Here is a 144,179-nt window from a genome sequence, read left to right as displayed (position 1 = left end):
ATTAAAAATGCTCCTGTGGAAGAGTTCAGGTCTTGGGAGGTTAAAGCAACATTTCAAATATGTAAAGCTTTTCTCATTGCCTGAGGATTTCAAATTTGCATTTGTACTGACAGTGTTTTAGTTTTCCATTAGATTCAGCTCAGTTTTGACTGAAACGTGTTACTTTTACAACTTTTCCACCTGTTTCATTAAAAGACAATTGGAGACCTTGATGCAGCCTCGCTCTCACACTGCAGGCCTACTTGTTGTTCCTAGAGTATTTAAAAGTAGAATGGGAGGCAGAGCCTTCAGTTTTCAGGCCCCTCTTCTGTGGAACCAGCTTCCAGTTTGGATTCAGGAGACAGACACTATCTCTACTTTCAAGATTAGGCTTCAAACTTTCCTTTTTGCTAAAGCATATAGTTAGGGCTGGACCAGGTGACCCTGAATCCTCCCTTAGTTATGCTGTAATTGAAAGACAACTACTCTTTCAAGGATTTTTGATATGAAAGGAAGGTCACTTCTTTAGTTACCAGCTGAACCTATCTGTGTCCTGTTGAAAAGCATGTATGGTTACAACAGTCTATTAGTAAAAACAGTCGGAGGATTTAAATTGTTTTTGTAGGACTGTCAATGCTTAAAGGAGTAAGCACTGCTCACCAGTGCTAAAAGCCAGGTAAATTATAGTTTGAATAGCAGATGGGTGGGGCTTTCACAGCAACCATTGTACAGTACATAATGACACAACAAGAACAACAATAATTCCCTTTAAAGCCGAAACCCCCCCAAAATTTAAAACGTTTGGTTTCGTCTCATCATAGTGAGACATAAATAATTCACTTCTTCTTTTCTACATTTTATATATTAAACCAGTGGTGTTCTGTCAGGGCAAGCAAGGAAAGCAGTGCTTGCTATCTCATTCTGTGGCAAACTTTCTCTCGTTACCTGCTTGCAAACAACCTTTAAATTACTACATCTTCTCACTGCAGCTGATCAGCGTCTGTGGAAGCAGGCTCTGCTTGCTTCTGACTGCCCTGAAAGCTGTACCGGGCTAGCATCCCAACTGTGCCGTCAGCAATTACTTGATGTTCTCAAGCTGAGAGGTTAGCACCTTTTTGCATTGTGGGCACACGTCTGGTGTTTGATAGGAACATGACGGAAGACTAGCATGCTACATAAACTGCCATTGGCTCTGCTTTCCCTGCTCTGAGATCGCTGCACATTTGTGGAAACAGAGATAGCATTAGCAAGTAAATGTGATCAATCACCCTAACAGGTACATTTTGTTTTACTTACCATCTTGACCAATATGTGTGATGTAGAGTGTAGTATGAAGACACATGTAAGAACTCCTTTAAGACAAGAAAAGAAAGCCAGGTCTGGTTTCATAAAACATCCAAGTGTGGTGCAGGTGCAGGCTCCATACATGATGCATGAAGCACAGCCATTTAAAAAATAAAAACTCAAGGTCTAGGTCTGTGTCCATCTCTGAAACACTGAAGCGATGTTTCAGAGATGCAGTGTTTTCAATCTCTAAACTCTTACTTTTAATTACAAAATGATACATTTTAGTCCCAGCTATAAATATCTGTAAAGTAACAAATAACAACTTATTAACAATTAGCTGCAGCAGTAAAAATGTGGAAGCACACGTGAGCAGCCACACGGCCCCAGTACTGATGCATGAAGGGCGTCTCTGACATGTTGCAGGATCATTTTGCATCGCTTTCTGCAGCAGCTTGCAGGTTTGCTGTAACTGCTGAAAACTGCACCTCCACGAGAGACAGCCTACTATTTATATAACAGGAAAACTTAGCCGCAGGTTACGTAGCCTGAACGAACTACATGTACTTGTTTCTGTAAAAAGTAGAACTGTTTTACCAATGACTCACTCTGCACAGGTGTAAGCATTACCACAGAAGCTAAACCATTTAGATGATAAATTTAAATTTCAAAGTACCTGATCAGGCTCACTGCAAACAACATTTAAGCACGACATCCAATATACTGTACATATTGTATATTGTGGGAAATGGTTTTCACTGGAACAGGTGAGAGGAGAGGAGAGTCAACACTTTCCATATTAACACAGTGGCTTTGAATCGGGCCCAGCACTTACAGAGAATTTTGGGAGCAGACTTCCTCGTCAATAGGAGCATTGTAGTTGCCTGTGTTTTTGTGGCACAGCAATGTTATGTGCACTCACTGCTACATGGAGTTTTTATCAGTTAATGACTCAGAGATAAGAGCGATGTAAAGCTCTCCTCTGCAACGGACATCTGGGGCTGAAGAGGAAGGAAAACATCCAACTGCACTGTGCCTGCAGCTTCAGCCTTCCTGTTCAAATGTGTCTTTATTTCGAAATATTCTCTTTGTGCAGTCAATCAAACACAGCAATCCGACTAATCTGGCTTTTGCATTTGATATTATAAACAAGATCCAGTTTCTCTGTGAGCTCTTTTCCTAGGAAATTCCTCTGATGAACACTAATCGATTTATCTCCAGTAAACTATCTGTCTGCACACAGACACAATAACTGACAACTACATAGCAAATATGGTTGAAACTCTAAGAAGGGAAACAAACACCAAAGCAACAGCGTACCTTGTAACAGCTCTGAGGCAGTCTGGGTATGTGGGGCAGCAAAAGCAAATGTTTTAGAGCTAACCCAAACTGTAGAGTGGAGTGAGCTGCAAAGGCAGGGGACGCACAAAAAACACAACATTTATCAAAACAGGGTTTAAAAGACTTATCACCACCACATTTGTATGTCTACATCAGGGTATACAATCAATACCACTACAAAAAGCCGTCACTTCCATGACCTGCAGGAGCCAACACAGCCACCATCTGCCACTAACACAGAAGAGAAGTGTTTTCATCATCTCTGCAGCAGACACCTGTGCACCAGCTTTGGAAGCACAACTGCAAGACAACTGATGATGCAGCCAGTCTGAGAGGATGGAGGCACCCAGATCCACACTAGGATGTGCTCTTCACTTTCAGATGCAGCTCGATGAACTGCTAAAGAAATGAGACCCACAGTGAGCGTGGACAAACGTTTTCAGTGCCGTGTGTGAAATAGCTTTGAATGCCCACAGCCAACAGGCACTTGAGCCCCACCAGCCGTTTGCTTTTGCACACCAACTCTCTGGATGTCAGAGACATCAACATCAGATTATATAAGCAGCAGATGCAAGTGGAAGTTACAGTTAAAATGGTACTGAATAAATAAAATTGGAGCAAACTAAACTTTTTCGAAGGCTACCAGGATAAAAAAAGATTTGCTTCTTCAGTCCACTAGGTGGTGCTATTAAGGTTTGTTTTTTTGTTTTTTCTCAACTTTATTGAAATTATAAAGCGAACAGTCATTCCAGTTCAGTTTGTACAGTAAATATACAGAGCAAATAAGAGTAACAATAAACAGTACAATAAGATAAGAAGGGTAAATAAAAAGAGGAAAAAAAGAGAGAGGGATGTGACAGACTTTGTACTTGAACGTTGTATCTTTGACAGCTCATTTGTTAAAAATTTCTGAATGAATTTCAATCAAGAACAAATTAAATGATGGGGTTGAGTTTTGAAATTTACATTTATGTAAATGAAATTTCCCTAATAAGATATAAAGATTGACAATGGCACATATTTTTTTTCTTTAGTTTCAAAATAAGTGATAATGTTCTTCCCAATTGAGGTTTGTTTGTTTTCCTAGTGAGTACCATTGGGTGACATCACAGTGAGTGTGTGAGGGGGAACAAAGACTGACGCATGTGACAGAGATAGTCGAAATGTGTTGTGATGTTTAAAGGTGGGATAAAGGAGAGCAGGGGCGATTCTACGAAAAATGATCTGGCACTAAGCCCTCAGTCATAATGTCATCCTTATAGTAGGACTGTGCTTCTTACGGAGCCACTCCTTTGTGGTGTGTTTTGGATCATTGTCATGTTGGAAGACCTCGTTTCATCTTCAAAGTTCTCACTGATGAAAGGAGGTTTTGGCTCAAAATCTCACGATACATGGCCCCATTCATTCTGTCCTTAACACGGATCAGTCGTCCTGTCCCCTTGGCAGAAAAACAGCCCCATAGCATGATGTTTCCACCCCCATGCTTCACAGTAGGTATGGTGTTCTTGGGATGCAACTCAGTATTCTTCTTCCTCCAAACACGACGAGTTGAGTTTATACCAAAAAGTTCTACTTTGGTTTCATCTGACCACATGACATTCTCCCAATCCTCTGCTGTATCATCCATGTGCTCTCTGGCAAACTTCAGACGGGCCTGGACATGCACTGGCTTCAGCAGCGGAACACGTCTGGCACTGCGGGATTTGATTCCCTGCCGTTGTAGTGTGTTACTGATGGTGACCTTTGTTACTTTGGTCCCAGCTCTCTGCAGGTCATTCACCAGGTCCCCCCGTGTGGTTCTGGGATCTTTGCTCACCGTTCTCATGATCATTTTGACCCCACGGGATGAGATCTTGCGTGGAGCCCCAGATCGAGGGAGATTATCAGTGGTCTTGTATGTCTTCCATTTTCTGATGATTGCTCCCACAGTTGATTTTTTCACACCAAGCTGCTTGCCTATTGTAGATTCACTCTTCCCAGTCTGGTGCAGGTCTACAATACTTTTCCTGGTGTCCTTCGAAAGCTCTTTGGTCTTGGCCATGGCGGAGTTTGGAGTCTGACTGTTTGAGGCTGTGGACAGGTGTCTTTATACAGATGATGAGTTCAAACAGGTGCCATTCATACAGGTCACGAGTGGGGGACAGAAAAGCTTCTTACAGAAGACGTTACAGGTCCGTGAGAGCCAGAGATTTCCCTTGTTTGAGGTGACCAAATACTTATTTTCCACCCTGATTTACGAATAAATTCTTTACAAATCCTACCATGTGGATTCATGGATTTTTTTTCACATTCTGTCTCTCACAGTTGAAGTGTACCTCTGGTGCAAATTACTGACCTCTGTCATCATTTTAGGTGGGGGAACTTGCACAATCGGTGGCTGACTAAATACTTTTTTGCCCCACTGTATATATATTTATGGTAAATGGTAAATGGCCTGCATTTGTATAGCGCTTTTCTAGTCCCTAAGGACCCCAAAGCGCTTCACACTACATTCAGTCATTCACCCATTCACACACAGGCGATGGCAAGCTACATTGTAGCCACAGCTGCCCTGGGGCGCACTGACAGAGGCGAGGCTGCCAGACACTGGCGCCGCTGGGCCCTCTGACCACCACCAGTAGGCAAACACGGGGTTAGTATCTTGCCCAAGGATATTTGGCATGCCGCCAGGAGGCAGCCTGGGATCGAACCACCGACCTTCAGATTAGTGGCTGACCTGCTCTGCCACCTGAGCTACAGCCACCCATATCCATATATCTATATAGGGCTGGGTATCGTCACTGATTTCTAGAATCGATTCAATTCCGATTCACAAGGTCCCGAATCGATTCGATCCACGATTCGATTTAATTCGATTTAATTCGATTCGATTTAAATCTGGGATATTTTGACAGTCAGAAATATTATAATTCAGATCAGTACATTTACATATTTTTGTATCAATAAAAAGGAAGCTGACACACGCAAGACTTTATCAAAGGTGTGAGCGTCACAGCAGATACCTTTGTGTCAAAGTAGCTGAAGATAAAACACAGAAAAACATGAAGGTGATTTTCCTGGCCTGGGATTTTATAAAAATATTCTGCAGTACATCAAAAACGAAAGAAAACCATTAATCAACATATGAACATTACCTCTGAAGTTACAGCGGTTTTATTAGAGACACGGTTAAGCGTTTTGCATTTTGAATAATTTTAAAAAGTTTAAATTTGTTCAGTATTGAACAGCAGAAATGAGGTTTTCTTTTCGGAAGAATGTAAAAGGGAAAAAAACAGCGGCTGACAGCGCTGTAAACAACAGTAGACTTGTGCGTAACAAGCAAGCGAATAATGAAGAAAGCGAAACTGTTCTTGAAGTACAGAGATAGAGATAGAGAGAGAGAGAGAGAGGGAGGGAGAGAGAGAGCTGTGCATCGCGGTGGAAGCAAAACAGTAAAAGTCAGAGTGAATACATGACGATGTTTATGTGAATCTTCTTTTGCTGCTGGTTCGGTCAATATTGTTTGGAGAGAGATCAAACTAACAGCTTTAGAATCGGCTCATAATGGGCGTGAACACAAAGCGCGGACCCGCCGACAGATCAGAATCAGCAAGCTGTCGGCTTTCAGCCCCGATCGTGTCCTTGCCGTCGGGTGAGAAAGGCGACATCTCACTGATTCTGATCCGCGGGTCGCGCTGTGTGTTTAAGTCTATGTGCAGAATCCGTGTTCCTGCTCTCATTTACTGTCTTAACTGTTTGGTGGTTCTTGAAATTTTGTGAGATGTCACCAGAGATTCTGGCATTTCGGGCAAAATAAATTTATATTTAAAAAATCGATTCAGGATTTTAATGAATCGATTTTACGTTATCCAAGCCGGAATCGATTTTAATCGATGAATCGATTATAAAAACCCACCCCTATATCTATATATATATCTATATATATATATATCTATCTATATATATATATATATATATATATACAGTGGGGCAAAAAAGTATTTAGTCAGCCACCGATTGTGCAAGTTCCCCCACCTAAAATGATGACAGAGGTCAGTAATTTGCACCAGAGGTACACTTCAACTGTGAGAGACAGAATGTGAAAAAAAAAATCCATGAATCCACATGGTAGGATTTGTAAAGAATTTATTGGTAAATCAGGGTGGAAAATAAGTATTTGGTCAATAACAAAAATACAACTCAATACTTTGTAACATAACCTTTGTTGGCAATAACAGAGGTCAAACGTTTACTATAGGTCTTTACCAGGTTTGCACACACAGTAGCTGGTATTTTGGCCCATTCCTCCATGCAGATCTTCTCGAGAGCAGTGATGTTTTGGGGCTGTCGCCGAGCAACACGGACTTTCAACTCCCGCCACAGATTTTCTATGGGGTTGAGGTCTGGAGACTGGCTAGGCCACTCCAGGACTTTCAAATGCTTCTTACGGAGCCACTCCTTTGTTGCCCGGGCGGTGTGTTTTGGATCATTGTCATGTTGGAAGACCCAGCCTCGTTTCATCTTCAAAGTTCTCACTGATGGAAGGAGGTTTTGGCTCAAAATCTCACGACACATGGCCCCATTCATTCTGTCCTTAACACGGATCAGTCGTCCTGTCCCCTTGGCAGAAAAACAGCCCCATAGCATGATGTTTCCACCCCCATGCTTCACAGTAGGTATGGTGTTCTTGGGATGCAACTCAGTATTCTTCTTCCTCCAAACACGACGAGTTGAGTTTATACCAAAAAGTTCTACTTTGGTTTCATCTGACCACATGACATTCTCCCAATCCTCTGCTGTATCATCCATGTGCTCTCTGGCAAACTTCAGACGGGCCTGGACATGCACTGGCTTCAGCAGCGGAACACGTCTGGCACTGCGGGATTTGATTCCCTGCCGTTGTAGTGTGTTACTGATGGTGACCTTTGTTACTTTGGTCCCAGCTCTCTGCAGGTCATTCACCAGGTCCCCCCGTGTGGTTCTGGGATCTTTGCTCACCGTTCTCATGATCATTTTGACCCCACGGGATGAGATCTTGCGTGGAGCCCCAGATCGAGGGAGATTATCAGTGGTCTTGTATGTCTTCCATTTTCTGATGATTGCTCCCACAGTTGATTTTTTCACACCAAGCTGCTTGCCTATTGTAGATTCACTCTTCCCAGTCTGGTGCAGGTCTACAATACTTTTCCTGGTGTCCTTCGAAAGCTCTTTGGTCTTGGCCATGGCGGAGTTTGGAGTCTGACTGTTTGAGGCTGTGGACAGGTGTCTTTTATACAGATGATGAGTTCAAACAGGTGCCATTCATACAGGTAACGAGTGGGGGACAGAAAAGCTTCTTACAGAAGACGTTACAGGTCCGTGAGAGCCAGAGATTTTCCTTGTTTGAGGTGACCAAATACTTATTTTCCACCCTGATTTACGAATAAATTCTTTACAAATCCTACCATGTGGATTCATGGATTTTTTTTTCACATTCTGTCTCTCACAGTTGAAGTGCACCTCTGGTGCAAATTACTGACCTCTGTCATCATTTTAAGTGGGGGAACTTGCACAATCGGTGGCTGACTAAATACTTTTTTGCCCCACTGTATATATATATATATATATATATATATATATATATATATATATATATATATATATATTTTTTTTTTTTTTTATATATATATATATATAAACAACACCCAGCACGCCCCTGCGGGCGGTTTATCCTTCAAGCTCGGGTCCTCTACCAGAGGCCTGGGAGCTTGAGGGTCCTGCGCAGTATCTTAGCTGTTCCCAGGACTGCGCTCTTCTGGACAGAGATCTCCGATGTTGTTCCCGGGATCTGCTGGAGCCACTCGCCTAGCTTGGGAGTCACCGCACCTAGTGCTCCGATTACCACGGGGACCACCGTTACCTTCACCCTCCACATCCTCTCGAGCTCTTCTCTGAGCCCTTGGTATTTCTCCAGCTTCTCGTGTTCCTTCTTCCTGATATTGCTGTCATTCGGAACCGCTACATCGATCACTACGGCCGTCTTCTTCTGTTTGTCTACCACCACTATAGGATGAGGGACCTATATATATATATATATATATATATATATATATATATATATATATATATATATATATATATATTAGGGGTGCAACGATATTCGTATCGATATTGAACCGTTCGATACAGTGCTTTCGGTTCGGTACGCATATGTATCGAACAATACAACATTTGTAATTTATTTTATCAACTTTTCTTCTGACGATGCTGTCTGTGTTGAGCGCTCAGTGAATCTGCGTTCGACTACTCCGCCTAGGCTGCACTGTCGAGCGCAGATCCACTGAGCGCTCAACACAGACAGCATCGTCAGAAGGAAGGGCGCAGGGCAAGCTAGCGAGACAGAAGTTAAGCTCTCCTTGCAACATGGACCTCCCCCACTCTCATTCAGATTTGGCGTTTGGAATTATTTTGGTTTTCATGTGACGTATGACCCTGAAGGTAAGCGAGTCATGGACTAAAGTAAAACAGTATGTTGGATGTGCCATGCAATGCTCAGTTACATGGGTGGGAACTAGTGTGTTAGCGCAGTTCGCTCGTTAACTGTTGGCCGTCTAGCCCCATGCACGGGGCGATCGGCGGTAGCTCGTTAACGGAGATTTGCCGTGTTGTGGCGTTAAGGTCATTTCAACGAGATTAACCTGAAAGCACTAGTGGGAACACAACGAATATGACTGCACATTTACACCGACATCATCCTAGTGCAAAGACAAAAACAACAAGCATGCTACTAACCAGAGGTGGGACCAAGTCATTGTTTTGCAAGTCTCAAGTAAGTCTCAAGTCTTTATCCTCAAGTCTCAAGTCAAGTCTCAAGTAATGTCAGGCAAGTCAGAGTCGAGTCTCAAGTCACTGGTGTAAAAGTCCGAGTCAAGTCACAAGTCTGAAACTTTGAATTTCAAGTCCTTTCGAGTCTTTAAAAAAAAGAAAAGAAAAAATAATGTTGCAGTTATGCTAAATGTAAATATTAGACCATGTAATTTTTAAATCTGTGTTTTTCTCAACACATGACAAAATAGTGAACTTAGAAAATATACACAAATTGTGAAATTGCACCTCTTTAAAATGCAGCTCAATTAAACCTAGCTCCAAGAATAATTTTCACCGACGGTTCTGAGATAAGCTGCATGTTATTCTTGGATGCGGTTGTAGGACCGGCTTTAAAATCGCATGACAAAAATATCATACACATTAAAAAAAAACTGCATCACCAACGTAGCCTGGACAACATTTGCTAGTTAGATGAAGTCAGCTATCTCATCTTAGCATATTTATATGCATATTTATAATCATACGGTTCTTGGAGTGAGTGCATACACTCATGAAGTTTAGTAACTTCAGGTCACTGCAACAAGCCCAGGTACAGTTTACCGACGGATGGGTGCAGGACCTTGAAATGCACCGTGTAGAAAGTAAAGACCATCGTACGTATCATAAGTTTACCAGTCTCACAAATCGTCTTCATAAATACACATTCGTTAACCGTTTATTAATAGGACCTTTGAGCTCAACGGTAATTAATTAGCAGTGGAAATAATTTCTGGTACCCATCACAGAAATGTAGCAGTGACAATAATACTGTATGCTGTAATCGTACTGGACAATTAGTGATACAAAAAACCTGTTTTATCCTGTGAATAAAAGTATATGTTTTTGTCAATGTACCATAATAACAGAAGCGAAACGCAATATTGTGTCAGGACAATTCACTATTTATGCACAATAAACAAAGGAGCATAGCGCCACAATTTCTGTTCAGCGCCAGACTTGCTTGTAACCTATATCACCAATTATGTTATGAAAATGACGTATTAACTACAACAGCAGACTGACCTTCGTGTAAATGCTTGGAGCAGACTAACCTGTGAGCTGGAGTGTTCTGGGATGTTATATTTGGTCTTTGAATGGCTGCAATCCAGGCCATCCGTCGCGTCTTTGTTACTTCGGAAACATGGCTCGAACAATTTCTCTTCAACGACGTAATCCGATAACAACCGATCTCTTTACCCGTCGGCTTCCCGTGGCTGTCATGCGACCGGCTATTGCAGTTAATAATACAACAGCTTCTTGACATTTTTGTGTTTCTTTTTATCGCTGTGTGACTGATTTCAATTGAAAGCCTGCGTGCGCTAGTACCGCTTGCCACGAGTTCCCAGAATCCTTTGCGGTTCTACCCGTGAATGACGTCACATTTTCAATCTCTATATAATATGCATGTTAAATTTTATATTTGGGGTGAAATATCACGTCTTTTCAAGTAAACCGGTTCAAGTCCAATTCAAGTCCCAAGTCATTGGTGTAAAAGTCCAAGTCAAGTCACAAGTCTTAGAACATTTTTTCAAGTCAAGTCTAAAGTCATAAAATTAATGACTCGAGTCTGACTCGAGTCCAAGTCATGTGACTCGAGTCCACACCTCTGCTACTAACTTTAGCCGAGTCATTTAGACAGCTGTTAGCACATGATTCTCCTTATGCTGCTGAGAATATAGCCCAGAAGAAGCGGATAGTATAGCTTTTATTGTAGAAAGAGACATTTCTCTGTAATAAACTCTCTTTTCCAAAGATGAGTGATTCCTCAATCAGATACAGGGCTCGCAATATCGCTAGCCCGACGTCCCGGGGCTAGCGATCTTTTCAGTCGGGCTACCAAAATCTATCTCTTCCCTGCCCGTCGGGCTATTGTAGGAAAAATATATGTCAATGCTTTTGCATTCTTTCAGAAATGTAGCTGGGTAATTATGTCATTGGCATCGGTGAGCCACTGTCAATATGTGACATTGAAATCGCGTTTGAATTTGCGCTTGTTTTTTGCTTTCACTTTGCAATCGTGCGAACTGTGTATAGAGAGCGACAGCACTGATCTGTGAGTGATGATAATTTGTGCACCAATTCCTCTGACATCGTCTTATTAATCGTTAGCTTACTATGCAAACATGACAAGTGAAATCTCCCGCAGCAAGCTTAAACATGTGAGAGGTTGATCGCGCAGAGAATCGCTGAGCTTATGTGAGTGCATGTGTAAAAGCAGCAGGATATATATTTTAGTTCTGCTGAGCCAAATAAGACAGGTCAGGGTGAAGAAGTGACAGCCAAAGAAAAGCTTACCACAAAACGGAGAAGTTATGACAAATCAGACTATAAGGCAAAAAGAAAGTGCAGCTTTATGGTTTCATGGACAAAATAATTTCTGTGGCTGCAATATGACGAGCTAAATAACCAGGGCTGCACATAAGTGGTCCGCAGGTGCGCATTCGCTGTCAAAATAAAAAAACACGCACAAGGGTTAGGGTTAAATTTAAAAACTGTACTTTTGAGTTAAAATATATATTTATAATTTTAATAAATGACAAATTAAAAAGGCATGAACATTTTTTTTGTATCGAAAAAATATCGAACCGTGACACCAAAGTATCGAACCGAACCGAACCGTGAATTTTGTGTATCGTTGCACCCCTAATATATATATACGATATATATACGATATATATATATATTGTAGCGAGTCAGGGCTGTTCGGGGTTCTGTTTATACAGTTATGTTTTGTTTATGTTACCATAGTGACGGGTGACGCCCTCTCGCTGCGACAGTGTGTCCTTCCGGGGTGAGAGGGCGCTCTGTGTGTTGTTGTTGTTGTTGCTGTGCTGTTGCCGTGCTGAGCAGTTAGCTAGCGGCAGTGTTCTTCTGGCAGATGTAAATAAATGGCTGTGCTCCCTGGCTAAGAGGGCGGGGGAGCAAGACTGAACGGAATTCTGTCTCCTCCTTGTCTGAGCTCGCCACACTGGTGTCAGAAGTGGGATAGCTCACCCTCGCCGTAATGGAGAGAGACATTCAGAGGCTGGAGCAAGCTGTCGAGGAGAACATTCCCCGCTTGGGAAGCTGGCGATTGAAGAGAGAGGATGTGAGCGGCCATGTAAGTCCCCCGATGGGTCCAGATGGCGCGAGCGCACCGCGGCGGCGGCCTGTCGCGACAGATGCAAGGGCAATGCTTCATGGGCTACCTCTGTCGACCCACACGCCGAGCCCCCAACCGCGAGCAGTTATACCTACCATGCCAGTTAAGGTACCGAAATACAACGGGCTAACCCCGCTAGAGCCCTACCTCTCACAAGTGCGGCTGGCCGCCAGACATAGTGGCTGGAGCGAAGAGGAGACTGCTACACACCTAGCGCTAGCATTAGAGGGAGATGCACTGCAGATACTCCTTGACCTAGCCCCGGCAGAGCAGCATAAGCTCCAGGCCATCACCGCGGCACTCAAGAGGCAATTCGGACAGCGGCACTCCACTGATCAGAACAGAGAGCGGCTGACCAACCGGAGCCGTCAGCCGGGGGAGAGCCTGGGCACCTTTGCAGTAGACGTGTTGCTGTATGCTCGTTGTGGCTACTCGGAGTTTCCAGCAGCAGCCCGTGAGGAGCTTAGCCTGCATGCTTTTCTGCGAGGACTTTTCCCAGACCGACTACGCCAACACGTCCGCCTGGCCATGCCTCAGACCCTCCGTGAGGCGCTCCTTGAGGCTGAAAGGGCCGAGCTGGTGCTCACCAGGGGGCAGGGATAGCTCAGTAGGTAGAGTGGTGGCCCCATGATCGGAAGGTCGGGGGTTCGACTCCACTGAACGGCTACCCTGAGGTACCCCTGAGCAAGGTACCGTCCCTACTGCTCCCCGGGCGCTGCACTGGTGGCTGCCCACTGCTTCACTGGGTGAATGGGTTAAATGCAGAGGAACTATTTCCCTATGGGGACTAACACATAACACATACACATACACACCTCGCGACCTAACCAGCAGGTATTTCGGATGCTGGTGGCTCCGGGTCATCTCCACTCGCCTCAGCCTCAGCCTCTCAGCCCGACAAACCTCCCTCGACCGAGACCATCGAGGCTGTTGATGACCTTTGGCAGCGCAGCAGCGCAGGCCTCAACGGTTGAGGTGCCTCCTGGATGAGAATGTGGACATCTTTGCCGCCAGTGACAAAGACTGTAGGCAGACGAGTCTGGTCCAGCACACCATCCAGCCCATCCATCTGCGCCCACACCGGCTGCCCCTCTCAAAATGGCAGGTAGCGGAGGAGAAGAGTCGTGAGATGGCTGCGGCTGGGGTGATCGAGTCGTCCAATAGCCCATGGGCGGCACCTGTGGTTCTGGTGGGGAAGAAGGATGGCAGCCCGAGGTTCTGCGTGGACTTTCGCCGTCTCAATGCAGTCACCAAGAAGGACTCGTACCCGCTTCCGCGGATCGACGAGGCCCTAGATTACGTTACCGGCTCCAGCTGTTTCAGCTCCCTCGACCTACGCAGCGGTTACTAGCCCCCGAAGCAAGGCCTAAGACTGCATTCACCATTGGACAGGGGCTATGGCAGTTCAGGGTCATGCCATTTGGGCTCTGCAATGCGCCAGCGACGTTTGAGAGGCTGATGGACAGGGTGCTCATGGATATCCCTCGTAGCCGCTGCGTTGTGTACCTGGATGACCTGTTGGTGCACGGTGGTGACTTCGACAGTGCACTGTCTCACCTGAGCGAGGTCTTGAGTGCCATCCGACGAGCTGGGCTGCGGCTCAACCCCGCGAAATGCCGGCTGTTGGCGAGAGACACCACGTTCTTGGGCCACGTGATCAGCGCTTGAGGTGTCGCCACTGACCCCGCAAAAGTGGCTGCGGTCCGGGACTGGCCGACTCCCTCGAATGTCCAAGAACTGCGGAGCTTCCTGGGCCTAGCCTCCTACTACCGTCGGTTCATCAAGGGGTTCACGACGATGGCCAGCCCCCTCCACCGCCTGACTGACAAGGGACAGCTGTTTGGCTGGGGGGATGCCTGTGCTGCGGCTTTTGCACAGCTGAAGGAGGCCCTCACCAGAGCCCCAGTCCTGGCCTACCCTGACGCCCGGCAACCTTTCATTGTGGACACTGATGCTAGCAATGTAGGAGTCAGGGCGGTCCTTTCCCAGCAGGACGAGGCTGGAGAATGGGTGGTGGCGTACTTCACTCGTGCCTTGGGGCGAGCCGAGAGGAACTACTGCGTGACCCGGCCGGAGCTGCTGGCCGTAGTGCTAGCGGTGCGGCACTTCCAGCCCTATCTGCACGGCTGCTGGTTCCTCCTGCGCACTGACCATATGTCTCTGACTTGGCTCCTGAACTTCAAACACCCAGAAGGGCAGGTGGCCCGCTGGCTGGAGGTCCTTCAGGGCTATGACTTCGAGATCCAGCATCGGGCAGGACGACAGCATGGCAACGCTGATGCCCTCTCCAGACAGCCCTGCGTAGCCATCGAGTGCCGCTACTGCCTGCGACAGGAGGAGCGGGCCCAGGAGGTGCTGGGGGCTACTGCTCAGGCCACAGCTGGCGGAGGGGGGTGGCTCCCATTGACAATGCAGCAGCTGAAGCGGGAGCAGGAGGCCGATGCGACGTTGGTTCAGGTGGGGGCCTGGCTGGAGGCGGTGCAATGCCCCGCTTGGACGGGGGTGTCGGGACAGGAGCCCGAGGTGAAGGCCTACTACTCCCAGCACAACAATCTGGAGACCCACGACGGCCTCCTGTACCGGAGATGGCGGGCCCCCGGTCAGGGCAGAGATCTCCTGCAGCTGTTGGTGCCTCGGTCGCTGCGGTCGCAGGTGCTTGAGCTGGTCCACGGCTCGGTGGGGGCAGGACACTATAGGAACGCCAAAACTCTCCGCCGCCTCAGGGGACGGTTCTACTGGCCTGGCTGTCGAGGGGATGTGGAACTTCATGTGCACTGCTGTGACACCTGCACGGCACAGAAGGGCCCAACTCAACGCTCCACTGCCCCCCTTCAGCAGTACCTGGTGGGGGCCCCAATAGAAAGAGTTGGAGTGGACGTCCTAGGGCCTTTCCCCGTCACAGAGTCAGGGAACCAGTATGTGTTGGTGGCTATGGACTATTTCACGAAGTGGCCAGAGGCCTACGCGGTGGCGGATCAGAGCGCAACGACGACGGCCGAGAAGCTGGTGGAGAAGATGTTCACCCGTTTTGGGATCCCGGCTGAGCTCCACAGTGACCAGGGGGGTAACTTCGAATCGAAGGTCTTCCGGGAGAACTGCCGGCGGCTGGGGGTGGAGAAGACGAGAACTACACCGCTCCACCCGCAAAGCAATGGCTTGGTTGAGCGCTTCAACCGCACGCTGGCCACCCAGCTCGCCATTCTCACCAGCCACCACCAGCGGGATTGGGACCGACATCTGCCCCTGGTCCTTTGGTCGTATCGGACTGCGGTTCAGGAGTCCAGCCAGTGCACACCTGCCACTCTGATGTTTGGACGGGAGCTCCGGACGCCTGTGGATCTGGTGTTCGGGCACAGCAGGCTGAGGGAGCGGCTGCAGGTGGTTCATGACTATACCCGCCAGGCCCAGGCCAGCACCAAGGGGGTGTTTTCATAACAGGCGACAAGGTTTGGGTGTACTGCCCGGTCCGCAAGAGAGGAGTGTCCCCCAAACTGTGCAGTCACTGGCAAGGGCAGGCGGAGGTCGTGGAGCGGCTAACAGAAGTGGTCTACCGCATCCGCATGCCGGGCCTGGGGTGCATGGTGGTGTTGCACCGGGACAGGCTCTCACCGTACCAACTGCTCGCTCCGGCCGACGCCGGGGCAGGGGATGATGGTGGCACTCTATGTTCTGACCCGAGTGACTTTTCCCCCACCGGTTGAGACCGGCTGGTGCACCAAATGAAGGCACCTGGACATTTGCAGGACTGTGGGGTAATGGGGTCGTCCTTAGGTGGGGGCTATGTAGCGAGTCAGGGCTGTTCGGGGTTCTGTTTATACAGTTATGTTTTGTTTATGTTACCATAGCGACGGGTGACGCCCTCTCGCTGCGATGGTGCGTCCTTCCGGGGTGAGAGGGCACCCTGTGTGTTGTTGTTGTTGTTGCTGTGCTGTTGCCGGATGTAAATAAATGGCTGTGCTCCCTGGCTAAGAGGGCGGGGGAGCAAGACCGAACGGAATTCTGTCTCCTCCTTGTCTGAGCTCGCCACTATATATATATATCGTATATATCGTGTATATATATATATATATATATATATATATATATATATATTAGGGGTGCAACAATACTCGTATCGATATTGAACCGTTCGATACAGTGCTTTCGGTTCGGTACGCTTGTGTATCAAACAATACAAAATTTATTTGATCAACTTTCCTTCCAGCCTAGGCGGAGTAGTCGAACGCAGATTCACTGAGCGCAGGGCAAGCTAGCGAGACAGAAGTTAAGCTCTCGTTGCAACATGGCAAACTGAACCTCCCTCACCCTCATTCAGATCTGGCGTTTGGAACTATCTTGGTCTTAATGTGACGTATGACCCTGAAGGTAAGCGCGTCATGGACAAAAGTAAAACACTATGTCGGATGTGCCACGCTCAATTACATGGGTGGGAACTACTGCGTTAGCGCAGTTAGCTCGTTAACGTGTTGGCCGTCCAGCCCCACGCACGGGGCGATCCGCGGTAGCTCGTTAACGGAGATTTGCCGTGTTGTGGTGTTAACGTCATTTCAACGAGATTAACGCTGAGAGCACTAGTGGGAACACAACGAATATGACTGCACATTTACTCCGACAGCATCCTAGTGCAAAGACAAGTGGAAGCAGACAAAAACAACAAGCACGCATGCTACAAACTTTACCCGAGTCATTTAGACAGCCGTTAGCACAGGATTCTCCTTATGGGGACCTGATATGTTTAATATGCTGCTGAGAATATAGCCCAGAAGAAGCGTATAGTATAGCTTTTATTTTGAAAGAGCCATTTCTCTGAAACAAACTCTCTTTTCCAAAGATGAGGGATTTCTCGATCAGATAGATTTATTTTTTTATTACTTTGTTGTTTCAGGAACATTAAATTTAAAAACTGTACGTTTGAGTTAAAATATATATTTATAATTTTAATAAGTGACAAATTAAAAAGACATGAACTTTTTTTTGTATCGAAAAAATATCGAACTGTGACACCAAAGTATCGAACCGAACCGAACCGTGAATTTTATGTATTGTTGCACCCCTAATATATATATCGTATATACGATATATATATATATATATATATATATATATATATATATATATATATATATATATATATACATACATACGATGTCATATATATATATGACGACCCAGGTAAAACATCCGAAACTCAAGGCAAACAAATAATAATCCCTTAAATCAACATGATCTCAAGATGAGAAATCAAAGTGAAGACGTTCTTTTGACAGTAAAGTATTACTTTACTGTCACAACAAGTGGATCAGATGTTGTGCCCAGCGCTGCTTAGATCAGTGGATTGTGTTCCAAACACGTATGTTAACAATAGGGAACTTGCAGCGTGCCATCCAGCTGACAAACTACGCTGCATGAAAATGTCGACTGACCTGTCAGGAACTTTACATTTTGATCCAAGAGTACTCTGCAGGAACATGCATTATTCACATACTGGAGTCTGCCTTTTTTGGACCATGGCCATGTGAACTATTGAGCCAAAATCTTTTAAGAATAATGATAACAGTGGGATCCCCACCTCTCAACTCCTCTGTGCATAAGCCCCCCAGAAATACAGATGTATATTTGGACCCTGACATGAGTTTAGGTTTTTACCTGTTTACTGAAACATATTCCAGCAACAATGGACATAATGTGTAGACTCCCAGCTTTCATCTGAGGGAATCATTTTAGTTCAATTCAATTCAGTTTTATTTACACAGCGCCAAATCACAACAACAGTCACCTCAAGGTGCTTTATATTGTAAGGCAGACCCTACAATAATGCATACAGAGAAAAACCCAACAATCATGTGACCCCCTGCAAGCAAGCGCTTTGGCGACAGTGGGAAGGAAAAAGGGAGGGGCGGGGCCATCTGCTGCGACCGGTTGAGGTGAAAGAAGGAAAACAGGATAAAGACATGCTGTGGAAGAGCGTCAGAGATTTATCCAAATTCAAACTGGAATTCAGCTCCCTAACATGTCCCACCCTCTTTTTTAAAGTGACCAAAAGTATGCAGACAATTGACTCAACATTGATTTCACAGGCAGGTGTGGGCAATTCCTGCATTATGTCTTTATCAATTAAGCAGATAAAAGCATGGAGTTGATTTGAGGTGTGGTGGTTGCATTTGGAAGATTTTACTGTGAACAGACAACATGCAGATGGAACAAGCCATCCTTACGCTGCAAAAACAGAAAAAAAAAAACCCTAGAAAAATTCTACAACAGTAGGAGTGACAAAAAAATCCATCCTGAGAAACAAAGAGAGCAATGGTGAACTCAGACATGCAAGAAGGCTGGGCGTCCACAAAAGACATTTTTAAGCATTTTTTTTGTTCAACCCACTGATCTAAAGCTTAACTCTGCACTTCAGCTGCATCTGAGTTGTTTCATTTAAAATCCGTCGAGGTGATGTACAGAACGCTGTCACTGTCCAAATATATATGGACCTAAGTGTAAGTTCTATGACTCTGTGGCTTTATTTACTCAGTTTGACCACATCAGCACTGCTTCAAGTCTTTACCTTAGTTCTGTGTATATTTCAATTTATATTTAAACATTTGTAAATCTGCCATCATTGTTGTTCCTGTTCATGCAGAAGCATGTCCTGATGCTTCTGCATGAACACTGCTGTTGAGAGGTGCTATACAATAAACGTGGCTAGCTTTTAGGGTCCCCACTGTGGATCCTTGTGTGTTTCCAAGCTAACCTCCAGTGACTGCACTCTGCAGTTTATCCACTAGAGGGCAGTAAAGGATAACTGAAAAACAAAAAACCAGCAAAGGCAAGGTGAATGGGTGGGTTAAGTAAAGTTAGGAAACAAAGTCACAAAGAAATAAGACAATTGAGGACATGCAGGTATCAGCTCAGCCAGTAAATTGAAAGAAGCTGGCACGCTGACAGACGGGAGGAGCAGGAACACCGTTTCTCTCATCTCTCTGTCATCCAGAGCACGTTCACACAGCTTTTGCTTATCAGACGACACTGGTGAATCATGACTGATCACACGCTGGGTTTGATCACACGTCTCCCCTGCTGCTCAGAGTCTCCACTGCCAAGAAAGAACAGACTGTGCTCACGTCAGGCTGATATATCAGTCTGGCTGTTTTATTGGGGTCTGGATGTGCCAGCCTCTGCCGACCAGAATGACAGGTCTGCACTGCTGTTGCTGCTATCATTACAGTAACTAGTGCCATACTCACTCTGACTGCACTGACAACAATAGTTCACTGTTAGTGGATACAGTTTGCATCTAATACAACAGGAATATACTTTTTTTCTTGGCAGGTGTTTGATGCCATTGTTATTGTTATGCATTAACTTACATACTGCTCATTTTGTCCTTTCACAGCAGCAAAAAAAAAGTTTCATTTATATATATATTGCCTCAGCCCAGTGGTCTACAGCTATACCCCCTTAGGCTGAAATAATCACCAGACTGCACAACTGTGATGGTTGGAGCTGCACACACACCTATAAACACCTGTCAAAGTACTTAAAACCACCTCTGTGGGAGTGACCCTAGCAGTAAACTCTTGGACCACATTTTTCCATGATCTCTCTCCCCCCACCCCCCACCCCCCCACACACACGTCTGGTTTGCTATCCTTGTGGCAAACCAGACGTGACATCATGCTTTCTCTAGCTGCTTACCCTAACCATCAAAGATGTTTGCCTAACCCTTACCCTAAACCTAACCACAACCCTGTAACCTTGACACTAAAACCACATCTTGAGAGTGAAAAATTTTCACCCTTAAAATGTGGCTGTTGGTCCCCACCAGTATAGTAAGAACCTGTACACACACACACACACGTTATCCCTGCTGATACATGTACTTTTACATTACTTTACATAGCTACTTGTGGAGTTTTAAAGCATTGAGAACATTATCATTTCAAGACTTTTGAGACTGAATCAAAAGTGTGAAAAACAGACAGTCACAGGAGTGTGTGTGGTCTATTCCACAGGGCACAAATATATATTTCAATACCAGGACATTGATCCTTGCTTGTCCGTCCTTTGGATACAGGCTGAACAAAGTGGTTTTCATGCCGGTCGTGGAACACCGGACCAGCTCTCTACCCTCTCGAGGATACTCGGGGGTACATTGGAGTTTGCCCAACTAGTCTACATGTGGACTGGGGAAGGCATTCCAGGCATGTCCCACCAGGATTATTCCCGGGGCAGAACCAGTACATGCTGGAGAGAGTATATAAAGCAATGGTCAAAACAACGCCTGACCAAAGGGCTTCTGTCAGTTTAATGTGAGTCTCTGCAACCTGAAAACCAGGTTAAATACGAGTTGCGTTTAATAGCTAAATCAGAAGGTCCTCGTAAACTTTCAGACTCATTTAAGATTTTCAGTCTTTTAAAGAAAATCCCAAACTGGTATTTTTTTCTGTCACCTTTGGTAATAACACGCCTCTCATCGTAGGACATGGTCTTGGACAGCTGAGTGGAATTTTCCAGAGCATGGAGGGTTCACCTTGGGCCAAGGAGGAGACAGTATTGGAGGGCTGTTTGTGCGTATCATGCACATATAGGGATTATTCTCATAAAACGAAATTCCAGCTTGTAAAGCTTTGGTATGTCTCTGAGCCATTCGCTCTGTCTTGGAAATTAAAGTGCTTCGTCACACTCGAGAAATATTTTAAATTCTTTGGAGATTCTGGAAAAAGCATTTTGCTGAGTGGGGTAATATAAATGTTTATTCAAGCTGTGGCTGCACAGAGATACACGTCACTGTGGCACACGCAGGCCAAAGAGGTACTCCATGGTGGGGCAGATGTGTATTTCTGCTTTCAGTCCTTCACCAGTCCACTATCTGAACTCCACTTCTCAAACAAAAACACATTTTGTCGCTTTACAGAAAAAAATGGACCCATGAATGCAAAACCAATTCATTAAAGCAGCCACACGCAGCCGGCGTGCTCTTACATTAAAGTAGTGATTTATTACAGATCCTGGACAAGCGCGTGGAAACATATTATGCTGAAGGGAACTTAATCCTTCTCTTCAGCACTTTATAAACAGTTTCTCTTCTTGAAAGTTCAGGAGTGAGAGGAAGCAGGACACACGGTTCAAGCAAAGAGCTCTGTGGAGGATGGAAGACGGAAAGATGAGGTCAAACAAACTCTCCTTATCAAATTGGTGATGTAAGTAAGCTGTGCTAATGCATCAACGTCAGGAAGATTACAGGATGTAGATGATGTCACCCTCCATGGAAAGCTTCTGCCTGTTTGTTTAGTGTTATTTTCTACAAAGAAACTTGTGAATGGGATGTGTAGGAGCATGCAAAGATCTGAACGCTGACACATTTTAACCATTAAAGCAGGACTGCTGCATGACGTCCACATCATCAGAGCACCGAGTGTGGGTGTGTTGGTTTAAGAGAAACAACACACTGATTTCATGCGTCAGGAGGAAGAGTGTGGAGCTTAACATAAACTGCATGCCTTTCTCTCTAGTACGACACGCCCTGTAAGCAGTGTTTCCACTGTTTATTTCGTTTCTTTACACTTAAAATACTCGTGTATCACCTTCTCAGATAAGAACGACACCTTGTGCTTCCTGTAGGTCAGGTCAGGATTCATTCCCAGAGACTCCTCTGTTATAAAACCAGAGACCCGGCATTTAAAAAAAACTGCGTTTGTTTGAAACATAGCTACGGTTGCTAGGCACTGCAGTGGCTTTCCCAAAGGCCTCAAGAGTCAGCAATGACGCCATAGCCACAGGCTCTATAATAAGAAATGAATGCTACCACCACTGTGGTGTCATCCATTGGTTTGTGGACTACTGTTTAAAGCTTTGGGTTTATCATTTTGGCAGTCACCCACCTGTTTTTGTTTTGGTGCCTGAGAAAGTGCCCACAGGAGACTTTTGACTCCCCATTGTAGCGAAATATGCTGCAGTTCAATGGGTGGCACAGCAGAAGGTGCAACATTCAACAATCATTGAGTTCATATGTTCCACTGACTTCCATGGACACAGGTGTATACAGTCAGCGTCAGTTTTAGTTGTTATTTCTTATTATTTGATTTATAGCAGAGGCAGGGTTTAGGGAAATCAATATAGATATTCTTCTCCGTGAATCGCTACCTTATCGTGGTGGAGGGGTTTGTGTGTCCCAGGGATCCCAGGGGCTATGTTGTCTGGGGGCTTTTGCCCCCTGGTAGGGTCTCCCATGGCAAATTGGTCCTGGGTGAGGGACCAGACAAAGAGCGATTCAGAAGACCCTTATGAAGAGAACATCGAGGGAACAGTTTACCCTGCCTGGGATAGGGTTACTAGGCCCGGGGAGGGTGCCCGAGGGCGAGCGTCTGGTGGCCGGGCCTCAGTCCGGCCGGGCGCAGCCCGAAGAGGAGACATGGGCCCATCCTCCCGCAGGAGGCGCCATAGAGGTCGGGTGCATTGTGTGCTGGGTGGCGGCCAGGAGCGGAGGCCCTGGCGGACTGATCCCCAGCTGCCAAGACTGGCAATAGGGACATGGAATATCACCTCTCTGGTGGGGAAGGAGCCTGAGTTAATGCGTGAGGTTGAGAGGTACTGGCTAGATATAGTCGGGCTCACCTACGCATGGCTGGAAGGTGCTCCACCTGGAGCATTGAGCTGCGGCCGCAAGGTGGTTGGTGCGCCTGCCGTGGTGGTAATCCCCGAACCAAATGGTGGACACCAGAGGTGAAGGGAGCCACCAGGCTGAAGAAGGAGTCCTATCGGGCTTGGTTAGCCTGTGGGACTCCGGAGGCAGCCGACAGGTATCGACAGGCCAAGCGGAATGCGGCTCGGGCAGTGGCTGAAGCAAAAACTCGGGTGTGGGAGGAGTTCGGAAAGGCCATGGAAAAAGACTTTCGGACTGCCTCGAAGAGATTCTGGTAAACCGTCAGGCGTCCCAGGAGGGGAAAGCGGTGCTCTACCTGCACTGTGTATAGTGCTGGCGGAGCGCTGCTGACGTCGACTGAGAAAATTGTCAGGCGGTGGAAGGAATACTTCGAGGACCTCCTTAATCCCACTGATACGTCTTCCGAGGAGGAAGCAGAGTCTGGGGATGAGGGGAATGACCCGCCAATTTCCGGGGGCGAGGTCACTGAGGCAGTTAAACAACTCCTTGGTGGCAGAGCCCCTGGTGTTGATGAGATCCGCCCCGAGTTCCTGAAGGCTCTGGACGTTGTAGGGCTGTCCTGGTTGACACGCCTCTGCAATGTTGCGTGGAGATCAGGGGCAGTACCTGTGGACTGGCAGACCGGGGTGGTGGTCCCCATCTTTAAGAGGGGAGACTGGAGGGTGTGTTCCAACTACAGGGGGATCACACTCCTTAGCCTCCCTGGGAAAGTCTATGCCAGGGTGCTGGAAAGGAGAGTTCGTCCGCTAGACGAACCTCGGATACAGGAGGAACAATGCGGTTTTCGTCCTGGTGGCGGAACACTGGACGAGCTCTTTATCCTCTCGAGGATACTTGAGGGTGCATGGGAGTTTGCCCAACCAGTCTAAATGTGTTTTGTGGACTTGGAGAAGGCATTCGACCGTGTACCTCGGGGTGTCCTGTGGGAGGTGTTGCGGGAGTATGGGGTGTCTGGCCCATTGCTACGGGTAGTTTTTTTTAATGAGTAGTTAATAGTTTTAGTTTTAGTTTCCATCCATCCATCGTCCAGCCAGCCATCCATCCATCCATCATCCATCCATCCATCATCCACTCGTCCATCCATCCATCCATCCATCCATTATCCACTCATCCATCCATCCATCCATCCATCATCAATCCATCCATCCATCCATCCATCATCCACTCATCCATCCAGCCATCAAGCCATCCATTGTCCATCCATCCATCCATCCATCCATCCATCCATCCCTCGTCCATCATCCATCGTCCATCATCGATCCATCCTTCCATCCTTCCATCCATCCATCATCTATCCATCCATTCATCCATCCATCCATCATCCACTCATCCATTGTCAATCCATCTATCAATCAATCCATCCATCCATCCATCCATCGTCCATCATCCATCATCCATCGTCCATCATCGATCCATCCTTCCATCCTTCCATCCATCCATCATCTATCCATCCATTCATCCATTATCCATCCATCATCCATCCTTCCATCCATCCATCCATCCATCCATCCATCGTCCATCATCCATCGTCCATCATCCATCCATCCTTCCATCATCTATCCATCCACTAATCCTTTATCCATCCATCATCCATTCATCCATCATCTATCCACGAATCCATGAATCCATGAATCCATCCATCCATCCATCCATCATCTATCCATCCATCCATCCATCCATCCATCCATCCATCGTCCATCCATCCATTGTCCATCCTTCCATCCATTCATCCATTCATCCATTCATCCATCCATCATCTATCCATCCATTCATCCATCCATCATCTATCCATCAATCATCTATCCATCTATCCATCCATCATCCATCCATCCATCATCTATCCATCCATCCATCCATCATTCATCCATCCATCCATCATCTATCCATCCGTCATCTACCAATCCATCCATCCATCCATCCATCCATCCATCATCTATCCATGAATCCATCCATCCATCCATCATCTATCCACGAATCCATGAATCCATCCATCCATCCATCCATCCATCCATCCATCATCTATCCACGAATCCATGAATCCATGAATCCATCCATCCATCCATCCATCATCTATCCATCCATCCATCCATCCATCCATCCATCCATCGTCCATCCATCCATTGTCCATCCATCCATCCATCCATCCATCCATCCATCCATCATCTATCCATGAATCCATCCATCCATCCATCATCTATCCACGAATCCATGAATCCATCCATCCATCCATCATCTATCCATCCATCCATCCATCCATCCATCATCCATCCATTTATCAATCCATCCATCCATCATCCATCCATCCATCCATCCATCCATCATCCACTCATCCACTCATCCATCCATCGTCCATCCATCCATCCATCCATCCATCCATCCATCCATCCATCATCCACTCATCCATTGTCAATCCATCTATCAATCCATCCATCCATCATCCATCATCCACTCATCCATCCATCCATCCATCCATCCACTTCCACTTATCCAAGGTTGCCTAGGCAGAGAGTCACAGACGTCCCTCCCCGCAATCACTTCCATAGCCTCATCTTGGGAAACACTCCATCTCTGGCATGCCTGGAACACCTCGTCCCAGAAGCATCGTTATCAGACGCTCCAAACACTTCAACTGTCTCCTCTTGATGACTGAACTTCTCACCGTATCGCCAAGAGAGAGCCAAACCATCCATTCATCCACTCATCATCTATCCATCAATCATCTATCCATCCATCCATCATCTATCCATCCTTCCATTCATCCATCAATCATCTATCCATCCATTCATCCATCGATCAGCTATCCATCATCTATCCATCCATCCATTCATCCATCCATCCATCCATCCATCTATCCATCCATCCATCATCCATCCATCCATCCATCCATCCATCCAGCATTTCATCCATCTATCCATCCATCCATTGTCCATCCATCCATCCATCCATCGTCCATCATCCATCGTCCATCATCGATCCAGCCTTCCATCCTTCCATCCATCCATCATCTATCCATCCATTCATCCATTATCCATCCATCATCCATCCTTCCATCCATCCATCCATCCATCCATCGTCCATCATCCATCGTCCATCATCCATCGTCCATCATCCATCCATCCTTCCATCATCTATCCATCCATTCATCCATTATCCATCCATCCATCATCCATCCTTCCATCAATCCATCCATCCATCCATTCATCCATTCATCCATTCATCCATCCATCATCTATCCATCCATTCATCCATCCATCATCTATCCATCAATCATCTATCCATCTATCCATCCATCATCCATCCATCCATCATCTATCCATCCATCCATCATTCATCCATCCATCATCTATCCATCCATTCATCCATCCATCATCTATCCATCAATCATCTATCCATCTGTCATCTACCAATCCATCCATCCATCCATCCATCCATCATCTATCCATCCATCATCTATCCATGAATCCATCCATCCATCCATCATCTATCTACGAATCCATGAATCCATCCATCCATCCATCATCTATCTACGAATCCATGAATCCATGAATCCATGAATCCATCCATCCATCCATCCATCCATCCATCCATCATCTATCCACGAATCCATGAATCCATGAATCCATCCATCCATCCATCCATCCATCATCTATCCATCCATCCATCCATCCATCCATCCATGGTCCATCCATCCATCCATCATCCACTCATCCATCCATCCATCATCTATCCATCCTTCATCCATTCATCATCCATCATTCATCTATCCATCCATCATCCATCCATTTATCAATCCATCCATCCATCCATCATCCATCCATCCATCCATCCATCCATCGTCCATCCATTCATCCATCCATCCATCATCCACTCATCCATCCATCATCTATCCATCCTTCATCCATTCATCATCCATCATTCATCTACTGGGTGGCCTGGGGGGATTACTGCACCCAGTATTCATGCTGTTGTCCAACCTGACTGTACTGTGTGTTAATCAGAACTTCAAAGGCCTTCACAGAGGGTGTGTGAGTCCTTTTAAGGAGAACTGTAAAAGAGCTTTATACTGAAGTAAGTGAATAGGCAATATTTACAGTGTGTAAGTGCACGGCTTAAGTTTGTATGCACCCTTTTTCAGAGCTTTTTGGCTTTCCTCTTTTCTTACGCCCACAAGAACACACACATAATACAGTACACAAAACCTCTCACCCTTACACATTCCTGCATTCACCCTTGTGGGTTTTTTTTAGTTGCATGCATTGTATGCATGCATTCATGCATCCATCCATCCATCCATCGTCCATCCATTCATCCATCCATCCATCATCCACTCATCCATCCATCCATCCATCCTTCATCCATTCATCATCCATCATTCATCTATCCATCCATCATCCATCCATCATCTATCCATACATCCATACATCATCCATCATCCATCATCCATCATCCACTCATCCAATCATCCATCCATCCATCCATCGTACATCCATCCATCCATCCATCCATCCATCCATCCATCCATGCATCCATGCATCCATCCATCCATCCATCCATCGAGCCATCCATCGTCTATCCATCCATCCATCCATCCACCCACTCATCCATTGTCCATCCATCTATCAATCCATCCATCCATCCATCCATCCATCCATCCATCCATCCATCCATCCATCCATCCATCTATCCACTTCCACTTATCCAAGGTTGCCTAGGCAGAGAGTCACAGACGTCCCTCCTCGCAATCACTTCCATAGCCTCATCTTGGGAAACACTCCATCTCTGGCATGCCTGGAACACCTCGTCCCAGAAGCATCGTTATCAGACGCTCCAAACACTTCAACTGTCTCCTCTTGATGACTGAACTTCTCACCGTATCGCCAAGAGAGAGCCAAACCATCCATTCATCCACTCATCATCTATCCATCAATCATCTATCCATCCATCCATCATCTATCCATCCTTCCATTCATCCATCAATCATCTATCCATCCATTCATCCATCGATCAGCTATCCATCATCTATCCATCCATCCATCCATCCATCCATCCATCCATCCATCCATCATCCATCCATCCATCCATCCAGCATTTCATCCATCTATCATCCATCCATTGTCCATCCATCCATCCATCCATCCATCGTCCATCATCCATCGTCCATCATCGATCCACCCTTCCATCCTTCCATCCATCCATCATCTATCCATCCATTCATCCATTATCCATCCATCATCCATCCTTCCATCCATACATCCATCCATCGTCCATCATCCATCGTCCATCATCCATCCATCCTTCCATCATCTATCCATCCATTCATCCATTATCCATCCATCCATCATCCATCCTTCCATCAATCCATCCATCCATCCATTCATCCATTCATCCATTCATCCATTCATCCATCCATCATCTATCCATCCATTCATCCATCCATCATCTATCCATCCATTCATCTATCCATCTATCCATCCATCATCCATCCATCCATCATCTATCCATCCATCCATCATTCATCCATCCATCCATCATCTATCCATCCGTCATCTACCAATCCATCCATCCATCCATCCATCCATCATCTATCCATCCATCATCCATCCATCCATCCATCCATCCATCCATCCATCCATCCATCATCTATCCAAGAATCCATGAATCCATCCATCCATCCATCCATCCATCATCTATCCACGAATCCATGAATCCATGAATCCATCCATCCATCCATCCATCCATCATCTATCCATCCATCCATCCATCCATCCATCCATCCATCCATCCATCCATCCATCGTCCATCCATTCATCCATCCATCCATCATCCACTCATCCATCCATCCATCATCTATCCATCCTTCATCCATTCATCATCCATCATTCATCTATCCATCCATCATCCATCCATTTATCAATCCATCCATCCATCCATCATCCATCCATCCATCCATCCATCCATCGTCCATCCATTCATCCATCCATCCATCATCCACTCATCCATCCATCATCTATCCATCCTTCATCCATTCATCATCCATCATTCATCTACTGGGTGGCCTGGGGGGATTACTGCACCCAGTATTCATGCTGTTGTCCAACCTGACTGTACTGTGTGTTAATCAGAACTTCAAAGGCCTTCACAGAGGGTGTGTGAGTCCTTTTAAGGAGAACTGTAAAAGAGCTTTATACTGAAGTAAGTGAATAGGCAATATTTACAGTGTGTAAGTGCACGGCTTAAGTTTGTATGCACCCTTTTTCAGAGCTTTTTGGCTTTCCTCTTTTCTTACGCCCACAAGAACACACACATAATACAGTACACAAAACCTCTCACCCTTACACATTCCTGCATTCACCCTTGTGGGTTTTTTTAGTTGCATGCATTGTATGCATGCATTCATGCATCCATCCATCCATCCATCGTCCATCCATTCATCCATCCATCCATCATCCACTCATCCATCCATCCATCATCTATCCATCCTTCATCCATTCATCATCCATCATTCATCTATCCATCCATCATCCATCCATCATCTATCCATACATCCATACATCATCCATCATCCATCATCCACTCATCCAATCATCCATCCATCCATCCATCCATCGTACATCCATCCATCCATCGTACATCCATCCATCCATCCATCCATCCATCCATGCATCCATGCATCCATGCATCCATCCATCCATCCATCCATCCATCCATCCATCGAGCCATCCATCGTCCATCCATCCATCCATCCATCCATCCATCCACCCACTCATCCATTGTCCATCCATCTATCAATCCATCCATCCATCCATCCATCCATCCATCTATCCATCCATCCATCCACTTCCACTTATCCAAGGTTGCCTAGGCAGAGAGTTACAGACGTCCCTCTTCGCAGCCACTTCCATATTCTCATCTTGGGAAACACTCCATCTCTGGCATGCCTGGAACACCTCGTCCCAGAAGCATCGTTATCAGACGCTCCAAACACTTCAACTGTCTCCTCTTGATGATCGAACTTCTCACCGTACACAGCAAATTCAAAAGTGTTAAATGTTTTGGTGTTAATAGTCTTCTTGCAAAAGTAGAGTTAATTTTACTCTAAGCAGAGTCACATTCTTTTAGTGTAACTCTGAGGTGTAAAATGATAGTAGTTAAAATCGAGTGTTAAAAATGAGTGTTTCTCTGTCAAATCTGGAGGTGTTACAATGGAAACATTAACTCTTGACCTCTTAACTCTGAACTCCTAGACGGGCTATGACACCAATAGAGTGAATTCACAGACTCCGCCCCCAGCACGGCTCCAATCGAAGCTGAAGTGAAGCCGTTTCAGAACATTTTGCTCTACATATTTGAGTTGTTTGCCATGCTTGGTAAGTCATTTTTTCAAAGATTGTTTCAATTATTATTATGAGCTTTTACTTCTGTGGCACTTTGGAGTTGAGACAAAGCTGTGTGAAAGGCATTAGCCATGTTGCTCGCTGATAGCATAATATTCTGTTTTAGCTAGCTGAAAGGTATTGTTTGCCTTGAAAAAAAGCTTGCATGTGAATTTTCAGTCAAACCTTTGGTCAAATACGCCTAAAACAATGTGTAGAATGTGAAATGTTGGTCTAATGGTGCTACTTGAAGCCTGAAAACGATCGCCCATTAAAAAAACGAGCAAACAGCAGTAGCAGACGTCCTGACTGGGTTTTACGTTAGCATAGATCCCTCCAGAGTTTTGTGCACACGGTTTAGGTAAAAATGAAAAAGGTTGAGGTTTTACATTTAGTTCAGTATTACCTGTTGCCTGTGTCCTTGTCTTTTGGGAAAATACTTTACACAAGTAATGGCTCAAAGATGATTCCTTTTTTTCCCACTGTGCTGCAATTGTTTTGTGCCATTAATTAGTGTCAACTAATTTTTATTCAATCTCCACACAGGATATGCTTGTGAAGATGGAATATGGGGGAGAGCAGAAGTGCGTTGAAGTTCCACAGAGGGATGAATGAAGGACATGCATATTGTATTGAAGAAATAAGTGATGAGAATGCTGTTATTTGCATTTACCATGTCAGACCTTTTGATAAACAAAATTCTAATGAAAGTGAGAACATGTATACTGTTACATCTTTCAGAAAATGTTTTGAAATTGTGGTGCACAGTTCAGAATAAATGTTTTTCAAAAACATTGCATCTTTTTAGTAAATGTTTATTTCCAAAAGAAATGTCTAGAAGTTCAGAACAGGAAAATTCCCGCTTTTTAGAATGAATTAGAAGATAACTCTTACGTAGTTAAACTAAAATACTCTTTGAGAGTTAATATATAAACTCTTAACACCAAGTGTTAAATTATCAACTCCAGACAGATTTGGTGTTTAACACTAAATCAGAGTTAACGTACCAACTCTCCAAAAAGAGTTAAATTAACACTCTCTGGTGTGGACCCATATAGACACTTTAATAGTGTTGAAATCAAATCCAACAGTGTTAATTTGGACATGCTGGATTTGCTGTGTATCGCCAAGAGAGAGCCAAACCATCCTTTGGAGAAAACTGATCTCCACCACTTGGAAGGACGTAGATTGACTAGTAAATCAACAGCTTCGCTTTCATGTTCTTTATTTACCACAACAGTCTGGAACAGCATGCATATCTCTGCAGACATGTCTGTGCGTCTCCCTTCTCCTCTCACACGAGGTAGCTGAACTTCTCCACTTAGGTCAGAAACTCCTTCAGCTGGAGTGGACGCTCAACCATTTTTCATCACCACGACTGTTACTCCACAGTGCCGATCGCGATCGCTCCCCCTGTGCACAATTGCCATGTATTAAAGGAACAGTACGTAAAAATTAAATAAGGAAAGAAAATTCAATATAACTGTAAACATTACACTAAACAACATTTTAAAGTAAAACTGAAATTCTCCATTATCTTACATTTTATCTTCATCCAAAGTAATTCAAATCAAATTATTAACAAATATACACTCTGTGAAATCTGAATAAAGTAAGAGATGTTTAGACCTTTATCTTATACTGGGCATTTATCTCATCAGCTGGTGGAGGGCTGAACTAAAAGAGAAGTAAATTACGCACTAACTGCACTTCTACAATATGGGAGTGCACTTCTGGCTAGCACATTAGCAAAGTTTAGCACAGCATTTCATTCCTGTCACAAAAAAGTTATATTGATGCAAGATACATGATCCCCAGTGTTTTTGCTTCAGGTTCATCCTTAAGTGTTTAAAATCAGTGCTTAGGTACTTCAGCACTCTGTCCATGAAAATTCCTGTGGCCAGGCTAGATCATCACCTTCTCATACGTCCAATTTGGCCAAATTAGGGAATTAAGAGCAGACATAAACATTTACATTCACCCTCTGACTTCAGCAGTCTGGAGCACATCGTAGTACCAGCCAGGTACAGCTCTCAGACAGATGCTGCCCTCAGTTCACAGACAGGCCACCACGCTCTTGGAGTCAGAAGTCAGCATGTGGTGCAACTAGACATCAGCAGGAGCAGCAGGTTCAGCAAAACAAACTAAAAAAACCCCACAAGGGTAAATGCAGGAATGTGTAAGGGTGAGAGGTTTTGTGTACTGTATTATGTGTGTGTTCTTGTGGGCGTAAGAAAAGAGGAAAGCCAAAAAGCTCTGAAAAAGGGTGCATACAAACTTAAGCCGTGCACTTACACACTGTAAATATTGCCTATTCACTTACTTCAGTATAAAGCTCTTTTACAGTTCTCCTTAAAAGGACTCACACACCCTCTGTGAAGGCCTTTGAAGTTCTGATTAACACACAGTACAGTCAGGTTGGACAACAGCATGAAAACTGGGTGCAGTAACCCCCCCAGGCCACCCAGTGTCCAGTGTTTTAGCAGACCCTGAAAAAAAGTCCGCCATGATCTGTTAACCAGAGAAAAGATGTGGAGAAGTTCCACTAATGAGCTGGTCACAAGATCCTGTCAGACTGGAGCCCTTCAGTTGGTGAACAGCTCTAAAAAATGTCGTTTTTGCAATTGATTACGTGTAAAATGTGCTTAAGGTATAAAACAAAACCATGCACACATCAGATGAAAAGTGATACCATGTAAAGCGTATAGTACGAACATCTAATAGTGCCATACACCACAGCAAACCTTCTATGTTTCTACTCTGCAGCCTTTCTGAATTGTCTGAGCTCAGACAGTCTCCCCCGCCCGTAGCTGTGATCAGATTTTATTGGTCGCTACCCAAAGTTTACCCAAAGGTAAGGGTGTGAATGTAAATCTCCAGCTTGGCCTTCATGGCTTCAGGATCCACTTTCTCCTCACTTCAGCAGACCAGAAGCCTGATGCAACAATCCACCTCTCAGTCTTCCAGTCCACCTTCCCCTGCTCATGAACAAGACTCAGACACCTGAACTCCTCCGCATGAAGCAGAAATCGCCAACCCAGAACAGACAGTCCAACCTTTTGCAGTTGAGAACCATGGCCTCGGGCATGGAGGACCTCATTCCAGCTACTTTGTATTCAAACACAACGCTCTGCAGTGTGAGCTGGAAACCATGGCTTGATAAAGCCACAGGACCACATCATACACAAAAGCAGAGATGTTATCCTGCTAGAACAAAGTCACACTCATTCATTACTGGTGACCAAACCCTAGACATTAGACTTACTTTAGACTTTTTAGGTAACAAAAACAAGCAAAAATAGTTTGCTTAAACGGTGCTGCTGCTTAATGAAGCCCAACAATGTTGCAGTCCTACCTGAAAGATGGATTTTTACATTTACGCAGTGTTGGGACTAACGCGTTATTAAGTAACGTGTTACAGTAACTATGTTATTATTCTGGTACCGAGCACGGTAACTGCTTATGCCAAAATCAGGAATGCATTAATCGTTACTGAGATTTAGTCGTTATTCATTACTTCATGTGTTGCGTTCGACTTACCTTGGAAATCAGAACACAGACCTGGGAATGATGTCACACTCGAGTTCTGGTTAACTTCGTCAGAGAAGTCGGGATTCCAATATGGCAATGCCCTCGAAAACAGTTGTTTTGCTAGCCCGCTACAACAACAAATTACTACTAAACACATATGCAGCCATAGCTGGACCCGGTGGGCCGATGGTGATTTTTCGTTTTGATGAGCCGATGTTTTTTTGTTTGTTTTTTTCCGTAACGGTATAAACAATGAAAGGTGGTGGATTGTCCAGATGCTGGCAGATGTGTAAAAATAACTCAGTTGTTTGGTGGTGGCTATGGCGGAGCTTCCACAGAGGCCAGCAGGTGGATGAGGGAGAGGGGAGGCAGGAGGAGAGACCAGAGGCAGCCGCCAGTCCGAGTGTCAGGTGAACTGAACTTCAGGTAAGAAGTTATGAGCTGCAGTCTATCTGGGTCAGATATGAACCAAGTTTAGGTGGAGTTTATTTTTGTTATTCTGACTTTTTACAGTCAGTTACAATAACTCGTACTGCGTGCTAGCTAGCTTGACGGAGTTTCTATACAGCTGGGTGGTGCTATGATGTTACTGATAGTGAACTTTATTTTGTTCATAAGGTTAGTTAGTAGAGTTGCCAACCGTCCCGTAAAAAGACGTAATCGTCTGGTATTCAGAGAAAATATTACGCGTTTCGTATTGAGGTGAAAAGGAACAGTTTGTCCTGGACTTCAGGTACAATGAAAAAGACACAAAGCTGGAGTTATTCTGTCTTTGCTGCACAGCTGCCTCTTCTTCTCTCATTCTCTCCCTCTCTCTCCTGTTTCTACTTCAGTCATGAAACTGATCAATGATCAGCTGATCGGCTTTTCTCTCTTGTTTGTTTATCGCCCACTTTGCGCCAGAAAGAGGAAACCAGCGGATGTCGCGCTAAACAACAGCAGCACGTTTAAGCTTGATCAGCTGTTGTTAGAATTTATTTAATATTAATTTCTAGTATCAGCTGATGTTTGCTGGAGCCACAGCTGTGAAGCTGCTGGTCATGATGTGGGTTTGGATATGTGGTGAGAGGGAAACATGAAGATGAAACCAGGAGATGTCCTTACTGAATCATCAGAGCTGAACAGGTGATGGAGAAACAGGTTTACCTTTTAGGTGACATGAATGAGTTGAAGGGAAGTTATGAACTGTTTCTGAGAGACAAATAACACCAGGATCCTTTTCTAAGCAGCTGACAGCTGGTAACTGTGCAGGGGCGGGTCTAGCAAAGTGTTGCCAGGGGGGCAGGTAGGGCATTAACAGGGAAAGGGGGGCACAAAGAAATACTTTTCTTTCTTATTCTCATTTAAAATGTCTCACTTTTAAAAAATAATTATCTGAATCTAGGTGACCCTGAATCCTCCCTTAGTTATGCTGCAATAGACGTAGGCTGCCGGGGGATTCCCATGATGCATTGAGTTTTTCCTTTCCAGTCACCTTTCTCACTCACTATGTGTTAACAGACCTCTCTGCATTGAATCATATCTGTTATTAACCTCTGTCTCTCTTCCACAGCATGTCTTTATCCTGTTTTCCTTCTCTCACCCCAACCGGTCGCAGCAGATGGCCCCGCCCCTCCCTGAGCCTGTTTCTGCCGGAGGTTTCTTCCTGTTAAAAGGGAGTTTTCCTTCCCACTGTCGCCAAAGTGCTGCTCATATGGTGGTTGGGTTTTTCTCTGTATCTATGAAGCGCCTTGAGGCGGCTTTTGTTGTGATTTGGCGCTATATAAATAACATTGAATTGAATTGAATTGAGTCTTACAACAAACGATTGATAGATTGATGCATATATACCATCAGAACAGTGAACATCACTGTCACAACAGCGTTTGTTTTCATTCAAAGGCTTTATGATTTTTCCTATAATGGTGGGCCGGTCTCTAGTCAAAATGCCCGGGCCAATTTTCTGTCCCAGTCCAGCCCTGTATGCAGCTCATCTGCAGTCTGGTGTTACCTACATCTTCCTATTCAGAAGGCAGAATTTCTGAGTTCTGAGTACAATCAAAGCACCACGACTGCAGTTTTTGTGTTGGATGTAAAAAGCAGGCTAGGATAGAACCAGGCGTGGGATTTCTCTCGTGGAAATGTGCACATTATTTTTTCCTTTCTATTGGTAGGTGGCACAGTGCACTTGTGGCAGGATAGTGTTAACATGTAGGCAAGCTAGAAGACTGGCAATCTGGCTGGGTATCCAGTTATGGAAGCAACACATTAACAAGAGAATTCTGAGTAAAACCAAAGTTACTTTCCCCGGAAACTAGTTACTTTGAAAGTAACAAGTAACTTGAAGTAAGTGAGTTACTTTTGATAGAAGTAACTAGTAATGTAACTAAGTTACTAATTTAAAGTAACTTACCCAACACTGGTAATAGTAAACTGAAATAGGGGAAGCTGCCTAAGCAGTTAATCATTAGCTGTAATGATGGAGGCAGAAGCAGTGTTACAGCTCAACAGTAAGTCGTCAGCAGCTCTGTGAATGTTTTTCTTTCCTTTTTTATGCAGCACAGAAATCTAATGCGGAGAGCAATGATTTATGAAGTGAGGCCTGCAAGACTGAAAAAAATACGTCCTGACCAAATCGATGTACAACGTGTGGCCCATTTGTGAATCTTTTTGCTATGGGCACCTTCCTGATGTTGGCCAAGTTGATTTGCAGATGTGTCCTGACTTATGTAAGGTTAGGAGTCTGCACAGTGGGGACAGCCACTGGCTTCCAGCTTCCTCCAATGAAGTTCAAATGTTGGTTCAGTCCCAGTACAGACATTAACCCTGTCTTTATTCACTGGTGGTGTGTGCGAGTATGAAAAACCACAAACACTCAATGTGCTGCACATCGTCTGTTTGCTTTCCCAGCTGACCTCATGAATGAGAACATATATCTCCATAATGACTGTATTTCTTAACGTTTTGGCTGACAGAAGCAGGTCTGACAACTTCAATTCATTTGTCGTGCAAAGGCACAGAAAGGTGGGCCCGTCAATCGGCTTTCCTCTCTGCAAGAGCTGACACGAAGGATTAAGACAAAACAGAAGCCAGAGTTTGCCTAAATCACTCCTTTATGTACAATGTCTTCCCTCAGGGCCCAGAAATGTGTGCTTGGTTTACTCACCTGTGTGGACCTTCGAGTGCGCCTCAACAGGTGCTTCTCTGGTCCAGGGTTGTGGTTGTGTATACGGCTGTTTACTTTAATAACAGTGTGTGTTAATCGGGTGTAGCTCCTTGGCACCTCAGCTCTCAGAGATGACATCACTGGTGCGTAGCTGAGATTAGAAGAGACGATACCTTCTTCAAATTCTGACTGAGCAAATGGGAATTAACTGTGCATTAAAAATTACATGTTGTTGACTTTGTGAGTGGAAAAACTCACTGAATGAAAATTACTGACAGTTTTATTGACACAATGTCCAATCACAGCTGCCTCAAGAAGCTTTATATTGTAAGGTAGACCCTACAGTAAAACAGCAAAAACACCAACAATCAAACAGGCACCTACACGCAATCGCTTGGTGACAGTGGGAAGGAAAAACTCCTCTTAACAGGAAGAAACCTCCAGCAGAACCAGGCTCACATCTGCTAAGGAGGTGATTGGAGGAAGACAGGATAGAGACATGCTGTGGAAGAGAGCCAGAGATTATTAACAAATACGATTGAGTGCAGAGAGGTCTGTTAACACATAGTGAGTGAAGAAGAAACACCCAGTGCATCATGGGAATCCCCCGGCAGCTACACCGTGTGCAGCATAACTAAGGGAGGATTCAGGGTCACCTGGTCCAGCCCTAACTATATGCTTTAGCAAAAAGGAAAGTTTGAAGCCTAATCATGAAAGTAGAGATAGTGTCTGTCTCCTGAATCCAAACTGGAAGCTGGTTCCACAGAAGAGGGGCCTGAAAACTGAAGGCTCTGCCTCCCATTCTACTTTTAAATACTCTAGGAACAACAAGTAGGCCTGCAGAGCGAGAGCGAAGCGCTCTAATAGGCTGATATGGTACTACAAGGTCATTAAGATAAGATGGGGCCTGATTATTTAAGACCAATGAAGGGAAGCCAAAACAGGAGAAATCTGCTCTCTTTCTAGTCCCTGTCAGGACTCTTGCTGCAGCATTTTGGATCAGCTGAAGGCTTTTCAGTGAGTTTTTTGGACATCCTGATAATAATGAATTACAGTCGTCCAGCCTGGAAGTAATAAATGCATGAACTAGTTTTTCAGCGTCACTCTGAGACAGGATATTTCTAACTTTAGAGATGTTGCGCAAATGGAAGAACGCAGTCTGACATATATGTTTAATATGTGCATTGAAGGACATGTCCTGGTGTTACAGAAGGCCTCTTTTAATGCTGAACTCTTTTAAGAACATTTCATTTAAAAAGGCTTCTGTTGAGAGTTTTATTGAATTATTATTATTGTTTTTATTTATTTATATTGCCTATTATTTTTTTGTGTACACCACTTGTTTGTCTATGAAAAACTCCTATTAAATAAACTTTACTGACTTTCCTTCAGTTTCAAGGACAACAGTTTTAAATGCAACACATCACCATGTATAAGGTCACACATTCAAACCAAATTTAAGACCATTTCAGAAGTTTTAAGGCCTTTGACTTGTAAATGTTGATTAATTATCAATATATTAGGCTAATTGTTGGAGAACAGAAAGATCATCATTGTTAGTGTTAGCACAGCCCATGGCGGCCTCCAGGGTCCTAAAGAACCATGGAAAAGGGAACTAGACCAGAAACAGCTGAAAATCATTTTCTTTGGATGGAAAAGAAAGTGTGGACAGTAAAACACCACGTTTACAATAAACCACATTATCCACAAACACACATAAACATTAGGGGTGTATAGATGAATCTTCTTGTCATTCAGTGTCTCATTGGTGTACAGTTCACTGGCACTGGGAGTCTTCTTATAAGGAACCGTTCAGCTGTACAGCACAACCATTTTATTATAACCTGCCTGTTTCTAATCCAAGGCTACTCCTGACGTCAGCGCTTTTGGAGAGGAACCTGCACACATTCCTGAGATGAGTGGAGATCCACACCTCGGCCCTCACCCCCCATCCACCCACGCCCCTCCTCTGTAATCAGCTGTGACAGCGAGCTGAGTCCTCTGCAGGCAGGCTGATTGATCGATCAGTTTAACCAAACTTATATGTGAAAATTATGTAAAACCTTTGCGCTGAGTATGCCTGTAAGACAGCTGTCCTGGCAAGAAAAGTCCTTTTTTTCATGTATCATCCATCTTTACTTGCTGTTTTTAGCCTTGATGTATTTGTGGAGCGCTTTTCTTCCACCTTTCCTCCACAAATCACTGGAAGGCTTCTGCATTGACACAAAGGGAAAAAAGTCACTGTGTTGTTCGCTTAAAAACACCAATGCTCGCAATGCTAGGTGCACAGAACATGTCCTGTCCTTTATGAAGGACATAAACATTTTCTTTTGACAGTGAACACTGACACCAAAGGACGCACAGCAGGGACCCAGGTCAGACTCAGCCCCAGGCTACTGCACTCCAACCTGAGCCGAGGCCTTACCCATAAAGGACATAAACATGCACTAAACAAACAGACAAAAACATCCCAACAGCTAGCTGTCGCATTTGTAGCTCAAACACGTTGCCAACAGTGCCCTCTGGTGGTAAAACTACATAACATCAACACTGATAACATGGCTGAGCGTGGGTCTCTCGTCTTTTTAAAAAACTTTATTTGTATTCATTGGCCATTAAAAACAATGACTCTGACAGATGGTCAAATAACCACATTTTTGGGAGCATTTGCTCAGCTGCCAAGAAATATGACGACTAATGAAGCGTTTTCTTTTCTGTTTTCTTTTGTTTTCCATTTCCAGCTTTTTCTTTTTATTGATTCATGCATATATTATCAGTGAATGCGTCCTTTACAGGTATAGCGCCAAGAATAATGTGTCTCATGTCAGATTTGATTTTGTGTGGGTGTTAATTCCACCATCACCAAGGTGCATGTAAAAGTTGCATCCATGTGCTGATTCAGGTGTAGATCAAGTGAGGAGCTGGGAACTAGATTAGGGCAGCTTTCTGCTTTGGTGAACAATAAGCGTCTTCATGAACAGCATGTTGTGCCAACCTGGTTAACCAGGCTAGTGGGCTGTTTGCTGTGACACTGATACACTATCTGTACATGTGATAGTCTTCCCCTGTTACTCCAAATTTCAGCACTCTCTATAATTCCATTTACAAGTTTCCATGACGAAGTTTGATCCCAGCAAAGCTTTATGCTTGTGGATCAGCAAAGAAGGGATGGAACATAGATATGCTTACACTGCAGTGTGTGCCATGGGATAAAATGAAAGAGCACAACATGCACAGTGTGCTTTGCAAAATATTCCACAAGGTAAGGGTAGTGTGGCGGGGCGTGGTCTGGCGTGGGTGTGGTGCCGCTGCAGGGGAGATGGATGCACCTGCACGGTATCTGCAATCACGCCTCGCCACCATACCAGGCTGTCTGTGTGTGTGTGTTGTTGGTAGTGTGTGTGGCTGAGCTGGAAAGCTGCAGCCGTGAGGTGTGTGTTCAGTGCAAAATAATGACTATGCTGAAAAACATGCAAACATCGTTGGGTCTATTGTTACAGGTTTCACATTTTGACTACTGAAACATGATTCTATGTATTCAGACTCACGTGACTCTGGGAAAGGAGGTCGGGGTCACAGGCTTTGGCAGTAGAGGAGTTTGTTGCCCCTCTGCCCATCCAGTGTTGGGGACACTTATGTCCACTACATTGTTGCCTGGGGAATCTTTGTGTGCAGATCTGTCTGATATTTGCTTCTGAGATATGATACGGTAGGTTTCTGTGAGAATGCTCTTGAATGCTTCTTCTTCGTTAGTGGAGTCCGAGGCTGAAGTTTCAATAAATGAAAGACTGTTCTTTTCTGCAGATGCTCGGGCCTCGTCAGTGGGCACGGCCCTGAGATGTCGAAGGTCGCTCTTGTTTCCAACCAGCATGATGACGATGTTGTTGTCAGCGTGGTCCCTCAGGTCCTTCAACCAGCGGTCCACATCCTCGTATGTCAGGTGCTTTGCAATATCGTAAACTAGGAGAGCCCCGACTGCACCCCGATAATACGCTGAGGTGATGGCTCTGCAGCACTCCTGCCCAGCTGTGTCCCAGATTTGAACTTTTATCGTCTTGCCATCCACCTGAATGCTGTGGGTTGCGAACTCCACCCCGATGGTGCTCTTGCTCTCCGAGTTGAACTCATTTCTTGTGAAACACGACAGCAGATCACTCTTCCCCACTCCAGAGTCTCCAATGAGTACAACTTTGAACAAGTAGTAGTATTCATCATCTGGAGCTCCCATTTTAGAAAACTTTAACACAAACAACAACAATAAGAACAACAAGCTTCTCCACCAGCAGTAACAAGCAGCAGGCACCGCCTTCCAAGTGCTGAATTACCAGAAGATGGAGCATCTTTATTTGTGGGATTTTTGTTCTTATCAATATGAATATGATGCCCTGAGAGAAGCAGCAGACATAGTTCGTGGGTGTTTTCACTGACAGTTGTGATTCCTGTGGCAGTTACCTTTTGATGATATGCTTTAGTTTTGATTTAATTAGGTGTGCTGTCAGAATAGATCATTGTAATGGTGTTCTTTTAATTTGAGGCATATTTAGCATTTTCCTTGATAAGTAAAAGAAAGATTCCTCATTGACCTGCTGGGTTGTGTTGTGTGCAACCTGATTCAGGTTTGTAGGTCTGAATTGCAAACTCTATTTACTGTGCTGGAATCTAAAAATCAGAAGAGTCTAGCTCAAGATCTTCGAGACTCCTACATCTGGTATGGCCACACTCCTGAAAGCAGCTCTGAATAATCAGGATCGTTGCTTTTCCTCAGTCGTGGTTTCTTAGCAGCTATTTGACCATAAAGTATCAGACACACAGACTGATACTGGAGCTCTGTGCGGCATCTATCTGGGCTCTGATCTGAGCTGCTGTTAACGATTTCTGAGGCTGGTGACTCGGATGAATGTATCCTCAGCAGCAGAGGGACTCTTGGTCTTCCTTTCCTGGGGCGTCCTCATGTGAGCCAGTTTCATCGTAGGGCTTGATGGTTTTTCTGACTGCCATAATATGAACCAATGATATAATTCCAGCAGTTGTCAAACAGGGCTGTCAGCTGTGAACCAACCTGACTTCTACACAACACAACTGACGGTCCCAACCTCATTTAGAAGGCAAGAAACTCCACCAATGAACCCTGGCAGGCACACCTGTGAGGTGAAACCATCTCAGGTGACTACATCACTGAAAGAAAGTCGAGGGTTTGCAGCGCTGTCAACAAAGAAAAGGTGCCATACTTTGAGGAATCTAAAATACAAAACATATTTAGAGTTATTTATCATTTTTTTCTTTGCTACATAAGTCCATTGTAAACATCACGCGGCAGACCCGACTACATGTTTATACTGTTCAGCGTCTTTATTAAGTCCTTTCCCCACTGTTGCTGTTCACATTGTCATGGCTGCACCAGTACACACCAACAACATCATCATAGTCCGGACTTAGTTCGCTCTTATAGGCAGGCGGGGCTCAGGTGTGTCAGCCTCCCTGCAGATACAAATGAAATTTGACTTTACTTCTGATTTGAGGCTCTATTTTTCACAGGAGCTTCAGTATCCAGAGTGTGTTCTTGCAAGACTTCTGACCTCGTCAGCCATCATTGAGAGTGTGCACTGTTTGTACTCAGTCCTGGAGCTGTTAGTAAGAAACAGACATGGTGACTCAGTCTGAGCATGTTGCTTCAGGTGCACCTTTCACCAGTTGTGTATCTCACCTTATGCAAGAATAACAGTTTATCCTATAAAGTTACACCATGCAACAGTTTGCAGCTAACTGAGCTTATATTGGTATTGGTATTATATTGTGATGTGAGTACAAGTGTGTGTGTGTCCGTCCTCTGCTACTCATCCAGCGTATGTGTGTTATATTCTGCCCTAAAAATGTAGAAAAAAAGCTGTGTACTCCAGCGGTCCCCAAGCCCCGGGCCACAGACCGGTACCGGTCCGTGAGTAGTTTGGTACCAGGCCACGAGAGTCGAGGCTCGGGTGTGAAACCGATGATTTTCAGGGTTTTTAATCGTTAACACCTTAAAGGCCGGTCTGTGAAAATATTGTAAGACGTTAGCTGGTCCGTGGTGCAAAAAAGGTTGAGGACCTCTGCTGTAAAAGCTCTATACTTCTGCAATCAAGTTCATAACCCCAGAAAGAACAGCCCAGCTCCGGCGTGTACATATGTGCCTTACTGTGATACACAAATAATGAAAATGAATTATGTTTAACCACCTATTTCTAAAACTCTCCCACTGCCTGTTTTAAACAAGCCAAATAAACTGAATTGACATTTTATACCCAAATGTGAGCCGGAACACTGGACTTGTTTAAGAAAGCAGTTTAGCATGTAAATAACTGTAATTTGACTTCTTAATGACAGCTTTATTATTTTGTCAGCTTTTTTTTTTGTAAAAGTGTATAATTACCATAATTGCTTTTTAGCACTGAAGCAACACAAAGACCATCTTGATCCACGCTGGCAGATTAACCATTACAGGAATATAAGACATGACAGTGGTTATTACCAACACTGTTAATTTAGGGCGGCTAATCATTGGCTAATAAATTAGTTTATTATGGTTGGAATAAGATGAGATAACCTTTGTTAGTCCCACGCGTGGGAAATTAGTTTTGTTACAGCAGTGGAGAGTGCAAAGTTGCAGAGAAAAACACTGGAATAAGATATCAATAAGATACTGTACACAATAGAATAAAATAAAATACTGTATACAATCAAATAAAATGGAATACAAATGCTATATACAATATGAGTATAATACAATGGTGCCAGGAAAGAGTATTGCACTTAGTCTTATTGCACATGTGTGGATGTGTTTGATCAGTTGGAGGCTTTGTTGTGGAGTCTGACAGCAGTGGGGAGGAAAGACCTGTGAAATCTCTCCGTCCCACACCGTGGGTGCCGCAGCCACTGGAGGAGCTGCTCAGTGCTGTCACAGTCTGCTGCATGGGGTGGGAGATGTTGTCCAACAGGGATGACAGCTTAGCCACCGTTCTCCTGTCACTCACCACCTCCACTGGGTCCAGAGGGCATCCTAGAACAGAGCTGGGCCTGCAGATCAGCCTGTTCAGTCTCTTCCTGTCCCCAGCAGAGATGCTGCCGCCCCAGCAGCACCAGCATAGGACTCACATATCACCCATGCATGAAGCCTACGCTCTCAAGCGTGCAGCAGGGTTACGGTTTGAGTGTTTGAGTCTGAACTAACGATATGAGTGACTCCTTGTTCTGAGGTTACTCTATTTAAACTTATCAGAGTGATGAATGATGCTAATCTACAAAATAAAAATGCCTTCAGTATGCGTGGCCACATGTCGCACATTCTTACTAACATATTATGATTAAAACTAATTTCCTCCATGTTCATATGCAGGTTCTGCCATCCTAAACTTGGCCAGATGTGCTGGCTGACAACAGGACTGCTGGAAAATGTCAGAGGTGTCGTAGGCGCTTTACTGTCACCGCTGTCAGGTCGGCTTTTCCACGATTTCCCTGAAATGCGATGGAAAGACTCTGTCATGACCGAATGGAAAAAAGTGCTGAGACCCTTTTCTGATGGTTGGTTGGTGGGTTGGACATCGCTGCATCGCTTCAGAAATCCCTCATGTGCTCCAAAAACTGGTCCTAATTGTCTGATATAAATTTCACCCTTCATCTCAAAATGAAACAGAGTTGTCGCAGACAATGGCTAATGAGGAAAAAGTGAAAGTGTGCGTTTAAAGCCTGCAGCACATGCCCCGTGTCGCAAATCTGTCATCTTAAGAGCCTCTTTGCAACACGTACGTGAGGAGGTGGAAACACAGCTCGGGTCGCAGAACGTGGCTGAAATGATGAGAGTGTAAAAAAATCCCAGGCCCTGGCTTTCTCATACGAGCTCGCGCTGAACACACTGTCCAGGCAGCACCTTCTAGATCTCTGGGAAGATTATTTAAGAAGATGAGAGCGCTGTTTGACGTCAGGCTTCCTGTGAAGTAGAGATAGTGTCCTTAGTAACGCCTGAAAACAATGCATCACAAATGTAACTCTGACAGCAGCCGGGAGTCTCATCCCAGCATTGTTACAGGAATAACACATACTTGGAAATGACTTTGAATAGCTCGGCTGTGAATCATCAACACACACACACACCAAGTGTAACCTCTGCTGCTGATCTTTCTAATACACTCCAGCCTACTGACATAATCTCCTCTGGATTTGGTGGAAGAATCATGTGATGCAACTTAATAAAAGTCTGATTTCATGATTAACTCATTTGATCAACAAAACAACAGAATGTCACAAATACCAAACGCAGTACATCTGTCTCATTGACCCTTTTCCCAAAACTTGAACACATTTTTCTTCAGAAACAACCGTGGCAGCATTTTCTCATACAGCGCCCTGTTTACCAGCTGTCAGTTGTATCTGGGCACATTATGTGAATACTGAGCTGCAGGTAAACGGAGTCCATTTTTAAGTGCCTACCACTTTAGTTTGCTAGCTAGCTTAAACTGCATCAGTTACAGAATTAGCCCTTCAAATGCTGAGCATCTCCAAATCAATTGTGTTGTAGGAGAGCACGCCGAAATAATGCATTTCATTGCTTCTTCTTCTACATAGCAAGCATGTGACTGAGAACATGAGATTTATGCTCACATGTGTAGACACATGCCAGCTATCCCCCGTAGTGAAAACATCTGATTCATTTTCTCCAAAATTCACTGTTACGGTTGAGTGTTTGTAGTAGCCAAAGTCAAATAAAAGTTGCACATGTGTATGCCTGTCTCCTTTCACATGGGTTTTCTTCATCCAGCCTATCTATTTATCAAACACATCTGATGTACGCTCAGCCTTGATAACTGCACTGCTGTTTATTGCATTCACGCATTTTTTCCATGACAAAGAGTTTTAATCTCTCCTATGGCTTAAACTTACTCGACTCCTCGGTGCATTCAGGAACATCAGTAAGCGAGAATGAGAGATCAAATTAGATTGAAAATGTGACCTCAATCTTTCCACATTTTTCCACTTGAGACAAATCTGTGGAGTAACCAGATGATTAAATGGGTAACAAACAAACTAATTCATCATTTGTCAGACACAAATATGTCCACGCCAGGGCTGACACCACCATATGACCTAAGCTGACTGCGGGTGTTTTCTGAATGCATGAACTGCAGGCTAATAGCTAGCTGTTTGGCTAGCTATTAGCCTGCAGTTGCAAATTTGAAAAGAGCTCAAAATGCATAAAGAAATTTAACAAGAACTCATGTGGCTCATGATCCACCACTATTCACAACTTAGTGAATGAAAAACAAACAAAGTTTTCTGATCAGTAGCTTTATTACACAAACTAATGGAATTAAAATTAAAGTACAGCGGTCCCTTGTTTATCGCAGGAGTTACTTTCTAAAAATGACCCGCAACAGGTGAACTTTATTTTTTATAATTATTTTAGATGTTTTAAGGCCGTAAACCCTTCACCACACATTTTATACACTTTTCTCAGACTTTTTTCTCTTGTTTAAACACTCTAAAGTTCAAACCTTCGTAGAAAAATAAGTCCAGTATTATAGAATGAAACCAAAGGCAACTGCAGGAGCCTTTGACAGTGCAAAATGTTTCATCGGCATTGTCGTGTTTGTTGGGGAGAAAACTTACAAACATACAGTCCAGCACTTCAGAGTCACGCTGACATTACGCCCACATTACACCGGTTTTAGAATCGCTGCACTGGCTCCCCGTGTGTTTCAGGATCGATTTTAAATCCATTATTATTATACCTAGACTACCCAACCATACAAAATCTATGTCTGACATACATGTAGATGCAGTTCTACATAAATATGTAAACAAAGGAGGATTTTAAAGTTCTTTTATTGGTTTTTAAATGTCTTAATGGTCGTGGGCCTTCTTATCTCTCAGATCTGCTTTTACCATACGAACCCTCGCGGACCCTGAGGTCCTCTGGTGCTGGCCTTTTGATTGTCCCTAAAGTCAGGACACATACTCACGGAGAGGCAGCTTTTCAGTGGTATGGTCCTCGTCTGTGGAACAGCCTGCCGGAGGAGCTCAGGGCCGCAGAGAACGTACATGTTTTTAAGAACAGGCTCAAGACCACCTTTTTAATTTAGCTTTTACTTAGCGTTTATTTATTTTATGCTTATTTATTCTATCCTGTTATTCTATTATTAATTTAGGATTTACCTAATATTTTTTGATTTTATTCTTATTCATTTTTTAATCTTCTTACTCTATTTATATTTATATTTATATTGTATCCTGTTCTTATTTATTTTATCATTTTACCCTGTATATATCGTATTGCGTCATATCTCCAGTGTTTCCTCGGAGGGCGCTCTCTGCACCGGGGCTGTTATTGACCGTGGCTGCTGGGTCTCTGGGGTCCTCTCAGCCTGGTTGGGGGGCTCCTTGGCTTCCCTCCTGCTGTGTGCCCAGCCCGGAGGCTGCGGTCTGTGACCGGCTCCCGGTGCAGACGGCTCTCTGTTATAATGTTTCCTCACTTGGCTCATGTGAGCTCAGCCCAATTTTTACTCTTTAAGTGTGCGCGTGTGTGTATGTGTGTGTGGGTGGGGGTGGGGGGATATATGTGTATTGAGAGTGTGGGGAGTGAGTTGGAGGGTGGGGTGGGCTGCTTTTAACTATGTAAAGCACTTTGTGCTACATTTTTTCTGTATGAAAAGTGCTTTATAAATAAAGATTGATTGATTGATTGATAGGGATCGAAGATTTATGTAAATTTGACAAGCTGAACGCATTCTGTACTGTACAGGAGACACAGCACGAGATTGGTTGACAATGGTCTACAGCCAGTCAGAACACAATACGCTGTAAAAACAAACGAACAAAAAAAGCCATGGAAAACTGCACACAAAACAATCTGCGAAACAGCGAGGCCGCGAAAGGTGAACCGCGTCATAGCGAGGGAGCGCTGTAGCCTGAAGGATGATCTGATATCGTCGTGTTGATCCTTGCAATGTTGTCACTTGCAATGTTGATCCTGGAACAACATTTAGTATGTTGATCTGGGAACAACACCAACACGAGGATATCAGATCGTGCGTACTCTGAAACACATTCATGTTTCCCAACAACCAAACAAACAGGAATGTTGTGAAGGAATTCTCTAAGAATGAATGTCTGTACCTGTGTTGGTAAAGACTATGGGAATTCCACAGGTGGTGCACATAGGCCAAGTACACACAGAACAGACTGGCTCCCTTCAGCCTTACTTTCAGACACCTCTTTTATAAAGAGTTTTAGCACTAATGGAGTTCACTGCTGTGATACTGAGCAGTAGGTCATAAAATGACTCTTCATAAATGTCTAAACTCTGCACTTTAATCTAAGTGATACTGCAGAGTAGCCTGGGGGAGATTTACTGGGAAAGGCTCCTCTTACATGGTGGATATCAACACCATGCTGGGAGTATGCACACATGACAGCACACCTGTAAAACCAAACCATTTATTAGAAATGTATCTTCTCCTACACGTCACAATTATGATTGTTAAAAAAGTGCAGTTTGTATTGCACAATAAACAGTAACAACCATGTTCACAGGCCACAATCCATCATCCAACACTTACCTTCGTCCAGGTCACAAAATAAATTGGTCCAAGCAGAGAAGACCAAACTGGTTCCCAAGCAAACTGAGAGACAGTTGTCCAGAATGTCCTATGTTTGTCTCAGTTGGACATGCCTAAAGAAAATTTCCAACAGGGGTCCCAGTCTGATGCCTGAACCCATTCAGCTGTCTCCTTTTGATGCAAAGGGATTAAGCTACATACAAAGTGCTTCGAGTGCTATGTTATAGCAGAGAAGTGCTACATAAGATCCAGTGTATCTATGCTAGGACGTTCTGCATGATTGAGCTCTTCACCCAGTCTCTTCACACAAAGGTCATGTCTGTGATCTTGTTCCACTGGCCAGTATCCACAGCTTATAGCCACAGGTCAGCTTTCCTTTACCACACCTGAGCCCGTACTTTTATAACGAGCCATCGGCACAGCAGTCGCTGCCCCAACCTGCCCACGAGTCTCATTTAACAGGACGACATGCATGAACCCTTTCTATCCATATGATAAATGGCCTGGTTCTTATACAGCGTTTTTCTACTCTAGCTGAGCATTTAGAGTGCTTTACAGCAGCGGTCCCCAACCCCCGGGCCTCGGACCGGTACCGGTCCGTGAGTCGTTTGGTACCGGGCTGCGAGAGTTGAGGCTCAGGTGTGAAATGTGTAGTTTTCAGGGTTTTTATCGGTTTTCAGCGTGATTTTGTTATCGTTTTTATCGTTAACTCGGTTTTCCTGGGTCTTTTCAGTGTGTTATGAATAAATCTTCTTTTTTTCGGTACCGGTACTAGTTTTATTTTGTTGTATTTATCCTCGACACCTTAAAGGCCGGTCCGTGAAAATATTGTCGGGCATAAACCGGTCTGTGGCACAAAAAAGGTTGGAGACCGCTGCCTTACAGAACCTGCCTCAGTCACAGAAGCACCTTTTTATATGCTTTTTGACATAACTGCTTTCTATATAACATCCACACACAGTCACAGTGCGATTGATGCATCCAAGAGATATTTGGCATGTGTGTGTGTTAGCAGGGTTTTAACACAATTTGACCTGTCGTTAGTCATCTGAACTTCAGTCAAACACTCTGTTTCTATGGAGGCTCTCGCTGAGATGATTAATACAATGAGGCCCTGATGTGCTCTGGATAAGCTCCCCGTGAGATTCCTAAAAGAAGCTGCACATTCTGTCTGTAATGAATTCCTCACTCCTGACTGTCCCGGTTTATTTCAAATAAAAACAAGTGTACGATTCTCTTCTGAAAACATATTCTCTGGATATTAAGTCCTTGGATAATTTTAGAACCTTTTCCAGACTTCCATTTCTCGCCAGGGTTTTAGAAAAGATTGTTGCCAGACAATCGATTGCTGTTTGAAATAGAAATGAACCACAGCACAGAGACAGAACTGTATTTCATTGCTTTCATCTTATCCCAAACCCCAACATGTCATCTGAAATCCAGAACAGGAGTCCACTTTGTTTTTATTCAGTTCAATTTTATTTATATAGCGCCAAATCACAATAAAAGTCGCCTCAAGGCGCTTCATGACACAGAGAAAAACCCAACAATCATATGAGCCCTATTATGGTGGCATCGGCTCGGGGGCCAGAGGGGCCGTGCACCAGCACAAAGGTTAGTGACTGGATCGTCGCCGCGTTTGTCGATGTGGGAGATTCTGTGACGTGAAAAGTTCAGTGTGCTTTCTATAGCGCTGTATGTCACGGTGTGAGGATGCGGCTTTGAAGGGTAAAGCTTTCAAGCAAAGTTACTGACCACGACCTGCTATTCAGAGACTCACCCTCGGCACAGCCCCTCTTTTTGCTCACACCCTTTATAGCAGGTGCACATGTGAACACAGGTAAAGTTTGCCCAGGTTAACTCATACCCGCAGAATCATTGTTGCACATCCTCGTGAGGAGACGCTCTGACAAATGCCTGGTGACACTTTTGCAAATGAACAGCCTGAGTCATCAAAACAGAGCGTCGTCTCCAGTTCAGCGTTTCCGAGCTGACTGTGTGCAGACTTCTGGAAATAACTGATAGATAGTGCTGCAGCATGCAGTCGCTCCCAGTTTTGCTGTGATGCTGATGGTTTTGAGCACAAAGTGAATAATCAGACAGGAAGCCTTACCCCAGGATTCACACTTACACACTTTTCCGATAACGCTGCTGGCACTACTCGGATAAAAGAGGTTTGATTTCAAGCGTACTCCTGCTAACCAAATCATACAGCGTGACAGCAGACTGTTACATGGGCAAACGGAGTGCGAGGCCAAATACCTCATTGATAAATTAAGCTTATGTAAGTACGTATGAATGCCATTAGACAACCTCATAAAGCATGTCTGACTCCAAGATGCAAGAACATCACTGCAATGTTCCAAAGACGTCTGATACTTGAGAAGCTTCAGGTGCCCAGCAGCTGCAGAGCAAAGACGTGATGCAGCACCACTGACGTACAGCGCTTCAGCAGAAGATGAAATCCACTCCACCACCACCGCAGCGCTGCTGTCACTGTCATTTAGGAGTCACACAGCCTGAGAGGCCATTAACTCTGTGAAGAGAAAACAGAATCAGAATCAGAATCAGAATCAGAATGGGTTTATTGCCAGATGTTGAGGTTTACAACATTAGGAATTTGCTGCCAGTCCGGAAAAAGTCCGTGTTTACGTCCCTGACACATTTGTAACTAAGGTCATGGAAACTCGAGGTGCCCCTGACACATTTGCTAAACCTTCTATCAGGAACCTTGGGGCGACTTTTGCAGCTTTCACTCTGGATGCTCACATTAAATCTCTGGTTTGTCCTCTTTTAACACATCAAGAAATACTGCCAGATGATGTCACGCTCTGAACTGGAAATTGTTATTCATTTTTTTCACCACATCTGACTTTTGTAATTTATTGTTCACTTGCAAGCACTCAGTTTACATTATGATATCCAACAGGAGTCACTGTATGTTTAAACTGTATGCTACACATACAGGGGGAAAGGTCTCTTTTTCCTTTTATGTTCAATTCAGTTTTATTTACACAGCACCAAATCACAACCGCAGTCGCCTCCAGGCGCTTTATATTGTACAGTAGATGGTACAGAGAAAAACCCAACAATTATATGACCCCCTATGAGCAGCACTTTGGCGACAGAGGGAAGGAAAAACTCCCTTTTAACAGGAAGAAACCTCCAGCAGAACCAGGCTGAGGGAGGGGCGGGGCCATCTGCTGTGATTGGTGGGGGAGAGAGAAGGAAGACAGGATAAGGACATGCTGTGGAAGAGAGACAGGGGTGTGAAGCCTAATCTTGAAAGTAGAGATAGTGTCTGTCTCCTGAATCCAAACTGGAAGCTGGTTCCACAGAAGAGGGGCCTGAAAACTGAAGGCTCTGCCTCCCATTCTACTTTTAAATACTCTAGGAACAACAAGTAGGCCTGCAGAGCGAGAGCGAAGTGCTCTAATAGGGCGATCAAAGGAGCTTGTAAAGAAAAGCGTCTGGACTTCTTTAAGTTGCTTGAAGACGTTTCACCTCTCATCTGAGAAGCTTCTTCAGTTCTAAGGTCAAATGTTGGAGAGTCCCAGATATAAACCTAGTGGGAGTTTCCCCCCAACGAGGGACAAAAGGACCCCCTGATGATCCTCTAATCGCCTGAGCCAAGGTGTGAAACTGGGCGTGGGTCTCAATCAGCCAGAGTTTCGGGTGTGTTCATTGTGAAACCTGGCCCCACCTTATCATGTGATTTCCTGAGGTCAGATGGCCCATGATGTGAGTGGGCGTTAAGGCGTCTGGGAAGGATCTCAAAACTGGATTATAGATGGCAGAGAGTTGGTGTCGTAAACCCCGCCTCTGTTCAAAGATGGTCGCTCACAGTGGACATAGATGCTTCTTTCACTCCTCTTTCAAACCATCTGTCCTCTCTGTCCAAAATGTGAACATTGGCATCCTCGAATGAGTGACCTTTGACCTTTAGATGCAGATGGACTGCTGAGTCTTGTCCTGTGGAGGTGGCTCCAGAGCCTCGTTTCATCTTCAAAGTTCTCACTGATGGAAGGAGGTTTTGGCTCAAAATCTCACGATACATGGCCCCATTCATTCTGTCCTTAACACGGATCAGTCGTCCTGTCCCCTTGGCAGAAAAACAGCCCCATAGCATGATGTTTCCACCCCCATGCTTCACAGTAGGTATGGTGTTCTTGGGATGCAACTCAGTATTCTTCTTCCTCCAAACACGACGAGTTGAGTTTATACCAAAAAGTTCTACTTTGGTTTCATCTGACCACATGACATTCTCCCAATCCTCTGCTGTATCATCCATGTGCTCTCTGGCAAACTTCAGACGGGCCTGGACATGCACTGGCTTCAGCAGCGGAACACGTCTGGCACTGCGGGATTTGATTCCCTGCCGTTGTAGTGTGTTACTGATGGTGACCTTTGTTACTTTGGTCCCAGCTCTCTGCAGGTCATTCACCAGGTCCCCCCGTGTGGTTCTGGGATCTTTGCTCACCGTTCTCATGATCATTTTGACCCCACGGGATGAGATCTTGCGTGGAGCCCCAGATCGAGGGAGATTATCAGTGGTCTTGTATGTCTTCCATTTTCTGATGATTGCTCCCACAGTTGATTTTTTCACACCAAGCTGCTTGCCTATTGTAGATACACTCTTCCCAGTCTGGTGCAGGTCTACAATACTTTTCCTGGTGTCCTTCGAAAGCTCTTTGGTCTTGGCCATGGCGGAGTTTGGAGTCTGACTGTTTGAGGCTGTGGACAGGTGTCTTTTATACAGATAATGAGTTCAAACAGGTGCCATTCATACAGGTAACGAGTGGGGGACAGAAAAGCTTCTTACAGAAGACATTACAGGTCTGTGAGAGCCAGAGATTTTCCTTGTTTGAGGTGACCAAATACTTATTTTCCACCCTGATTTACCAATAAATTCTTTACAAATCCTACCATGTGGATTCATGGATTTTTTTTTCACATTCTGTCTCTCACAGTTGAAGTGTACCTCTGGTGCAAATTACTGACCTCTGTCATCATTTTAAGTGGGGGAACTTGCACAATCGGTGGCTGACTAAATACTTTTTTGCCCCACTGTAAAGGTTGCTACAATAGGTGACACGGGGGAGCCCATGGCACAGCCATGTGTTTGTCTGTAGAAGCCTTCGTTGTATTTGAAGTATGTAGTGGTGAGGCAGAGGTCTAACAGTGTGCAGATCTGATCAGGTGTGAAGTTGGTCCTGTCCTCCAAGGAGCTTTCTTCTTGTAGTCGTTTTCTGACAGTCTCCACGGCCTCCGTGGTGGGTATGCAGGTGAAGAGAGAGACTACATCAAAGGACACCATGGTTTCATCTGGATCCAGGGGAAGTTTCTGGACCTTGTCGGTGAAGTCGGTGGAGTTCTTGATGTGGTGTGGGGTGTTCCCCACGAGAGGAGCAAGGATGGTAGCAAGGTGTTTAGCAATGTTATAAGTGGCTGAGTTTATGCTACTGACTATGGGACAATGGGTCTGAGTGGGACAGCTTCTTTGTGGATCTTAGGAAGTCCATAGATGCAGGGTATGGCATCCCCTGGGTAAAGGCGGTGATATGTAAGGCGGTCAGTGATTTTGTCCTTTTCAAAGTCTTGAAGGCAAGCTATAACTTTCTTTTTGTAGCTGCTTGTGGGGTCTCGCTTTAAGGCTCCGTAGGTATTGTTGTCACTGAGGAGAGTTGTGATCTTTGTATGGTAATCTGTAGTGTTTAGGACCACGGTGCATCTTCCCTTATCAGCTGGTAAAACAGTGATGTTGTGGTCTTTGCTCAGGGAAGCGACGGCCTTCTTTTCCTGTATTGTGAGGTTGGATGAGGGACTTTGGCACTGGAGAGCGTGGCTGAGACTTTCATCCTGATTTGCTCTGCTTCTGTCTGTGATAATTTATTAATCCGTATGGCGGTTTCTGTGGCTGTGATGAGGTCCACTATGGGCAGCTGTTGTGGAGAAATGGCAAAATTGAGTCCTTTGGCTAATACTCTCTTTTCAGGTTCAGTGAGAATCCTGTCTGAAAAGTTCTTCACCCATTTCTCCTGACTGGCATCAGGTGTGTTTTCTTCTCTGGGTTGTGTAGGTTCAGACTGAGGAGTGTGTGTTTTTGAAAGCAAGGTGTGAAATTTCCTGCGTTGTCTTTCTTTTCCTTTAGAGTGTTGGGCCCGCTGAGCCTTGTCCACAAACTTGTAAACCTCTTCTAAGATTGGAGAGGGTAGAAGGATTTCCAGTTCCTGCAGGGTCTGGCTGATCTTGATCTGGAGGGCATCTATAGTGAAATGGACCTGTCTTATCCTTTCACTTAAAAGGTGATTTTGTGCTCTCTGTAGAATCAAGTCTGCTCTGTATCCCCTGACAGTGGATCCAAGGCGCAGGCTCTTAGGAACAACTCTGCTTTGTCTGCATCTTAGGTTGAAACGGAGATGGTTCCTATAATCCGCTAGTTTCCTTGATTCCCTTTCATACTCCCGCACCAGTTGAAGGGTGTTCCTCCCAAAATGTACGGCAATAGGGTGATATCATAGCTGGACTGGCCATCGGGCATACCGGGCGGCGGTGGGCCGCTGGCGATTTTTTGTTTTTATGGGCCGATGGATTTTTTTTTTTTTTTTTAGGAAGAGTATATACAATGAAAGGTGTTGGATTGGCCAATTGGTCATGATCGACTCTGGGCTGGACCAATTACAGCCGAGGAGGCCAAATGCACCCGCCCCCTTCTTTAGCAATCATGTGACTTTCGCGCATTGCATGCCGGGAACTCGTGGCAAAACAATCCAAGTACCGCATCAAATGCAAGCATTTGCAGCACCGCAAAACGTTCATTCTTCGGTTCCAATACCTTCTTGTTTTTTCTTTGCCGCAAAAAAAGGAATGTACAAAACAAAAGGAGAACAATGCCGGTCCGTACAAAGACAGACTCGACGAAAAGACAAAGAAAAGATACGAGGAAATAAATACACATTCGTTAACCGTTTATTAATAGGACCTTTGAGCTCAACGGTAATTAATTAGTAGTGGAAATAATCTCTGGTAGCATCACAGAAATGTAGCAGTGACAATAATACTGTATGCTGTAATCGTACTGGACAATTAGTGATACAGAACAACTGTTTTCTCCTGTGAATAAAAGTATATGTTTTTGTCAATGTACCATAATAACAGAAGCGAAACGCAATATTGTGTCAGGACAATTCACTATTTATGCACAATAAACAAAGTAAACTTTAGTAAGTAAGTAAACTTTATTTATTAAGCGCTTTTCGCAGACAGGCAATCACAAAGCGCTGTACACAAATATTAAAATATTAAAATAAACAATAAAATCAATAGACATTATATACAATGTAAAAGATCAAATGTAAATAATGTAAAAAAAAATAAAATAAAATATGTAGATCAACAAAAGGCTTGTTTGAACAGAAGAGTTTTTAACTGTTTTTTAAAAGAATCCACAGAGTCAAGCAAACGTAATTGTAGTGGTAAACTGTTCCACAGCCTTGGTGCAACAGACTGAAAGGCTCCGCCCCCTTTTGTCTTCAGTCGTGTACGGGGAACAACTAAGAGACTCTGAGTCTGTGAGCGGAGATGACGAGCAGCAGTGTATTTTAAAAGAAGCTTGGATAAGTAATCTGGAGCCGTTTAGTGCTCTGTATGTTTAAACAAGAATTTTAAAGCGAATTCTAAACTCTATTGGGAGCCAATGTAAAGAATATAAGATGGGAGTGATGTGAACACGCTTGGTAGAGCGAGTTAGTAATCTGGCTGCTGCGTTTTGTATTGTCTGGAGGCGAGAGAGAGATGATTTATCCAAGCTAGTAAACAGGGAATTACAGTAATCTAAGCGTGATGACACAAATGCATGAATGAGTTTTTCCAGTTCAGCTGAGGAAACCATATGTCGCAGTTTAGATATGTTTCTTAAATGATAGAAACAGGAACGAGACAAAGATTTTACATGAGAGTCAAGGCCCAGAGAAGAGTCAAATATTACTCCAAGATTTCGAATATTTGACTTGACAGATGGACAGAAAGAGGCAAGAACCTGATTTTAGAATGTAGCTCAGGAGGAGCTATGATCATGGTCTCGGTCTTGTTAGTATTTAGAACGAGGTAGTTGCTTGAAAGCCAATCAGAAACCTGGGTTAAGCACTGGACTAGGGTGGACAGCCTATCCAGCTGATGAGGCTTAAAGGACATATGGAGCTGAATGTCATCAGCATAAAAATGATAAGACAGGTTGCTAAAAGATTGAATGATACTAGCTAAAGGAAGCATATAAAAAGAAAATAGTAATGGACCTAAAACTGAGCCCTGTGGGACACCACAGGTCAGGGCAGCAGTGTTAGAGGAGAACCTATCAGTCCTAACAGAGAAGGTCCTGTCTGATAAGTAGGAAGAAAACCAGTCTAGGGCAGAGCCAGATACACCAGCCAAAACCTTGAGCCTGTTAAGTAGGATTTTGTGGTCGATGGTGTCAAAAGCTGCACTAAGATCAAGCAAAATGATCACAGAACAGTTCCCTGCGTCAGATGCCATTAACAGATCATTATAGACTCTTAAGAGAGCGGTCTCTGTAGAGTGCTGCTTTTGAAAGCCAGACTGAAAAGGGTCAAGAATCTGTAATTGACATAATAGAGACCTGAACTGATTTTCAACAATTTTTTCAAGTAATTTACTGACAAATGGCAATTTTGAAATAGGTCAGTAATTACTAGCAGAGCTAGGATCGAGATTGTTTTTTTTAACAGAGGAGTTACCTCAGCATGTTTAAAATAAGATGGAACATAGCCTTGCCTCAGTGAACTGTTGATGATGGATAGTAATGTGGGACCAATGCTGGTGATAGACCCAGACAGGACAGAGTGAGGTAATATATCGACAGAGCATGACGAGGGAGGAGCATAGCGCGACCATTTCTGTTCAGCGCCAGACTTGCGTGTAACCTATATCACCAATTATGTTAAGAAAAATGAAGCATTAACTACAACAGCAGACTGACCTTTGTGGGAATGCTTGGAGCAGACTAACCTGTGAGCTGGAGTGTTCTGGGACGTTATATTTGGTATATCCAGACCATCCGTCGCCTCTTACTTCGGAAACATGGCTTAAAAAATTTCTCTTCAATGACGTAATCCGATAAAAAAAAAAAAACGATCTCTTTACCCGTCGGCTTCCCGTGGCTGTCATGCGACCGGCTATTGCAGTTAATAATACAACAGCTTCTTGACATTTTTGTGTTTCTTTTTATCGCTGTGTGACTGAGTTCAATTGAAAGCCTGCGTGCGCTAGTACCTCTTGCCACAAGTTCCCAGAATCCTTTGCGGTTTTACCCCTGAATGACGTCACATTTTCAATCTTTATCCTGGTGGGCCGGTCTCTAGTCAAAATGCCCGGGCCGATTTTTTGTCCCAGTCCAGCCTTGGGTGATATGGTACTACAAGGTCATTAAGATAAGATGGACTATTTATTAAAAGACTAAAACCAGGTTATTGTTTCCTATTCCATAATTATGTGCTTTATAAACTTCTGGTAAAATAAGACTTAAACTATACATTTGGACAGCTACTGCTGTTCACAGCTCTACTAAGTGAAGCAGCCCAGATTCAGTGTCTCGCCTCCCACGTCTTCATCACCACTATGTCACCCATCACATATCCAGTGTAATTTAAAGACGACTGCTTCTGCTTTTCCGTATTTTGTCATGTATCTTCCATTCCAGTCGTGGATGTTCACACTAAACATGAACTCATTTTTAAGGAATGAAGTCGGCGTGTGTGTGCAAGTAAATGCTGTGAGCCAGTACTGTAGCTCAAGGTTCAGACTGCACTAAACATCTGGCACACGGGCCAGTGTCAGCACTTTGTCACATCACACAGATTTAATCTACCCACATGTCCTAATATCAGGGCACAGGAAGTAATGAAACCTGACTTCCAGATTCTCTACCTCAGGACACGCAGTAAGTATATTTTTACATGTACACGGCTGATAATGTGTGGTAGGTCATACACTCACCGGTCCTTTTTTAAGTTTGGACCCCTTTTGCTTTCAGAACCGTGGCGCAGCTTAAACAAGGACCTGGAAACATTTCCTCCAGATTTTGGTCCACAATGACGTGAAAGCCTCGCAGAGTCACTGCAGATTTGTTGGCTGCACATCCACGGCGATCTCCACCGCATCCCAAAGCTGCTCCACTGCACTGAGATCTGGTGACTGTTGAGGTCTTTTGAGTACGGTGAACTCGTTATTTTCCACACGCCACCATTATTGTGAACTACTGACACAAGGAAGGATGGCTTCATGCTTTCATGCTGTTTACACCAAATTACCGTCTACCACATCAACTACTCATCGAACCAGGCGATGCCGGCCACTCTCCTTACTGTCGTGAAACTGAGTTGTCACCTGAGTTTCCTGTTCTTTCTCGAAACGTGTTTGGTGTGGTTCTTCTTCAGTGTGTGGCCCTCCTGTTTCACGGTTTGACGTGTTGTGCGTTCAGAGATGCTTGTCTGCGTAGCTTGGTTGGTGTTGCGTTTCCGTCAGCTTGAAGCAGTCTGGTCTGTTCTGACACCAACAAAGCATTTCCCCCGGAGAACAGTTTTCCCTTCTTCAGACCGTTCTCTGGAAACCCTGGAGATGAAGGAAAATCTCAGACTAGCTTATGTGGCACCAACAACAACCACTGAACTCAGGAATCTTAAAGTTTATGTCATAAATACGTGCTTTTGAAATCCTTTAGTTTGGTGTGCATATTTTCTAATGTCGCTCACGCCATCTCCCTGCTCTTAGCATTCAGCTTTCAACATGTTGTTTCCTACTCTTGGGTCTACGGTGTTAAAGAGAGGAGCACAGCCTCGGCTGTAAAGCCCCTCCCACCAGCAGCAAAAAGCTTCTGTCTCTGAGGCACAGCCAATCAGAAGAAATTAGTCGTAAATCAAGCTGCTACCCAAGAATTTAAAAAATGGAGCTGAAATTAGCATATTTAATTTAACGCTCATTTCTTTAAACGTTTGTGTCAGCTGGTGATCAGCTGATCACGGGGCCGGGGTTAAAAGCCACCCACCTGTTCGCCGCTCAGACATCATTCTCTTCGTGTCAGGAGCTCCGAAACTCTGCCGACGTCAGTCTCCGCCTGATTCAGCAACCGTGAGTGTTTTTCCCTTCAATCCTTTTTCTCTTCCCGGCTCCGCTCGCTCTCTGTCTGTAACGACAGTTCCGAAGCCACGCTTCGTGCACTGATCGTTACTAGAATAACTGCGTGTCTGCTCCAAACCCACCGCTAGCCGTAGCCGCGCTTGGGTCTAGTCAGCACGCTACACCGGCACGCCGAGCTACTGTGCGTAGCTCGCCCCGCCGTGACAGTTTGTTTTACATTTGAGCCTCTGAGGATCTGTGTAGAAATGTTTTTATTTTTTATTGTCCAAATATACTGTTTTCATTACGTAAGTGTCTGCTGGATGTGCCAATCACTAAATCTGTTATATGTCAGTGTTTCTTGTGCTCTCTCTAAATCAGTAAACCATTAGTAACAACAGGCAGACAGATTTAAAAGGCTCCTGTTACTCCTACAGATGGAAGTTATTTTCTGTCACCACATCCAACCGTAAGTGTCGGTGAAAGGACTCCTGTGCATCAGCTCTGCTGTTATCAGCTGGGACACACAGTTGGTGTGAATGACGCTGCTCCGAGCGCAGGCAGGCATTACCCAGTGTCTTTAGCAGAGCTAAAGGTGAAGACTAACTGCTCCTGTCTACAAAGACTGATGTAAACACACCCAAACACATGGAACCATTTTCCTGAAAATCCGGAGAGCCACACAAAGACTCTCAGGCCATCGTATAACTCAATTACCCCAAAGTGTCCATGCAGAGCAGTTTCACACTGATTCTTCTAAAGCAATAAATCTATTTCACATAACCTCAAACAGAAGTATGTAGCATGGCTACAGGCAGCAGCAGCAGCTTGGACAGCTCGGCTTCTGAATGGGAGATGGTTCTTAGAAACCATACGAGTCCCAGGTGGGCAGGATGCCACCTTCCCAGAGCTTGGATAGGAAGTCAGGACTGCCACTAGGCTGACCAGCCGTACAGTAAATCTTGACTTTATTATGTAACCCACTGGATGGTTTGCTGCTGGAAAATGTGCTCCTAGCCTGAAGATAGACAGGTGGGTGGATAATGTTTGGAAACAGTCACCGTCTGGCACATGTTCATATGAATAAATGTGTTTTACTACTTACTATCGCTCAGCAGTCAGCAAAAGCTTTCAAAGTGACGGCTGCAAATCCAAGCCATCTTCTCTTACCCTGCTCCTGTGTGCTTCTGCTAGAACAAACAGAGAAGAACGTGAGCAGTTTGCATGAGCATGTGTTACAGTTCACAGCGCGAGAGCACTACCTGCAAAACACTTCATCCTGAAACGTTTACTAGCAGCACAGTAGGCAAGGGAGTGCTGCACAGAGCTGTGCTGCATTAATGGAGTATCCATGCACTATAATGCTAACTGGGCAGTGACACAGACAGGAGACAGGGAGAGGTAAGGATACTTCTTCCAGTTATATACCTCCATGAACACATGCTACGGCCTTATAAACGTATGGACTCGTGGATACAAAGAAACACAGCCCGTGTTTGAGATGCTTCCAGGCTCACAGAAACATATGATAGATAACGTGCAGCCCTGCTAGCTAGCTGATCACATCAGCAATATGAACTGTGATTCATTACTGCACTGCTATTTAATTTCTTTAAGCTTGAAGCTCCCCGATCATCAACACTGCATCTACAAACCAAAGCAGCTAGTTTCATCACAAGACGTTAAATTATTTGTCAAAATATTAAAATCGTGTCATACTGGTGGAATAGACCAAGATCATTCGCAGAGGTGACTGAGGGGAGGCCAAGAGTGAAACAGGTGGATCAACAGGAAACATTTAATCACCTTTAAAGTAAGTGTTGAAGTAGCTGGCGCTACTCCATGTCCACCCCTCTTTAGAAATCCCTCGGCCACTTCAGTGCCGCTGAGGAAGGGTCACAAAATTCACCCACTCAAATACATTATCTGTCATATGACAGCAGGGTGAACACACAGTGAGTGCATTCACACACAGAGCAGCGATCAGAACACGAGTTCACATGACTTAAATACTTCCTGAAGGAGACTGGGAGATTACACACAGCTGGACCTGATGAGCCTGACGAGACGGGGGAAGCAAAACTGAACACACTGACATAAGACAAGGACCTTCAAAGTAAAACAGGAAACAAACAAGTCACAAAGACGCAGACTTGACACTGAACTAAACCTACACTAAACACGAGGGCACAAGAACAAAACCCTAAACCAGAATCAACTGAAACACAGAATTATAATAATAATCAACGAAGCATAACAAGAGAATCAGAATACCTCCCATAATACAGACAAATATATGAAACTGAAAATGCTGGGTCAAAATGACCCAGATCCACGACTTTATCAAAGAATCAAAGAGTTTGTTGCTATCCACCCCCCCCCCCTTTGCTTTATAAAGCAAAACGCTCTCCTGCACAACACCACTGTGACCTTCTCCAGGTAAACCTAGCATGACACAAATCTGCCACTAATCTGCCACAACTTCCCAGAGTCATAGGAGAGAGGCTTGGAGTGAAAAAGTAATCAAGTAGTTTCACGCTTCGAACGCCAAAAACTCCCAGTTGGTCCATTCACTCTCTGGGAACTCTTAATGTCTCATCTTATTGTATGGCAACCAGTGTTGGTCAAGTTACTTGAAAAAAGTAATCGGTAACTGATTACTTCTGTCACAGGCTGGGTCTCCGACCCAGCACTCTGAGTTTTCTTTGTATTTTTTGATATGTTATTAGTTTGTGTTATTTCCTATTTGCCTTTAGTTTAGGCAGTTATTGTTCCTGGGTTTTCTATGTTTTGGGGTTTTCTATTTATTTCATCACGTATTAGGTCTGTTAAGTTGTGTTGTCATTTCCTGTTTTATTCTGACAATGTCATGTGTTCTTTGTTCATTGTATTTAGCTTTCCTCTCCTGGTCCTGTCATTAGGTTTATGTCTGTCAGCTGTTTTCCCCCATGTGTCGCCACTTCCCCTGATCACCTCATGTCTGTATTTAAGCCTTTTGTTTTCTTCATGCCATTGTCAGTTCGTCTGTTTATCTCACCAGAGTTACAGTCATAGTCATAGTCATAGTCTTAGCCTGTTTATTTTCCACCTCAATCATAGTTATAGTTTTTGGTCTTAGTACCTTTAGTGTTTTGTTTCTTAGTGTTTTGCCAGCTTAGTGTTTTGTTTCTTAGTGTTTTGCCTGTTTGCTTTGGTCTCTTGGTTCATTTCCTGTCGTCATCGCAATAAAGGTTCACTTTTCTGTTAATCATTACTATTCCTCGTCATCATCTGCTTTTGGGTCCTGTTTCCGCACACATCGGCGCACCCCGCCGTGACAGAACGAACTGACCAGTCATGGACCCAGCGGATTCTGCTCTCACCGAGTATCTGGAGGAGACTGCTCGGATCCAAGCGATCCTCGACCGCTTCTTTACAGCGCCCGATTTGAAGAGCAAGCTGGTAATGATTAACGTTGCTGAAGCTATTATGGAGCTCCCGGACTCACCTGCCATAGTTGATGCCTTTACGAGGATAAAGGAGATGCTGCAGGCCCAGGGACTGTCGAGTCAGGAAATGGCTTCCAGCACCCACCAGTCACAACAACCCCACAATCAGTCATCTCCATTGCTGCCTCCGGAACCTGAGTGTGTTCGTGTCGGTTCGCTGAGATTCGCCGCAGCTTAACCACCTCTCAGCTCACCAGTTTCCACGCCCTCATCACAGTCTCGCCATACTCCTGTCACAGTTCAGCGCGAGGAAGCACCGCACACCATAGACTTGGACGATGACGAGCGCCAGTCTATATTCTGCGCTCTCTTGGAGGAGGAGCTCCGGTGGAAGCCGTGGCTCATTCCGGAGCACGAGCACTCTTTCCGGGGAACTCGACTGGCTCTCGGGGGACCTCGGAGTTACCAGGGACTTCCACCCATCGCTCCGCCGTCTTCCACTCCTAAGAAAAAGCGGCGTGCGCGCCACCGACGCTCCGTATCACAAACGCAAGTGAGTGATTACATTTTGGCTCCTCATGTTTTCTCTCAGGAAGTTGTTGAAATTGACACTACTTTTCCGGTTAATGAGCCCGGCTATACAGAGACTGTTTGCCCTGGAAAAGCTAGCCATCAGGCTCAGCTAAGCTGCTGTGGGACTGCTATCCAGGCCGGTTTGGAGCCGGAGACGGAGGTACAGCTGGTGCAGCCAATTTCAGTGTCAGCCGGAGGGCCCGGGGAGCCCGTCCGGCCTCATGTTTCGTCTGCTGGAGGTTCAGGAGAACCCAGCCAGCTTCATGCTTCGTCTGCTGGAGGTTCAGGAGAACCCAGCCAGCTTCATGCTTCGTCTGCTGGAGGTTCAGGAGAACCCAGCCAGCCTCATGTTTCGTTTGCTGGAGGTTCAGGAGAACCCAGCCAGCTTCATGTTTCGTCTGCTGGAGGTTCAGAAGAATCCAGCCAGCTTCATGCTTCGTCTGCTGAAGGTTCAGGAGAATCCAGCCAGCTTCATGCTTCGTCTGCTGGAGGTTCAGGAGAATCCAGCCAGCTTCATGCTTCGTCTGCTGAAGGTTCAGGAGAACCACACCAGCCTCATGCCTCGTCAGCTGGAGGGCCCGAGGAGCCCATCCAGCCTCATGCCTCGTCAGCTGGAGGGCCCGAGGAGCCCATCCAGCCTCATGCCTCGTCAGCTGGAGGGCCCGGGGAGCCCATCCAGCCTCATGCCTCGTCAGCTGGAGGGCCCGAGGAGCCCACCCAGCCTCATGCCTCGTCAGCTGGAGGGCCCGAGGAGCCCATCCAGCCTCATGCCACGTCAGCTGGGGGTTCAGGAGAACCGCACCAGCCTCATGCCACGTCTGCTGGAGGGCCCGAGGAGCCCTTCCGGCCTCATGCCACGTCTGCTGGGGGGCCCGAGGAGTCCTTCCGGCCTCAAGCCACGTCAGCTGGGGGGCCCGAGGAGCCCGTTCAGCCTCATGCTTCGTCAGCTGGAGGGCCTGAGGAGCCCGTCTGGCCACCTTCTGCTTCACCACCTGTGGCTGCAGCGCCACCTCCTGCGGCTCCCGTGCCGCCACCTGCAGGACCACCACCTGCTGCACTACTGCTTGCTGCTTCTACGCCTCAGCCTGAGGACGACGCCTCGCCTGGTTCTGCCACACCTCAGTCTGAGAACACATATAAACTCATTTCACCCAATATAGACTGTGTGTTGCTGCAACTTCCGCAGCCTCCTGCCATGTCGGCTGGGGGGCCTGAGGAGCCCGTCCGGCCACCACCTGTGGCTGCCTCACTGTCACCTGGTTCTGCCTCTGCTACGCCAGGACCAGCTCCGGTCTGTGCTTCGCCCGGTCCAGCTTCAGCCTGTGCTTCGTCTGCTGCAGCTCCAGCCTGTGCTTCGTCTGCTGCAGCTCCAGCCTGTGCTTCGTCTGCTGCAGCTCCATCCTGTGCTTCGTCTGCTGCAGCTCCAGCCTGTGCTTCGTCTGCTGCAGCTCCAGCCTGTGCCTCGTCAGCTGCAGCTCCAGCCTGTGCCTCGTCAGCTGCAGCTCCAGCCTGTGCCTCGTCTGCTGCAGCTCCAGCCTCCGAGTCTTCGTCTGCTGCAGCTCCAGCCTCCGAGTCTTCGTCTGCTGCAGCTCCAGCCTCAGAGTCTTCAGCCTCGTCGGGTCCGGCCTCTGCCTGTGCTTCTGCTACGCCTGGTCCGGCCTCTGCCTGTGCTTCTGCTACGCCTGGTCCGGCCTCAGCCTCTGCTTCAGCGTCACCTGGTCCTGTGCCCTCCAAGCCTCGGCCGGTACGCCTGACACTTGGGCGCCGCCGCCGCCTTCCGCACGGCCGGCCCCCTGAACTGTTTCCACGCCGTCGCCTTCCGCACGGCCGGCCCCCTGAACCGTTTCCACGTCACCGCCGTCGAGGTCGGCCCCCTGAACCGTTTCCGTGTCGCCGCCGTTGCCGTCCGCACGGACGGCCCCCTGATCACATGAACTGTGGCTTTCTGGACCGTCACCCCCCGGGCCGGCCCCCTGAGGAGTCATGAACTGTTCCCTGCGCTCCTGTGATTTTTGATGGACATTTTGGGGGGTTTTTTTGGCCTTGTTTCTGACAACTTCCCCAAAAAAGTAATCCTGTTACTCTACTGATTACTTATTTTCAAAAGTAATTAATTACTTAGTTACTTAGTTACTTTTTAAAAACACGATTTACAACCTGAAGAGGTGATAAAGTGATAGATCTTTCAGCCCAATTCTACTTTTTCTACATAATCCATCATACAAAATGTAATCAAATGGAAAAGTCTCTTTTTAAAACTTGTTTTATCAGTTTTAATCTTTTAACTTTATGCATCAAGCAAACATTTAATTATCTGCAACATTCTCTGACTGGAAGAAATTAGTTTAACATTTAAACCTATTTTCTGCACATTCCAGCACATAAAATAAAATATTTTTTGTGTTTACACTCAGTCTTTCAAATAGATGCAAGTAAAACACAGCAGAAAATAAATAAAGTCAAAGACTCAGCGGTCCTGTTGCTCTATTTTCACCTGTAAAGCAGGAGTGGGGTAGGCAGAGGTTTACCCTGGTGCAGGTGTGCCGCGGTCAGTGGAAGAATCCGCGAGTTTCTCTGTGAGTTTCCCATTACGTCGTAGTTACTCGGTGCTTGCTCGGAAGTTTAGGGGTTTTTTTCGCTGTAAAAAGAAGTTTTCTTCCCACGCACGATGGACACTAATGTTTTTGTCACTTTTTATGGAATCAAACTCAAAGTAAGGTCAGTACTTCCACGCTTTAAACGCTGCACGCTCATACTCTCTCCCACAATCGATATATGATCCACTGTTGATCTGCACACAGCTGTTGTCACTAACGTCGCACTCGCTTACGTCACTGTCGTGAGACATTCTCGCAGAAAAATCACGGTTTTAGTAACGCAGTAACGCAGCGTTCCTACGGGAAAGTAACGGTAATCTAATGACCGATTTTGCAATAGTAATCCCTTACTTTACTCGTTACTTGAAAAAAGTTATCAAGTAACGTGTTACTGCCCATCTCTGATGGCAACTGCATGAGCCATGGGAGAAGTCACACTAAAGACGTGCTGATGAACTTTGCTAACATCTATCAGTTAGGATCATTGGCAGAGAGGCATGTGGGGGCATCACACAAAGAGTCCGAGTCACTTTCTGTACACACAGCATGAAATTAGCTTTAATTTGGATCCTATGAGGTGTTGCTGGGACTGGAAGACAAGGCAACTTATTTTGATCAGTGTTATATTATTATATTAACACAAGTGAAGGACAAAGCGTGCACAGCCTCCTAAACCGTGATCACAGTGGCCTTTAGAGGTTATCTCTCCTATTACTACAGGATAGATCCATCGGTTCACTGCAACAGGCCCTTTAGGTGGCCATGTTTACCTCCCGTTCTTCGTCTAGCCACAGCACTGTGTGCGACATCACGTGAGCTGAAGGAATTTACACTGGAATGAGGTGCCGGGTGTTCCGTGTCTGGCTTTAATGAGGTTTTTCCAACACTAGAGAGCACAATAAATTCTGAGCTGTAGTGGAAAGAATCAGACACTGAGTGAGCCTCTGAGAAGCTCATTAGAAATGAATGGAAATTGACATAATACAGTGGGCAGATGAAGCGATTTTCTTATTGCTTCTATTAGCAGGTATTTAGTGCAGTAGAGCTACTGGTGGACAGACACGAGTGCAGCTGTGGAAAAGGGAGAAATCATTGCGGTCAATCCTTCTCAGACAGCTGTCATCATGGTCCCTGAATCTTTGAACGTAATGGAACAAACCTTTTGCATAACTGCAAGATGTCAACTGCAATGATCACCGGTAACATTACCCAGATCCTCGGGTCGCTTGAAAGACGGAGGTATTATTTTCTGTGGATACAAAGGGCTAATGAATCTGGCAAGGTCGGGATTTGTGGAATATTCCATTGAATCCAACTCCTCCATTGATTGGGAATGTATGACATGTGTATTAGTCATGCAGTGTGTTTTATTTTTCCTGGCATTGATGCGCGCCACAGCATTATCGCTCAGAAAACTGCAGTATCCCGTGTGTCTAAGAACTCGCCTTGGGACGTTCACGACCTGCAGATAAGCCCAGAATGTAAACAAGTCATAAATGCATCTGCAGTAAACCTTTACAGGTCTGAGCCCAGTATTATGCAATGGAGTTGTACTGGAAGCAATGCAGGGGTGGGAGTGAACAACTGCTCCGTCACTCATTCATTCATATTCATCCACCTGCGTAATCCAAACGAGCTGTAGTTTATTTGGCCTTTAATGGCAAAGAGAGAAGGATCATCTACTCTAACCTCCTGAGACCTGAACTCTTCCACTGCAGCATTTTTCATTTCTCTTTGATATTTGGGCTGATTGGGACACGATGAATGTGAAAACAAAGAATTTTTTTTTTATTCTAATTTTTGTTTCTAAGAAAAATCAGAGCCACATGAGGACATTCGTTTAACATTTTGATAGGACAGTAGCAGCATAACGTCCTCGTAAGTGGATATCAGGCCCATGTAGAGCAAGATTGAGTATTTTGGTCTAAATAACCGAAAATGTGACGTCCACACATGTGGACACCAGGTCCTAGGAGGTTAAATCATCCAATGTGCATCTTTAGAAAAACAAACAATTGTGTGTAAAACATTTTAAAGATTCATCCAACATGAGCCGTGCGAAGAGAAGGACTTCCTGCGATGGGTCTACGATCAGCCAGACGTTCCCAAATGACTCCAGCTTAGCCAAATTTTCATCCACTGGTCATTTCTGCTCCGCTAAATATTTCTGGGAATGACTATGAAAGGCAACTTGTTACCAGAACCAGGGGTTGATATTAATATATATTCATTTCCGTTAAAGAAAAGGTTCTTAGCTTTAAAAACAAAAAATTAATGACTCAGTTTTCCCACCCAGTACCAGTACAGCAGTCCTGATGCCATCATGAGTTCTACTATGACTGTCTACGATGCTGATGTTATGAAATATAAAACGTATGAAATAAGATTGAAACCCCGGACCTCTCCCACCTCTTCGTGGTTTGGCTGCTGTTTGTTGGTTCTTCAGTTTTAATTCGACTTCATGAAAGCAGCTTGTAAACGGAGCAGGTTTAAGTTTGCAGCCCGTCACAAATGAAACTTTCCACTGAAATTCTTTGTTCAAGGTTCAGGCAGCACGTTTGGTTAAAGGTGGACATTTTGACTGTTTCACATTCTCGTCTCCCACAGCAGTAAACATCCATTATGCTTCAGTATAGGTCCACATAAACAAGTGGTGCGTTCTTCTGCACAGGTGTGTAAACCCGGAGCACCGTGGGTTTGAAGCCAGTCGATCACTTCTACCCTAAAGGTTACTGCAGACGGCCTGCGACGCGTGCACACTGGCCAGATGGAGCTGACAAGGTGGAACAACAATCCACTGAAGTCTTTTCATTTTGCAGCATCTCGTCTGCCACACAGAGAACGCCGCCTCCCACAGTTGTTGGCTTTGACGGCAGCTGTGGCTTTTTGTTATAAATGAAACAAAAACACAGCACTTAGCTCTGGTGGCAGCCGTCCTCCAGGCAGACAGTGGAAGATCTCGCATTTCATCAACACAATCAAAAGAATGAAATAGCAGCTGAATGGCTCGCAGGCTGCTCACTGTGACAGCGCACGATGACTTCTGTGGGGTCCTCTGAAGTGGGAAGTTTGTTTGTTTATATGTTTCGCAATAGCAGATTGTTTCATAGGCTGGTTTCATTTCAGTTTTGTAAGTATTCTTAGGTACTGGTTGATATTTGTATGGGCAGATTTGCAAATGCCCGACCAGAAGCACCACAAACAGGGTCTGAGCTTATCGAGGTAACTTCATACCACCGGCAGTGTTACCCTGAGCAGGAGGCAGAGCAGCACCTGCTATTTACAAGGTTAGTGGTTTGACCCCTATTAGAGCGAAGTGCTCTGCTGGGGGCTTCCCATGATGCACTGATGCACACACTGTTTCTTCTTCACTTCTCCACCTCTTTTCACTCAATAAGTGTTTATACACCACTCTGCATTTAATCATTAGTTATCATTAACCTCTGGCTCTCTTCCTCCCCTCCGCCCATCGAGTAGCAGCAGGTGTGCTCCTCCCTGAGCCTGGGTCTGCTGGAGGTTTCTTCCTTCCCGCTTCTTCATCTGACTGTTGGGATTTTCTCTGTATTATTGCAGCGGCTTATAATGTAAAGAACATTGAAGTGACTGCTGTTGTGATTTGGCGCAAAATAAAACTGAGTTGAACCGAATTGTCAAATCTGTAGTTAGACTAAGCCTCTGTCTCAGTTCAGGCTTTATCGGTTCTTCACTATGAGACTGTTAAGCACAGCCGCAGCTAAGAGAACAAATGCTAAAACTGTCACATAAAAAAGATGAAATGAATGGAAGAAACATTGTAATCAGTCAGATTGTCTTGATTTACAAGCACCGTGTTTTTGCTGGTGTGTTTTCTTTGGGAGCTTTTAAGTGGCTTCAACTTTAAAAACATGAAGTGGTTTCGTTGTCTGTAGAAGCTGTCGCTATATTTTCCTAATACTGTCTTATCTGTACTTGTCTGTATCTGTGACTGCTTGATAACACAAAAATGTCCGTATATGTTCGACTTGTCTTGACGGGGTCCAGGTTAAGTGGACAGAGCCTGACAACGGCAGGGCCAACAACCCTGGCGTGTTACTCCACACACTCCGAAATAAATCCTCAAAGTTCAGTGACAATCTTTCTGACTTTGATTTTTTTTATTTACATTTTAAACTTTTACAAAACAACTATTTTTAAGAACAACAGGACTGCAAAGCCAGAACACTAGCAAAGATTGAGAACAACCATAAACTCTTAAATACAGAGTGGTCTCGTCAGTTTTTAACAGCCAACTGTGGAATATGATCCAGTTAAAACACTCAACACCACCACAAACGTCAGTTCCCCGGATACAGTGTGTGCAGGTTGCATTACTATCTGGGATGTTTTTGTACAGGTTCTCCAAACTACAGTTTAAATACAATATCAAAGACACAAAGTACAACAATCTGTCTCAAAGCAGGTTGTAATCAGGCTGCCTACAGTATAAAGAATATGCAACATAGTATGAGTGTATATACTGGATATTTATATATATACACACACATTGCAGACAGTCACAAAGTGAAGACTACCAAGGCCCCGCCCACTCCCAGGCTAAGCTGTTCTATTCACATTTAACAAGAATATCCAAAGATGCCATGAAACAGCAACCAGAATAGAAAAATCACCAAAAATATATATATATGCCATTATGAAGAGCTACCAGTTCGGGGGGTACTTTTTGTTTTTTATTATTTTCATACTTTTAAATAAATGGTATGGACTGGAAAACATATACAACATCAAGTGTACTCGTATAATCAAGATATCTTTTGAAACATTGCACATAAAAAAGGGATAACGTACAGAAAAGAAGAAGAGGGCATGCTGAACAACAGATCGGATGAAGAGTCGGCTACAAAATAAGGCCTTGACAGAACATACCACCAACTCAGCACATGCTCTCTTTCACGTCACGGAACGACACGAACATGCAGCCTTCCCAAACAAACACAGAGGAGCTGGACACAGCCAGTCGTTTCATGTCAAAGCTTACAGATGTTCACAGATCAAACGGGCTCGCTTTCATTCAGTCACATTAGATTGAAACAAAATGATACATTCTTATTTTCTTTTTCATATATTTATATTTTATATATATATATATATGTATGTATATTTTTAAAAACGAAAACCTTTAAAACAACACCGGTCCATTTATTGCACACCATTGGTTCACAAAAATATTTTGGGCACTTTGCGTTTCGACAAACAGCAGCATTTCATTATAAAAAAGGTGATCTGAATACACACACCAACACAACAGATGAAAAGCGTGACACACACGTGGAGAATAGAAAACTCTGTCTTTTTTTTTCAATTCTGAAATTGTGCAACTAGAGTTAATAGGTCCACTTACTAAGGCTAGCCTCTTCAACGCACAACATCATACAGTGTTGTAAAGGGCAGAACAGCAGGACCCCTCAGCTAAATAACATGGACCGCTTGAATGATTATCTCTTTCTTTTAATATGTGCAAGTACTGATTGCCACGGCAAATCCCCAATAAGAGAGAGAACATTTGGTCCTAGAGGAAAAAGCTCGGTTTGCACCCAGAGAAAAAGGGCAAATGGCACGACATTTAAAAAAGGGCTGAACGGATGGCACGGGGCGACACCGCTGCTTCTTAAGACGGCTCTGATTGGATTCTCAGCAGTATTCATCCTCACGTTTACAATCGAGCTCGTGCACCCTGCTGGAGTGAGCTGTTTGTACGACTTTTGGGGGCGCGTGTGAACGTAAGCACAGAACCCAGCTGCCGTCAGTAGCATTCGACTCAAAGTTCAGGCGCAACAGAATCACAAGCCCGTTGGCACAATGCGGGTAACAGAAAGTCTGACCCGAAAATCCACATTTAAAATAATCAGTAACACGAAGAACGGCCTGCGTGGGTAACATTTCCAAAGGTTCAACTCACGGTTAGCAGACGGGTTACTTCAAAACAACATTATCACATTAACACTCGACAGCCTCGTGATCACACTGGGTCACTCCTGCTTCCTGGGCTACAGTAACTGTACACTCACTGAGCAGTTTAACAGTTAATGTAAAAATACTCCTCGTTACTGTGACGTCACATATTAGTTTTAGAGTTCAGAGTCTCGACGTTAGCCAGCACAACGTTACAACATCAACAGGAGCAAAGTTTGATGTTTCTGATAAAACTCTGAAACACGAGCTTCTTTGTGGCTCTGGCACACAGCCTGTCATGTTGGTCACATACAAATGAATTGAATGCACCAAGGTCAACACCCATATATGTGAGTTGCTGCGTATTAACAAGCTTCCACAGTCGGCCCCCAGTGGCCGTTAGAGGAACTGCAGTTTTTAGCATTGCCACCTGCAGGTCACCGCTCGGTGTAATTCACTGCCACGTGTATCCATAAGCTGTTGTTACAAAGCTTATACAGTGGTCGTTGTTACAGGGGATGTAGCGGATGTGTGCCACTGTTTACGTGTTCCCAGTAAACTGCTCAGTGAGTGTTAATGGTAGTCAGGGAATCGTCCCCTTTGTAACAACTAGAAAGAAAAAAAACTAAATCCTGGTTGAGCTCAGAGTCCCACAGAGCTGCAAAGAAAATCACGCTGTCAGTGTAACATCGCTCCAATAGTCAGGATGCAGTGTCCAACGCACCTGCTGAGCCACGTGAACATCTATCCAATGAACTGCCTTTGGAAAGAAGGCTGGGATGCTACATTGCCATATCACATTTGGGAATATATAATACTGCAGTCGTTGACGACAAAGTAACAATGTGATTTTTTCAGTCTCGATTTGTATCCATTTCGTTGGATTACAAAATAAAAGTCGCTCTAGTGCCGATCCAATCTTGAGATATTTGACGTCACGAAGTCTAAACAGGAAAATCGTATACTGCACAGATGTGTTCGGGAATACTTTGTCAAGTAATTTCAAAAAATGAAATGTGTTCATACTGATCAAAGAAATGCACATACACACACCTGACATATCATTTCACAACAACCAACATTCACAGCATTCAAATAGTAAAACTACAGTACAAGCTATTGCAATATAGATAATATTGACATTTAACAGTTTGCCTATAGCAACGGCACTAAAGGAATAACACAGTCTCTGCCAATACAAACTAGCATCAGCACTACAAATGAATACAAACATTTTTTCCAAAGACTTGATTTGTCACTGTTGGCAAAGCAAAGAGCTTTTCTTTCTCTACACGGTACTTTGTTAAAATGGGAACTCTCAGGCACTTTCCAAAAGTACAGCAAGGCTTCGATTTAACAGACCTCGAATTGGCTAAGACAGAAATGACTTTAGCTTGTGCTGCATTCACGTCATATGGGAAAAACAACCTTCCTCCTTTAAGTGACTCGTAAAAAAAACTTGGATTTCGAGCGAGATCTTCTGACCCACTGAAATCTCACATCAACAGTGAAGGTTTATGAAATATTATATTTGAAACAAAAACAACCCCACAACAACAACAACAACAGCTGACATTGAGTTGCTGGGTTTGGTGAGGTGTTCAGCATCTGCGTAGAGAAACGCCAGTCAGTCGAAGTATCAGAAAACTTCAATCGCAGCGTCCTGACAGTTTCACACGATGAGGCGGCAACATCCAGTCGTCCCAACCGATATTCCCATATGACATGACTGCAAAATAAGACATAATGGGCAAGTAGAAGACTCGAATCACTTTATGGTAATGGAAGCCACCTCCTTGGCCCGAGCATGTTGCTGCTGCTGCTGCTCTTCTTCAAACACCTCTGGGGAACTGCCACCAACGCTGTTGTCCATCTTGGTCTCCTCTGTCATGGGCGCCGTGTCATCGGCGTCCATCTTCGGGGAGGCTGGGGCTTCCAGGGGATCCAGGGGCTCAGGTGACAGGAAGCCAGAGGAACTCTCACAATTCTGGGTGGAGGAGGAGACCTGGGAGATGACGGGCATCTGCACTGAGGAGGAGGACGAGGCGGGGGTGGTGGTGGAAGCGGAGGTGCTGCCCGGGTAGACCGGATGATGCTGGGTCTCCTCCAGCTCGTACTGGACTCCCAGCGCCTCCTCCTCCTCCTGTACCTGGCTCAGGTAGTCGGGCACGAGGAAATCACTGCGTGGACCAAGAGAACACGTTAAGTTCCCCGTCACCCGACAATAACTGCACATGTGATTTTCACAAAAACACACTGTAAAATACTTGTATATACATATACTGTAATACACAGAACATATGTCCACGTGTCTCCCCATGGAGATGAGCTCTCTGTCACTGTGACCACCAGTAGACCAAAAATGTACCGATGACACTGCGGCTACTTTCGGGATGAGGTCTGGGTATTTATAGACTTTATCCCGATGGTAACACCGAGCCAACGGAGGAGACTATCGAGGGGCAGTGGGTCTGTAGCCAACAGAGCTGAAAAACCTGAAACTAATCTCCAACAAGTTCTATTAATATTTAAGTTAAAGATTTATCCCACTGTGCTGCCGTTAGTCCTCTATGTGGAACAAGACCACTCTCCCTCTTCTGATTGGTGGCTGCTCGGAAACAGACGATTTGAAGAGAGAGCCGTGTGCCTGAGACGACCACGTTAGGGTTAGGGATTGTCTGTGCAACAGCACAAACAGCTCGGTTTAAAACCTGTCCGTGATGGTCCGAAGCCTGAGCTTTGGAGTACTGTGCAGAAGTCTTGAGCCACCCTCAGGCTGACTTTTTTCTGTGCCGCTTCTTTTGGTTATTATTGAGCTGAATCATTCCAGCGTTAAAAGGCCCAAACTCAACAGATGAATCAGTGCTAACACCCAGGGACCAGTTTAGGCACTTATAGATAGGCTGCTAGAGCCTATCAGTGAAACATGTTTGAGTCAGTGGTGTTGAGGAGTTTGCCATAATTGATGGAACCATAAATGCAGAAAAGCACCATCAGATTTTATCCACCATGTGGAAAGCCTCTGCTCGGCAGCAGCGTCGTTCTTCAGCGTGACAAAGATCCTGCCAATGCAGTAAAAGCTTAGACAAACCACACCGAGGACCAGTGGGAGCCCAGAGCTCCGTGAAGCAGTGTGGGATCATCTTCAGAGAGCAGGGAACGAAATGCAGTCAAAATAAGAGCTTTGGGATGTCCTTCCAGAAGAATGGAGAAATGTTCCTGAAGCTCAGCAAGTCACTGTAACAATCTCCTATTTTCCTAGCAGAAAAGATATATAAAGAAATCTGCTCAAGACTTTTGCACAGTACATCAAACTCCTTTGAAACTTTGTCCACCTTCAGCATCCAGATAACCAGGAAACTCATAATCGGGCCGCTAAAAGCTAAAAGCTACTCCACATGTTCCATCATCAGGGTCACACGTGTAAGGTCTGTTGCTTGTATTTCTTTCACATGGTAGCAGATTGAAAACGTCTTCAGGGGTAACTTTCAGTATTTTACAACTGAAAGAAAAACATCGTAAACTGTTGCAGCTCCTGAGCGTTTGGAAACAGACGGTGTCATCGCCCTCTCTTTAGGTAAACGTTGGCGTGATTGGCTCTCCCTCATAAACACTGGGTTTAAACAGCGACGGCGTGCCTGAGACGACCATATTTACTGACATCATACTGAGCCAAAAGTGGAAAAACTGTCAGAAACTAAATGTTTAGAGCAACCCAAAGCCTGAGGCTTCAGCTTAATTGCACAATCACTGTACAGTAAATAAAACGCAGACAGTAAAACAGGGATAACAGGCCTTCTATGACAGCACGCTCTATCGTAAATAAGGAAACATGTTTAGAGTGTTTTTCTGTAGTTACAGCATAGTTTAAATTTGTTAATAAATTCATCATCTTTGTGATGCACCTTCATCTGACTCAGTCATTGGTGTAATAACAGCACTGATTCAGTGTGTGGGATTGGTGGACTCATCCTTTACATGAACGTTTGGTACAGGCAAACATACGAGATACAGAAACTGGTGCTGCCTGAGCCAAAGTGACACCGAGCTTTCATCACATGGTTTCCATGGATGTTCTTTCAAACGTGTCAGTGCCGTCGATCTTGCAGCTGCACATGTGCAGACTGTCAAACTACGGCTGCCGCAAATTATTATTTTGATAGTCGACTAATCAGATCGTGCATCCATTGGATGTTAAAATTACAGCTGACTGCACCAGCAGCATCTGCTCTATCATTAGCTTACAGCTGGAAGTGTTTAAGGTGCTCACTAAAAATAAAAACAGATGATAGTTTATTAACTTTTAATGAAGTTTGCAGATTGTTTCGGTGAAGTTTAATAAACTCCTTGCTATCTAAAATATATCAGGACACTGGAGTAAAGTCTCGACCGTCTCACACTGTTGTCAGTTTGATGTTTATTCAGCTGTGTGAAAACTTTAATCTCAGCCAAACCGATTTACTCAGGAACAAATAAAACACTGAAAAAGCCAAACAGTAACATTTTTAAGTTATCTTAAATTTGCCGTTCTCGCCGGCTCGAGTGACCCTCGACCTCTCGGCTAGCTTTCGAGCTGGTGGGTAACAGACGTCTCTGAAACGTTGGAGCACTTTTGCAAATATGCGATGTCTCGATAAATCGAGCAGATATTTGAGGTTTACACAGCTACACTCTCGCCTGAAAATATGTTAAAAGTTTATTTTGTGACCCAGAAAGATTAATAAGAGTAATATTAAAGCTAACTAGCTGATGATGAAAACAAATAACCTCCTAGATTTGGTTAAAGAAGCAGAGATGACAAAGGCACCACACACAGTACCTGCTACAGTACGCTATAGTTTCTCAGGCGTGCTTATTACTACGAGTTATAATTTGGACAGTTACTCTGTGTGTTAAGGAAACTCAGTAAGTTCTTGTTTGTACTCTCGATACTTCACTTCATCCTCTTACTTCTGGAAATCTTTCAGTCAGAGCTGAAACAAATTTGAGGTATTTGTAATTTCCTCTCAGTGGTGAATGTTAAAGTATTTAGTATTTAGTATTTATTTATTTATTGTCATTGTCAAGAACAATGAAATTGCATTTGGGGCTTCCATACAACCAAAAAAAAGAAGAAAATAATAAATACCCCTTAAAACCCAAGTGTACATATTTAACCCAGTGTGACTCCAATGCAATAAGACAATCCTTAGCAATAATGTTCGTAGAAATTCAGACAAAGACCTGAGAAACATGACAAAATACAACAATGCAACCCATTCAATATTATTGTACTGTGAGATATGATATCAGATATGATAGTTATCTATTTAAGAAAGAGGGGGGGGGGGCAGGAGGGGGAAGAGAATAAAGATATGATGCACCAATGCAGACCAGTTCATTGCTATTAAGAAGTTGGATATGGTTATTGTCCGTGAGAGGGGGGCAGAGAGTTCAGGAGCCTCACAGCCTGTGGATACAGGCTGTTGGCCAGTCTGGATGTTCTGGCCTGTATAGACCTGTACCTTCTCCCTGAGGGCAGCAGATGGAAAAGGTGGCGCGCAGGGTGATGTTGGTCCCGCAGGATACTGTGCACCCTCCTCAGACAGCGAGTGGGGAAGATATTACTGATCTCTGGCAGACTTGTTCCAATAATTCTGCCAGCTTCTTTCACCACCCGCTGGAGTGCTTGCTGATCGGCCTTGGTGCAGCTGGGGAACCACACTAGAAATCCATACGTCAGAACGCTGCTGATGGCACAGTTGTAGAAGTTCAACATCAGAGATCTGGGAATGTGTGCGCTCCGCAGTCTCCTCAGGTAGTAGAGGCGCTGTTGGGCCTTCCGTACAACTGAGGTGATATGGTTGCCCCAGGACAGGTCCTCGGTCACAGTTACCCCCAAGAATTTAAAACTGCTCACCCTCTCCACCGCCTCACTGCCAATGAAGAGAGGCAGATGGTTGTTATGACCCCTCTTCCGGAAATCTACAATGATCTCCTTGGTCTTTTTGGTGTTTAAGACCAAGTTATTGTCGTGGCACCATGACTCTAGTTGTTGCACCTCTGTCCTATAGTTTGTCTCATCATTGTTGGATATAAGTCCGAGCACTGTAGTGTCATCTGCAAACTTAACAATGAGATTGGACGCGCAGGAGGAAATACAGTCATGGGTGAAGAGAGTGTATAGCAGAGGGCTCAGAACACACCCCTGAGGGGCACCGGTGTTGACCACAAGGGTGGAAGAGGTGTTCTTACCCACTCTGACACTCTGTCTACGGTTAGTGAGGAAGTCCACAATCCAGTTGCACAGAGAGGAGTTAAGTCCCAGTTGGTGGAGTTTGGGACGGAGTTTGTATGGCCGGATGGTATTAAAAGCCGAGCTGTAGTCTACAAAGAGGAGCCGTGCATAGGTGTTCCTGTGTTCCAAGTGCTTCAGTAATGTGTGCAGCACTGTGGCGATCGCATCCTCGGTTGACCGGTTCTCCCTGTATGCAAACTGGTGCGAGTCCAGGGATGGTGGAAAAGCAGCTCTGATGTGTTTAATGACCAGTCTCTCCAGGCATTTGGCGGGAATGGGGGTGAGTGCCACAGGTCTGAAATCGTTCAGACATGTGACATTTGACTGTTTTGGGATGGGAACGATGGTTGCTGCTTTGAAACAGGATGGTACCAGTGAACAGGACAACGAGGTGTTATATATAGAGGTGAAGACGTCCGCCAGGTCCGCAGCACAGTCTTTTAGCACCCGGCCCAGCACTCCATCCGGCCCGGCCGCCTAAAGAAACAGTTTGACATTTTGGGAAATGTCTCCACTCACTTTCTTTACTGACACTTAAATGAAAAGCTTGAGACCATTCGTGTGCAGTAAATGCAACGCTACAGCCAGGAACTGTTTGCTTAGTGTGGCATAAGCTGGGCCAGTCGAACGGTAACTAAACTACCAGCAGCGTTTTCCAAAGTGAGCTGGTGATGAACTCCAACCGGAGCCTGCAGCAGCTGGGGGACTGGTTCCTCTGCTGCTACACCCAGCTCACAAGGCTACTATTATTAGCATCCCACCTAGGGCTGCCACGATTAGTCGACTAGTCACAATTATGTCGACTATCAAAATCGTTGATTTAAGAGTGTAATAACGGACTGAAACAGAAGATGGCAGCACTGCATCTACAAGGACGCCAGCTGCCGTTAAACACCAAAGAAGAAGAAGAAGCTGTGTCTGGTATCGTAGCTGTGTCCAAATTCAGAGGACACATCCTCCTGCGGCTGCATTTGTAAGCCAATGATGCCACAGCGACGCGACAAAGGATGTCCAAATTCAAAGACTCCTCCAAATGCGGCCGACAAATGGCAGAATTCACAGCGCAGCTCAGCCAGTTCCAGTTTCCAACAATGGCGACAGCTACTTAGTTTTAATATTACTCTTATTATGAATGTTGTTGTTTGGCTTTTTCAGTGTTTTATTTGTTCCTGAGTAAATCGGTTTGGCTGAGATTAAAGTTTTTACACAGCTGAATAAACATCAGCAGACAGCTGATCATCAGAAGTGTGAGACGGTCGAGACTTTACTCCAGTGTCCTGTTATATTTTAGATAGCAAGGAGTTTATTAAACTTCACCGAAACAATCTGCAGATTTCATTAAAAGTTAATAAACTATCATCTGTTTTCATTTTTAGTGAGCACCTTAAACACTTCCAGCTGTAAGCTAATGATAGAGCAGATGCTGCTGGTGCAGTCAGCTGGACGTTTTACGTCCAATGGATCTGATTAGTTGAGTATCAGAATAATAATTTGTGGCAGCCCCATCTACAAGCATATGCATGTAATTGAATGACTGTTGTTTATTCAAAGAGAAACTTGAAATGATATTCTCTGTTTTATTTCATGGGACCAGTTACGGGGCACGACTCCCAGTTTTCCCATGTTTTGAATCATGTGGAAAAGGGTTTCCACACCTGCCACAGCACACAGTGCTCACAGCAGTGACCGAAACAAACAGAGGCCAAAGTGCTGTGGACAAGGCCTCATTATCAGTATTCACATTTACATCACAGTTATCAGAGCGGTCATGACGTTTTCATTCAACTCATCAGATAATCCTTATTCCCAAAATATAAAACAATTGTGTCAAAGCAGTTAAAGTTCCCCAGTAAATACAGACACCCTTGATCTAAGCATTCAAATCATCTGAAAAACAGTTGTACAAAGCCAAAGTCACGACAACGAGCCTTCTGTTAGAATCTAAACTCAACTTTTTTCTCATCCAGGTGAGATCTGAGTAAAGATGGGGGCGGCGCCCCCGGACTCCTCACCTGCTCTGGAAGTAGTTTGCTAGTTCGGATGCCTCATGGTTCAGACTCCTCAGGTGTACAATTAAATTGCCAGAGTTGGTGAACATGGCGCCGCACGTTTTGCACTCATAAATCCGCGGCTTGCGGATTATGTGTCGGGAGACCCTCATGTGGTGCTTATATTCACCGAAGGACGTGAATGTGGCGCTACAAATCTGGCACCGGAAACAGCGTTTACCTTCGTGCTTCAGCCGATGCATCTTTAGGGAGTAGGCCCGTGTGAACTTTTTCCCACAGCGGTCACACTGGAAAGGTTTAATGCCTGGAAAAAGAGACAAAACCACGCTTGCTGATCTGTACATTAGCATTACACAAGTGTTTGTGTCCACGCGTGTGAGATCACAAAAAGCCTTTGCTAAGGTTTTTTAGATCAGAGTCTCCTTGAAAGTCTCCTTTGTTTCCTGAGGCATTTACAAGAGCAGCAACTTGTATCGTTTAACCTTTTTATTAAAATCTTCATTAGCAACTTCACAACCGAGAAATGTATTAACCCAGTTGTTCTTCTTGTCTCCAAGTAAAAAGACAACGTCTCAAAAAATGTCTCAGAAAACAAAGGCTGCAACATTTTTGTTTACTTCAGAGGGGCGTGGTGCTGCGCAGTCATATATGAAGAATCTTGTGATGCACCTGCTTTCATATCTCACCTACCGGAGTGTATGAGCATGTGCTGTTTCAGGTTTTGAATGCGTGTGAACCGGACTCCGCAGGTCGGACACTGAAAGGGCCGGTCAGGGCCGTTGGTGCCAGGCCGTGTTGAAGGACTGATGTAGAGATGGTACGGATACTGAATACCTTCCAACCTGAAACACAAACAGAGGACTAGTCATTGATGCAGTCCAGTCCCAGTCTACAGTATAGAGCTCTAATCTGTCATCAAAATGCCCTTCTTCTATTTTAACAGTGTTGACAGCGGATCAGGGTAACAACTCGACATGCACGACGTAGCATAAGTGTGAGCATGAACAAGCATGTGCGTGCACCTACAAGTACCGTTGTTGCATCTGCTGGTTATAATATAAGGAGTTAACAGAAAGCACGACCCTAACCAAGTATATATGTGTTTATATGTGTCGTGTGATTAGTGACGACAGCGATGTGCGCCACACTGAGGAGCGTGCTAACACGCATCACACAACGACCATTCTTTAGATTACCGTGCAAACACGACGTCTTTATTATCTAACCAGGTGTGGCCCAGACGTTCAGTCGCGAGAGCCGCGTCTATATGTTCTTTCCTACTTTATGATTGGTTCACAGCGAGTTTCAACAAATCACGATACCTCTCATCATCTTCCGCATGTCCTCCAGCGTTAGAGGTGCTCTGCATTGACGGTAAGCCCTCTGACACGCCCTCATCCATCGAGCCTGGGAAGACGGAGGGAAGAAAATGACTCACGGTAGCTGTCGACTGAAAATAAAGCCTAAAGCATGACATCTTGGACACGGTTAGACTAATACACTCTTTGAAGGCTAATCCCCTGCTTCGGGATTGATGCTGCTGGATAACAAAGCACTGTGCCACTAAACAGTTTAGGAAAAAATGACGAATGTTTCCATTTCCTCTTTTTATTTATGGAAAGGCAGAAAAGCCTTTCAAGCTGAATTTGGACCAGTGGACAATAAAACTTTCCACTGAGACAATACAAATAAAAATCCAGTGGGTGGGGAGGCAGCTCTGGGAGCAGGGCGAGGCAGGTTTGACTGCACACTTTGCAAAGCAGCGCCGTCTTAAGTGGGTCAGGACACAGCCCTGTTACACCAGTGAGAAACACAATATGCACATCGAAGTTTTATCTAAGCCGAACGTTTTAACCAAATATAATCGGCGCACATATGATACAACAATGCACCGTGAAGGTAGGACGAAGACGGTCACCTATGGAGGAGGACTGTGGACTGATGAGGAGCTCCTCTTGGACCTGTTCGCTCCCCGGCACCGTCTGCTGGTCACTCAGCGAGCTCTGAGAGGCACTGACTGGCTGTGACGATGCTTCCTGGACCTCTTCGTCACTGAGACGCTCCACCTTCACCCTTACATCTTCCTCCTCCGCTGCGACAGGTGAAGACACCGTCTTTGAGCTCTCGCACGTTAGGAAGTCGCTGAGCCGACGGCCAACCACTACCTCCGAGGTCCCCGGGGTTCCCTGCTCCAAACAGCGAGGGCTCTCCGGCAGCTTCGATTTGTCCGAGTGAAACCTCCGGTCGATACCGAAAGGGAAAGTCCAGGGGAAGGCCAGGGAGGACTCCACGGGCTGGGCTGCGCTGTCTGAGAACGAGGGCGATGGGTTGGGGATCTGAGGGGAGGTGGTGACCATCTGTGTAGTGCATTTGAGCGGACTCTCGGGGGAAGCCATCGACACAAAGCTTTTGCGTTTCCTTCGCGATTCGCGGCAGATGGGAACATTTCTTTCCATCACGCTGCAATCGGAAGACACCGGCGACACGCTGCCATCCAGCGGTGTCAGGGCACAGTTTGACGAGGCGCTCTCCGGTGCCGATTCGTGAGGTTTATCCGCTCCCATGTTGTTGTTGTTATTGTTGTTACCCGGAGTCCACAGAATACTTGACTTCATGAACTCCGAACACGTACTAGCCACAGCAAACATCTGCATGTAACTGGCAGCTGCCAGAACGTCGATGATATTCTCCGTGCTGATGGAAAGAGTCGACGTGTAGGCGTACTCCAGCAGGGGAGCGAAACCGCTAACCGTCACGTGGTGAAGGTCCAACACAAACTTGTCCTCCTCCTCTGGCCGGCCCACCAGTTTGGAGCGGAAGAATTCACTGCAGCAGGCCAGAACCACTTTGTGGGCCAGGAAGAGCTTGTCTTGGACTCGGATGGTGACATCGCATAAATGACCCTCGTTGCGCAAAGCGTTGAGCTTCTCGAGCATCTCCTGGCTGTGCGAGGTCGAGCTGTGGGTGAAGGTTTTCACCCCCATGTTGGAATTCCTCTTTATCCCAAGGATGCGTGTCCTGCAGAGACAAAAAGCCATAAATAAATGCCTCCGTTTGGAAAAGAGTAGTGTTACCGCGCCAGTCCTTTCTACCGGTAAAAGAAACAGATCGCTGTGAATGAACATATACTTTGGATATTCTCCAAGATCCTTTTTAAACCTTAACCAAACAATGTAAAAATGATATACCGTATAGCTGCTGGTCAGGTGCACGACTAATTACACATGTCTGTGGATTTTAGACTTTTGACAGATAAAACAAGGAATCTGGTTAAAGGGCTGCTACTTCAGGAGCTCTGAGTCTACAGGTACCAGTTTCTCACATATTCACACACTCCAGGCAACGCATGAGGAGAAACTCTGGTTCTGTATCAGCACGAGGACACTGACAAGCAGACTGGGAGGGTCAGGGATCAAACCACCGGCCTCCTGAGCCACAGAGAAAATAGAAAAACACTCATGAAAAGATTTTCCTTTCTTGTATTCACTTTATGACACAAAGCTGTTGTTTATTATAAATCAGTTATAACCCAATCACACCACATTCCCTCACAGCAGCTCAAATTAAATCACTGTTCAGTTCAGCTCAGGCCAAGACGGCTAAAACTGATTTTCTTTCTACAAGCTGTTGCATTTGGTCCGGGTCGGAGACCAGTTAGGCTCTTCTGTTGGCTGTTAGCTTCAGCAGGTGTAGCCGTGAGCTCGCTGCCGCCCGGGAGTGTCTTCGCCTGCTCTGTATTCACAGACATCCTTTGGTGGAGGTTCAGTTCTGTAGGTGTGCAAGGATTAGCTTTCCTTCCAACACAGATCAGAAACAGCGAGAGTCAGGGCTTATCTCGCCTTCGTGTTCACTGCCCTCCTCCCCAACTTTCTGACACGTATCTGGTTTTCACTTCACTTAAATCAGCAATCAACAGAAAAACACTGTAAACAGACACATTTTAGGAGCTGAGGAAGTGCATGACCTCAATGAAATGAATGAGGTTAGATTACAGCACCAACCAAAATATCACCATCCTCATGTAGTTGCTGTTATACTATAAACTATACTTTTGATTGTTGCAGCAGTATGTCATTACTCATGGCTATGATGACTACTGAATAGTTGTTTTATATGTAGTCATCAGGCTGTCTCTGCTGCTGTTACACTTCCAAAGGACTAGGCTGGGTTTTAATAATCGACAGTAACAGTAAATGAGAGCAGGAGCACAGACTCTGCACAGAGACGTAAACACAAAGCTCGGACCCGCCGACGCATCAGAATCAGTGAGATGTGACTTTCTCACCGACGGCACGGGCACGGTCGGGGCTGAAAGCCGACAGCTCGCTGACTCTGATGTGTCGGCGGGTCGAGCTTTGTGTTCACGCCCTTTTTTCACTGATTCTAAAGCTGTTAGTTTGATCTCTCCAAACAATATTGACCGAACCAGCAGCCAAAGAAGATCCAAACTACGCTTCACATAAACATCGTCATGGATTCACTCTGACTTTTACTGTTTTGCTTCCACCAGGATAAAATCTCACTTCATGCACAGCTCTCTCTCTCTCTCTCTCTCTCTCGAACAGTTTCCCGTCTAAAAATCTGTTTTCTTCATTATTCACTTGCTTGTTACGCACAAGTCTGCCGTTGTTTACAGGCTGTCAGCCGCTGTTTTTTTTTCTTTTACTTACTTCCGAAAAGAAAACCTAATTTCTGCCGTTCAATACTGAACAAATTTATACTTTTTAAAATGATGCAAAATGCAAAACGCTGTGTCTGTAATAAAACTGCTGTAACTTCAGAGGTGATGTTCATATGTTGATTAATGGTTTTCTTTCGTTTTTGATCTACTGCAGAATATTTTTATAAAATCCCAGAACAGGAAAATCTCCTTCATGTGTTTCTGTGTTTATCTTCAGCTACTTTGACACAAAGGCCTCGCTGTGATGCTCACACCTTTGATAAAGTCTGGAAAGTGTCAGCTTCCTTCTTATAGATACAAAAATATGTAAATGTACAGATCTGAATTATAATATTTCTGACTGTGTGAGGCAAAATTTCCCAGATTCAAATCGAATTGAATCGATTCTAGAAATCAGTGGCGGTACCCAGCCCTACAGAGGACCAGTAGAAGATGACACATTAGTGTGTCACACCACATCACTATGTCTTAAAATGACAGTGTGTGTGACGACCAAAGAAGAACGATGCAGAATGAATAATGTGACAACTTCAAAAAGTAATCGCACTTCAATTTGAACACCAAGAAGCAACAGGACATTGAAGACATTTTAAGAGCCTGTTTTGTCTTTATTTTAGTTTGAGACTTTTCTACTGACCCAAACTTTACATGATTATTCTTTAAATCATTGTCAATGTGTCAAATCCAGGCCGAGCTGTCAAAGACTCGGGTGTGGAATCACTGACTTACTCAACAATCAGAAGTACAGAAACAAAACGAGGGGTCAAATATTACCCTGCAAGACATGACGTCGAGAGCAGAGACAGAGGGGGACAGGCAAGTGCTCGATGTTCAGAGGACAGTGGATAAAGGTAGAGAGGAATACAACGAGGTGCTTTCTGAGGGGAAGGTGAAGGGGGGCTGAAAGCAGGCAGGGGTAGGAACGCAGAGGACCAAATGCCAAGTTATGTAACAACAATCAAAGCAGATGCGCGGCGATGCGAGCCAGACCCATGTGGAGGCCAGCGCACTGCAGGACGCTCGAGCAGCTGTCTGCGAGACGTGGATTCTCTGAGGCATGAGATTTTCCATCAAACAAAAGCTCGAGTGAAGGGGCTCTCACAGGGAGAGCGCACTCTCCTTCACACGGCCTCACCAAAGGAAAATACTCTTGGGCCATGTTGGCCCAGTAAAGGCAAAGTGAATTATAGATTTGGGCTGCGGTGGTGCAACAGGAGTCTGAACCAGCAAACAGAGCATATTAGAAAACGAGCTTTAATTCCACCACGAGGTTAGACTCCTGTCCGAAGAAGAGATTTCTGTTAACCTGTTCAAATCAATGTTCTTTAACATGAAGCTGAGATGGCAAACAGACATTTCACAAGAAAAAAGGCTGATTCGAGGGAATCATGGAGCTCCGGAGTGCAAGGACCTCTACTTCTTCTTTATATATTTATATTTGCATTGCTGTGCATTTACCTATGAAGTCAGACGACACAAATCCTTTTCAAGAGTGAATTCAAAATACCAGACAATATTTTTTTCATTCAGACGCAGAAACATAAAACGTTTGTTACGCACTCTTATTTATTTACAGTCTGCGTGACTCTGCTTGAATCCGCTGGTTGTTCTCTTTGCAGCATTCACAGTACGTGTTTTCAACAGCGACGCTGCACAATCCTCTTTGGTGGGCAAACTAGGCAATTTGGACACCCACAACATGGTTGAAGGGTGTCTCTACATTTTAAATTCTTCATTCAACTGTTGTTGTAAATGCAAATAATTGGCAAATAATGTCAGCAATAAATTGGTCAGGTTTCACAACAGGCATGTCTTAAATCTGTGCAATGTTGCTAAAATGAGAAATATCCTGTTTCAGATTTTCAGGTTCTTCTAAAAACTCCCTGAAAGTCTTGACTTGATCCAAAATGCTGCAGCCAGGTTGGTTCAATCCAGAATTCAGGGTAAAATCCTTCTTCTCTCAAATTTATGAACAATCAGGCCCCGTCCTGTCTTAAAAGCCTCTCTGGTTTCTCAATAGAGCACTACGCTCTCAGTTGTTTCTAAAAGTAGAACGTGAGGCAGAGCCCGTGGATTCACAGGACAGGCCTGTGACTGTAAGTCATTAGCCAATGATCAAGTGGAAAACACCACAGCTGACCAACGTTTATAAAACAGGCTTCATTTTTTATTTAGTGTGATGTCACTCATAATGGGTGACGAACATAAGAAAGCCTTTTCACCCCGACACACTTCTGTAAGACTGGGAGTCTCTTAACAATCACACCTGTTGCCACCTGGTGGCCTTCAGATTGCAGGATGGTGGAAGCTATGTCCATCTTTCTTACCGTCTAGATAAAAAACAAGAGAGAAGATGTATTTGAAGAAAAGAAATAATTGCATCGACTATTCAACTTTCCACGCCCAAGTTATTCCAAAACGTGTGCAGAAAAATCAATAACAAATGTTATTCCTCCACATATGCAGCATCTGCCCGGTGTGCTAACTCATGATATTACCCGCCTCGTCAAACTTTCCTCTGACAGAGACACTGAAAGAATTTTGAAGTGAAATTCATGGGAGAATCCTGTAACGTCCAGAGGAACAAAGCCTTTTAAAGTGCACGGGCACTTGGTAAACTTCTGGCTGCTCGCTTATTCACAAGAGATTTTTTTTCTTAACACCAGGAGCTCTTCCTCACTTTGTGTCCTCCTGTGATCAGACCAAGGCCCTTTCACTCATTAGAGGACTATTTAAATCACTATGGAGTAGGGCTGCACGATTTTGCATAAAATGAGAATCACGATTTTTTGGCTTAGAATTGAGATCACGATTCTCTCACGATTCTCTTTTCCAGTATAAATATTTATTGCACTTAGTAACTCCACATCAACTTCGTAACAGTTGAGACTGAACATAAAAACAATAAATAAACATAAAAACAACAAAATGTTGTACTGCTTGAAATTCCGTCTCCACCGTTGCTCGACGCTGCGTGTATAGAGCAGGTAGTGCAACAATAGAAAAATAGTTGCGGGACGGCACTGTGCAGCATTTGTCTAGGGTGTTGATCATTTTCCTAAATCCCTCGTTTTGCACAGTGTTGATGGGAGCCATATCTTTGGTCAGGTGATAAGTGATAGCCTCCGTAAGTTCTTTGTGCCTGCGGGAGTTCGACGTGTATAGGGAAGCGCTTGACCGGGACGGATTTTCTCCTGTCACTTTCTCGTCATCCCTGACGTGCTCTCCGTTGTTTTTTCCTGCTAATTTTAGCATCACACAGCACAGCTTCTGTATCGTGGTATAAGGCTCCGCCCTCGTCATTTGTTGAGCAGGAAGCCTGAGCGCTTGTTTTCATGCAGAGTACGTCCCGGATCAAAATGCGGTACAGTCGTCGTCGTCTTTTTTTCTTCTTTTTTTTAATCGTTGTCATTTGGAAATGAGATCGCACATAAGTATGAATCGAGATCGCGATTTTCTAACGATTAATCGTGCAGCCCTACTATGGAGGCACTCTAAAGTTAATTTAGAGAACATTTCAAAATGACTTGTTGAACACCCCACAATAACGTTGATCCTCATGTTAAGTTCAAACATTAGGTTTGACACTCTGAAAGAGATTTTTATTTTTAACACAAATTCTGGAGGAAAAATGCATAAATATACTTCTTTGTAACAGCTACTTAAAAGTGAGCATGATTGTTTCCCACATTAGACTCTGGATTTGTTTTGATGCTGTTTATTAGTTTATTAGCAGGTGAATAATAAGACAAATAAGCTTGCATGCAACTGATTAAATAATGACTATATGACAGACGACAGGGTCGAGGGGGCGTGGCCTTCATCCTGTACTTATACTAATTGCATTGCATGAAGCCAAAGTGAGCAAAGTGCAGGACTATAACAGCAGAAAGCTGAGAATGTGAATAAAACAAACAAACAAAGAACGACTGTGTGTGTGTGTTTCGAGTGTGTGTGCATCTCAGTTTCAAGTGGACAAGATGCTCCGTGAACATGATTGCAACAACAATCACAGTTTAGCAAACACTAGCTAACGGTGTCAAACAGACGCCGAGTTTGCCAGGAGGCGATTTGAATTTTCAAAATAAAAGCCAAACGAACCTGACAAATCATTTGAAGCAAATGGGGCACGTTAATGTGTGACAGTTACTGGTGTCGTTCAACGGGTTTAAAACACAGTTGTTACCTACAACTTGCACGACGTAAAGTGATTATTTCTATTATATGACTATAATAGCCATTTATACTAGTCATCATTTATATTCATGTGTTATTCACAACTATTGCTGGTAGACCTGTGGTGTTTTTTTAAGTTAGCTTTCTGAACTGCACTGCAGTCTGAGATTTTACCAATCTGCATAAATACTAAGACAGAAATATACAAAATAAGAGAACATTTTTAAATGACTTCATTTATTTTGAAGCCGACGTATTCCCATTTCCGTTTTGACCGCAGACTAGCCGCTGCACTTTGACGCAGCTGCTCCACGGGAGCTAACTGGCATTAGCTGCCAAGCTAGCGATAGCTGAGACAACACGGCGCTCTTAGTTGGTTTGTCTGTCGTTTTCAGTGTCGAGAAAGCAACACAACCAGACAGGAATATACACACCACGGTTAGCGTTATCAGGCACAGCGGACGAAGGTAGTTTACCTTCTCGGGTGAGGCCTGTGATAACGGATGGGCCTCGGGTCGCAAACAGCTCAGCTGACAAAGCAGTTGGAGACAGCGGTGTGCCCTGCCGCTCTTCTCCGCTCCCTTCACATTCCTCGCTCTTCCAGCAGTTGTCAGCCTGCCAGCCGCCAAAAGTCGCGCTTTAATTAAGGCTCACATGAATTCACATTACAGCAGGCTGGTGTTAAAAGTTGCCGAGGTGCAGTTTTTACCCCTTTGTGCTCCCCGCTGTCCTTTCTGCGCTGTATTTGTACCCCCACAATGCAACGCGCATCTCCCACTGTACTGTACAGTACTGTCAGAAACAGGAAGTCTCACATTAAGCTGTGTACGCACACCTCGGGGCAGCTTGGGGGTCCCCACTGTTTGTATGCATTTGTGTGAAGTTTATATTTTCTCTATAGAGATGTTCATAGAATCACAGCATGTGCAAATCTGCTGTATTTGTACATTTTCTCGTCTTTATATTATCACATCTATTATTTAAAGTAATTTGATAATCTTTTACTTACAATCTGTGATTTTAACTCTTCTAAATCCTTTTATATTACAACATCCTGTGTTTCTTGATGCCTCTATTTATTGTAACTTTTAAATAAAATGATGGTGTGCAGTTCAGGAGCTCCTGTTAACCATGTAAACCTCTGACTTTCAGTATAACTCGGGGTCATGCCACCTGCAGAAATACTCTTAATGAATCTGCAGTGGTTGGACATTAGTGATGGGCAGGAGTATTACAGTGGGTGATTTTATGGAGTCGGAGAAAAGTCTTCTGTATCTGAATAAGACTAGAGATGAAGTAAGAGGACAGCTGCACAACTGGTGAATATCTTGGGACAGGATGTTGATGTGGTGGAAGAGTACATAGACCGACAACAGGCTAAACTCCGAGGAAGCTGAGGTGCTTCGGTCTGTGCAGCACAGTACAGGAGATTTTCTATCAGTCACTTGTGGCTAGTTCAGTATACTTTGCTGGGGGGAAGCTGGTGAAGAGCACTGGATCATCTGAGCTCTGGTGAAGAGGATAATCCTGACCACCTTCTGCAATGCAATATAGCATTTTGGCTGAGGTCCATTTTCCCAGTAATGCCAGAAAAAAAGCAGAAATAATAATAATAATAAATCATTTGAACTGGTGTAAGAAGATAATTAAATGATTAACTAAACAAGATGACGACAACCATCATTATGGATGGACTGTAACATATGAACAGCCCCCAACACTCCTACACAGGAGAAAGATTGAACAGTTATTTTTTGGTCATCATTTGACTGACATTCAAAAGAGTTTCTCGTTATTTCTTTTAAATAGCTTTCATTTCAGACTTTGAATTTCTTCAGCGTGATAAAGCTCTACGGTCTGCTGAAACATTGCATACCAACTGAAAGTCAAACTGAACTGTGGATAACGTGATTATGGTCATGCTGGTATTTTTGAACTATTATGATTTTAACATCAACCAAGCTCAGAATATAGAATAACAGGCGTTAAAACAGGATGTTGTTAAGTGGCTGGGTTCCTCCCTAACCACAGCTACTGAATATATTCTTATATGGCTGTCTTTGAAATATTTGAGCGGAGAAGTTATTCCAGCGTGGGAGGATTTTTACAGAACTTTGGAAAAGGTTTCGGTTTGTAAAACTTGCCTCACCCAACTTTTAAAAGCTACCAGGCACCTAAAAGAATTCCACACATCTGTGGCGAGTTTTAGTGTCGTTCAGCCTAAAAATGAACCCTGGAGTATGGAAGCCCACAAAAAAAAAAAAGGATCCATAACTCGAAATTTCAAGTTATTTTCTCGAAATTTAGACCTATTAACTCGACATTTTGAGAAAATAACTCAAATACTTTTCTCAAAATTTTGAGTTAATAACTTGAAATTTCGAGTTATGGATACTTGTTTTTTTGTTTGTTCTTTTAGTGGCGGAAACGGGCTTCCATACTGGAGATCTTACGTGAAATATTTTGTGAAATTTATGAGTCCTTATCGCTAATGTTCACTCGAAATTTCTATGCGTAGTTAATAATGCCAATATGTTAATATGTTTTTAGTGATGTTTTGTGGAGGGTCACTCACAGTACAAGAGAACAACACATCGACATAAATGTGTTTATTTGACCATTTTATAGACAATTATCTCAAAGACAGCAGCGTCTGCCATGTTACTTACATGTCCAAGGTAAAAACTTTACAAAAATAAATAGCTTAAAAAGGAAGCTGTAATAATAGCATATTCCTTCACTGAAGGGATACAGGCCTAATCCTCCATCTCTTTTATAACATACTGTAAATTAACAACAGGAATGAAGAAATCAAATATACACACATGAGTCTGAAACATCTGCAAACATTTGCATATGATGCATGAACTAAAGGGAAAATGAATAAAATTACTGTTATTTTTTCATATACATGATAGATAATATGCTTATCACTTAACTTAGTAATAACACCTCCAAAATAAAATATTGCAGACTGGTTGTACTGCTGTTGCTCAACTACACTGTGATGCACGTGGACATGGAACAAGGCTACAGTTACGTTACGGGGTCGAGTGGTCTGTCGTTGGGTTGTCCGATCAGAAAGACCAGACATGATCGAGGCTAATACATGTACAAAGTGTGGGAAATGCCTAGCTTTTGATGTTGGCTCCAGCAGCCAGTAAATATAGTGAGAGCTATGGGTTTGGCTCAACAATACTAACTCTCCAGATAAAACCATGACGTCCTCGTCACACGAATTTAACACAAATTACATTAATGTGTGTTTGAAAAGACGAAGCAATCACACACAAGTGCCTCGATCGTACGTCCGTACCTTATTTAAGGACAAGTGGCTCGATCAAAGCTCTATAGGGGCTTGATTCTGTGGATTACAGCTGGACGAGGTATATTTACACTGTGCTGGTGTCTGACAGCAGGTTTCATTGTTCTAGCCCCACCGAACTGCTGTTAATAGCAGACGGCCTCCAAAAACAATCTTTTAAGCTGGACTAAATCTCTCATTCTGGAGGAAACACACACACTGCACCTTCTCTTAGCAACTATGCATAGCATCACATGTACATCCTGAGGTAGATTTCCATTGTTTCAATAGTGGTTGTCAAATGATGTCAACAGAATGACATAGCAATATTCAGCTAAAAGCCTTTGATGTGATTTGATGCAACCAGTCGATAAGATGGATGGATTATGAGGCAATGGGCCCTGGGATGTAGACGTTTAACCCCCACCCACCACCACTGCCACTACTGCCACTCCTGCGTAACAACAGGACCCTCCAGATTGAAAGGCATAAAACATCTTGCAGGTGAAAAAGAATGGTCATAATTATCATTTCTTTGGTTTTGTGGATCGCTCTGTGTGTGTTTGTAGTCATACTGTCCCTGATCTAATGGACCCCAGCATTATTCTTGGTGCGTCCACCTGTTCAGTAATCCATCCATTGTTCATAAGTGCACTATGACCATGAGTCCGCTGTACTCGTGTTCTTCACAAGCAGTCCTGGTTGAAACATTCCCCAGACACCGGCTCTGGGATCTTTCTTGGATCGCACTGTTCTGCTTCAACAGTCTTGCCAGTGTAGTCTATGCAGAAAATGCTGCGGTGGCGCTCCCCCTGACCACAAGTTCGTGAGCAGGCAGACCAAGGTCCCATCTGCCATATGGGACAGGGCAGATCTGCACAGGGCCTGATGTCTATGGGCTTTAGGTCTTTGTCACACTGACTGGAGAGGAAGCCTTCGTCGTCCATGCATTCAACGTTTCTCCTGGACCACCCGGATCCACAGGTCTTGGAGCACAGAGACCACTCGCCCAGCACCCATTCAGGCACGCCAAACGGACGAATCATATGCAAAGACAGGGACGAGCCCTTCTTCTCCTTGGGTTTGTTCAAAGTCACATCTTTAGGGATGAAAAAAGTATATTTGACCTTGGGAGGGCTACCATCTCCTGCAGTGGCGAGGAGCTGGATGGTGATGGCCTCCTTGAGCTGCCTGAAGCTCTGGATCCTCTCTAGCGTCGTGGAAGAGCCGCTGTACTTCAGTACTGCGCCCAGCACCGGAATGTCCTGCTCAACCGTGGACACGGAGAAGTTACCATTAAGGATGTAACCGCCACTCTCTCTCTTTACAGCCAGGTAGTAGCCATCGTGCTTGATTCCTCGGTGGCTCCGCTGCTTGATGTCAATGTTAGTAGCGCCAGTGGGAACTGTGACAATGTCACTGTATCCATAGCTGATGGAGAAGAAAAAGAACAGATAACAGTTTACTATAGAATATCTTATCTGTGCATTAATTAGAACTTCCAGGTGAAAGGAGATGAACTTGGTTTGAAACAGAAGAAGCGTGAAACTATAATCAACCTACCAACATGTATGAAACTACTAATCTTATCTAAACTATGTTGAGTAGATCAGAAAAAGCATAAATAAAATGAGACAGATAATCAGAATACCACAAATGGCTGGGCCAAACGTTATGAAGGACCTAAATTGATATTTGGGGTGAATAAATTCTTGTGAATGGGCCTCAAGTACAACATAAGCAAGTAGAATTTAAAAAAAGATTTGTATTATAGTGGGCGAAATATGATCTAACAACACAATCAATTAATCTACTAATTAACTACAGTAGAAGGAAAGACATCAATATATTTGTCTAAGCCTTTTAGTGCTTTATCATTTTTATTATCACGTTCAAGTTCAAAGTTTATTCGCCACATGTAGTGGCAGGTCGCCCTGCAGTGGAATGAACCCGCCCCCCGACCTTACACATACAACACAGACATCACATGGGGATACAAGTCGGAGAACGGTTGCATTATCGTTGATCTGATCGGCTTACGTTGCTTTGTTGCTCGAGCCTGTGATCTTTCTACAGGTCAGCCCACTTCCTCCACACACTCCACACTTGTCCACTCTCTTGTTGGATCCTATCACCTGGTCGCAGCCTGCCTTCACACACTGTCCTTGGACACACACAGATGTGGTGTCAGGGCCACAGGGGGTCCCGTCAATCACCTGCAGGGATGGAGCAAGCATCGGTGGGTCACTACACATGTCCCATTCAACTATATTTTGAATACAGTTCAACATCATGTCAGGGTGTTCATCGGTGGATGGAGGTCACGGTCATGATGTTGGAGCTGGTTATGACACTGGCTATGAAGCAGAGCTGGGACTTCAGGAATGAGTGACGCTTTTCTAAAACCACTATTCTGATTTAAAAAACTGAACCAGTGCTTCAGACTACTGGCTTTCCTTTCATTGAGATTTGCTGTCGAGTGACGTTATTGTACCTTGGATTCAAACACCTTGAATTCACTGCTGCCCCGGGCCCTGCAGAACAGCTTGCACCTGTCTCTGGGAGAAACACCAGCGTACTTTGGTATCCACTGTTTCACGTTCCCGTTGTGGTCCAGGTAGTTGGGGCTGCTGTACTTCTCACACTGCTCCTCCCTGAAACTTTTACCTAACATGAAGAAACAATAAATTAAGATACTCTACCAAAACAATATTATTTGTATAATCCGAACACCTGATCAACTGTATGTTTATATTCATTAGAGCAACGCAGAAAAATAGATGAACACCAGCAGAGTCTGGATCAGGCTGGTGGACAACAATTAATTATGTAGCATCAAAACATAAAACCTGATTAGAAAACACTATATGGACAAACGTACTGGGCCAGCTGCACATCGCACCTACAGGAGCTCAGCCATGCTTGAAGCGTGCAGTTTTTGTGGCGATGGAGGATGCTTCACGGCCGAGTTGGGGAGATTTCTACAAGCTTCCCCTTTGCAATATTCACGCTCACAGTGAATCTCATGATATCTAGAAGGGAGGACATTTCATGAACTGACTTGTTGCAGTGGTGCCATCCTGTTACAGCACCACACTGGAATTCAGCGAGCTCTTTACAACGACCCATTCTTCTGCTAATGTTTCTAAAGGCAGGCCACACAGTTCAGTGCGTGACTGTAAAACACTCTGACTCAAAGATTAGGAGGCGTGGCCTGATACATTGGTCCATATGGTGTGTTTTTGCAGTTCTTTTATTGGTTACAGTGATACATTAGTGACTCCTCTGGTCTGCCCTCAGTGAAGATGTTTCATTGGAGTCTTTAGTTTCATGTCTACAACATGAGTCTTAATTTGTAAATTAGTGTCCACACTAGTGTCGCTGACATGTCCCTGCTGCATGGGTGGTCATTTCCGCACTCCCATCCCCCCATCCCTGCTTACAAGATGGCTCAAATCACAGCACCTACATCTGTCTTTTATATGCAGGCTGTGGGTCAGTCTAGAAAATGCTGTTTTTCGATTGAGCGTCCCCCTGTTGCCTCCAGTGCCGTCTCCCTGTCGGCCTGTGATCATCTGAGTGCAAACAGCTGTTCTAGAGTCCGAGCAGATCTGTGCCAGCTGTGCCTCATCACAACAATCAAGCTCTCTACAAATATCCAACTCTGCCACCACCAGCCTGCTGCGTGCTTATGCAACTTCTTATTTTGTTGTTACTCGTTACAGAATCCCGACCCTCGTCTCCTCTCGCCTGCAGCTCCATCTGTAATGTCTGCAGCGTCAGACTTTTAGCTTCCAGCTCGTCACTTGTTTCCATCCCTGTGTTACCCCTGCCCCAACCGAGCTCTGCTGCTCAAGTCGGAATATCACAAGTTTTAATCCAAGCCTGCTCTGCTGTTCCCGCTCATTATCTACAATGAATTGTCTTTTATCTACAACTCTGTAGAGAAAAGACAGTTGAATGTCGCAAAAAGCTGGAACAAGTCAAAACTGCAAAACTACAAAGTTGGATCTGCTGACATCAGTGGTCGGTAGATGTCTATAAGCACCTGTTTTGTTCTCCTGCTCATGATTTGCAGTGTGGTCAACAACACTGGCAGCACTTTGGCAGAAAAGAGGTTCTAGATAGAACCAAGCTTAATGTGTTTAAATTACACAGTTTCTTCCAGAGTTTGTGGAGTGGTTTGAACACGAGCTGGTACATAGTTTTTTGTTTTGTTTTTTTCTTCATAAAAATGTCCATCTGTTGCAAAGCTTAATTTTCATTTCTAAAGACACGGTGGAGCCTGGGGAAGAACACAGCACATTTCAGAGCAGGTTTAGAGAGTTTTTCTTAAGGTTGCGATGTAGATCTTGGGCTTTGGCAGAGGCACTCGGGGATCACATCCTGTGGCCTAATGTTCCTGTGGCTTATGGTGAGGGTTGGGTTTGGAAACTGTGGCCAAAACATCATAAGGTGGGGTCAACGTGCGGTGGGGCCAACCCTCGCCCAAATATGCCAACACACCTAACATCTGGCCTGCATAAAGCGGATCTACAGTAGGTCTGTGGCAGCCAGACTCACCCCGGGTCAATGCTGCCAGTCAAGGCCAAATGTAGGACAATGGAAAGTGCAGATGTGGGACAAACATTTGTTGGGAACAAGCGATATAAGAAGCTGTTTCTTTGTTCATTTGAAAGCTGAGAGCTGTATTACGTTGACCCTTACCTTCATTGTTGTCACATGGCTGTATGTTGCAGGACTGGTACTGGACCCTCTGCCCTTCACAGTACTTCCCTCCATTCTGAGGCACTGGGTTAGTGCACTCCCTGTAGGAGAACTCCACCCCACCTCCACACGTCCTAGAGCACTGCTGCCACGGTCCCCACGAGCTCCAGCCGCCGTCCACAACCATCTGCGGTAAAACACACAGGAAAAAAAGAGCAGAGTAGTTGGTTAGTGCTCTGAGCCAAAGGCAATGTCAGCTGTGCAGCCTAAACCACAGTCTGGGCTTCTGGGTTTGAGGCCGCACAGCGTGTTGGCATGCCGCGACTCGAGGCTAAATCTGTGTTGAAGTTCGGCACGCGCCTGCTGTCTGACTCTACCCACATTCCTGCCACATGTGTCACTCACTGCTAGTAGAACCTGCCATGCTCCAAGTTTGTACGTTGAGTGAGTATGTGCGCGTGTGCATGTGTGTTTGCTAGCAAGGTTGTTCTTTCCAGAAGTTTTATAAGCTTGAACCACATCCCAACGGCCAGCATGTCTGGATTCATAAACAGATGTGTATTCAGAACACAAGGAGAAGGTATCAAGGCGACCGACCTTAAATAAGATGCTGAGATGTTCTTTGAGGACATCTAAAAAGGTATCGTGAAGGATCTGCATTTCAACTCGCCAAAGTCAGACACAGCTCAGTTTATAATGCGTTCTCTGAGCCCTTTAATGTCTGTACTTCAACTTGAAATGGCAGCATTTATGAAAACGAGTCAGGTCTCAGCTAATGCAACACTTTGTACAAACATGCAGAGTTTTGTATTATGGAAGCAGTGAGATTCTCCACCACAGGGAATATTTTGGCCTTGCTGACTCTCATCACTTGTCTGTTGTTAGCGTATTAGCTTTGCTATCTGCTGTCATCTCTCTGCTATCATTGTGGGTTTGAATCCACAGTTTGGGGCGGAGCTTGATGGTTCTTACCATATTTGCGTGGGCTCTCTGTGGGTATTCCAGCTTCCGCCCACACGCCAAAGACATGCAGTTAGTGCATTTATGTTCATTGGAACATCAGATTAAGAATAAACTGTGAGACAACTCGTGCATTATCCACAGCTTATCTAACGCAGCATGAGCAAAACCTCCAAAATGTGCTGAGGATGCCGGCCTCATTAGAGCTTTATGACTACAAACCTGATTACTCTGTTGAAAGGAAGTGACTCATCAGACACTGTGAACATTCTTTGGTGGTGAGCCAGTGAAATAAACAACATCAGCATGCAACATGCAAGAAGATGGGAACAGGGTCCAAAGACTGTAAGGGTTACTGAAAAAACACGTGCTTCAGAAAAAAGCTTGGAAAACCAAGGATTTTGACTAGGCTGGGTTTTAATAATCGATTCATCGATTAAAATGGATTCCGGCTTGGATAACGTGATATCGATTCATTAAATTCCTGAATCGATTTTTTTATATAAATGTATTTTGCCCAAAACGCCAGAATCTCAGGTTAAACCTCACAAAATTTCAACAACCACCAAACAGCTAAAACAGTAAATGAGAGCAGGAGCACAGACTCTGCACAGAGACGTAAACACAAAGCTCGGACCCGCGGATCAGAATCAGTGAGATGTGACTTTCTCACCGACGGCACGGGCACGGTCGGGGCTGAAAGCCGACAGCTCGCTGACTCTGATGTGTCGGCGGGTCGAGCTTTGTGTTCACGCCCTTTTTTCACTGATTCTAAAGCTGTTAGTTTGATCTCTCCAAACAATATTGACCGAACCAGCAGCCAAAGAAGATCCAAACTACGCTTCACATAAACATCGTCATGGATTCACTCTGACTTTTACTGTTTTGCTTCCACCAGGATAAAATCTCACTTCATGCACAGCTCTCTCTTTCTCTCTCTCTCTCTTTTTCTTTTACTTACTTCCGAAAAGAAAACCTAATTTCTGCTGTTCAACAGGCTTCTAAACAAATGTAAACTTTTTAAAATGATGCAAAATGCAAAACGCCGTGTCTCTAATAAAACTGCTGTAACATCAGAGGTGATGTTCATATGCTGGTTAATGATTTTCATTTGTTTTTGATCTACTGCAGAATATTTTTATAAAATCCCAGAACAGGAAAATCAACTTCATGTTTTTCTGTTTTATCTTCAGCTACTTTGACACAAAGGCCTCTGCTGTGATGCTCACACCTTTGATAAAGTCTGGAAAGTGTCAGCTTCCTTCTTATAGATACAAAAATATGTAAATGTACAGATCTGAATTATAATATTTCTGACTGTGTGAGGCAAAATTTCCCAGATTCAAATCGAATCGAATCGATTCTAGAAATCAGTGGCGATACCCAGCCCTAATTCTGACCCTCGTGTGAAAATCTTTGGTCTCAAAGCTGCACTGATATTTCTTTTCTTCCAAAAGCAATCGTGACCTTATGTTGTCGCCATGGCCACTACAAGCCTAATCACCTCATGGCCTTACAAGGATGGTGTGGCTCATGTGTTGGGAAACAGCTGAATGAACAAACGTCAGCCTCACTTTTTGTTTTTTACCGACTGACGAGGAAAAAACAAAAATCAGGCTCACTAGCACGGCGGCACAAAGGCAGCAGGTGCACTGATGTGAAACAGGCATGCAGGAGGTGCATTTCTGCACATCTACCTACAAACTGTGTCCCTTTCTTAGTTGTGTGTCACGGTGAACTTATTTCTAAGGCTTCTCCACAGTACTCTGCAAGCATATCTTTCAATGTACACACTGATCATGTGTGAGCACTCAATAAGAGCTGCTAAGTCGGCAAGTTTGGATGCAGTATTTGTGTTGTGAGATAAAGTTCCTGCTAGCAATACTTAAAATATTTGACCAATAATACAATAAAAAGGTCAAACTTTAAAATAAAAGAGGTCGTGTGGGAGGGGCACTGACTCAGTAGTGAGAATTACACAGCTGATACCGCGAGCTAATGCTGGTGTTCATAGCTGGTAGCTGAGATACTTCCGGTCCCTGTTCATGAAAGCAAAGGATTTTACTGCCATCAAATGTAACTTAGTAAGGTGTCTTTTAAAAAACAGGGAAAAAGACTCGGGCTTACCAGTGGCTTCATTGCCTCATAGACTGGCACGCAGACGCCATGAAGGCAGCTTCCATTGGCACTGCAGGGGGTGCCATCAGCCCAGGGCAGGCTCTTCTTGGTAGAGCATTCCAGCGTCCCCTCCTCCTGACACCACAGCTGGCTGCAGATATCGCTGTCGGAGGTGTTGGGGCAGTGGACGAACTCCTCTCCAAAAATCTGCTGGCACTGCTGGTCCACGCTGTACTTGGAGCCTGGCAGCTCCTTTGGTAGAGGCATGGCGCTCTCTGGGACATCGAGCAGGCAGTCCCCTGTGGTTACAGCACAAAACAAGTCCGTATGAGGCCGATTATATCGGGGTTTGTGGAGACTGTGGTTCTCGCGGCACAGTGACAATCGTAAATATGCTGCGTGTGGCATGACAACAGTGGGAAAGTATTCAGTGCAAGCTGTGTCCTGACTATAAAACGGAATAATTTCACTTTAACTGATGTAGTGCATGTTTATAGGCAGCCTAATGCTCTGAATCTGGACGTCTGACAGGTAATCCAAATCTGATTATTTTCCATTATTCCTCTAATGATCTTTATTGCATTCAATAAGCTTTTGTCTGGAGCTGTCAATGACATCTGCGGTTCGGAATGAACATTCTCAGCCACATGAGTTTTTGTTGGAAACATTTTCCAACTGATAAAGAACATATTTTGCTGACACCAGCTGTTGCTTTTGGCCGAGGAGGTGGGGAACAGGAAGAAGTCCATATTATGACTCAGTGGAAAAGAAGGTTCATTGACAGATCTAGCAAGGATACAAACAATACAAGATGCACAACAAGGCAGGGGGAGAGGGAGCAACAGAGGTAAGGCAAAAGAAAGAGAGCAGGATGTGGAAACCTCGGGCGAAATAAATTGAGCGTCCAACCCGTAATTTAAGGGGAGCGGCACGTTTAAGCAGGAAAGCCTCGGTTCACGAGAGGATGAGAGGAAGCGTATGTTTTATACATCTCTGAGTCAGCCCTAATAACAGAGTCACAGCGTGGCAGGCAGCCACACTGGCACAAGACATTAATGTCTGCTGTAGAGCAACAAGCTGCAGTGTGCCTCACCGTGCCCGTTGTCAAAGAATTCGGTAACGTAGAGCGCGCTGCAGGGCGACCAAGGCATGGTTTTGTTGAGGCTGACGAACACAGGCGCCATCAGGTGATGACCTCCCAAATCCCCAAAGAGTCTCTCACACGTCTTGGAGTCATCATGAGGCATGCTCAACACATGACCTGCAGGAGGTGACAGTTTTTGAAGGTGCTTGAGTGTTTAGGAATGACTGAAAACTCGATCTAAGAAGCTTTTCCATAAAGCCGAGGATCGCGTCAGCCCCCCCAATGCGACCTCACCGAGCTCGTGTGCAGCTGTGAAGGCAGCTTGCAGGCCGTTGTCCTCGATAACCGAGCAGCTTCTCTTGGGATCGCACATTGTCCCGACATCGGCCACGCCCAGCGTGTCGCAGCTCTTCTGACCGCAGATGTTCTGGAACACAAACACAGAACAAAAATGTCAGATTTGAATAAACTGAAAAAAAGAGCTACTTTGTTTCTCCACGATTACATGTTCGTAGTTTCACTTTGGTGGCTTCTCCTTCTGGGCTTTTCAAATACAGGAGGGGAACGGGTTCTCCAGATAAAGCTGGAATTCAGTGAAGCTCCATAAACTTCAAACTCCAGCAGGAAGAAAGAATAAAAAGGATGCTCGGTGCCACTCCGGTTTCTGCTGCAACGTTCAGAATTTGATGTAAACAACATGGAAGAATGGATCCGTCCTGCCTTGTGTTAGCAGTTTGTCCTATTACATCACCGGACCGGTGAGCATTAATGACCTGGGTATTTTTCTGACCACGTGCAGCCCTTTATGTGCACGTCTTCTGATGACGGCACACCACAAAGCTTCAGTTATATCAAACTGCTTTGTTGAACACAACAATGAGTTCACTGTACCTTTGGCATGTTCTCGAATCGCAGACTCACATCACGGAAGTGTAGCAGACAAACCTGCAGCACTTGTGTGATGTTATTGTGTCAGTAACAACAAAATCGCTGAGGAATGTTTCCAGGAACGTTTCGTGTTTGTGCCACGAAGAATTAAAACAGACAAAAAGGGTCCAAATTCAAACAAAGTGTCCCGTGAGCACAGTTGCCTTTCGTTTCTAGGTCAGCTGTTTGGTCACTTTAAACTTTCCGTTCTACTTTGAACCAACTTTTTCGTTTTTGCTAAATTGCTTATTTATTCTAGTCTGTTTATAATTAATCACTGGTTCAACTTTTCATCAGTGGCTGCTTGTTACAATATTCGGTTTTTAGAATGAGCCTCTGGAGAGTGAAGCTAGCACAATCAGTCCTCTTACAGTAAAGGTATGTACAGAGATCTCTATATAATGTGCATTATGCCAAAGTAAACGAAGCAGCAATTTTAAGATTGTTACAAAGCGTGAGTGTGACGTGGAGCTGGGAACCGAGTTTCGTCCTCTGTGCAGTAAAAAGCCTGATTGTGTTGACCTGCTTGGACTCTGACTAGTTTTCATGCACACTCAGTAGCAGCCTGAGGTGTTACAACCACCTCCTGTGTGGATATAGTTTGGTGGCTAGCTGCATATTAACTCAGCGAGTGCAGCTTTGCATAAAGTTGGAGCGCTATGTACAGTATGTGACAAGAACCAGTATACACTGGAGGGAAGTGGCAGTGGCCAGCAAAGGTAATGGGACAGCTGCACTGCTGCTAAAACTGCGTTTCACTCAAACTAAATTGAAAGATTCAAACTGAAACAGGCAACGTCCGAATATTTTATACATCCCAAATATTTGCGTGATAGCTTGTGGATATATGGCACTGCAGGCTGGACTGTTAAAGACTTAAAGCCATTATTCTGTCAAATACAGTAAATATATTAGCAACCCTTGATGACTGTTATATAACCTTCACCATCTATTAAAACAAGCAAAAGCATGTTACTCAGTGTTTCCATCATTAAGCAAAAGCAAATAAATATCCGCAGCTGTGGGAGAAGTGACCGTGTGTTATATCAGACATCTTTCCTTATTTCTGTGTAGCATGGACAGATGCATCCACGGCCTCGCCTTCTCTAAAAAACACGAGGCAGGACCTTCTGTGATTGGAAAGACATCTGGACTTGGAAACAGGGACTGAGTGCAGCTCAGTCTGTGTTTGCTCACCTTATTCCACAACAGCAAACCATGCCTTTCATGCAGATGCAAGACTCGACGTATGGGTCAGAGCTCAAACCGCAATGTTGTACAAACACACACGCGGTGAGACCGCAAAGATGCACGAGTGACATGTTTCCAATGCATGCAACCCGCCGCGAGCTTTGCGTTTTACGCAGCGTCAGTCTTCTCTTTTGACTGCGGCTTGCACAGCACGCATTTGCAACCCCGAGCAGGCCACATACTAAAGCTCGACCGTTTGTAGGGGCACTAAAGTTAGCTCATCCACGAGGAGCCTTCTGTCCTCTGCATTTCAAAGCGTATTTCTGCGGAAATGGAAAAACAAACAGAAACCCGGGTTGGCGTGAATGATGGTTTCCCCCAGAGAAAAGCCGCTTCAACAATCCAGCACAAGACAGCACAAAGCCATATGTTCTCTCCATTATTTCTCAGAGCCGGGGTCAGATTTACACGCTAACGTCATTCTGTAGGCGGATAAATGCCAAGCCTGTCATCAAATCGAGCCGCAAACCAGGGCACTTAGCTATAAAAATGTAATAATAGAGAAGTTCCTCGCCTAATGTATTGTCTGCTAACACCTTGTCAACACGCACATACCAGATGGAAGAAGGCAGCCAAATGCAGCAGAACAAGCCAATCGCAACTCAAACCCCGAGGACTTGTGAACTTATTTCCTGTCGAAGCATCCATAAAGAACAGTTTGTTTGCTTTGCTTTGACATTTCCCCAGCTTGGAAAAGATTATTCCATCTCTGCAGTCTGGTTTCAGCATCTTTAATTGACAGCTCGAAAGTTTTTCTTTTCTATGGGTTGTTAAAAAAATAACGCATGACAACGGTTGCTTTAAAGCGAGGCGCTGTTTCAGCTGGGAGACCTCCAAGTGTCACTACAGCTGCTCTAAAGCGCACCTGTGCCACTGTGTGGCACTTTGGCTTAGATAATTGCTGGGCGGTTGGCTTTGCTGCCTGTGAAACCGCGTTATGCTCCCACAGCTGGCGGGGCACTGAATTCCACCAGAGATTATTTTCGGACTCATTCTTGCTGGTTGTCTTCTGAACGGGAAACTAAATCTGCCAGAACGTGATGGTGAGAGGACCGTCCATCCTCCGTGAAGCACGGCAAAACCGCACTTTGAAGAAAAAGCTTGACTGCTGTAACCTATCGTGGTGACTGACTCTGTGTCAAGGTGTTTTTTACTAGCACGCACACACACACACACACACACTGCATGAACTGCTAAACACGTCCAGCTGAGGGCACACAACCTACTTTGTATCACACACGTGTTACTTCAGAGGATCCTAACATTAAACATGATGAACGTTTCAAATAGTAACAAATAATCCGTGTGAGGTCAAATCTGACTTTCTTACTTCAAACTATTTTTTTTCTACTTTTGGATCTGTATGATGTCACTGTGAGCAGAGATCCCTAATACACTCATCTCTGTTACCATCTGTTGCTGTGAGTGTACAAGCCCCACCCACTTGGTGGGTTTTATTTATGAAGAGCAGCCAATCAGAAGAAACTTGGCTTAAAAGGAGGGAGAGGGTCGCTGGGATGGCTGCCATAAACTTGTAGTTCATTTAGTCGGTGAAAAAGCGTCGCACAGAGTCCCATTACGACGTAAAGAACTGCTTTAATAATATAACGTAGCTGTAATAAATCCCCTTTAAAAGCATTAGCCTTAGCTCTGTTTTAGAGAATCATGCATTAATTCTCCTTCTTTAACTTCCTTTATTGCTTTGGTTGCTAGCAGGTGGCACACATTGAGTTTATGTGAACATGAGAATCCACCTTCAGCAGTGAGAGAAATACATGTACCTTTTACAGGACACACAGGGATTTGTTCAATAAAACATTAAAAAAATAGAATTTATTTGTTAGCATTTACATTTTGGGCAGCACGGTGGCACGGTGGTTAGCACTGTTGCCGCACAGCAAGAAGGTCCTGAGTTCAATTCCAACATCAGGCCGGGGTCTTTCTGTGTGGAGTTTGCATGTTCTCCCCGTGTTTGCATGGGCTCCCTCCGGGTACTCCGGCTTCCTCCCACCGTCCAAAGACATGCAGCTTGTGGGGATAGGTTAATTGGATAATCCAAATTGCCACTAGGTGTGAATGTGAGTGCGAATGAGAGTGTGAATGGTTGTCTGTCCCTGTGTGTTGGCCCTGACATACTGGCGACCTGTCCAGGGTGTACCCCGCCTCTCGCCCTATGACAGCTGGGATAGGCTCCCGCGACCCTGAAAAGGATCAGCAGAAGCGAATGGATGGATGGCATTTACATTTTTGCTTCATGACTAAATCACTTCCCATTGTTAAACCTTTCAATGAAACCTGAAATACTCCGGTGTTCCTCAAGGATCAGTTCTCAGGCCACTGCCGTTTGCAAATTATGACTTAATGAACACTTCACAGTAACTCTTAATTTTGCCTGTAGGTTTTAATTGTGTCTCAGTTACTAAATGGCTGAGTACTCGTTTGCACAGTCCAGATGTCGTCGCGCGATCTTAGAATTTCAATTGCACGATATTAAACAATGCCTTTATTCAGGGATAATGATGGCATTTCTCTGAACTTGTGCAGTTAAAAGCTATAAATAGTGTAGTTAATGACTTCTTGTTAAGATGTTCATCTTGTTTAAAAGATAAATGTTTAAAGCCTTATTTGCAGATGATGCTGTGTTTTATTTCAAAGACCTAAACAGCTTCAAATAAAACAAAAAATGAGAAAAATAACAAAATCAGATGTATGCTCGTCTGCTGGTTCCTCACCTCTCTAGTGAACAGCATGGCAGTGTCGTAGTGCTCGGGATGCCTCTGGCTTGGTGGATTGAAGCGCTGCTGCCAGGAGCAGAAGTTCCTCAGAGCCACACCTCCATTGCTGGAGACCTCCGGTCCAATTTCCTCATCTTCCACCACCAGCATCTCCACCACCACCATGTTCACAGAGTTCTTTATGCTGGGGTGCTTATAAAGCTGGGCGGCCATGGACATGAGGGTGAGGATGTAGTGCTGTGGAGGAGAGGATATTTATGATTCAGCCTACAGATGTGTTTGGAGCCAGGCTGGCTGTCCCTCACAAGTGTGGGATTATAATAAACATACACGTGATGGTAATGAGAATTTTTTTATGAAATCTTGACAAGAAAGCGTGTGCGTGTGTGCGGTATATTACTCCAGGAGACTTTAATGATGTTTTGTGTCTGCGGGACAAGCTTCATTATAAAATTTTGAACAGATTGCAAACACATTTTTGCCTTTTCTTACTTACTAGATGTGCATGTGTAATCGTGTAGAGGGGCCAGTGTGTTGGTTAGCTCGGCTCTAACGTGCCGAGCCTCGTTTGATGCCTTCAAATGGAAAAGAGACTTTTTCCAAATGCAGTAATTGCACAAAAATAAAAGCATAAACACTATGAAGTACTACTCACTGAGCACATGTGTGTTCTACAATGGAAATTAAACTGGCTGGTATGTGGAGCTGTCCTGGACTGTATGTTACTGCTGCAGCAAACAAAGAAAAGGAACGGATGCCAACATCATACAAGATGGCCAGAGCTGTAGGCAGACAAACCGACATGTATTTGCACCTGTGGCCTGAAATCATTTTCCCCAAAGTTACTTGTCCCATGACACAATCATGGGGCGACTGTGGCTCAGGGGATCGGGAAGCTCATCTGTAACCGGTTCGATCCCCCTGCTCTCTCTGTCCTGGTCGTTGTGCCCTTTGGGCAAGACACTTTACCCTACCGGTGTTGGCCAGAGGGGCCGATGGCGCAATATGGCTACAACTGTAGCTGCCTCCACCAGTGTGTGAATGAATAGTGGAATTGTAAAGTGCTTTGCCTGGAATTATTATTATCATTAAAGGAGACGCGTCAGGGATTTCCACTGAGCTGCTGTGTCACCGTGTTTCAGAGCTGCCAAATCACAGACAGTGTGAGCGTGATGTGTATTCTCAGTGAAATCATTTTTTCTAGGGTGGGTTGATAGTCCCACATTGAAAGTTTTTCCACATGTGCTGTGAGCACACCCACGGAACCACATGTTGATTTTTGCCTGCGGAAACCAAATCACTGAAACGGCCCCTATTTGTAGAAAACTGCATAGAAATAAAGGAATGTGTGATTTGGGATGGAAAATCCACTGTGAGCCAAGTTTATCAGTGCAACCTTTCTCCTCACCTTGTGTCTGGTTGCCTGGGGAATACTATGGAGACTTTGGCAGCTGAGGAGTGACTTAAACACAAACAGATTAGAATTTGGCTGGTGCGGACTTTGGCACAGTCCTACTTATTACTGGTTCAGCTTTGTTTGGAACCAGGACTGATTTTAGATTGGAAGGAGGACGTAATAAACATTTAGTGCACTTTAAACACTGAAGGTTTTATGCGGGAGAGAAGGGCTGATTTAAAGAATCACGGAGTAAAGACAGAATGGAAAAGCGCTGTGAGTCTTCCTGGTGATGCTGAGGCTTTGCTGCCAAATGGTGACCTAGTCCCTAGGAATGTGCTCTAGCATTTCTTGCATTTCTTTGGCCTGACATCTTTCTGTGAAAAACAGGGAGCTCATCGATTTCCGCCCAAGGTCCCTCACTGACAAAACATGTTTTATGCAGCCGGAGAGAAAAACATATGCCTGCCTTTATATTTTCGAGTGTGTGAATCCTGACTTTGCAGACAGGATGGGAAAATAAAAAGGGGGGGGGGGGTAATGGAATGACGTCTACAACAGCGGCCTGTTTATGGAAGAGTCTAAGCCAAGAAATTAAAGAAAGCTTTGTTTGGGCGCCGAGTAAGTGTGTGCGTGCAGGAAAGAATGAGTTCATGGCGTCTGACCTTTATTTCATCTCCATAGAAGTGGGTCATGGTTGAGTCTGCTACCACCAGGGTCTCTATGAACCGTGGCGCGGAGACAAAGCGTCTCCGGCGTGGTTCCCTCCTTGCGTCACCGTCGCCGTGCGTAAAACTTTCCCCATTGTGCTGCTCCACGGCCGCGTGATCAGACGGGAGGGAAACACCGTTGCTGTCGTTGAATGTTCTCCTCCTGATGACGTGCGGCTCCTCGGCAGAGGCTGGCCCCGGGCCGCCGTGGAGTTTGGGCTCAATCAAATACTCTTTGCCCTCCGTTACAAAGGAGCCAAAGATGCCCGAGCACAGACTGACAGCCACGAGTGAGTTCTGATCTTGATCCACGTTCCCGGAGTAAAAGCAGCTCCTCAGGTGGCCCTCGCTCTCCTCTGACCTGTTCATTAGCTTCTGGGGGACGGCTCGGGCACCTGGAGCGCTGCGTAAAGTTTCAACGTCTCTGGCTTTGACGCGCTGGATGGTGAAGGAAGGCGCGATGAAGCTGGTGTCCGGGACGAGGTTTAGAGTAAAGTCTTTGCCAAACGCACTGAGGACAAACCTCGGCTGCTCCTCGCTTCTCTTCCAGAAGCGCCCGCTGGTTCTTGCGTTTATCCGAACAGGTACAACATCCTCTGATTCAAACGAAGAGGCAAGTGCCGCGTTGACCACGCACAGGAGCGAAAAGAGCAAACACGCAGTGGCACACATCGTCTGCAGACAGAAACGCGCTGAAGAGTGGATCAAAAATAAAGACTCTAACAAAGATGATGTCCTTTCTCTTCTGCAGTCGCAATAACGTCTCTACTGAAATGAAAGTGAGCTCCCAGTCCCACTCAGCTTCGACCAGCTATCATTCCCTGTTCTGCCGCTCACCAGCACCGCTGCAGTCTGGACATATCGGGGGTATTTATACTTTCCCTTCTTCTCTGGACACGAGGGGGCTTATTTTTGATATCCTCCGTTGCTGGAAATTCTCCTCCCACTCACACTTCATGAGAAACTCGAGGATAAAACGGGTCCAATAAGAATGGGCCGACACTCCCCCCTTCTGAAACAGCTTGACAACCGCGCTCCTATTATTAACCCAGCGTGCTGTATGGCAGCGACAGGACATCTATACTACGCATAGCTGGGAGTCCGCTACGCGAGTTATTTCGGAGGTGTGTGAGTGGCAGGCCCCCACAGGGCCCGGAGCCCCCCACCCCGCCCCTCTCCAAATCCGGCCTGCTTCATCCTCCGCACAAAAGAGCAAGACGAAGAAAGGCGCCGAGTTTTCTTGGAACTGACCCCGAACACTGGGAAACGTCTAATCGCGTTAGTGATGATTTTGGATGAACGTTATTCTTCTCATATCTCCAATATGTGACGTTTGAAGAAGCTTCTTTTTAAATACTAAAATAAAGCAAGATTTTACACACAGTGAATAAAAAACTGCATTTGAACTGAATGTTAAACTCCTCAAATAATCAAAAACAAATGCCAAAAAATTCCTGCACCCCAAACAGATGTACAGATCACGACATGTACCAGCAGATGGCGCCAAAGCACAAGGACCGAGCGTTTGTGCTCACTCTTCGTTAGACACTAGGTGTCGCTGTTTGCCCCAAAATCAAGTTTCTGTTTTCACTTGTTCCCCGTTTTCTTTAGTAGAAGCTGGAGACGTGTGGTACTCTGTAATGTTGACCATTCAATAATATTAGAGTCGTTACTGTCATGATGGCCTCCTCAGTGGCAACACTTGATTCTAGGAGGGTTTTGGTCTTGTTCCCAAATCAATCGATCTCTGTTAGATACGTTTTTCATCCTTTTTTGCTGGAGCCCATCCTCCCTACCCCCAACTTTGTACATTCACTGCTGTACTTTATTAAATTACAGATTTAATGCCCTTGTACTGATCCAGCAGTGCTGAAGTCACTCAAATCACCTCCAGCTGCAACATTAAAGTGACATACACGTTATTACCTAATCCAATGATATCATGTAAATGATTCTGCTTGATGTTTTGATGAGATTGAAATTCATGACCAACGTTTATCAGTGTATCTATTTCTGATCAAGTGATGCTCTGTGTGCTCTTCTGAAACATGTCTGATTCAGAGTTGTCTGAGCAGACTGCGTGGTGATGATGCTCATGTCGCTCATGCTGTACGGCAACAATAATATTTGGAGAGCTACAAGTGGCTGCGCTCTGCAGCACAAAGCGCGCAGCCTGGCCAATGAGCTCCGTCCTGCACACGCACTCAGATTTCTGTTTGACAGCGATGCTCGAGTTTAGCGCGACTTTAAAACTGAGCAGCTCAGAGAAGTTCGCGTGCAGACAGGAAACGGTGCAAGATGGGAAAGCAGCAGGGAGGACGCGCGAGTGCATAGGCTTTTAAAAGACGCATGGGCTGAGCTTGGTGCCATTGCGCACAACTTCTTGAACGGCGGACTGTCCCGAGTGGGAGCAGAGATGGCGATGCCGAGCAGTTCTTTCGTTCTTTTTACGCAGTTCTTGCTTTATTTGAAGGTGACACATTGCATGGAGGTCGATTTCTGCAGACCTGTTCGCCTGAGTCAGAAAAAGCCCGGAGTGTATTTGCACCGGCGCGCCGAGCAGATGAATGAAGATGAGATCGTGTTTAGACTTCGTGCATTCAGAGAGGATTTTTACCTCCATCTGTCTCCAGATTCCAGTTTCATTGCAGCTGGGAGTGTTTCAGCACCCGACACCTTTGCAGGCTCTGAATTCAGGGAATGCTTCTACTCCGGCTATGTCAACGCAGACCCCGACTCCTTTGCCGCGCTGAGCCTGTGCAAAGGCCTGCAGGGGGGATTCTTCTATAACGGCGTGGAATATTTTATTAGCCAGACCGAGACTGAAGACGCAGGGGCCGCTTCTGTGCGTGGAAACTCCTTCGACAGGACGCATATCATTCGCCGCCGCAGACGCCCAGCGCACTCAGCTGGAAACTTCACCAGCAGGTGTGAAGTTCCACCTGACACCAACTTCACCGTCTCCCTGGAGAGATACAAGTACATGAGAGAACTGGAGACGGACGGCTTGACCGAGACTGTGCTCAATTCCTTGGGGAGGTCTAAGAGGTTCGCCGCCGTCCCCAGGTTTGTGGAGGTGCTGGTTGTGGCAGATGAATCTATGGCTAAATTTCACGGGGATGGCCTAAAGCATTACGTTCTGACCCTCATGTCAGTAGCAGCCAGGCTTTACAAGCACCCCAGCATCCTCAACTCCATAAACATAGTGGTGGTGGGCTTCATGGTGATAAACGACGATGACAAGGGACCGAAAGTTTCCAGTAATGCTGCTCTGACTCTGCGCAACTTCTGCTCCTGGCAGAAGAAGTTAAATAAACACAGTGACAAGCACCCCGAGTACTGGGACACAGCCATTCTGTTCACCAAACAGGTAGGTCAAAGAGCCAGAGCTGCATTAGAGATGTGGCTGCTGCAGAGAACAGAACTACTGCACTCATGGATGGATGGTCAGATCCTGGAGTCTGGGGCACAAACACATACAGGGCCCCCTGTTCACTTAGACACCAAGACTAAAACACAGCTGTAGCTGAAGTAGATGCATTGTGTCATCCAGGGGTCTCAAACCTGTGGCCCGGGGGCCACTTGTGGACCACGTCAGCCCTACTTGCTGACATGAAGAAATAACGCAGTTTGTCCCTTGTTGTCGAGTGCAATGTTAAAATAAGTTCTTTAAGAAGCCCAAAATGATTTAACATGAAGGCGACATGAGCAGAGAGCACAAACACACTGAGGCTGTGTTACTCAGTGACAGACTCGCACTCATGTCTGCAGTTTGATTTGTTAAACACGAACACAACGACAGCAGCAGTGCTGCCACGTGTGCACAGACAGCACCAGTGTGTGTGTTCAATGAAAGGATCCAGTTAGTTAAAATCTGTGTTCACGTTTGCAGTTTGCTCTTTTTATACAGTATTTGAAATTTTAAAAACAAACAAACAAAACATTTTAGGAAATATTTGTGGGTGTTTTCTTGTTTATTTGTTTGTTTTTGTACTACTTGAACATAAAGTGTCCGTCCAATGAGACGACAGTGCCAGCAGTGGCCCACAGCTCATGTAAGTTTGAGACCATTGATGTAATCATTGTGTGTCTGTCTCAGGTTGTTTGATGTTTTGATTGTCTCTTTGTATGTTTGCGTCTGTTTACGTCACACAGTGAGTTTTTGTTGGGGTCGTTTGTATCTCTGTAGTCATTTACACGTCTTTGTTGGGCCTCATCGCTGTTCTTTTGGGCATCATGTGGGTTTGTGTTTCGTAGTATCTTTCGTAGTACTTTGCTCCCCTTTGCAGTTGTTGCTGATTGCTTGAGGTCGTTTCGTGTCTCTGTTTGTTTTGCTTTTACTTCACGTCTCTTCATCTCGACACTACGTCTCTGTGTCTTTTTTCTTTGCATTGCTGTTTGAAACTGTCTCTTTGCAGGGATTTAGTGTTTCTCCACCTCCTTGTAATTGTTTCACAGCTTTTTTGAGCTGTTTTGCATTTCTGTGGTTGTTTCGTGTTTTTATAACTATTTGATTAGTATGTCTTTAGTGGGTGGTATAAATAGACTAGGGGCCCTGAGTTTGTAACCAGTAGTTTGATACTGACTTTCCAGCATTGCAGGGTTTCAAACACCCATTTCACACGACCACAGCTAATTAAGGTTGTCGTGTTTATCACCCCAGTTTTAAAAGGTGGCTTACTTGTTGCTTCTAGGTTTGATTGTTAGAGTGTAGAGCAAGCCTGACGACGATGCAAACTCCCAGAGACCTTAAGAGTAATCCTCAGCAGCAGCAGTAGTGGCGGCAACAGTGCTTGTCTGTGACTCTGTGTCACAGGCTATCGTTATCAAGATGTGATGATAACACAAATGGCCAGTGTCACTGTGGAGACTTGTTATGATTCCTGCACAGCTGCCACATTTACCCATCACTAGTGATCAGTAGGCTCAGTATAGGTGCAGCTACATCCCAGGACTTGCACAGCTCTGCGAGTCCCCTTTTCTGTTGGCTGCTGCAGTGCGTCAGTGGAAAAGACCAGCTGAGCCAGTTCTTTCCATGAAAGACCTCACCTCTATCTGCCTCAGCCGAATAAGAACTGGATTACTATCTGCCTGTAGTGGCCATCTTCATACTATCAAAAACTCTGTAAGAATCCAGCTAGAATTCCAACGACTCCCTCATTTATTCAAGCTGATGTAAGCTGGCACCGTCTGAAGAGTTCAGCCTGTTCACAGCTGTCAGATAATCCCATGTGGTCACCAGAGCTGTAAACACTGGCTGATTCTTACTTCTCCGTCTCTCCCTCTTCAATGCCTGCTCATTATCGGGGGTCATTTTTCCATTAGGTCCACTTTGGCTGACGGTCTGATACACGTCGGCCTCCTTTGCTTAACACGTAGCAACATACAGAAACATTTACGTCAAAAAGAATGAAAAATTGTTCCAGTGTTGGGAACCATCCCTTAATCACACTGTTATATATAGGAAAGTCCAGGTCCAGTGCTGTTGTCCTTGTAGGGCACAGTGACTCCAGCTGCTGCATTGGAAAAAATAATGCAATAGGTTATGAAGTCTAAGATGTGTGGAGTACACATGGTTGGCAGTGTGTGTTACAGCCTTACTGGGCCAACACTGGGTTAACAAGTTCATTTTCAGCTGTCTTCATATTTACTTGGAACACACAGGTACATGAAAGCCACTTGGCCACAAAATCATTCCTGACTTGACATAATGAAGCAGAGACACAAAGAAACCTTTTCAGTGAGCCTCGTGACAGAACTTTGCTACAAAATTACTGATAATCGTTGAATTGTGGCCATTATTCCAAGAAGTTGTTCAGTGGGAAAATACAGTTTGCTGTAATGTTGAACACCAAGCAGGTGCAGCGTGTGCAGCGATGCTCTAAGCTAAAGTCACAGACTAATGTGGACGTAAGCAGTGGAAACGTCGTACTCATTCACCAATTTGTATTTGTTAGTGTCACTTAGTGTTCATAGTGAGTTGTTACATTACAATCTGTGACTTGTCATGTTACTAAGTTATCAAAAATAAACAGTGTTAGCGTGGACACGTTGGTTAGACTGCACAGAGAGTGTTAGCCTATTGGCTAATGTAGCTCTGGCTGTGCTAGCTCTATCGCCATCAGGTTTGTATTAGGTAAGTGTGGTTAACCACGACACCATAGCCACAACAAATAACCAGCAACAAGCTTGGTAATGTCTCTCAGAGTGACAGTTTGAGTTGAAACCTCGCTAGTGTGGTTTCTGAGCTGTGGTGGTGGTGGCCCAGCCAAGGGGCCAGAACTGTGGTACACTACTGACTCTGAGGCTCGCTTTGCTGGCAGCAAGACCAGCTAACGGATGAGGTCAGCTAGGAATCTCTGTGGATTATGATGTTTGCGGACGACGCTGGAATCTGTAAAGGAAGCAGATGGAAGATAGCATGGGGAAATGCTATGGAGAGAAGATGAAAGCAGAAGTAAGGCAGTGCTGGCAGGGTGGAGTCGGTGGGGCGAGTGTCAGGGTTGATTTGTAAAGGGAAGGTTTACATTATGCTCGTGAGACTTTGTGATGTGTGACAGAAGTGTTTGTAGGCAAAGAGAGGCAAAGCTGAGATGGACAAGTGCAGAGGACGGATCGCAGGTATGTTCAACAAAGCGTGTTGATTGTAGAGCTGCAAGGAAGCTCCACATTTTGAGTAAAAGAAAAAGAAGAGTTTTATAGAAATAGTGAAGGAGGACATGCAAAGGGTTGGTGTGAGAGAGGAGGATGCTGGGATATGATCTACCATGGTGACCCCTACAGAGAGCAGCCAGAAGAACAAGCAGCACTGCCATCAAAAGGTGTCATTATCACAAAATCGGAAGCACATGCCAGACCGCAATTATCAGCCCGCGAAGATTCACGCAAATCACTCCGAAATGCACAGTCCAACCTGTCGGCTGTCTCGCTAGCTAACTTCAACATGCTCGCTGACACAGCTGTAAGTTTGGATGCATCCTGCTCAGCAGCTGCATCCCACTGAGGCAGAGGGAGAAAGATGCTTTCCAAATCCTTAAGGGCCTTTCCTTTTCCTTCAGCCGATCGCTTGAAAAACCACACTATATAACTCATCACTTTGTAACGCTGACATTTGTTAACAACAAGCGCAGTATACACCTGAGGCTGATGGGAACGCCAGTTTTATATAAACACAGCCATAAATTAAAGCAACGACCATTTTCAAAATTTGATCCACTGGTGGTTACAGCAAGGCCAGCACCTCATGAAGCAACACATCAGTGTTCTTCTGGAAGGAACATAAACACCTCTGATACTCGATGTTGAATCTTTGCACATTGGTGCTGATTTAGGAGACGACTGAAATCCAAAGGAGAGCTCCTCTGGGGACCCTCAGTGTCACACATGGAAACCAACCCAACACTTGTTGAAATGTTTCAGTTTGGACAAAACCACCAGTGATCTGTCCTCCTTGTTCTCAAACCACATTAACAGCATAGCTAGAAGATAACACCACAGCTGTAAATGTGGGCACAGGTGTGGGGATCATCCTGGTTTTGGAAGTTTTGTCTTGAAGTTTTTGTCTTGAAGTTTTGTTTTGAGTACAGACGACTCCTCTGTACAACTTACTTCAATCATGACACTTTTGCAATTCAATCAAATTACTTTTCTAGAACCAGCAGCCACCATAAAGGCACACGACTGTGTTCAGTTCTGGTGCAGCAGACTGTGGAGTTTTACTCTGAATACCACTTTGAAGGAGTGCTGTGAAGTTTACATCAAGTGTAGGTTAAAGTACTGTCTGCATTTCGGGGGGAAACCTGCATTTGGTGGCATCTGGGTGCTCCGAAACTACAGGTTTTCTCTAAAATGTTGTACAGAGGGTACAACAGGACATATCAGGACAAATATATATTTAATAAAGGTGCTCAGACAACAAATAAAACAACAGACTGATTCTTATCAATATAAAAACATCAGATGTTCACATAAAACCAACAATTTACTTTGAACTGTTCTGTAAATTAAGAATGGGTGAATGTAAGCAGAGAGTAGATGGGAACAGACTTTGCGATGAACACAGTCAGATAGATTCCTGTGGATTTATTCCACTCTGCGCTGCGCTGGAGGTATATTCTTACCTCTGTACAGAAACACAAAGAGGAAATCTGTGGCAGCCCATCTCCCCCGACCCTCTGCTTCAATATATTTTAAGAACAGGGAATAAGCAAACCACACTCCCACATGCTTTGAATTAGTTCCTTTCATGGTCTGTTCAATGTGTTGCTCAGGGCCCAGCCACACATAGCATGTTTGGAACATGGCCCGAGTCCAATCTGATTTTTCAGGCTTCCAATGAGAATAAAGAAGCACACATTTGTCTCTGTGTCACCAGGATCTTTGTGGAGCCACGACCTGCGATACGCTGGGGATGGCTGATGTTGGGACCATGTGCGACCCGAAGAGGAGCTGCTCCGTCATCGAGGATGACGGCTTACCCTCGGCTTTCACGACTGCTCATGAACTTGGTCAGAAGTTTTCTCACATTATGCACCTCATGCTAAACCAACACGACCACAGAATGACTTTTTATTTGGGGCTTGACAAACTTGTATGTGCATAATCAGTGCGCAGACTAGCCCGGCCTGTGGGACTTATTATTTTCATGGTGAATTGTATGGTTGCGGTTCTTGGTCTTGATCCTGGGGGACTGGTGGGTTTCAATCTGTCAATTTAATTGCCTTCATCTGATGCTGTGTTTGAAAATCAGTATCATTACAATCAAAAGCAGCGCTCAGTGTTTCACCGAGCAGCCACACCATGTAACTTTGTATTCTGGCAGCTGCAAATGGCTGCTGTGAAAAATCTCAACTATTTCATTTGATATCATAAAGCAACATCTTTAACAATCCAGCCAGTCTGTGGAAAGGAAAGGGGCAACGAAAGCACAGGAAATATTACTGGTATGTCCAGCAGTGGCTGCTAATTGTAAACTACATACATAAACTATTGTTCATCTCCGAACATTTGGGGTGGAAGTGAGTGACACGAGCAGATTCATACTACTGTTGTGTCTGTGAGTTAGCTATTAGCTACAGCAAGCAATTTAGCATAAAGGTCTGAAGATACTGGGAATGGCTCGCCTGCTTCATCCAAGCTCTACTGAGTACTGTTACAAAGTACACTTTGGCACAAACAGCTAGCTCTTAGCCCTGCCCCCAGTGCTTTTCTTTGTTAGGCTGGCTGTAGCCAGGTTAGCCTCATTAGCTTAGCCTCTTACGCAACCCACAAACATCACTTCGTTTTTACTCTGTCGCGGCGGGGTGCGCCGGTGTATTTGGAAATAAGACCCAAAAGCAGATGCTGATTGGGTTTTAATGAAAAGCGAGCCTTTATTTGCCTGGTGGCAGGAGTTAGACATAAAAACTAAATGAACAGAAACACTGAGAAACACCGTGACTGTGACTATGGGGGGGATGACAGACGACCTGACAATAACTAAACAGAAAAGCACAGGCGAAATACACACAAGGGTGATTAGGGTAATGAAAACACACGAGGACACAGCTGATACACATGAACCTAATGACGCTACTGGGAAGTGAAAGTAAACACAATGACCAAAGACCACAACACTCTTTCAAAATAAGACAGGAAACATGGAGAAAAATACAGTAATCGATTAAATAAAACTAAAATACACACAACACTGGCTCACAGACCCAGAACCATGACATACTCTGGATAATGTTTTTATTCTGACATGACAGTTACCAGGTTATATGAAATCCTAGTTTCAATGTATTACGGTGATTGTGCACCATAATAAATTCATTTTGTAAAATTCTTCCAGAATTTGTGAAGAGCCTATTAGCTAGCTAAATTACCAGCATAAATCTGTGACTCCTAATGAAAACATAAATAGGTAATTCTTCTCCGCCTGCTGCCTTAATGTTTAGTAATAGATAGCATTAAACTGCACAAACTTGTAAAAACTCCTGAGACTGAGTGACCGCTGAGAAACCTGCTGAAAAACAGAGGGCTTTAGCCTGAAACCAGATGCACGAGTAACCCGAGAGGCCCAGGAGAGGCATTGGTTTACACTGTCCTCATATATGTTAAGTAATTACACAAGTTCCCCCTCGAAATAATCCGGTCTCATGAACGACCGCATTAAAACCACAGTTTATGTTTCTTTTTTATTTTGGAAGGCACTGCTTGTATTTAGGGAACGTAATGATTTCCTTTGGAAATAAAGTGCTCTGTTCCTGACATCAGCTTCAGATGACTGAGTAGAGCTGCTGTGTGTATGTAAACGATTTGTCTTTGCATTAATATGTTCGCATTTCTCTTTATCTCCGCACGAACTCATTGTGCTCGTGTTTTACTGAAAACAGAACCAAAATGAGTCCTCCTCTTCCCACTGTTTTCCCTCAGGCCACGTTTTCAACATGCCCCATGACAATGTGAAGGCATGTGAGGAGGTATTTGGGAAACTAAAGGACAACCACATGATGTCTCCCACGCTGATTCAGATAGACAGGAGCCGACCCTGGTCTGTGTGCAGTGCAGCCATCGTTACCGAGTTCCTGGACAGAGGTCACGGTTAGTAAACACTTCCTGCTTATGTTTCTGGACTCTGATTAACATCTAATTATGTCCAGGCGTCGTCATCCAGCTCTCAGCTGGTAGCAATCTGACTGTACCCACAAAATGTTTTTTTTGCCTGTAATTTCTGCTTGATTTCATGCCAAATGATATTTCTGTTTAACATGTTTTCAATCATTTGGATTCAGTTATTGAACTGTGCCTCACAATCATATTGTTTTATTTTAAAAAGTCGGAGCAATTTATCTAAAGCAAGTTTATCACTGGAGTGTTTAGTTAGAACCAGGCCACTTTTAAAAGGTGCACACGTAGTAATTAGTCAAATGACTTTACAAACTATAAAGATGTTGGTTATAGAGAATTTTATATAAATACTGTTTGTCATTGCAGGGGCAACATTTTAGTGGTTGTTGACGGCTTAGCACGCCCCCCTAATGTGATCGAGGTGAAAACGAAACTCACCTGTCGTCAGGCAGAACGCGGATGCTGAGGCTTGATGTGGACCAACTGGTCACACAGTTGTTTTACATGACTGGTGAACAGCCGAGGCAAGGCCACAGCATTTCATTCATATATGACGTTAAGTTGTCATCAGTTCAGATTTGATAAAAAAGTTGTACTTAACTGGTGTACGTGAAATGAAAATTCTGGATCCTCGTCCAGAAATCTTGTTTTTCTGACGGATCACTCGGTTTCTTCATTTCTAGCCAAGAGCAAATTTCTAAAAGACAAGTTAACAGAGTGATTAGTGTTATCTGCCAGTCAGACATCAGTAAGAGACATGGTGGACGTCCCATCTGGATTCTGTTGATTTTCAGTCTGGGTTCTGTTTCCTGTGGTCTTCTTTGGATGAGAGTTTGTTTTTTTACTACATGTTAGAGTTTTGAGCCAGAATCAGAGAAAACCACCGACTGTATGTAAACGATGTACATAGACCTCATGATATCACCTGTTTGTTGTTGGGGGCTGCAATCTTCACCCATCCTCTTCTCCTTATGTGGTGCTGAACGATACGCCAGCTATCAATCATGAGGTGAAAGGTGCAGCCTGTGCCACCACTAGGTGCACGTCTTTGGACAGTGGGGAGATGCCAGAGCACCTGGAGAGGACCCGCGCAGGTAGAGGAGAACATGCAGGTGTTGCATTTGAAGACCTTAAATTAGTGATTGAGACCATAAAGTCATCATGAAGATTTCTCCGGTGAGGCCATGGATCAAGAGAGCCGAGGACGTTTCTCATATGTTATGGAATATATGATGGTTCCAAGTTTACCTTAATGTAGCAATAACTGCCAAGGACATGAGAAGTATAATATCGATGCATTTATTATGGAATATTACTTGATATTAGAGAACACAGGTGGACATTCTTGCTTCAGCAGGCACAGCTATTCAATTCTGAAGTTGTAACCTCACACACGGTTTCATAAACTTCCTCCTACGCTCTCTGGATAAGGAAACACATTATGTCTATCTACAAGCTGCCGGCTGTCCTCCAGCCAAAACACCCAGTGCCATCAGTGGACTGAGGTCATTGTAGTCCTACAAGCTCCAATAAGACTAACCTTCTCTCAGGCCTTCCTGAACAGTGAAGCAGCATCTGACAGACTAGTGCTGTCACAATAACCTGGACCTAACGGGAATAAAGAAACAGTGGAGTTTGGAACTCAAAGTGCACTGAGCTGTCGGTCCTCTGCCTGCACAGAGAGGAGGTAGAGAGGGAATATGTGGTAGGTGTGAGTATCTTCACAACAGATCGTCACATTCAAATCCATCGTCTGCATCAGCACCTGCTGACTCAACTTCTCTCAGGCTGCGTCCACGCTGGCCAGGATAGATTTGAAAACGGCGTTTTTGTCTGAAAACACTCGGCGTCCACACTATCGTTTTCTGTCGTTTTCACAGAGTTGTGCGTCCACATTGAAACGGCCCAAAACGCTCACATTTTATTACTGCGCACGCGTGAAACGCAAGAAGATTCGACCTGCCTCGTTTCTGTCTTATTTACTTTCCGGCTCTTTGAAACGTCGGCAAGATGTCGAGGAAAAGCAGCGGGTTTTTTAAATGGACTAGCAACGAGGTGGAGTTGCTGCTGCGAGTAACACAAAAGTACAAAGGTGCAAAAGCGAGTGAGAATACTAGGGCTGACAAAACTGAGAGCAAACAAAACAACTGCTGTATAACGTCCTCCGCTATCTTAGGTTAATTGGCCACGTGACTGCATCACATGACTAAAGTGCATCATCGTTTTTGAAAGTCTCTGTTTTCGCTGTCCACACTGCGACGCAAAAGCACCGTCTCCAAATGAATTCGTTTTCGAGAGCGTTTTCTAAACACTGCGTTTTCCTTCGGGGAAAATGGCGTCTCAGTGTGGACGGGCGGCCAAAACGCAGAGAAGATGATGCGTTTTCAAACGAAAGCGCATTAGTGTGGACGTAGCCTCAGTCTTCAACACTCCTGACCTGCTGCCGTGTGCTGAGGTTGACCAGCTGCTCACAGCGAACAACAAGAATCCACAGCAGGTGGTGACGGCGTCACAGCTCCCCACTGACTCCATCTGTTTTACAAAGGACCCCACTCACTGTGAACATCACCTGTTCTTTCCTCCTGCCTTCTTGGAGGACGTACAGCTCACACATTAAAAATACAGATTCTATATTATGTTATTGTTTTAGAATAAAATGTATTATTTTCCTTTTCCAGTATTATTTGTACCTGTGTTTACCTTTCTCTCAGTTTATTTTACACGCCCTGACGTACAGCAGAGAAGCAGGACGCTTTTTCACTGTAACACTGTTATAATGACAATACACATTTGTTCTATTCTGGATTATAAATACACCAACAGAGTGATTAACCATCCTGAGGGTGACTGTAAGTGAAGTCATTAAATGTACTAATTTATTATATCACCCCTAATCTCCAGCTACCAACGACTGCCGTTCCTAAAACAAGCAAATGAACCTGAACAAGCTAACAGTGCTGAGTCATTAGCTTAAACTAAACACGATCAGGCGTCTGCACCGTCTCATGCAGAGCACACTCTGCTTGTTCACACATTATTTATAAGTTCAAGCAGTGCCTGTCTTCCATAGGCTTTGATGCTGCAGGTTTAAGTCCGACATAATGTTAAACGTGCATCATTGTTTATCTCCCTGCCAGGACCTTACATTAACTTACCTAAATGTACCTCAGCGTCAGTGTCATATAAAACAGATCAAAATGAATGCGTGAGGTGAACGCACACTGGTTACATTTTCAATTAAATTTCCACTGACTGATGAAGCTCAGTGACCTCGAATGAGTTTTCACACGTTCAGGTGACAGGAAGCATCATCCAAGTCCCGATGTCCCGTCCACAGCTATGTTATGACGCCAAAAACTGAACTCGATGTTTCGGAGAATAAAGGTCGCGTCAGACCATCACTTGCAAGGGGAGAAATATAGACGAGGTTTTTGCAAAGACAAATACAGATAATAATGAACAGGAGCCCAAAGAACAGCGTGGCCGTGCAGGCAGACCGGCTTTGTCAGAGCCTGTTTCCTGTTTTTAAACACTTCCCATACAGTTCTGTACATTTAAACTGTGTTTCTTTAGTGACATAGTGAACACGTCAGACTCTTATCCTCTGTGACATTCATTCAACTTTCATGTCGCAGCTGTTTTTCAACTATGACCAGACTCTGAGAAAAGAGGACCGGCAACATTCAGTGCTGAAATGTTTGAATTTATTGACAGCCATGCTTCTTTCCACCTGGTAAACACAAGTGCACAATTTACATTTCTTTCATCTGTTCTGTGTTTGCTCTCGTCACCGCCTCACATCTTCATCCCATTTTTAGCTGCAAAGTGTTCGTATGCTAGCTGCAGACTTTGTTTGGTACTGGGTAGGTGATGTAGTGTAGTGCACACATTTCCTGCTGCACAAAATGATGAGAGTAAAGAGACTGAACCAAAACATTCAAGGGTGTAAGAAACAGTGAGCTCAGTGAACAGCTACAAACATTTGTTAGTGCATAGATAAACTACATAACAGGTTTTTCTCAATCAGCATCACCTACATGCAAATAAGGCTTTTCTCCTTTTGTAATAATATTGATTAGCTATTTAAAGAAACTGATCACTCCACGAATAAAGCTTTGCTGTTACTCTCGGTGTGTTTCTAGGAGACTGTCTGCTGGACCAGCCTCAGAAGCAGCTGACACTGCCCGACAACCTGCCCGGCTCCAGCTACAGCCTGCACCGTCAGTGTGAGCTTGCATTTGGCCCCGGCTCCAAACCCTGCCCTTACATGCAGCCCTGCTCCAAGCTGTGGTGCACGGGAAAGGCCCGAGGACAGCTGGTCTGCCAAACTCGACATTTCCCCTGGGCCGATGGCACAAGCTGTGGCAACGGCAAGGTTTGCTACCAGGGGGCTTGCTCTGTGAAGAACAGCACTGAGCACATCAAGGTGAGACGGGGTGTGGAAAGAAAGCAGCATCCCATCCTGCTCCAGCATTTTTGTCACAGACTAGTGAACAGCTTTGATCGTTCTTTTGTCTCAGGTCGATGGTCGGTGGGGGAAGTGGGGTTCATTTGGTGACTGTTCCAGAAGTTGTGGAGGCGGAGTTCAGCTGGCAAGAAGACAGTGCAACAACCCTGTCCCTGAAAACGGAGGCAAATACTGCTACGGCCTTCGTGTCAAGTACCGTTCCTGTAACCTCAGCCCTTGTCCTGACACAGGTACGCTGATCCTCGGACCATTCACCATAAAAATAAACCTTAGCAACCATAACTATTTTTGTCCAGTGATGGCAAGTAATTCAAACAGAAGGTGGCAAAATCCTGCAATAAATCCCCCAAGGAGGGCTCCTTAAGCCTATATCCAAGTATTAGATTAGCATTAGATTAAAATGCAAACATGTGTTCAGTATTTTTAAAATTTTCTTCAGTTTTAGTCAGAAAATTTAAAAACAGTCAGGGAGGTGTATAAATACCTCATAGACTTTGCTTTGTCATTTTCCTGTTAGCTTACTTGCTAACAGTTTTCATAAGCACAGAAACAGCAGCATTAATGGGACTAGCTAGTGCTAACCTGGTACGACAGTTTCTGCTCTGTGTTCGAAGAAATTAAGTCAGCTCAGCATTAAGATTATTTAATTAATGAAAAGTTAGTTGGTTCTTAAGTAAAACGGCACTGCTGCAAGCTAACAGCTGGCTAGCTTAGAGCTCATTCACACAGGCCTAGAGGCTGGTCGAGGACCCTTTCACAACCTCATTTACTCTGGACCTGTTGCTGTCTGTCACCAGGTGGAATCAGTCACACAACCTCCAAACTTTAGTTTCTATAAAACATGCCACGATGTCAGATATTAACCACAGAGCAGCAATGAAACTTGAAAACGTGCTACAAATCGGAAATGGAGAATGTTTGCTTTCAAAGTAAAAGTGCCTTACCACTAAATCCAGCAAAACAGTCAACTTTTAATTTGAAGGCAGATTAAATGTCTGATTTGTATCCCACTCTTCACAGTTTCAGTGCTGCTTAGCCAACAGGTCAACCAATTTTACACAGCAACAGCAGCAAACACCAGCAATGCTAACTGTCCTTTTGTAGTGCGTGGCTGCGACTCCAGCAATCAGTTTTACAGAGGCTGCCAATGACTGCCTCCAACCAGTTGGGGAATAGTCAAAGGAGCTTGCAAAGAAAAGCGTCTGGACTTCTTTAAGTTGCTTGAAGACGTTTCACCTCTCATCCGAGAAGCTTCTTCAGTTCTAAGGTCAAATGGTGGAGAGTCCCAGATATAAACCTAGTGGGAGTGACCCCCCACAGAGGGACAAAAGGACCCCTGATGATCCTCTAATCGCCTGAGCCAAGGTGTGAAACTGGGTGTGGGTCCCAATCAGCCAGAGTTTCGGGTGAGTTCATTGTGAAACCTGGCCCCACCCTATCATGCGAATTCCTGAGGTCAGATGGCCCAGGATGTGAGTGGGTGTTAAGGTGTCTGGGAAGGATCTCAAAACTGGATTATAGATGGCAGAGAGTTGGTGTCGTAAGCCCCGCCTCTGTTCAAAGATGGTCGCTCACAGTGGACATAGATGGCTTCTTTCACTCCTCTTTCAAACCATCTGTCCTCTCTGTCCAAAATGTGAACATTGGCATCCTCGAAAGAGTGACCTTTGCCCTTAAGATGCAGATGGACTGCTGAGTCTTGTCCTGTGGAGGTGGCTCTTCTGTGTTGTGCCATGCGCTTGTGAAGTGGCTGTTTGGTCTCTCCAATGTAGAGGTCTGAGCATTCCTCGCTGCACTGTACAGCATACACCACATTGTTAAGTTTGTGTTTTGGCGTTTTGTCTTTCGGGTGAACCAGTTTCTGTCTGAGTGTGTTGCTGGGTCTGAAATACACTGGGATGTCGTGCTTGGAGAAAACTCTCCTGAGTTTCTCTGATACACCGGCTACATAGGGGATGACAATGTTGTTGCGTCTGTCCTTCTTATCCTCCCTCGCTGGTGTCTGGTCTTCTTTTCTGTGCCTCTTTGCTGACTTTAAGAACACCCATTTAGGATAGCCGCAGGTTTTGAGTGCTTCCTTTACATGTGTGTGTTCCTTCTTTTTCCTTCAGGCTTAGAGGGAACATGTTCTGCCCGGTGGTGTAGGGTCCTGATTACTCCAAGTTTGTGTTCCAGAGGGTGATGGGAGTCAAAGAGGAGGTACTGGTCTGTGTGTGTGGGCTTCCGGTAAACTTCGATGTTGAGGTTGCCGTTCTCTTCAATGTGCACAGCGCAGTCCAGGAACACCACCGGGCAGAACATGTTCCCTCTAAGCCTGATGGTTTGAAAGAGGAGTGAAAGAAGCCATCTATGTCCACTGTGAGCGACCATCTTTGAACAGAGGCGGGGCTTACGACACCAACTGTCTGCCATCTATAATCCAGTTTTGAGATCCTTCCCAGACGCCTTAACGCCCACTCACATCCTGGGCCATCTGACCTCAGGAAATCACATGATAAGGTGGGGCCAGGTTTCACAATGAACACACCCGAAACTCTGGCTGATTGAGACCCACACCCAGTTTCACACCTTGGCTCAGGCGATTAGAGGATCATCAGGGGGTCCTTTTGTCCCTCTGTGGGGGGAAACTCCCACTAGGTTTATATCTGGGACTCTCCACCATTTGACCTTAGAACTGAAGAAGCTTCTCGGATGAGAGGTGAAACGTCTTCAAGTAACTTAAAGAAGTCCAGACGCTTTTCTTTGCAAGCTCCTTTGACTACAATGACCTGGATGACTGAGAACCTTCACAGACATCTAATTTGAGGCTGTTGCTTCATTTCCAGATAAAAGCTTCCGCGAGGAGCAATGCGAGGCCTTCAACGGCCTAAACCTGAACACCAATCGGCTGGGCTCGTCTGTGGTTTGGGTTCCCAAATATTCAGGCATCTCTCCCAAGGACAAATGCAAGCTCATCTGCCGTGCCAATGGGACCGGATACTTCTACGTCCTTGCTCCAAAGGTATGCATCTGATTTTCAGCCGTTCCACTCAGGAAACAATTCTGATTGTATCTGTTTCTATCAACTCTTTCTTAACACACTGAAAAACGTGTTCAAGAACGCAAATTATGTTCATTAAATGAAAGATAAGTGATGGCTGTACACAGTACAAAGATCAGCACTGCTAGCTTTCATTATGCTGCAGTTAATTTCAAAATGAAAGTCCTGCCACGCTTGTATCTGTGTAACGAGCTCAGACATGACACCGGCCTATCAACTATTATGCTTCATAATGAATCTGAACTCCTCAGTGTTTAACACTTCAGAAGTCAGGAGTCAAAACCTGATGGGACGCTGAAGCTTTGAGTTAGAAAGGTTGGTGTGTCACTGCTTGGCCTTATTCACAGTTTGGGAGATGATGGTTACATCCATCACTTTTAAAGTGACAGGTGATGTTTTGGTGGCAGCAGAGAATCAATAGAGTGGTGAGAAAGTCAAAGATGGAGAGACAGAATCACTGCACAGCTGTGGCTTCTCAGCAACCTTTTATGAAATCAGCAGAAATACAAGCCAACGTCTCACTGACATGTTGTGGCAATCAGTCTGGGGAAGCTTCTTGGTTTGTAGTGATTTATGGCTCTGCTTTATTTAAAGCAAAGGCTGGTAGCTCTCTCTGATGTGTGTATTCATGCATGATGTGAATGTGGCAGGTTGTGGATGGGACACCCTGTTCCCCGGACACTACGTCTGTGTGCGTTCAGGGAAAATGCATCAAGGCAGGCTGTGACGGCAAGCTGGACTCTAACAGGAAGTTTGATAAGTGTGGTGTATGTGGTGGGGACAACCAAGGCTGCAAGAAGGTCTCAGGATTGTTCACCAAGCCAGTGTAAGTAATCCCCACATACAAATTTTACCTAGTACATTGCTCCATGTGACAGAATGTTTCTAAATTCAGTACATCAGCAAAGTGGAATCAAATCGTAAAGATAAAGTATCGATTTTGATAAAAAGCTTCAAACAAAGATGCAAATGTTACATTTCAACCCATATTTAATCTGAAAGACTCGCTGTACACAAACACAATTCACCTCCTAAAAAAGAAGTTCTGCTATACTTGGCACCCGAAAACAGGAAATGAAAGCTTGTGTTTAGAGAGTAGTTGGCTGAAGATGTACTGGTAAGACTGGTTCTGGTAGAAATGGCACATGGTCTTATTCTGGATTCTGTCATTGTGCTAAGTTTAGTTGTTTGCATTGTGCACTAACACATGGGACCTAATTAGTTTGTATTAATGATATTTTGGCACTTGTAATTTAAAACCACTCGGTTGGACATCATCAGTGTTTGACACCTTTTCATTTGCAGCCATGGCTACAACTTTGTGGTGATGCTGCCCGTTGGGGCGTCCAACATTGACATCCGTCAACGGGGCTACCGAGGAATGGTCAGCGATGAAAACTACTTAGCCGTGAAGAACCGCCACGGGAAGTACCTCCTGAACGGCAACTACGTGGTGTCAGCTGTTGAGCGTGACCTGCTGGTGAAGGGCAGCCTGCTGCGCTACAGCGGTACCTCCACATCTGTGGAGATCCTTCAGGCCACCAGACCCCTGGTGGAGCCTCTGACTGTGGAGGTGCTCTCTGTGGGGAAGATGACTCCTCCCAGAGTACGCTACTCCTTCTACATCGCTAAGGAGAGCAAGGAGGAGAAGACTCTGTGGAAAGAAGAAAAAAGTCATAAATCAAAGAACAGCGTCTTGGCTGATAACAACAAAATTGAGTCTAAGAAGCAGGTGATGGGGAAGAGACCCGTGAGTCACTGGGTGACAGGTGGATGGGATTCGTGCACAGTGACTTGTGGGAGTGGTCTGCAGAAGAGGCTGGTACAGTGCCAGAGTGTGGATGGACGTCCTGCTGTGGACTGTGATGGTGCTGACCGGCCCGTGTCAGTAAGAGCATGCGGGGATCCGTGTCCCGTGTGGGATGTTGGGACTTGGTCTCACTGCTCCAAGTCATGTGGGAGGGGCTTTAAAAGGCGGCTGGTGCGCTGTATTACCGAGAACGGCCTGAATCTGCCCAGAGAGCACTGCTCTGGGAAAAGGAAGCCTCAGGAGCTGGACCTGTGCAATCTGAGGCAATGCTAGAGCTGAGCAGGCGCAGCCTGGTGGGTTACCTTCAGCAGTCAAGTGAACCTTTAGCCCTAATCAGCATGATAATGATTCATTTGCTGTGTCAGGTGACTGTTACTGTGACTGAAGGGGCTACACCAGAGAGGGCCGTCTTCCATGGTCTGAAGGACAGACATTTATTCCCTAAGAGAAAGGAAGGAGACCGCCCCCTCCCAAACTGTCAAACCTGCAGCGGGAGGTTTGACTCGTGGTTTGTCTACCTCTTCCAGGACCGATGACCTGATGCCTGCATATACAAAAGACCTTCTAAGACTTAGAGTTTGCAGCAGAGCTGCTGCATCCTCAAAGACTCCGTTATGCACATAAAGACTTTTAATCGCTGTCGGAAACGTTCAAAAGACTTGTAAACACAGCGCTCACAAACTTCTTGGTATACCTACACAGGGTGAGATCTCAAAGCAAGGAAATGAAAGTTTGTGAGATTCGATCTCAAAAGCATTACTGTGCTGTGATGATGTCTTGCCTGTGTACTGGACTTCTCTCAATACTGAGGAACTGATGAAAATGTGAAACATGGTACTGTATATGTCACATTTAAGGCCTCCTTGATCCATGCAGTTTCTACATGTTCGTTTTCCTTTTAGTTACTGGTGTGTGCGATGGGCTGTTGTCTGATATGGACAAATGAAACACAGAACCCAGCTTTATATGTCTCCAAAAAGAAACAGATCCAGGTCATTAGTGACTCTTTAGGGTTAGCGACGGGTTTAAATAGCACAGAAACTCAGAAAGTGTTAGGGTGACATGGTGGTGTGGTGGATCCTGATTGGTTCAAATCCAGTCTGGTCCTATCTGTGTGGATTTCGGGTGTGTCTCCCGTGTCTGTGCGGTGGACACACAGATTAACTGGCGATTCTAAATTGACCGTGCGCGTGTGTTTGTCTGTCTTTGTACGAGCCCTGTCACAGAGTGAAATTTTGCGTTAAGTTTTCCTTTCACTCTGGATGGCTCACAGGTGACCTGGTGGATGATGAGAGGTTAGCTAAACATCAAAGAATTCCTGAATTAATGACCAAAGTATTAGTAAGTTTCGAGCTGAGCTGAAATTATATTCTATACAGTGAATGTAGTCGGTCAGTATGATGCTGTTTCTAATGTGTGTGTCTTTTGTGCAAAGAGCAACAACACATGTTCAGCTGCTTCTTCTATGTTGCCAAAGACCTGTAAGCTGGCACAAAGCCTTAGCACAGTGAAACAGCTCTCTGCAGAGTGGTTTTCATATCTGTCCTCAACCTGAAGCTGGCTTGGTACTGACAAACCCTGACCTCCAGGAGGCTTTAGATCAGGTAAAAACTTGAAATGGTGGATTGATAAATTCATGAACTACTGTTCACCCCACTCACCTTCAGAAATAGAGTCAAATTCCATTTGTGTTCCTTTAGGTAACCCCTGCATGAATATACAAACTAGGACTAAATACCTGGACCTCCAGGTAACTTTGTGTATCTTTTAAAGTACATATATGTTCTTATACATGAAAGCATACATGGCTGCACGGCTTCTTCACGTATGTAGACACATTCAGTAAAACCTTCAAATCTAAGATTAAAATGATTATTTTACAGGTTTCCTTATTTCTTTAAGATTTAACACATTCAGATTTCAGAAGGTGATGGTCGGCCAAAGTTGACTTTTCTGTACATGCACTCATGTCCTCCCAATTAGTCAGTATTAGCATACACTAAATGTACACCTAATAAAAGGCTATAGTTCTCCTGGTTAAGCAGACAACCCATATGAAAATGTGCCTGTGTTTGTATCGGCCGCAGACCATTTTCTGCAGATTATTCCCGTCGCTTTGTGGCTGCATCCCTCCAGTTACATGGTTTAGGACTAGACACTCCATAAAGCACAAACCACAAGGGACCACAAAAGAAACGATCAGCTGTACCCACTGTACCTTTAAATGTACAATAATGTACTTCACTTTCTAAGTGAATTTAGCATTTTGACTGGTTTACCAGACAAAACTAGTGACGTGAAACCACTGCCTTATGTTTGCCTGCATTTTACAGACCAAACAATAGACGTTTGTAGTTTGCTTCCCTCCTCAGTAAAGCTTCTAAAGATTATGGAAATTAATCCGTTATTGCAAAAAGAAATCATAACTGTCTTGCTATGTTATCACTACGTCTAAACCAGTTATGACAGCAATGTAATTTTGACGTAAACTGGAGCCTAAGAAATGCTTCAGTGACAGACTTTGTGGGAAGAACCATTCAAGCTGCTGCTTCCAGTTGCTCTTCGAGGGATCAGTGAATTTGAACTCAACAGAAAGGTTCAGTGGTAAAAGCAGCAGAAATCCCTCCAAGTCAAAATAAGACCTGAATGCACTGTGAGAATCTCCCGAAAGCACTTTGTGTATGAAAAACAAAACACTTGTGCAACTGCTTAACAACATGGGGCCAAGAATGTGGAATATAACACAAGCATCTTTCGACATGGTGTCCAGTTTAGTTTGCTGTGCAGACAGTCCAAGGTTTCACATTTTAGGTCGCCTGCAGACACTGACAGATGGGCCATGCTGTACATTTATCTGTGGACATGATACATTTGTCTTTAGTCCCCTGGGAAAATTCCTGGGATGAAAATCTAGCAGGATAGATATATTTCTACTGACGAGCCACATCCTCGACTGGACACAGAATGAGTAAGCTCAGAGACGATGGCAGGACAATGGAGCACTAAAACTGCACGCAAAAAATAAGTCAATAATAATAGTTGTAATAAATTTATATAGATAAAATATAAATAAGACTCCCAACCAGAGAATTTAAAAAGAACAGAGCATTAAAAGTAAAATGCCAGCAGCAGAAATAGTCAAAGAAAACCTCAGTAGATACAAACTGCAGTTTTTAATTGTTGTTTAAAAGTTATCCAAACTTAGCTGTGTGAGAAATCACTCTCTTTAAATCACGAATTAACTCTGATTAACCACAATGTGTCAGGTTGGTAAAACCACAGCGTGAGCCATTACCCATGATGGGAGAAACCCTGGACCAGTGATCAACCTTCCCAGCAGTGGCCAGCTCACCAAAGTTAAGAGTGTGTCAGTGAGTCACACAGCAGGTCACAAAAGACCTCAGAACAACATTAAAGAACTCAGTTAGCTCGGAGGTCATGATCCAAACATATGAAAGAGGCAAAGGAGAGTTCAAGGAGAAAACCTCTGCAGACCAAAAAGAACATGTAGGATGGTCTCACATTGTCCACAAACATCTCGATGAGCCCCAAGTGTGGACTGGTGAGACAAAAACTTTTTGGAAAGTTCAAGTCTCAGTATTTGGTGTCAAACTAACACAGCCTTTGATAAAAGGAAAAGTCTTGGTGTTGGGAGTGTGTCTGGTCTGCTTTGCCAACACTGATGGAATCAGGAAATCTGCTGAAATCCTGAAGGCGACTGTCCGGCTGTCAGATGGTCCCTCGAAGTCCACTTGAGCCAAAATGACCTGAAACGCAGGACGTTAGTGTCTGGACCTGAATCCAGCTGAGATGCTGTGGCATGACCTTAAACAGGATGTAAATTCTCCAGTGTAGCTGAATTAAAACAATTCGGAAAGAACTGACGAGTGGGCCAAAATCCCTCCACAACAACGTCAAACACTCGTTGTTAGTTTGTGCAAACACTTGATTGCAGCCAAGTGTGGCCCAACCAATATTTAGGTTTTTACTTTTTCACCAGAGGCCAGGCGGCTTTTGTCCCTGTTGTCTCGTAATAAATCAAATCATTATTTAAACTGCATTTTCTATTTACGGTCATCTTTGTCTGCTATTAAATGTGTTTAATAATATAACACAACATGTGACAAACATGCAACAGGAAGGGAACGATTTTTTTGTTGTTGTTTTTGCTCATTTATTATATCTGCCTACATTCATAACACAACATTTTGGACCGTTTCCTCCAGTGTTACATTTTATTCTTTGTGGTTTACAAAAAGAAAAATGTGTTTTCCTGATGAAGCTTATGGAAACAAACGGATCACATGTATCACCAAGCAGCTCCTGTTGTTTTTCCTCCCTGGTGTAGCGTTAACATGTGTTGTTGAACAGAGAGTTGATCCACGGCGTGCTGGTATGTCTGTACTCGCCATTATCCTCGCAATATTCACCAGACCACTAGCAAACCATTTACGGGTGGTTATGGTTTCCCTTTCACATTAATTCCTTACATGCATTTTGGCAGTTCTTCTATTACAAATTGAAACGTCTGCATGTTAAACGTGTGAAAATTCCAATCAAATACGTAGATGCTAAGACGTTAACCCTCTGGTGTCTGATTGGTGGTTAGTAATGACCCCAGCTCCAACCCAAATCCCAACCTGAGACAATGAGGTTCATTTTATTACGCTGGTCTCACAGGTCTGTCCAATCAGATAAGGAGGAAAATAATAACCTTAACTGACTCACATCAAAGACTGTTCACGTCTTTCTTCCAAAACTGGCTGTTTTGTCTTCAAATTAAATATTTAAAGTATAAGATTAGTCTGAAGTGGGGTTCAGCTGTTGCTCTACTTTGAATCATAAATTCATGCATGATGATCAAATGTTGGGTTTATTGGAAGTTTGCATTGATCGACTCTGTCCTTTAACAGAAACCTTTTTTGTGTTTGTTTAGAGGGACCAGTTACACCATCTAAAAGGTGGTGATGCTATTTTTATTATTCATGCACATATAATATTGTTTTAACTGTTGTCCCTTGTATTGTATACTATGTATACATTCATCTAGCTGAATACAATAAAGTATTGAGATATTCAGATATTCCACATTCACATGTTGTTGGCTGGATGTTTGGTGAAGCGCTCCTGTTGGTATCTGTTACATCATATTTCTGCTGTGCCAAGCAGTCTTCCACCACACGAGACAGTCTTGATACTTAAGCCCTTCCTCAACTGAAGCATGACTACAGATAAAAACACATTCATTCATCTACTTTGGTATTCTGCTGATTTAAGCTCCCTTGTCTCGACTGTGCTGTAATAACACACCGGCCTGGCGAGCGAGCCTGACGCATTGTTGGGCAGACACCATCATTCCAATCATCTAAGGACTTATTAGCCATAATATTTAACATTTTTTAGAAGGTGTGGTTAGCTGAAGCAGGCTGTCACAGGGAATCACACACAGGTGTGTGCATTTCATTTCTACCTAGAATCAGGTCGATGTGTCTCCTTGTGGCAATATTTAAGAGAAATGGACACTTAACCAGGTACTGGACTCAGTGACAGCACAAGTTCATACAAAGAAAAACGATCGTCCTAACACGTGTGCTAAACACTCAGCTGCTCTCCTGTGTAGGGTCCACAGCACATGTGCATTTGTGTGTCCCACCCACAACTTGCTGCTTACATAATAAACTTGGCATTGTGATTACCTAACACAAATAAAAGTCCTGTTTTAGGCACTGAGAAAAATGTACTAATGTGACGCTTTCATCCTTTTTAAACTGACCATGTTTCCAGCTGTGGGTAAAATATCCCACTGCAGTCCTTTTGGCCCACAGGGTATTTATCTCTTTTGTCAATTAGATTTTTGGTTGCAACCTCATAAGTGAACACTGGAAAGAGCGAGCAGCTAGCTGTGGTCCTTTGTTTAGGTCTCTCAACAGTAATGACGTGTTTACGGGGTCAGATTCACCCTAAAACATCGCGCTCTGATTATGATGCTAAGGTCAAAGTCAGGCTCACTTGTAGTGAGCCTCAGAGCCACACCTGGAGGAGGTCAGGTGTGTGCATATGTCAAGGAAACACTCGACTTTAGCACAAAGTTTCCCTCTTCTTAAAGAGACATTTGTTGTAAACCACTTCTAAATATAGCATCCAGTACCCAGGTAATCCTGTCTGGCTTTATCATCGTGTTTGGGTTTCATTTTTTTATCCATCCATTTTCCTAATGTGTAGGTTTGCCCTGGACTTGGTGGTGCTCCAGGACGTTGCCATTGCAGACCCTACACCAGGGGTGGGGACTCTCAGTCCACGAGGGCCGGTGTCCCTGCAGGTTTTAGATCTCACCTTGGGTCAACACACCTGAATCACATGATTAGTTCATTACCAGGAATCTGGAGAACTTCAGGACATGTTGAGGAGCTAATTTAGCCGTTTAAATCAGCTGTGTTGGTTCGAGGACACATCTAAAACCTGCAGGACACCGGCCCTCGTGGACTGAGATTGCCCACCCCTGCCCTACACCCTCCTGTGGCAGGTGTGGGAAATGGAGATGCTTACTGAGCCTTCTCGTTTCCTCTCTCCTTCTGAGGGTAGCATCTACCTCCCAGTCTGAAATGCATTAGCTTCATTTGGATGCCTGAAGTTCACGATCAGCATGTCAGTCTGTAAAGGACGAAAGCAGGCATTGTTCAGCCAAAAGTCCTTCCTCTGTAAATGTGCAGCTAAACCAAATATGTTACTGATATGCTTCAAACTCCTCTAGATCTCCATGGGTAAAACTGTGAGCCAGTAAACCAGATGTTCTTTCTCGTTTTGCTTTTATAGATAAGATGTGATGAAGAGTGTTCAGTCTGTGCCAGAGCATCGTCTGAGATCAGTTCCCTAAAGGTTGACTTGTAAAGTTGCACAAGGCCACATGACTATCTACTGTTGGCCTGAATCACACCCAAGTCAAATATGTGGATTTGCAAAGATCAAACTAGATACACTTCACCCACAGCTCAGTTCTTGAGAAGAAAACAAACTGTAGTGAGATTATAATATATTACTAATGTGTTTTACTTTGGGCGCAGAGCGTTGCAGACAGGCTGGGTTGGTGAGCGTGGCCGTCCGTGTGCAGACTGAATGTTACGTCTTGGAACTTCTGCTTGGGCGATAAAAAGAATCTGCAGGATGGGGAGATTACGTTACCCGATGATGTGAGTGGATTGGTTGAACCAGCAATAAAGTTTGATGTAATTTAGGTTTAGTTTCTCTTGAAAAGCCTGCATACCTACCTGTTGGAACAGCACTGAATACCGTCGGACAACTGCAGAGCCCAGCAATGGTTGTCTCGGCATTCCTGTCTGACACCATTCATATTAACTGTAGTAATTAGATTAATATTAAAATATTGATGAGTGAAACACAATCGTCTGTGCGCTCAGGTTACACTGTTGCTGTGAGTCTGACTGTGAGGCCGTGCAGTCACAGAGGCAGCATGCCCATCACTCATTAGCTTGTAGAAGCATCTTTACAGGTAATAACTTGGAGTTGACTTGCATGACTGTGGCCCACTCTTCTTTGCAGTGTTGCTTCTTTGCAGTTTGTTGGCTTTCATTTCTGCAAAGCTCTCTTAAGATCCCACTAAAGCATTTCAGTCAGGTGAGACTGGACTGTCAGACTGTGTTGGCCAAGCTTTAGATGTTGCACATATGGCTTCAAATGTGACTCTAGATGCATGCAAAGATGCATGGGCAACTCAATGATTTTAAGATAATCGAGTCCTGTGGCTGCAAAATGGCCCAAATCATCATCCTCCCATCACTGTTCTGAGCAGCTGTGTGATGAAGGCCAAACATCTCTGCAAATATCTAAACACAAATACCTGCTGAGATTATTTAAAGCAGAACACCAAATTTGTTTCTTTTGGTTGTATTACTCACATAGTTTAACATTATCACATCATAAAATACACAAAAAGCTTCTCTGCACTTTACAGTTGTGCACAGTTGTTTTTTAACACAAAAAACACTGAATGCAGTTTATAATTATTACGGGTGAAAAAGACCAAGCTGCGTTGCAGCACCCTTAGCAGCAAAACTGCAATCAAGCATTTGCAATAACTGGCACTGAGTCTTTTACAGCACGGTGGAGGAATTTTGGCTCATTCGTCTTTGCAGAATTGTTGTAATTCAGCCACATTGGAGGGTTTTCAAGCATGAACCTTTTAAGGTCAAGCTACAGCATTTTAATCAGATTCAGGTCAGGACTACGCCACTCCACAGTCTTCAGTCGGTTTTTCTGTCCGAGGTGGACTGGCTGGTGTGTTTGGGACCATTATCCTGCTGCAGGGACCAAGTGTGCTTGAACCAAGAATATTTTTCTTTGGGATCATCAACATGTTTTGAGACAAGCCTTTGTGTTCTTTTCAGTCAACAGTGGTTTTCTCCCATGGATGCCGATCTCTTTCTTTTTGTTGAATCCTGGACTCTGGATTGATTGACTGATGGCTCTCACTGTGGTTCACTGGTCACCAAGCCTTAGAAGTGGCTTTGTAAGCCTTTCTAGACTGATAGATGTCACTGGCCTTGTTTCTCGGGTGTTTCTTTAGATCGCCACGTGATGTGCTGCTCTTTCAGATCTTTAGTCGGTTTTTAAGTCATTTCTTGATTGGACTGCTCTGCTAGTCGTCAGGCCCGAGTGTATTTAGTGAATTCAGCTTTCAAACGTGTGGTTAACCACAGTTAGTTCATGATTTAATAAGAGGGGCTTTTTCACACAGGGCCAGTTAGGTTTGGATAACCTTTGTCTCTTAATCAATGAAATCATCTTTTAAAAACGTTTTCTATTTTCTACTTACTCAGTCTTTCTTTTCCTAATATTACAATTAGTTGGATGCTCTGAAACATGTAAGTGTGACAAATCAGGAACGGTCAGACATTTTTTCACAACACTGCACACACAGAGCTGCAAAATAAACCGCATCTCAGAATCCAAAAGAAAAGATTGTGAGCTCCCTGAACTCTAACTTCTGGGCCAATGACCCAGGACTGTGACAGCTGGCCACTCTTGGAAAGACTGGCATTGTGTTAATGCACACACGAATGTTCAAGACTGGCAAACCGTCAGAACATCTGCTTACATAGAGGTGTTCAGACCTGCTCAAGTGCACTTGGATGCTATTTACCCTCACGATTCCTACGGCAGCAGTAATGGTGCGTGTAGTTTTTCCCAGACTGCACAGAGTCCTGTGAACTTGCTTTTTCAGAACAATAAACTTGCATTCTGTGTCGTGGCCTGCAGACATTATATTCAGGTCAAATGCAGAAGTTGGACAGTGTAGATGTCGGGGGGCGGATTTTATTCTGCCGGTGAGTTCAAGTTCTTAATTGCTAGTTTGAAGTTTTCTTTGACACAGTGACGTATGTTTATGTTCATACATCATCGTTACATTAATCAGAGTAAAGCAGACAACAGACTGAGACATGCCTGTATAAACTGGGCCTTTTTTACTCACCACCAATCAAGCACACAACATATTTTAAAAGATTTCCCCCCCCCCTAGTTTCACCGTTACACTGGGGGAAGTGCAAAAATAATGAATTTTAATAAACATTTTAATTCATTTTTAGGCTATTTATTTATTTATTTATTTATTTATTTATTTATTTATTTGCCATTTTCTGAATGTTAAATACAGGTTCATGGAGCTGAACAGCATTTAGAACATAATGATGGGATGCGACAGGGTCCAGCATAATACAAAGAGCCGTGATTCATGCAAGTGGTTTGAATTAGCATTAATAATAAAAACAACTGCTGTACAAGCTGGCCGAGTTTACCACGAGGGACTGGGAATACATTCCTGTGTGACACTGCAATAACATAATTTCTAATTTGAGTGTGTATGTGGAAATTAGATCAGCCATTACTCTTCCGCTCCACTGGCTGACACAGCTCCGCCCTTTTCATCACCTCGTATCACCCTGTGCTTAAAAATAAAGGAGTGCTGTGTGAGTTCTTAGCCACTTTAATGGACCCGGCTGTAGCATCCTGAATGGCTCAGGATCCTATTGAATGTCAGCTTAAGTCCAGTGTATTTAGAAAATCTCCCTCTTGGAGCTCATCTTAAGGAGTTTTACCTCACAGTGGGCCGCTGCTGCAGAGAAGTGTGAAGAGAACTCTTGTCCGGAAATCACATTATCTGCTTTACACAACAACACAGCAGTTGACGCGGGCCTCAGCCAAGAATCAGGCGGGTTTTGATTGAACTTCCCCCTCCTCTTCTCAAAATGAAGGCCTGTCCATCTATTCAGGCCCCACTCACGTGGCTAATGAGCATGAGGGGCTGATGTTTCCCAGTTCATGGGAACCTGTGAGGCTTTAAGTTGCCCTTTCTTTACATTGACTGAACCACAACATCAGAATGACCAGCGTTACAGAATGAAATGCATGTGGAGTGCTGTAAACAGCTGGCTGTGAAGTTCCTTTGCTGAGCCAAGGCATCAAAGAAGTGCATGCAGAGCACCTTTGATTTCACAGAGTCTTTGTACACTCACTCAATCACTGACATGTAATAACCCAGGCTCAGTTCTTCAGTCATAAGAAAGTCATAAAACCCATATGAGACAATCTGTAGTGGTTCCAGATAAATTTTCCAACAACACAACGACCATCTTTATGCTACATTGCAATGTTAGAAATAAATGTCCTAATCTTAAGAGTCTGGAATCCAAGCTGGTTCCATAATAGAAGAACCAGCTGAAGGAACCAGAGTGCCAAACATTGTCCCTGTTTCTAGTCCCAGTTAGTTCTCTTGCTTCAGCTGAAAGGGAACTATAGAGCAACGTGATATTAATGAATTTCAGTAGACCAGCCTATAAGTAATTAATGCACAAACACGCTTGAACTTAAAAACTATGCTTTTGGGAAAAAAAGGTTGAACACCGTCACTGTCACAGCTCTGTTGTCTGGCCTAAGTTCCTCCCTGTTCAACTATGTGTCTCAATAACTGCAAATTTACTATGGATAATAACAAGTGGCTTGCATAAGCACCCATTACAGTTTTAATGTTGCCACAAAAGACGCACTTTGGGCACTGTGGCAAAAACTACAGAGACTAATGGTTGTTTGGTTTTTAACACCAGGGTGGATCAGATCTGATTAATAATAACGATAAAACCAAGGAGCTGCTGGTAGACCTCCACAGGCACAAACTGTCACGGTCTGGCTGGGGCAGACCGTATGTGTTGCAGAGGAGGACTCAAACGCAGACCAAAACGTAGTGTGGATAAACAAAACAAGCCGTTTATTGAGGCTAGCAACGAGGGTAAAAATAATCGGGCATCGGTGAAAACTAAACAATAACCTAAACTGGGTGAACCAATAACAAAACATGAAAAACCTTAACCATAGTGAACTGACATGGGTACCTGGAGATGAGACATGGATGAGCAGACGACCTGACAACAAATGACTGAAAGCACACGGACTAAATACACACAGGATGTTGAGGGAAGTGGGAACACATGGGGAAACAGCTGGCACACATGAACATAATGACGTCACAGTGGGAGAGTAAAACTGAACATGATGAACACAGAACACCAGACCTCTTCACAATAAAACAGGAAACATAATGAGACATAGACATGACAACCCGAACTTGACAACGTAAGACACAGACATGAAACGCATGAAGAGCAGGGGAGACTTAACATGGGTTGGAAACACGAGGGGAAACTAATAAGCAAATGAACATAGGAGGCCTAATGAGCTTAACATACTACAAACATCAAGATGAACTAAAACTCAAAACACTGGGTCCTAAGACCCAGGATCGTGACACAAACATCCTCCACTGCAACCACTGAACATCCAAGATATGGACATTGAGGCTGTGGACAGCTACAGGTACCTTTCTGTTCATCTGAACAACAAACTGGACTGGACTCATAATCCAGACGCCCTCTACAGGAAAGGGCAGAGCAGGTTGTACCTGCTGCGGAGACTCAGGTCGTTTGGAGTGGAGGGCCCACTCCTGAAGACCTTCTATGACTCTGTTGTGGCCTCAGCCATCTTTTACGGTGTGGTCTGCTGGGGCGGCAGCATCTCTGCTGGGGACAGGAAGAGACTGAACAGGGTGATCCGAAGGGCCAGCTCTGTTCTAGGATGCCCTCTGGACCCAGTGGAGGTGGTGAGTGACAGGAGAACGGCGGCTAAGCTGTCATCCCTGTTGGACAACATCTCCCACCCCATGCAGCAGACTGTGACAGCACTGAGCAGCTCCTTCAGTGGCTGCAGCACCCACGGTGTGGGACGGAGAGATTTCGCAGGTCTTTCCTCCCCACGGCTGTCAGACTCCACAACAAAGACTTTAACTGATCAAACACATCCACACATGTGCAATAAGACTAAGTGCAAAACCCTCTGACAAAGTTGTATTTTTACTCAGTTGTATACAGCATTTGTATTCTATTTTTATCCTATTGTATATTTTATTCTCTACTGTACATAGTTGTGTACTGTATTTATTCTTATTGTATTCTAATTTTTGCCTCATAACTTTTGCACTGTCCACTTCCTGCTGTGACAAAACAAATTTCCCACGTGTGGGACTAATAAAGGTTATCTTATCTTATCTTATTATCAAAACATGCTAAAGAAGTATAATTTAGTAGAGTCAGAAACTTAAAGATTTTAAATTTCAGATATACACTACCAGTTGGGATGGCTGTAGCTCAGGCAGTAGAGCAGGTCGTCTACTGATCGGAAGGTTGGTTGTTTGATTCCTGGCTTCCCCAAGTCTGCATGCCGAATATCCTTGGGTAAGATATTAACCCCAAATTAATATCTAATTAATTTGTAACAAGTACATGTACTTGTTACAAGTACATGTACTTGTAACAAGTACATGTACTTGTTACAAGTACAGTACTTAGTGCGTGTTACTGCCCATCTCTGGTGATAGGCGGCTCAGTGGTCGTAGTGAGCAAGTCTCAGTTTCAGCTGTGAGGAGAAGACTTCAAGCTGCAGGTTTGACAGGACGAGCTGCAGCAAGAAAGAAGACGTCAGAATAAGATAAAAAGAGGCTCGTCTGGGCCATGAAACATTGGACTACTGAAGACTGGAAGAAGGTTTTATGGACTGATGAATAGTTACTTCAGTTTCACGATTTACAACCTGAGTAGGTGATAAAGTGATAGATCTTTCAGCCCAATTCTACTTTTTCTGCATAATCCATCATACAAAATGTAATCAGATGGAAAAGTCTCTTTTTAAAACTTGTTTTATCAGTTTTAATCTTTTAACTTTATGCATCAAGCAAACATTAAATTATCTGCGACATTCTGACTGGAATAAATTAGTTTAACATTTAAACCTATTTTCTGCACATTCCAGCACATAAAATAAAATATTTTTTGTGTTTACACTCAGTCTTTCAAATAGATGCAAGTAAAACACAGCAGAAAATAAATAAAGTCAAAGACTCAGCGGTCCTGTTGCTCTATTTTCACCTGTAAAGCAGGAGTGGGGTAGGCGGAGGTTTACCCTGGTGCAGGTGTGCCGCGGTCAGTGGAAGAATCCGCGAGTTTCTCTGTGAGTTTCCCATTACGTCGTAGCTACTCGGTGCTTGTTTGGAAGTTTAGGGTTTTTTTCGCTGTAAAAAGAAGTTTTCTTCCCACGCACAGCGGACACTAATGTTTTTGTCACTTTTTATGGAATCAAACTCAAAGTAAGGTCAGTACTTCCACGCTTTAAACGCTGCACGCTCATACTCTCTCTGCACTCGATATATGATCCACTGTTGATCTGCACACAGCTGTTGTCACTAACGTCGCACTCGCTTACGTCACTGTCGTGAGACATTCTCGCAAAAAAATCACGGTTTTAGTAACGCAGTAACGCAGCGTTCCTACGGGAAAGTAACGGTAATCTAATGACCGATTTTGCAATAGTAATCCCTTACTTTACTCGTTACTTGAAAAAGTAATCGGATTACAACGCGTTACTGCCCATCTCTGTCCACGACATGTGAAGACTCCTTGTTTATGTGAACTTGAATCTGTCACCACTGCAGTTTATTTCTGTGATATGATGTTGCTGTAGTAAAAGCTGTGCTCACCAACTGATGTGCTGAGAGGCACAAACACAGAGACAGTCAGCTGTCAGAGGCTTAAGGAGGCCGGCAGCATCCAAAGGTGAGGAATGTTTCACTCATGGTTTAATTTGCAGATCTTTGAAGCCTGTGATATACCGCCTATAGAAAAAATGAACTGGTCACATTTAAAACTGAAATATTAATTAACGACATCTTCAGCATCATTCCTGCCACGCTGTCAAGACCTGAACCTAAATCAGGTTGCTGGTCACATGGTGGATATTACAGGGTTAATAATTTGTGATGGTTATGATTAACGTCTTGTGAGAGGTCAGTTGTGTCCGAGTAAATGATGTTTGGGCTTTCCTGATTTCGGGGACTTCTGCCTGGTTGTTGTTGTCATGAACACGTCTCAGGTTAACTGCAGTTTATTTACAGTGTGCGATGATCAGACCTTACACGGCGGTGACGATCCCAGGCTCCCACACAGACACGCGTGGCTCTCCGACAGTTTCCGAAAACTAGAAGGCAAGAATCTAGGTGAGGTCCCGGCATTGCACAAAACCCAGCGCACCGTACACACACACACAGACAGAGAGAAATGGCAGGTCCACACAGTGACCACTGTTTTTCCCCACCGAAGGTTTCAAGCATGCATTTCCATGCTGTGGGAATGATTTGATGCTTGGTGCTTTCAGGAGCTTTCAAGATAATGTGTTATTCTGACGAATGGAAGTCTGCAAAGTGCAGCACATGTGAGGTTAGTCCTATAGTGCACTTACCAAGCTAATGACCAGTCACTAACATATGTTCTTTTCCAATACACACACACACACACACACACACACACACACACACACACACACACACACGCACAGAGTGTGTGTGTCTCAGCTGTCCAGAGAACAAATGATCCTTCTTCTTTTTTCCCAGAACACAGAATCAGGTCCGATACAGAGGCCAGTGCTTAAAAACAAGACAGCACACCTATATATACAAGCTATATGATATATTTGTAGACACAGACGACCTTTTGAACTGACAAAAAAATTAGTGTACCATATCATTCATCTTACTTTATCATCTCTTTAGATCATGTCTTCAGAGTTCCAGAGGACAGCTACCAAATGAAAGATCAACACTTGGAATCAACTCCAGATCTTCAATCTGCTTGATTTGTCTTAAAATAATGTGGAAGTGCAGATGGCTGCCACTCCCTGAGCCTGGCTCTGCTGGAGGTTGTTTGCTGTTAAAAGGGTTTTTGAAGAACAGGACCAGGTCTGGCACCACTCACAGCTGAGTCTTCAACTTTTGGGACATGAAAACAGC

General features: G+C 44.5%; 3 protein-coding genes, 1 long non-coding RNA gene and 1 pseudogene across 8 annotated transcripts in view; 2 read left to right on the top strand and 3 right to left on the bottom strand.

The window, feature by feature from the left end:
* Positions 1–40,847: 40,847 nt before the first annotated feature.
* On the bottom strand, positions 40,848–41,502 carry LOC309688523 (ras-related protein Rab-11B-like; annotated as a pseudogene). Its single transcript has one exon. The product of its transcript is annotated as a ras-related protein Rab-11B-like (transcript).
* A 30,203-nt stretch (positions 41,503–71,705) lies between these two features.
* Positions 71,706–90,444, bottom strand: zbtb44 (zinc finger and BTB domain containing 44). 3 transcript variants are annotated; one of them, XM_082504252.1, is made up of 7 exons: positions 90,368–90,441; positions 90,135–90,273; positions 82,720–83,819; positions 82,124–82,208; positions 81,492–81,643; positions 80,805–81,105; positions 71,706–74,695 (listed from the first exon to the last, which is right to left on the bottom strand). In XM_082504252.1, the coding sequence occupies exons 3-7, from the start codon at positions 83,783–83,785 to the stop codon at positions 74,284–74,286; spliced, it is 2,016 nt and encodes a 671-aa protein (XP_082360378.1). In that variant the 5' UTR covers positions 83,786–83,819; positions 90,135–90,273; positions 90,368–90,441; the 3' UTR covers positions 71,706–74,283. The 3 variants fall into 3 exon arrangements, with proteins under 3 accessions (XP_082360378.1, XP_082360377.1, XP_082360379.1); XM_082504251.1 differs by lacking the exon at positions 90,135–90,273 and having other exon boundaries at positions 90,368–90,444; XM_082504253.1 differs by lacking the exon at positions 90,135–90,273 and having other exon boundaries at positions 74,566–74,695; positions 81,022–81,105; positions 90,368–90,444.
* A 1,808-nt stretch (positions 90,445–92,252) lies between these two features.
* Positions 92,253–110,626, bottom strand: LOC309687377 (A disintegrin and metalloproteinase with thrombospondin motifs 8-like). Its single transcript, XM_082502299.1, has 9 exons — positions 108,806–110,626; positions 106,742–106,981; positions 102,126–102,258; positions 101,841–102,008; positions 100,757–101,046; positions 97,670–97,856; positions 95,457–95,629; positions 95,003–95,178; positions 92,253–94,393 (listed from the first exon to the last, which is right to left on the bottom strand). Exons 1-9 carry the CDS (start codon positions 109,520–109,522, stop codon positions 93,649–93,651), a joined length of 2,829 nt encoding a protein of 942 aa, XP_082358425.1. The 5' UTR covers positions 109,523–110,626; the 3' UTR covers positions 92,253–93,648.
* Positions 110,627–111,034: 408 nt separating this feature from the next.
* Positions 111,035–133,873, top strand: LOC309688471 (A disintegrin and metalloproteinase with thrombospondin motifs 15-like). Its single transcript, XM_082504249.1, has 8 exons — positions 111,035–112,220; positions 117,225–117,357; positions 119,267–119,434; positions 123,604–123,887; positions 123,982–124,159; positions 126,755–126,930; positions 127,620–127,795; positions 128,275–133,873. The coding sequence occupies exons 1-8, from the start codon at positions 111,267–111,269 to the stop codon at positions 129,050–129,052; spliced, it is 2,847 nt and encodes a 948-aa protein (XP_082360375.1). The 5' UTR covers positions 111,035–111,266; the 3' UTR covers positions 129,053–133,873.
* An 8,231-nt stretch (positions 133,874–142,104) lies between these two features.
* LOC309687115 overlaps positions 142,105–144,179 on the top strand; it is a 3,437-nt gene continuing 1,362 nt past the window's right edge. Inside the window, exons 1-4 of one of the 2 annotated variants that reach the window (XR_014270632.1) lie at positions 142,105–142,950; positions 143,289–143,390; positions 143,494–143,610; positions 143,943–144,179. The exon at positions 143,943–144,179 is cut by the window's right edge and continues 1,362 nt beyond it. This is a non-coding gene — a long non-coding RNA (uncharacterized lncRNA). Of the gene's footprint in view, positions 143,391–143,493; positions 143,611–143,942 lie in introns of both variants that reach the window. The other variant, XR_014270633.1, reaches the window with a different exon arrangement.

This window comes from Aulonocara stuartgranti (assembly GCF_965226115.1).
Source record: "Aulonocara stuartgranti genome assembly, chromosome: 14".
Taxonomy (NCBI): domain Eukaryota; kingdom Metazoa; phylum Chordata; class Actinopteri; order Cichliformes; family Cichlidae; genus Aulonocara; species Aulonocara stuartgranti.
This window is presented reverse-complemented; position numbering and strand designations above follow the sequence as displayed.

Coding starts and splice junctions, on each gene's coding strand:
- zbtb44 (XM_082504251.1), bottom strand. CDS start 90,429: ATGCGCGTTGCATTGTGGGGGTACAAATACAGCGCAGAAAGGACAGCG. Junction 83,820..90,367: donor ACAGCGGGGAGCACAAAGGG/GTAAAAACTGCA, acceptor TTGTCTCTGCAG/GACACGCATCCTTGGGATAA. Junction 74,696..80,804: donor GCAAACTACTTCCAGAGCAG/GTGAGGAGTCCG, acceptor TGGTCCACGCAG/TGATTTCCTCGTGCCCGACT.
- LOC309687377 (XM_082502299.1), bottom strand. CDS start 109,522: ATGTGTGCCACTGCGTGTTTGCTCTTTTCGCTCCTGTGCGTGGTCAAC. Junction 101,047..101,840: donor ATTCTTTGACAACGGGCACG/GTGAGGCACACT, acceptor CTGTAACCACAG/GGGACTGCCTGCTCGATGTC. Junction 94,394..95,002: donor GGCTCGAGCAACAAAGCAAC/GTAAGCCGATCA, acceptor CTTCTCCATCAG/CTATGGATACAGTGACATTG.
- LOC309688471 (XM_082504249.1), top strand. CDS start 111,267: ATGGCGATGCCGAGCAGTTCTTTCGTTCTTTTTACGCAGTTCTTGCTT. Junction 117,358..119,266: donor CACGACTGCTCATGAACTTG/GTCAGAAGTTTT, acceptor GTTTTCCCTCAG/GCCACGTTTTCAACATGCCC. Junction 123,888..123,981: donor ACAGCACTGAGCACATCAAG/GTGAGACGGGGT, acceptor CTTTTGTCTCAG/GTCGATGGTCGGTGGGGGAA.